General features: G+C 45.7%; 5 protein-coding genes, 2 long non-coding RNA genes and 5 pseudogenes across 12 annotated transcripts; 3 read left to right on the top strand and 9 right to left on the bottom strand.

Moving 5' to 3' along the window:
- Positions 1-24,702: 24,702 nt before the first annotated feature.
- Positions 24,703-29,126, bottom strand: LOC136487517 (pentatricopeptide repeat-containing protein At4g14820-like). Of its 2 annotated transcripts, none has more exons than XM_066484636.1 (4): positions 28,693-29,126; positions 26,758-28,166; positions 25,120-25,567; positions 24,703-25,023 (listed from the first exon to the last, which is right to left on the bottom strand). In XM_066484636.1, exons 1-2 carry the CDS (start codon positions 29,124-29,126, stop codon positions 26,957-26,959), a joined length of 1,644 nt encoding a protein of 547 aa, XP_066340733.1. In that variant the 3' UTR covers positions 24,703-25,023; positions 25,120-25,567; positions 26,758-26,956. The 2 variants fall into 2 exon arrangements, with proteins under 2 accessions (XP_066340733.1, XP_066340734.1); XM_066484637.1 differs by having other exon boundaries at positions 25,120-25,532.
- An 8,156-nt stretch (positions 29,127-37,282) lies between these two features.
- LOC136487884 (S-locus-specific glycoprotein S13-like) lies at positions 37,283-43,697 on the bottom strand. Its single transcript, XM_066484985.1, has 2 exons — positions 43,340-43,697; positions 37,283-37,320 (listed from the first exon to the last, which is right to left on the bottom strand). Exons 1-2 carry the CDS (start codon positions 43,695-43,697, stop codon positions 37,283-37,285), a joined length of 396 nt encoding a protein of 131 aa, XP_066341082.1.
- A 218-nt stretch (positions 43,698-43,915) lies between these two features.
- LOC136487883 (leucoanthocyanidin dioxygenase-like) lies at positions 43,916-44,752 on the bottom strand (annotated as a pseudogene).
- Positions 44,753-52,412: 7,660 nt separating this feature from the next.
- On the bottom strand, positions 52,413-56,861 carry LOC136487516 (pentatricopeptide repeat-containing protein At4g14820-like; annotated as a pseudogene).
- An 866-nt stretch (positions 56,862-57,727) lies between these two features.
- LOC136487882 (leucoanthocyanidin dioxygenase-like) lies at positions 57,728-58,541 on the bottom strand (annotated as a pseudogene).
- A 6,232-nt stretch (positions 58,542-64,773) lies between these two features.
- Positions 64,774-68,891, top strand: LOC136487881 (uncharacterized; annotated as a pseudogene).
- A 5,489-nt stretch (positions 68,892-74,380) lies between these two features.
- Positions 74,381-75,123, bottom strand: LOC136489946 (mini zinc finger protein 1-like). Its single transcript, XM_066486457.1, has one exon. It carries the CDS (start codon positions 74,957-74,959, stop codon positions 74,657-74,659), a length of 303 nt encoding a protein of 100 aa, XP_066342554.1. The 5' UTR covers positions 74,960-75,123; the 3' UTR covers positions 74,381-74,656.
- A 7,970-nt stretch (positions 75,124-83,093) lies between these two features.
- On the bottom strand, positions 83,094-93,266 carry LOC136487880 (disease resistance protein PIK6-NP-like; annotated as a pseudogene).
- LOC136487515 (uncharacterized) lies at positions 83,658-86,565 on the top strand. Of its 4 annotated transcripts, none has more exons than XR_010767289.1 (5): positions 83,658-84,051; positions 84,136-84,271; positions 84,419-85,609; positions 85,908-85,961; positions 86,344-86,565. It is a non-coding gene; the product is annotated as an uncharacterized lncRNA (long non-coding RNA). The 4 variants fall into 4 exon arrangements; XR_010767290.1 differs by having other exon boundaries at positions 83,661-84,051; positions 84,136-84,531; positions 85,532-85,609; XR_010767288.1 differs by having other exon boundaries at positions 83,666-84,051; positions 85,532-85,609.
- Positions 93,267-104,667: 11,401 nt separating the features above from the next.
- Positions 104,668-123,816, bottom strand: LOC136486101 (protein Ycf2-like). 2 transcript variants are annotated; one of them, XM_066482886.1, is made up of 11 exons: positions 123,635-123,816; positions 122,548-122,670; positions 122,255-122,392; positions 121,167-121,289; positions 120,874-121,011; positions 119,787-119,909; positions 119,494-119,631; positions 111,421-111,558; positions 105,787-105,921; positions 105,511-105,556; positions 104,668-105,247 (listed from the first exon to the last, which is right to left on the bottom strand). In XM_066482886.1, the coding sequence occupies exons 1-11, from the start codon at positions 123,800-123,802 to the stop codon at positions 105,126-105,128; spliced, it is 1,392 nt and encodes a 463-aa protein (XP_066338983.1). In that variant the 5' UTR covers positions 123,803-123,816; the 3' UTR covers positions 104,668-105,125. The 2 variants fall into 2 exon arrangements, with proteins under 2 accessions (XP_066338983.1, XP_066338984.1); XM_066482887.1 differs by lacking the exon at positions 105,787-105,921.
- LOC136486102 (uncharacterized) lies at positions 106,704-109,112 on the top strand. The gene is made up of 3 exons (XR_010766665.1): positions 106,704-106,923; positions 107,009-107,133; positions 107,921-109,112. It is a non-coding gene; the product is annotated as an uncharacterized lncRNA (long non-coding RNA).
- Positions 123,812-125,454, bottom strand: LOC136487879 (disease resistance protein PIK5-NP-like). The gene is made up of 3 exons (XM_066484983.1): positions 124,252-125,454; positions 123,925-124,053; positions 123,812-123,847 (listed from the first exon to the last, which is right to left on the bottom strand). Exons 1-3 carry the CDS (start codon positions 125,452-125,454, stop codon positions 123,812-123,814), a joined length of 1,368 nt encoding a protein of 455 aa, XP_066341080.1.
- Positions 125,455-143,442: the final 17,988 nt, after the last annotated feature.

Raw genomic sequence — 143,442 nt, 5'->3', positions numbered from 1 at the left:
ATTGGCTGCTAAGGTTAACAGTGATCGAAGTCCGTCGGCGTTGGCGGAGCCAAAAGTTTTTCAGAGCCCAGACAATTTCATTGCGCAAAGATATTTAACTAGCAAATTATAATATTTTTCTTTGATATATAGGAATTTTTTCATTGAAGTTAGCCGAGGAGCCCGGCCGGCCGCCCGGGGTGGCCGGGCGGTGGCTCCGCCACTGTCTGTCGGTTATATAAGGAAATTAATTAAGAGAATAATAACCTAACCAGAGATATTTATAGATATCCATGTAAGGAAAGAGAGAGATTAAACAACTGACGTGTAAGGAAAGTTCAATCGGCTATGTGAGGAAACTAATCAGTTATAAAAGTCATAGTTAGAAATCATGCGTTAGGAACATGAAACAGCGCATGTGTGCTAAATAAAGATTCCGAGATCGAGAGGGCCTTTTGGTTGTTGCTATCCTAGCAGGCAAGTTAAGTGTGTGCCAAACAACAAATTTAGACCATCAAACGCATGAAATCGAGGGTGCAGTGTAGATTGGTCTTTTTCTAGACAAACGCCCTGTTCATTTGGGTTTGTTTGGCTGATAAGCCATGGCTGAAAGTGTTGTTGGCTGATTTGGTGTGAGAGAAAAATATTGTTCGTTGGCTAAAAAAGTACAGCTTATAAGCCAAACAAGCCCAAACGAATAGGACGAAAGTTATGGGTAACGAACCGGCGCTAGCTACCACTTGAGCACGTGGTTGGGGGTCGTCGGTGTGGACATGCGTTTCTTCGCTAGAACCCAATAACTACGTCCGGACAGACGCCGCGTTCGAACGTCCACGCTGCACTCTGCCGTGTGCGTGCTTGCACTTTACGACCACGCTCGTGCTAGCACGCACCCGCCCATGCCTGTATTTCGTGCGCCCACGCGGGGCCCATGCCACCAGACCATGTGTGGGGACCGCTCGCGCCCCCTCCCCCGCTTTTCACGTGCATTGCAACATATGCAACACCCAATCTACTTTTACAACATACAAATAAAATATTTTCAACATACGTCTGAAAAAACAGCTGAAACACTTTCACCATACGTCTGAAACACTTATAAAACACAAAAAAAACACACATGAAAACACGTGTGTAGCCATTGCAAACATATGCAAATATCAAGATGAAACATTTGCAACATACGTATAAAAACACCTGAAACACTTGCATATATATGCAGCATCCCGATCTAGTTTTGCAACATCCAAATAAAACACTTGCAACATATATCTAAAACAACAAACAACATTTGGAACATTCACTTGAAACAAACGTGTATAGCAATTGCAACATGTGCAACATCCAAATCTACTTTTGTAACATCGATATAAAACACTTGTAACATACCTCTGAAACATCTGAAATACTTGAAACATATGCTTGCAACATGCGCTTTCAGTGCAATGTCACCTTGCTGCTTGGATGAATGGAGGCTCGTCGTTGTGTAGCTCAACACCAACGTGGAGGTCGGTTGCAGCGCATGGAGCTCGCCGGTGCGATAGTGGCGCGGGCAGCTCGCCGGTGCGATAGTGGCGCTGGCTCGGTGGAGCGTCCGCAGGGGGCGGATGGCATGGTGCAAGGAGGAGAAGGAAGCGGGACGAGTAGGAGGAGGTGGGCGGACGCGGGCACACGAGAGGCTTCTAAGTGCAGGTCCCGACGCGGGAGACTGGGAGCCTGTGACTGTAAGGCTATAAGGGAGGAGCGGTGCGCGGTGGAGACACGACCACGTGTGACATTTGCCATAGGCAGGTTGTGTGGGCCGGTCCTCAGGCCTAGTAAGCAAGCGTCTGGGCGAACGAACGCCCTAACCCAGCTTTGTGAAGGAAATGACATCCAAGGTAACACAAATAATTCTTCAATAGCAGCAATTAAGGAAAAGCGAACAATTTGGATAGCACTAACAGAATCCATATAATTTGCAATGGCATGCATCAAACGGATTTGCTTTAGTTCAGGACATAAATGGATTTTTCCCCTTTTTCACTGGCCGAAAATAAATTTCTGTTTCTATAATAATAATAATGGCATTAAAGGAATAATTTGCATAGCACATCCCGATTGCCCGTTCGACGCATGCATAGGACGCCCGATAATGTCGCTCCCACCTCGATCAAAATTCAAAACCAGGCTCCGGCCGCATTATATGCTCATCAGGTCACCCTCCCCTCTCCGTCCTTCCATTCCTGCATGCAGACGGGTCGCAAACCCTAGATCAGATCGGGGTCGTCTTTGTCTCTGCTGTCAACGGACATGCATAGGCTAGGCTAGAATAGCTGGTGTATATATGTGGCCAGCCCCGCTCCCACTCTCGCTGGTAAATAGGATGATCGGTAGTTAGGGGATGAGTGGCGCTGGCCAGAGCCTTGCTCTTGTATATGTAACACCTCACTGTTGAATGGAACTTGCGCTGTTTTTCTCCAGTTCTACATTCTCTTACAGTCTCTTTGCTTGCGGCCGGGCGCCGCCACCGCAAATTTGGACCCGGCCAGCAACAAGCGCAATCATGGAGCACCACGGCTCGTATCCAGCGGGGCGTCCCGGCGACCTCGCGAAGAAGAAGCCGGCCGAGGCAAAGCGCAGCAAAGAAGAGTCACGACGAAGAAAGTGTTCTACGGTGGAGGAGGAGGACGGCATAATTACAGAGGACCTCGCGACGTGGCACGTCGAAGAGTTAGTTTGAAAGAGATGATCTCATCGAAGAGACGGAGGAAGAGAGGAGCGCGGTGTAATCGATCACAAAGGAGTTGCCGAGGTGTGAGACCCCACTAAATGGGTCAAGTTGTACCAGTCTGCTGGGCCCAATGGACGAGTACTTAGCTCCGGTTGTGGACCACTGTAGTTACGGAACTTTAGTCCATGGAAAACAGAGGAGGTGCTGAACCAGCTTAAAAGTCTGAGCCTGGGAGGGAATTAACTCCGGTTTGAATTTTTTGCGTGAAGCGAGAACGAAAACGTAAGAAAGTTAATTAGCAGGTGTAGACCATTCAATGTGTAGAATAGATCTTAGCCGTCTTCCTGGGCTGGAGCGTTACAGATAGTATTCAGAGCCACGGGCTGGGGCGTTACAAATAGTATTCACCACAGACTGGGGCGTTACAAATAGCATTCAGAGCCACGGGCTGGGGCGTTACAAATAGTATTCACCACGGCTGGGGCGTCATCTCGCAGTTTCACGGACATATGGCTCGAGAGCTCGGACAGGTTGCACATGGCTCTGCAAGAGCATGGCACTTGAACCGGGTTGCTGGGAATATGGACGTGGGCTAAGAGAGTCGATTTCGATCGTTGTTTCTTAAATTCTGGTTGGAGTTCTTAAGTTTCGATTGGAATTGAACTTTTGTGTTAATTGAGGAATATGTCTATTTTTTCTGTGTCTAGGACCAGTAATTATTGAAATTGCCTGGGTTTGAAATTGCTTCTCATTCTCATAGTTACGAAATGGTAAGAAAGATAAAATACGAGCTTGTTTTATAGCGACATTTGTCCCGTTTGGGTAGGTTGGTTCGGCTCTCGGGTGTATGTGAGCCCCCGCTAAATGGGCCAAGTTGGACCGGTCTGATGGGTCGGGTCGAATGGCGAGCACTGTAGCTCCAATTGCCGGTACTGTAGCAGTGGAATACTGTATCTACGGGACTTTAGTCCCAAATCGGAACCAGAGGAGGTGCCGAACCAGCTTAAAAGCCTGAGCCTCGGAGGGAATTAACTCTGGTTCAAACCATTTGTGCAAGAGAGTTAATTAGCAGGTGTGACATGTAGAGTGGATATCACGAGGCCAACCATTGCCAAGTACCATGGTAATCTATCCATAGCTAGGCCTTGTTTAGATGCAAAAAATTTTGCAAAATGGCTACCGTAGCGTTTTCGTTGTTATTTGGCAAATAGTGTCCAATCATAGTCTAATTAGGCTTAAAAGATTCGTCTCGTGGATTTCGTCTAAACTGTGTAATTAGTTTTATTTTTTATTTATATTTAATGCTTCATGCATGCGTCCAAAGATTCGATGTGATGGGGAATGTGAAAAATTTTGCAAAATTTTTGGGAACTAAACTGGGCCCTAGCTTGTTATGTCATTCCTTTGTTCATTCGTTATTACTGAAGGGGAATCTTAATTGTTACTTGCGTTTTGCGTGCTGGTGTGTGCTAGATTATTTCTGCTTGATGATTTCTTGTCGCCTCTTTTTTTGTGTGTAATTTTAATTTTATTTACTTGTTTCCAAATTAAGATTTCGTGGAGAAAATATGTGAATGGGACAAACTTCAACCGAAGGGGACTTGTCGTGGTCGCGCATAGCCCGTGCATGCGTGGGTTAACATGAGTCTGGATCACTTTTGGGGACTAGTTTAAATGGATTGGGTTGGGTGGGTCTCGGTTCCATCCGTCCATGGGTATACAAATGCAAGCAGCATGTAGATACCTCATGTTATCAGTGTGTTGTTCGTCTCTAGATCTGTTGTTGCTGCCGGGCAAATTGGCTGAGTGCAGTTGGATGTTGACTACGCTGGGCACCCACGTGTCAGGAGGATCTAGAGTCCTGCGGCCGCCCACCTCGGGCGGGACGTAGTCAATATAGAGGATACGCGAGGACCGGGAACTCGGTTTAGAGCGCGTCGGGTGCCGGACGTGGCGTTTGGCGTCGCACCTGGCGGCGCGTGCGCATGGCGTGCATAGGGAGGCCTGGTGGACGGCGCAGTGCACTATAGCCACCTTGCACGCTGCTCCACTACGCCTAGCACGGCACGCGCCTGTGCCTGCCCTGCGACATACCCGTGCACACCTACCACCGCGCGTGTCAACGAAATACGGTCGACAGTCTACTTAGGGGTATGCCCAAGGTAGTAGATTGTCGGTAGACAGATGCGCAAGTCACAAACAAGACGGTGACGCAAGACAGACACGAGGTTTTATCCAGGTTCGGCCGCCAAGAAGGCGTAATACCTACGTCATGCGTCTGATTGGTATTGCTGTATGTCAATGAGAGATGTTTTTTAGAGGGATCCCCTGCCCGCCTTATATAGTCCGGGGGGCAGGGTTACATATCTGGAAACTAATCCTAGTCAGTTACAATTGCTATATGTGGCCGGACAAGAATTCCTATTCTAACCGACCAGGATCCTGCTTGATCGTCAAATCCGCCTTGACTCCCTGCGCGGGACTCCAACCAGGTTGGCTGGGCCGCCCGCCGTCTTTCGGATGGACCGGACCCATCGATCCGGGCCGGTCCAAGCTTAGCCGTAAGGGTATAGGGGTTAATACCCCCACAGCTAGTCCCCGAGCACCATGTATTATGCTGCGACACGCCATTTCGACCTTCTCCGACAAGTTATGCCCGAGTCCTTGACATCTTTCGACCACCGTTGTCGCCAGAGAAATAGGTTGTCCGAAGAATGTATGGTGCTCTTAAGAAAAAAGAAAAAGATTTCCGTCCCGAAAAGTGTGCCCACTTGTATTTCTGAAAAGAAATGTAAGTGCGTCTTGGAGCGTAGCATCTTTGATCATCAGAGGCGTAGTGGTCGAAAAACAAACACATTCACCGCAAGGTGAAGTGTGCCCACTTAGTCCCCGAGCCTGGTAGTAGGTGAAGTAGGCACGTGGTGCCAGGGTCTAAAAAGAATTCCCAGTTAAGTTAAGAACCCAATTGTCGAACAAGCAATACGAGATGCACCGGCAGGTGCATCGTACCGATGTAGTCCCCGAGCTTGCTGGAAGGCGAAGTATGAGCCTTGTAGCAAGGTCTAAATAAATATCTCTCCACTGTATGTGAGTACAAATCACATGTAGCCGAGAAGAACGATTCTCCGATCAGTGGTCGGGATAGCCCCCGAGCACATCAGTTGTCGGAACAGTCCCCGAGCATGATAGTGGTCGGAGTAGTCCCCGAGCACGTTAGTGGTCTGGACAGTCCCCGAGCACTTCAGTGGTCTGGGCGGTCCACGAGCAGGGCAGTGGTCTGGGCAGTCCCCGAGCACTTCAGTGTTCTAGGCGGTCCACGAGCATGGCAGTGGTCTGGGCAGTCCCCGAGCACAGCAGTGGTCTGGGCAGTCCCCGAGCACTTCAGTGGTCTGAGCGGTCCCAGAGCATTGTAAGAGTCTGATCCATCCTTGAGCGCGAAACAGGCATCAAAAACTCAAACGCCATAAATGTATTTATTCGTTGTATTTATTTATCTCTATTCTCTGCCAAGTCCAGTCTGACACGCCTGGTCAAAAAAGCAAATGGGTATAGTACGTCATTCTGTCTTCTTACTCTTTTCTGGCAAACACTCGCTTGGCACTTGTATGGAGGTGCGTCAGTGTGGGCCCTCTTACACTATCCACGAAGAGGCGCATACACTGGTAACGAAGGAGCGCATTTATTGGCGTAGATTTCGAGGTTGTGTGAACAACCGTCTGCGGCGCGTGCGCACGACTCCCAATAATCTCGGGCGAACGAAACGACAGAGCTCTTTGTTTTATATAATGTAGATCTGGTAAGTTACTCACACCATTCCCCATTGTCATCCGCCGCCGCAACCTTCTTCTTCCTCCTGCCGAACCCTATTCCTCCGAAAATCATCGCCAATCCCCTCGCCACCGCATCCACCCCCTTAGTAAGGACAAACTAATGGCAAAGAGAGACGCCCAGAAGAAAGGCGGGGTCATGGAGAAGAAATGGTGGAAGTCGCGGAGCAATGAGCAAACCATCGAGGACCTCGTCGCCATGGGAGTGCTCCACAACAAGGCACTCGCGGGATGGCGTGCGCCGGAAGGAGAAAGCTTCCCCGATCCACAACCAGGTGAGATTGTGGTTTTTGAAGACTTCTTCAAACGGGGTTTCGGGATTCCAGTGCACCCTTTCCTTCAGGGTCTCTGCTTGTACTACGAGATTGGGATTTGCAATCTGCATCCCAACTCGATTCTCCTTATCTCCACCTTCATCCATCTCTGCGAGTCTTATGGTGGCTTTCAGCCCCATTTCGACCTCTTTCGCCACCTGTTCTGTCTTCGGAAGAAAGGGAGCGGTGGCTCAAAGATAGCCGGAGGCGTCTACCTAAATCTTCGCGACGGCATGAAAGCACAATACTTGCACTGCCCCTGGAACACCTCGCTGGATGAGTGGTACAAGAAGTGGTTCTACATCCGTGAAGAACCGAACACCATCACCTTGTGCGACGTGGGGCTGATTCCAGAGAAGAAGAATAGCTGGACAGAGAAGCCCGAGAGCCTAGAGCAGGTCACCGAACTGCTCGGGATGATCCCATGGGGAAAGCTAGATGGACCAAGTGTGGTCGGGAACTTCATCAGCCGAAGGATCCAGCCCTGCCAGAAGAGGGTTCATCCAGGCTTCGAGTACCAGGGGAGTGCCGATCCAACAAGGACCAGGAAGGAGCCGCTCGACAAGGTGGAAATCAAGGCCAGGATTGGGGAGCTCTTCAACCTGGCCGATCCCAATTACGTCAGGCTGAACGACATCGAGCACGCCTTCAAGCTGGCTCGACCTCCCCCAAAGGTAAATGATGCCTCCTTTTAATTGTAGAGTCATATTGTAACCATAAATTGACTATTGTCCCCGCTTTGTGCCTCAGTGTAATGGTCGTGACCGGGCAGCAGTGTTCGTGTCGCCTCCCCCCAGTGTAGATTGGCCTCAAGCTGTCGGCCCAGCCGCCCAGACCAGCACCAGGACCGACGACGTCCACTGGGCGGCACTCGAGACTATGGAGGATGCATCGACCAGAGCCACTAGCAAGTGTCCAGCGGCCAGCAAACGATGCCAAGCCATCTTCCCCCTGTCAGACGACGAAGCAGAGGATGCGGACATCTTCCGGCTCGTCCCTCGAAAGAGGAGAAGACAGATGGGATCGTCGGAGCAAGGTGGCTCCTCTGTGCCAGCAGTGGTCGCATCACCGACCACTGCAACACAGAGGACAAACGAGGGAAACGTCGAGCATCAAACCCCGACGCCTGTACCGGAGGTGGAAAGAGACCCGGTGAAACCTATCGAGCACGCGGAGCAGGGGCGGTCGAGGAGACGCTCCTTCGCAACATCATTCCACAAATCGAAGCTGTAAGTATCTATATCTTTGATGTAAGCTTGTAGTTTGCATTGGATACTATTATCCTCTGAACTTGTCTCTGATATATTAGGTCGGCGTCCACCGAGAACCCCGACCAGCTAGCCGGGTGCGGCACAACTTCACCAGCAACGGCGGGACAAACTGCCCAACAGCCAGCCTTGGAGGAGCCTGTAGTAGGAACTCCGCCTGGACCTCAGCAGGCGGACGACCAGACGCCAGTCCCCGAGCGGCTGGTCGAGAAGACAGCCGAGCAGAGTACAAGTGCTCCGAGCACGAACCCTGCTGAGGTGGATACCATGGCACCAAGGGAGCCGGATCTAGCCGAGGAGCGGCAGCCAGAAGTGGCCCAGAGCCTTCTTGCCGACGCGACAGCTCGTGGAAAAGCCCTGGTGGTTGTGGAGTCTGCAGTTTCCAGACCAGCGCTGCCTCCCAAACAGGAGGCTAAAGAGGAAGAAGTAGAAGAGGTCCTGGGCCGTCCCCAAGATAGGCGACAACATGTATATGTGTCGCGCTATCGGAACGACGAAAGGGTTATGCACGAAGAAATCCCAGAGGTCGAAGAGACCCTAAGAGTCGAACGGGCGGCCAAGCGTCTGGTGACAGAAGTCCAGGTACGTTTGGCTTGAATCCTTGACCCTGTTATGTAGTCTAACTGTCTAACTTAGCTTGTCTGTATGCAGGACCTGATGAAAACCGCAAAATACCGAAAGAGGTGCTTCGACCAGATTGAAGGAATCACGGCGACCAATAAAGAACTGGCGGCCGAAGTGGAACGCTTGCGGCGCCAACTTGAAGCCGCCGACCAGGAGAGGATAGATCGAGAAACACAGAACCAAAACCTGGTCGGCTAGCTCAATAACAAAGAGCTGGAGAAAACAAGTAAAGTTTCATCTTATCATAGCAAGTGCAGGACTTGTGTTGTTGTATTCTTGGTAGTAACAGCTGTAATGTAGGTTTAGAAGCTGAAGTGGCCCGCCTTCAAGGGGAAAACAGCCGTGTGACCGCAGAGTGTGGTCGCCTGAAGGAGGACAACGTGAAGCTAGCATGCAGCCAGTCTCAACTCCAAGACCACACCAACAAAATGAAGGAGAAACTAAAAAGTAAGTATTCCAGATCACCTTTCTCATTCTGTTGTCCACCTTGCCTTGTCGTATTTTCAAATTTGATGTCTTGTACTGTGTTCAGTTTTGAAAGTCAATGCCAAGAAACACCTAGAGGCCGTGATCAGAAAGCGTGATGACTGGAAAGCACGATGCCTCAAGGCTACCGAGGAGCGGGACACGTGGAAGAACCAGTGCCAAGAAGTGGCAACTAGCATTGTGCCCGTCCTCGACCTTATCGACCCGGCGCTCACAGAGGAAGAGCCGAAGACGCCCCAGCTTGGGCTGGTCGAGAGATGCAGACAAGCGTGGGGATGGTTCCAGGAGTTTGTGAAGGAGACTGGTGAGTACACGGGTGCCCATGTACTAAGCATGGTGCGTGCCCACTACCCCCTGATCGATCTCAAGCGCCTGGAGGCTGGGTACCCGAAGGAGGTAGACCCAGACAAGGCAGAGGAGCTTCGGATGGCCCAGCTAGACTTGTCGTCAAAGATAATTGGCGATATTAACCTATGTGGAGGTGGGACAGCACCTGTACAGGGTACGCCATCGACGAGTCAGCTGGAAATACCATCAGCTGCAAGCCAACCAACGAAGCCTACGGTCTCGACCAGCCAGGCACCGGCGGGGCCATCCCCTTCAGCTCAACTAGCACAAGAGTCCCCGAGACTCGAGTAAGGTATCGGAAGCGGCGAGCAGTAAGTGCCATGCGCCCCGACCAGCCAATGTAATAGGCTTAGAGCTGTAGAAAGAGGACATAGTTGTGTTATTGTGAACTTGAGCCTCTTCAGGCAAGCTTGTAATAACGTAACTATATATTATTATAAGCTTGTTTGCTTTGTATAAAGCGTATTTAAGCTTGATACTTTATGTTGGTGTAACTAAGTAAGAACGTATTAACATTCTGTTTAGTTGTACCATCGTGCTCGACACATCATCCCGAAAAGTTTGTGTGGCCCTAGTTTTCCATGTGGTCGGAGTGTGTGGTCCGGTGACCTGTTCACACGTAGACGCAGACAAGTTAAACCAAGGGGGACCTGCCGATCACCCATAACATAGAGAGCAGATCCCATGCACGTATTGGGAGGAACCGGAGACAGGGCCTGCTCTGAAAACCGTAGAAGGAGTGGTGGTCGGTTTTTACTGGCTAAGTTAGAATAACCATAAAATTCGAAATGACACATTAGAGTGGTCAGAGAAATCATAATTGCTTTATTGAAGTAAATCGAAAGTACAAAAGGAGTACATATCTCAGTAGTTAAGCATAGAAACGTCTAAGCTTGTCGATGTGCCACGAGTTTGGTACATCTGTACCGTCCAGGCGAGCCAACCTGTAAGACGTTGGTCGTGTGACTTCCTTGATCATGAATGGTCCCTCCCATGGGGTTGCAAGTTTGTGGACACCAGCCTGGTTTGTCTTCCACTTCAGGACCAAATCCCCGACCACGAAGAACCGCTCTTTAACATTTTTGTTGTAGTACCTGCGCAAAACAGCAAGGTATTTGGCCGTACGTACACAAGAATCGAGCCTTTTCTCTTCTGCGCTGTTTACTTCTAGCTCCCGTACTTCATTGACCTTGCCCTCGTCGAAGTTCTCTACCCTTGCTGGTCTGAAAGCTATATCTGGTGGGAGGACTGCCTCAGCACCGTAAACCATGAAGTATGGTGAAACACCGGTGTTACGACTGGGCTGAGTTCGGAGGCCCCAGACCACGGCTGGTAACTCCTTGAGCCATCTTCCGAGAGCTTTGTCGTTTTCTCTGTACATCCTCTTCTTCAATGCGTCCAAGATCATGCCATTTGCCCGCTCGACTTGTCCATTAGCTCTAGGGTGCGCCACCGAGACGTATTTTACTACTATGCTCCTTTCATCGCAGAAGTCCCAAAAAACATTCCCGGTGAACTGAGTACCTAGATCGGTGATGATGCTGTTGGATATGCCGAAACGGTGGATGACCTGGTCGAGGAACATGACAGCCTTTTCCGAAGATGCCTGTACCAAAGACATGTATTCTATCCACTTAGAAAATTTGTCAATCAGCACAAAAACACATGTAAATTTCTCAGGAGCCGGTTTGAAGGGCCCGATCATATCCAGTCCCCAGCACGCAAAGGGCCAAGAGGCTAGTATCGTCTGGATCTCGTGTGCTGGTACGTGGATTCTTTTAGCGAAGAACTGACAACCCTCACAGTGGCGGACTAGCTTCTCTGCGTCGGCTACTGCTGACGGCCAATAAAACCCTGCTCGGAAAGCCTTACCGACCAGTGTTCTTGAGGCCGCGTGGTTGCCGCAGGAGCCAGAGTGGATTTGGTCCAGGAGATGTTCGCCTTCTTCCTGGGTTATACACTTCATCAGGATTTCTTCCTTTGCGTTTTTTCGCCATAACTTGCCATCGACGAGCAGATACTGCTTACTGCGACGCATCAGGCGCTCGTTTTCTGTCCGATCAGTATAACCGCTGCCATCTATTAAGTACTTGATGAAAGGTACTCTCCAGTCTGGCTCATGAGTGGTCGGAGGCGGCTCGGTTGTGCTTGGCGCCGGAACCGTAGCCACCAATTGCTGGTCTGGAGCTTTGTCGACCGTGGAATCTTCCTCTTCGATGGAAGGCGTGAGCAGGTCTTGGACGAATACCCCATGTGGGATTTTGGCTCGGGATGGTCCTAACTTTGACAGCGCGTCCACTGCTCGGTTCTTGTCCCGGACCACGTGTATGTACTCGATGCCATAGAACCTGCCTTCCAGCTTTCTTATCGATTTGCAGTATGCGTCCATCTTTTCGTTGGTCGTGTCCCAGTCCTTGTTGAGTTGGTTGATGACCAGAGCCGAGTCTCCGTAGACATAGAGACGTTTAACACCAAGCTCAACCGCAATGCGTAAACCATGCAAGCATGCTTCATACTCGGCGGCGTTATTAGATGCTGGGAAATAAATCCTGAGCACGTACCGGAGCTGCTCCTTGGATGGTGACACGAAAAGAACCCCTGCTCCCGCACCGTCAATGTTGAGAGAGCCGTCGAAGTACATCGTCCAATATTCGTCGGATCCCGGAGAGGCAGGGGTGCTTAAGTCTGTCCACTCGATGATGAAATCGACGAGTGCCTGAGACTTGATTGTAGTACGGCTTGCAAATTCCAAGGAGAAGGGGCATAGCTCCATTGCCCATTTGACGATGCGCCCGTTCGCATCCTTATTGCGAATGATGTCCCCCAAAGGGTACTCGGTCATGACCACCACACGATATCCGTCGAAGTAATGTCTCAACTTTCGGGATGTTATCAGTATGGCGTAGAGCAGTTTCTGAATCTGTGGGTACCTTGGTCTTAGATTCGTTGAGTACCTCGCTGACGAAATAAATTGGCCGCTGTACCTTATAGGCGTGGCCCGGCTCGTCGCGCTCGACCACCATGGTAGTGGAGACCACCCGATTGGTTGCTGCAATGTAAAGTAGGAGGGTTTCGTCTTCTCTAGGAGCAGTGAGGACTGGAGGTGATGTAAGGTAATGTTTTAGCTGCGTAAAGGCAGCGTCTGCTTCTTCGACCACTCAAACTTCTCGGATGCTTTGAGCAGTTTGAAAAACGGTAGCCCTTTTTCTCCTAATCTTGATATGAAACGGCTTAGGGCGGCCATGCATCCGGTAAGCTTCTGGACATCCTTCACCTTCTTGGGGGGCTTCATGTCTAAGACAGCTTTGACTTTCTCCGGATTAGGGCGTATGCCATCGTAACTGACGATGTTGCCTAGCAATATGCCAGAAGGAACACCAAAGATGCACTTCTTTGGGTTTAACTTCCATTGGAATGTATTGAGGGCCGCAAAGGTACGTTTTAGGTTGTCAACAAGGGTATATGCTTCCTTGGTTTTGACAACTACATCATCCACATAGGCCTCTACTAGGTCATCTTTTATCTCGTCTGCGAGGCAGGCCTGAATGGCGCGTTGGTATGTAGCCCCGGCGTTCTTGAGCCCGAACGACATAGTCGTGTAGCAGTAGGCGCCGAAAGGCGTGATGAAAGACATCTTGATCTGATCATCCTTTTTGAGAGCGATCTGGTGATAACCAGAGTAGCAATCGAGAAAGGAAAGCAGCTCGCAACCGGCGGTTGAATCTACGACCTCGTCTATGCGAGGTAAGCCAAAGGGGTCCTTAGGGCAGTGTTTGTTGAGATCAGTATAATCAACGCACATTCTCCATTCATTATTCTTTTTGCGTACAAGAACCGGGTTGGCTAACCACTCTGGATGATAAACTTCTTTAATAAATCCGGCTGCCAAAAGCCGTGTGACTTCTACCCTAATCGCCTCCTTTTTATCGCGAGCGAACCGTCGTAGCTTTTGCTTGATTGGTTTGGCCTTGCTGTTGACATTTAAGGAGTGCTCGATCAAGTTCCGAGGTACACCGGGCATGTCGGCAGGTTTCCATGCGAACACATCCATGTTGCTCCTCAAGAACCCGACGAGCGCGTCTTCCTATTTGGGATCTAGGTTGGCCCCGATAAGGGCCGTTTTGCTGGAGTCGCCATCAACCAGCTGGATCACCTTGTGCTCCTTTGACTTGATGTTCTTGCGTGGAGTCTCGAGGTCTGGGATCTTCAGGTGGTCGGCTGAGGTCTCCTTAGCGTCGAGCACGGTCTCGGCCATGCGAATAGAGAGGTCGTGGGCCTCTACTATTTTGAAGCTGTCATCCTCGCAGGTATAAGCTGCGTATACGTTGCCCCTGAGGGTTAGAACTCCCTTCTCAGTAGGCATCTTGAGCACCAAATACCTGTAATGAGGTATGGCCATGAACTTGGTGAGCGACGGTTGACCAAGAATAGCATGGTAGGTGCCGTCGAAGTCAGCGACCACGAAGTTGACGTAGTCGGTGCGGAAGTGGTCCGGAGTCCCAAATTGCACAGGTAGCGTGATCTGCCCGAGAGGTGTAGAGCTCTGTCCGGGGAGAACGCCCCAGAACTGTGCTTCGTACGGCTTCAAGTCCGCCTGGGCTATTTTCAAGGCGGGCAGACTGTTCTTGAATAGTATATCAATGGAGCTGCCGCCGTCGATTAGTACCCTGTCGAACTGAACCTTGTTGATACAAGGGTCGAGGACCAGGGGAAAACGCCCTGGCTCAGGTATGGCGGCCCATTGGTCCTTCCTGCTGAAGTAGATTTCACGGTGAGACCACGGTGGGAGCCGCGGATCGGTGAGAAGGTTGTCGGTGTTTGCCACGTTCAAGCAAGCGTGGGCGAGCAGCTTGTGTTCTCGTTTGGTCTCAATGGACACCTTGCCGCCGATGATGGTGTGCACGCGATCGGTTGGCTTGACGTATTTGTGATGAGGGTCTGCATCGTCGTCGTCATTATCCTCGTTGCGCTATTCCCCTGCGTCGTTAGGCTTGTCGGACGTATCCGGAGCCTGTTGACGCGTGTAGATAGTCTTGAGGACGCGGCAATTCTCCATGGTATGGTTCGACTTAGGATGGAGCTGGCAGGGCCCCTTCAATGCTTTGGCGTAGTCGTCTTCGTAGTTACGACGTCCGCCCCCCTTTTTAACGGTATTGACCTCACCGTCGTCTTCCCGAGCACGCTTGCTCCTGTAATCGTCACGGCGGTTGCGCCGCTGATTACGTTGGTCGCGGTGGTCGCGGGAGTCATTGCGCCGGTTGCGGCGGTCAAAATTGTCGTTCCGACCACGACTACCGCGGTAATCGTCGTGGCGTGGAGGGTGGTCGGAGCGTGGAACCCTTGCTGCTTCTTCAACAATTATCTTTTTAGCATCGTCGGTGTCCGCATATTTCTTAGCGGTGGCCAAGAGCGATGTGACTGATTCGGGTCTCTTCCGGAGGAGCTTGTCTCTTAGGGCGTCGTGGAAGCGGAGACCAATGACGAAAGCCTCGATTGCCTCGTTGTCAGAGATTGATGGGACCTTGATGCACATCTCCGAGAAACGCCGAACATACTCGCGCAGTGGTTCATCTTTCCGATCTCGGATCCGTTGCAGATCGTACTTGTTGCCGGGTTGTTCACAAGTAGCGATGAAATTGTCGATGAAGGCCTACTTGAGCTCCTGCCAAGAGTCAAAACAGTTCGCCGGCAAGCTAACCAGCCATTGGTGACCTGCATGACCAACAGCGACTGGGAAGTAGTTAGACATGACATGCTCGTCAGCCATGGCTGATCGGCACGCAGTTTCGTAGAGCATGACCCATAATTCGGGGTTTTCCTTGCCGTCGTATTTCTGAAGTTTCTTGAGCTTGAAATTCTTGGGCCATATGATCTGGCGAAGGTGCGGAGTAAACTGCTTCAGACCCGGCGGACCGTGGGTAGTGTCATACTCCATACGGCGGTGGCTTTCATAGGATGCTCGATCGTCGGCTCTCTGGTTGATGCGAGCGCGCAGATCCCGTCCACCGAGGTAATGGCGGAGATCGTTATTGCCATCGCGGCGATCCCGATTGCCATCTGGATTAGCTCTGCGATCGTGGTTATCGCGGCGATTGTCGCGGTTGTCCCGGTGGTCGTTGTCCCAACGACGGTTGTCATTCTGGCCACCATCATGGCCATCGTTGTTGCGCGAGCCACATTGGTTGAGTGGCTGTGAACGACTTGGGTGCTGGCGGCTGTGGCTTGACTCGACTGACACGGATGGAGCTCGAGCTTGGTTTGCAATCTCCGCGGTCTGGGCCATAGCAGCCGTCAGATAGGCTTGTATTTCGTCGTGAACTGCTTGGGTTTCCGGGGTGTTCGGTAGCCGTTGCATTGTCGCCATGGCGACGGCTATGTTAGCACTTGGAGTCCTGAAGACTTGTTTGTCTCCCACCCTGTCGAAAGCGTCGTTGAGGTCACATGGCTGGACCCTTATGCGCCGTGCCTCCTGGTCTGCTTCGGCTTCAATTTGCCGGCGATTAAACCAGTCAATATTGCGTGCTTCGCGTGCAGTCCTTTCTTGTTCTGTTTCGCCAACTGCCGGTGGTTCGTCATTGCTGACTACGTTGATCAAACCCCCTCGCCTTGGCGGGAAAGGCGGGAATTGCGGGAATCCCAGGGCATGATCTGGGATATTCAGATCGTACTCGACGCCTTCATCCTCGTGATGCTGGAGCTTGGTGTGGACGGAGGCATCAGATGCGGTGCCAGACGAGAAGCTGGAGTCACCCTCTTGGATCGTGTGGACGGATCCTTCACGATGATCTTCAATCCGGACCATGTTGACGAAGTTGCGTGGCTTCTGACGAGGTCGGCGCATAGAACACAGATGCGGGCGGCGTTGTATGTTGTATGCGTAGCTGGAAGCAGCGTTTTGCAGGACGTAGGGTTGGACCTAGTGGTTCTCCGTCGAGGCTTCGTACTCGGAGAGTCGGAGACCTGTTGTGAAGGTCGGCTGGCGACGAGCGGAGCGCCCCTCAGGAGTAGATATGACCACGAGATCTGTTCCAAGTCGCGTAGGACGACTGGTTCGAGCTGGTCGGATAGATCTATTGTGGGGAGCGGTTACCTGCTCATTAGGTTGACTTTGAATCGTACTTACCAGAGCTAGGGTTTCAGCGAGTTTGGTGCCGACCCGATCGATGGAGTCGAGCAGGTCGGTGTTGTCGATCTGCTTCCCTTTGTAGCGGGGAAGCGGATGACGGGTCGTCGGCGTGGCTGAAGGTGACGTAGGCGTGGTCGGAGCCAGATGTACCGTGGTCGGAGTCAGATCCATCATGGTCGGAGCCGTAGCCATAGTGGTCGGAGCCGTATCCGTAGTGGTCGAAGCCGTAGCCGACGCAAGTGAAGTAGTGGTCGGCGCAGAATGAATCCACGCCTCCCCCGTGGTCATGGCGATGGCGTCGTTGGAGCCGGTGGTCCAAGTGATCTGGCCGACGGTGAACGTGAGGCCGTTGGGAGTAGCCATGGAGCCGGAGGTAATGACCGTCTTGTTTGCTTGGAGAGCAATACGCACACCCCCTACCTGGCGCGCCACTGTCGACAAAATACGGTCGGCAGTCTACCTAGGGGTATGCCCAAGGTAGTAGATTGTCGGCAGACAGATGCGCAAGTCACAAACAAGACGGTGACGCAAGACAGACACGAGGTTTTATCCAGGTTCGGCCGCCAAGAAGGCGTAATACCTACGTCCTGCGTCTGATTGGTATTGTTGTATGTCAATGAGAGATGTTTTTTAGAGGGATCCCCTGCCCGCCTTATATAGTCCGGGGGGCAGGGTTACAGATCGGAAACTAATCCTAGTCAGTTACAATTGCCATATATGGCCGGACAAGGATTCCTATTCTAACCGACCAGGATCCTGCTTGATCGCCAAATCCGCCTTGACTCCCTACGCGGGACTCCAACCAGGTTGGCTGGGCCGCCCGCCGTCTTTCGGATGGACCGGACCCATCGATCCGGGCCGGTCCAAGCTTAGCCGTAAGGGTATAGGGGTTAATACCCCCACAGCGCGTGCCCGCGAGCGTGCCCCGCTCTGCGAGGGCTGCTGCGCACTGGGGATGCACGGGGATGTCGTAGGGCAGGCACAGGCACGTTCCGTGCTGGGCGTAGTGGAGCAGCGTGCGCGGACCTTCCTATGTGTGCCGTGCACACGCACCATAGGGTGCGATGCCAAATGCCACGCCCGGCGCCCTGCGCGCTCTACACCGAATTCCTGGTCTCCGCGGACCTCGCACGTATCCTCTATATTGACTACGTCCCGCTCGAGGTGCCACTGCCTCCACCGATGCCACCATCAGTGGCAGGGCTCTAGGATCCTCTTGACATGTGGGCGCCCGACGTAGTCAACGTCGAATTGCAGTCAGCCGATTTGCCCGGCAGCAACAACAGATCTTGAGACGAATAACACACTATGATGAATATGCTGCTTCCATTTGTATACCATGGAACCGACTAACCCACCCAACCCAACCCAACGTAACCCATTTAAAGTAGTCCATAAATGGGTGGATCCAAAATTGATCCAAATCCATGTTAACACGGAAAGGAATTCTATGCGACACATGGAGGACATCGGCTTGGTTCCCGCACGAGAAAAACAAAATGGCAGGCCACAGAGGACACGCGTCAACTTGGTTTTATTTTAGTAAAACATTGCTAAAGCATTTTGTAACACGTCACTTGGGGGCAGGGGGTGGCGTCTATGGAGCAGGGGAGGCTGCGGCTATGGTGGAGGGCGGCTAGGGTTTAGGGTGCAAGGAGAGGGGGCAGCGCAGGGACAGGGAAGGGAAGGGGCGGTGGCAACAGAGAGGAGGAGGGAGGGATAGAGGAAGGAGCAATAGCTCTTTTCTTGCTTGATTAGATTGATTACATCCTTTCTATATTTAGTCTCTATAGGACTTGTGTTCCGAGCAAATTATGAGAGATGTCCTTATAGATTGGATTCTCCTTTCTTAACAAACCAAACTCTTAACATAATAATCTTCCTAATCTAATTCCCTTCGGGAGACAGAGGTAGCGGGGGCGTCGGCGCCCTTCCCTCGGACACGCGCGACCCTCTAGGGGCGCGCCGGAACCGGTTGAGGCCAGCCAACACCCTCCTTTAGACCTCGCTAGGCCCATTAGCTCTGGGTTGGGGGCTCTCATCAGACGTGTTACACATTTGTTTAGTGTGTGTACCCCTGTGGGAGTACAGAGTAGATGCAAGGGTAGCTTGAACTGGTGTGTGCTAGATTATGTCCTGGCTCTTCAATTTTTATCGTTTATTTGCCATCCATATGGGTAGCTTGAACTGGCAGTCTAGCACTATCCAACTTGGTGTATACACTGTAGGTAAAATAGCTGAAATATTTAGGTACATTATAGTTATATATAGAAATGTAGGCCAACCTGGAAGAAATTGGTGGCTTCCTTGTTTGTAAAGGATACATTAGCATCCAAATTCGCCTTGACGAGTTGGATGGTTTATGGATTATTTTGCTCGAATTTTTATGGTCATTATACTAATGCAAAACCATGGTTTCAAGTGTATTGCTAAGGAGGCTGAACTGACACGTGAGTTGCTGAGGCGTGATGCTCATCCCATTGATGATGAGTTAATCAGCCAGGGAACAACGATACGCATGTGTGCCTTGAGCCTTACGAACTGCACTAGGGACAATTCTGTTTCTGCATCCGCTGTTATGTTGGTACGTGCCTGCCTTCAAAAACCCACCTAATTAATATTATCATCCATCCATCTGTCGAACTGATGATCATCACCTATGAGCCTTATGGGCCATCTGTCAAACTTTATAATATCATGCATCCATCCATTATTGAGCCTTATGAACTGCACTTTGCACAATTTTTTTTACTACTAGCTTATCGGCACTAATCGTATACTGACGGGTGGCTTCAATTTAAGGGTATGGCGAAGGAGGCTGAAATGATGTGTTCGTGGATGCATATAAATAACAAGCAGGTTGATTTCTATGTTTATCCCTCGCCTAATATCTGGGACAGCCGCAATGTCCGGTGCGATACCCTGAATTTTATGGTCAACATACTAGAAAAGACTTCTGCTGCCGAGCACAAGACTGTTAAGGAAGAACCCGCTAGTAGAAGGGGTCCTGGTGGTGATGGGGATGATATTGCTGCTGATGGAGCAGCAAACACCACAGGGTATGGATGGTCGACTTGTTTTTAATTCCTTCTTGATGCAGCTCTACGTGGTCTAAGAGAATTAGTTTGTTACTTCTTGGTGATAAGCATTGTGATACTATGCCATTTCACTTCATTATTACCAGGGGCAACATTTCAGATGTATTGAATTCTCAATATAAGAAAGGTGGTGAGAAGAGTAATAAGAGGAAGAGGACAGAAGGTAAGAAATAAGCTAATCACAAAACTTATGATTCCTATGAGCTTTCTTAATTCCCTTGCATTACACTTCATATGTAATGTTGTTTTCAGAAGATCTTTTGGGTAAAATATGGTGTTGGGAAAGGCTAGTGATGTTACCAGACAGTTCTGTTAAATGGTCTGATTATAGCAGCTATCTTGAGGAGTATTATGAACGCAATGCTTCTGGGTTCGTTGCTGCTGCTGCAAAAAAAATCCGCAAAATGCCACTATTACTGACATGGGTGCTGCTGTTGCCAAATTTGTTAGTAACCCTCTTGCATCTTTACTAAACCACCAATGATCTTACTGAAGCTGTTTGTGTAACATATTTCAAACTCGCAATTTTTTCAATTAGTGTCTCAAGATGGAGGAGGAACTCGTGTCCGCGTGGAATACTCGAGTGTTCCGTAGGTTCGATGACCACCTTGCAGTCAACACTATCATTGAGAGTTGCCTGATCAAGGAGCATGCACTTTCGATTTGTGGCACAGGGGTTGAATTGTATCTTCCTTCTGCCATTGCTTTTGTGGTATGTGCGCCTACCTTGCCTGAACAGACCAAATAAAACATGTTTTTTTTTAAAAAAAATTTACCATTGTAATGCTATTCTCTTTTGAATTCTAGTGACTGAATTTGTGCTGCTGTTAAGAAAAAAATAGCTAAAATGAGTAGGTGAGGGCTGGAAATCATGCTTGAAGAGCAGGAAACGAAAAACCTTTGTCTCGCTGAAGCTACTCATTGTCACAAATTAAGTGCAATCATCTTGTGTCTTTCATGTAATCTTGAAATAATACTACCTGGAGTCCTGAACGGTGTTTGGATTTGGCAGCTGCACAAACTGGTGCAAATTTTTATAATCAGGGTATGGTATTGTTTTTGACTAATGCCTAGCATTGGTTTCAAGTGTATTACCAGGGAGGCTGAACTGATGTGTGAGATGCTGAAACATGGTGCTAAGCCTTCTTATGAATACATCCAGCTGAGCAGCGTGATCCACATGTGCGCCTTGGGCCTTGTGAACCTCAAAGGGAACCAATCTATTGCTTCTGCCGCTGCAATGATGGTTAGTGCCTACTGCCTACCTGCCTCCTGTCAAAATGTGCTAAATTTTAACAAGTATCGATCCATTTCTGTTCTGTAAATCACCTACTCATGTTGGCACTGCTGGTTGCAAAATGATGGATGTCAAGGGTATGGCAAATGAGGCAGAAATGATATGTGATTGGATGAAGAGAGAGAACAAGCTTGTTACCTTCAGCTTGTCAGAGCCTCAGGGGCTCGAGGAGTGCTGCCTGATCCGGTACAAAGCCCTGAATGCAATGACCAGCATATTGCATGAGTCTTCCGTTCCTTCTTCCAAGGTTAGTGGAAAATATATATAGCTGTATGTCTTTTCTGGTCCATCGAAATACTGATACCATAGCCGTGACTAGTACATGATTTTTCTTTTTGGCCTCGTTCGCTCGGAGGAATTCTGGATGAATCTGGAGGAATTTGTAAGAGGAAAACATTGTTTCAGATGAAAAAAGAAGCGGATCAAGCCGGGTTTGAGAGCACGCGAACGGGGCTCATGCCCTCAAACCCGGCTTGATCCGCTTCTTTTTTCATCCGAAACAGTGTTTTCCTCTCACAGCGTCTCTATCTCTGGACATTCGTTATTGTATTTGTACAGTAGGTTCACATACTGGTCATGTTTTACCTCGGCACATACTAGTCATGTTTGTTGTCTGGTATGTAAGAACGAAGAAACATTTACTGAGTTTCTTATTGTTTCTTTGTTGATCAGTAAAAGTACAGTTACATTTTGATGGCATTTCCCTACTGTTCCTCGCAATTGCAATGCTATCGTGATTGCAGATGCGGGACGATGCAATGCCATAACCAAGCAAGGACTATAGCAAGGATGGCACCCATGGATAACATCATTGTTTTACATAGAACACTATACACCTGTTCGCTTGATCGTTTCTGTGGTTTATAAGTCGGCTGATACTGTTTTGTTGTGAGAGAAAACCACTGTATCATGACTGATAAGCATGGCCGATCAAGCGAACATGGTGTATATATGGTCGTAGTTTGAGTTGTAATGTATGTACCTTTTTTTTTTGTGCTTGGGAGATCTGCCTTCGGTGAATGAAATAGTACAACCAGTATGTGGTACTGTCTGATCTTATATATCAACATCGTTATGGTGCTATATTACGCTCAGTAAATCCTCGAAAACTCTGGTGACACTGACACCGGTCTAGTTGTCTGATTCCTCCTACGAAATTCCCTTTCGTCTCCACCGGGATACCGGATACAATCGGAGGGTCTTTTGAATCTGGGCCTGTAGGTTGTAGCCTTTTACGATTTTGGGCGAAGCAGAGTGAAAAGTCCACCGACTAGTTTGGCCCATCCGACCACAAAGTTTCTCACTTGCTCCCTAGGCCCTAGCTTTAACAAGCTAATTGCCAGTTGCCACCCGATCCTTAGCTAATTGCCACCCGTAATAGCTTTCTGAAAAGCAGAGATGTTTTTCCGTTCAAAAAAAAACCCCCTTAGCTCACCATAATAATGCACGCCGCCGCCGTCGGAATGCATCTCTCTTTCCCACCGCAGCTTGCAGCTCCTACATCCCTTGCAGATTCACCCCTCGCCATCCAACTTTATCGCCTAAAAACCAGTACAGGTTCAAACAGAACAGAACAGATGGGCTTGGAAAGTTTATGTCACTGCCAGCAATTGCATAAAACTGTGGTAAAATGTGGATAAGGTAATGCTACGCGTCATACGTTCTACACGAGCAAATCGTCAGCCGCTTCCGTAGGCCCACCGTCTCGTTGCTTGCGCTTTTACCATGTCTCTCGCTCTGTCTGTGAGTTTATTTCCGCTTCCTCCTCTGTCGCAACACCTCGCGGCTGCCCCATCCTGGACGTGGACGCGCACTCCCCTCGCTGCTGCCGCGCGCCCCATCCGCCGTCGCTCGCTCGCGCCCCGTCACGTGTGCCACCCGCTCCCTCCCGTCGCACGCGCTGGTGCTGGTGGTGCTCGCTCCGCCCCGTCGCGTGCCGCCCACCCGGCCAACCCAAGCCCGATGCTGGTGGCGGTGCTGCTCGCGCGCCGCCACTCGGCACCGACTCCCACTCCAACGGCCGGAATTGACCGACACAGGCGCTCTCTCTCCCCTATGTTGCAAATATATGTTTCAAGTGTTTCAGACGTTTCAGAGATATGTTGCAGTTGTTTTATATGGATGTTGCAAAAGTAGATCGGGGATATAGCATATGTTGCAAATGTTTCAGAGACATGTTGTAAGAGTTTGTTCAAAATGTTTCATCTGTTCTAGACATATGTTGCAAGCGTTTTGATCTAGATGTTGTATATGTTTCACACATATGTTGCAACAGTATTTTCTAAATGTTTCATCTGTTCCAGTCTTCCGTTGCAGCAAGTGTTTTCATGTTGCAAGTTGCAAATGTTCTATCTAGATGTTGCATATGTTTTCACACATATATTTGCGAGTGTATGTTCAAGATGTTTCATCTATTTTTCAGACGTATGTTGCATTCAAGTGTTTTATATTGCATGTATTTCATGTTGTTCGGAGAGTCAGGGGGCGTGGGGAGAGTGATGGTGCAGGTGCCGGGGAATGTGGCATGACGAGCTGGTGGCTGGTGAACGTGGCGTGCGGCGCGCTGGCGCCGGCGGTCAGGGGCATGACAGGGTAGGATGCGCCTGCAGGGTGGGGCGAACGGATGGGGCGGGTCAAATCGAGACAGATGGGGCAGATTGCGAGCGAGTCATACGGACACGACGACGGCGCGATGCGCATGCGAGCAGGGCGAATTAGCGTTCAGGAGGCAGGTTATGCAAGCGTGCGCGGAAAACGGCCGTCCGACGTAATCTTATCCCGTCGGACGTCTGGCACCGACACGTCCACTTCTACAGTACTCATTTTGGTTTCTAGTATAAAATTTCACATGGATACGGTACAGACTATCGGCCTTGTTCGTTTCGCTGATAAGCCAGGCTGAATAGTATTGTTCGCTGATTTATTGTGAGAGAAAAACTTTGTACCATGACTGATAAGCCAGGCTGATAAGTTTAAGCTAGCAACCGAACGTCATCAGGCACCAAAACATTGTGAAACGCCCATTCTCCCAGCTGAAGCAAATATTGCACATGAAGATTGCAACGCCTTCATCATGCTCTTAACAACTCCGTTCATGAGTGCACATAATTTTACATAAGCGTTCTTGCCCAAAGATTCAGTAGGGGGGGACACTCGGTCACTATGCCTCCAGAATGAACACAAGATATAAACCTCCGTAACCTGACTACGCATCCACCCTATCCTTGTTCATTTCCTGTTGTCCATGTCCATAGCTACAAAATGTTGGGTAAGTGGCAGCTGTACTTCAACTTGGGATGTGGGCAGAGCACTTGCTGCAGAGCCATATCCAGTCACACCCTCACGGAACAATTCGTCGTACATCAGGCACATGAACTAATATATGCCACGGGCAGAATACCATTTTGGTTTCCCCCGTGGGACTTGGCTAAGCAGGGGCAAAATAGTCTTTTTAATATGGAATATATATTTAGATTTACCAAAGCTAGGTGATAAAAGTTAGCTAGGATACATCCAAACAGATCTATCTAATAAGTTAGCTAATCTCAACACAGCTACCGATTGTAAAAATACACTTTTGCCCTCCCACCTATCTCTATCCATATGCCTCTCTGATAGTAGATAAGAAAGAAAAGACATTTTAGATAAAACTACCCATGCATCCACCTTTTATCTAATGGATCCAAATAACATTTGGCTAATAGTTAATCAGCTAATAGTTAACTAGTTAATATTAGTGTATATTGTTTGTCACAAAAAAAAAACTAGCTAATATTAGCTGTGACCTATTCCATGGACAGCTAAACCAAGGAGGGCGACGGGGCGTGTTGACACCACCTGCACATTGGTGGTAGTGGAGTGGCTCACCGCACGGCTGCCCACGCAGGCATGCGCTCAGTGCTCTGTTTCCAACTTGGCTGTGTGCGCAAGAGATTTCAACAATCTGTACAAGACATCGACACCCAAATTAAAGTTAGTACAGCATGAATTGCATGCATAAATATGCACAATGAAATTACAGAATATATGGAATCCGTACCTGTCTTGTATTGTCATACCACTTTCCCCTCTACCATTAATTTGTGTCTACATCCAACTAACTAGTTGACATTCTCTTACATTGTGCCCCAATGATGCATCAGAGAATTTTGGTTGCAGGTTGAGGAGAAATCCTCATTGGAATGGAAGTAATCATAAATTCGTTCCCAATAGTTGCTCCTAGTTTGGTTGGTTCTTGACAAGATCCATGCTGACATTGATTGAGTCATGCTGACACCAATAGTGCATCTTCCTGCCTGCTGAAATTCTTTGATCTTGTCTGATTTGGTCTCTCAGTGGGTGCTGCTCCCAGATTGTGACAGTTGCTCTTAAGGTTGGTATTCAGTTCAAGGTCAAGCAGTGGGTTGAATGACTTGCTCATCAGATTGAAAAATAACCATTGCCTTCCATAGTCTCTGATCATGCAAGAGATATTGTCAATCTATGTACTGCACAAGAGATGTTTTGCAAATAAGATGACAGACACCAAGATGTTCATTTTCTAATCTGTTCATGATCATGGAGAATAAGATGACAGGCAGTTCATTATGACCTTGCAGTACAAGTGCAATATTCTGTGCTTTCAACATGTGTCTCGACATGAGCATTTGTGTACAGGAAAGTGCAATTTTTTTTGTACAAGCAGCCTAGGTCAGAAACAGAGCACAACTGGAACCAATAGAAAAATTCAACTATGGACAAAAAGGATAAATGACAATACAGTTCAGGCTTAGCTTGAATAATCAGATCTACTGGTTCTCTATCTAGTGTCAAGATAAAGAGAATGATCGCTCTAAGGAAAACTTAACATTCTAAAAAAAAATCATAAAGCATTGCTCTCAAGGTAAACTTAGTATGGCAGGTACAGAACACATATAAACATAACATGTGCAGTATAATTGTCAATTGCAGACATACAGGAATGGTTGAGTTATTTGGCTATTTGAGCAAAGCTGTACACCATACTGATTTTGTTGATTGAAATTTTCATCTCACATGAAAATCACCATTAACTTGGGCGTGTTTGGTTGAGCGCCTCACAAGCAGCGACTGAGCCCCAGGCGCTCGAAATTGAACGGCTGGGGACGCTGCCTGCACCAGGCAGCTCCGTGCAGGAGCAAACCAAACACACCATTGGTCCCTTTATTGTCACAAGGCACCAAAAGCCATTGGTTTCTATTTTCTCAAAGTTCATCACGGTAAGCAATCTAATAATCTTCTTGTTTCTATTTCTATAGAAAACTAAATGACAATTCTGAGGTCAAGTCTCCAAATTGTTTTGCCACTGAATTATGTCACTGAGATGTGGCTCAAAGAGTTATATGGCAGGGCAAAAGAACTTTGCTACAAGCCAACAAGTTTATCAGATGAGCAATCATGTGTTTGTCAAAACAATTGCCAAACAATTTCTAAACTGATAAATGAGGGTCATCCTATTGCAGTAAACAAGTTATAAAATATATACTAATAACAGGATGCTCTGTTAAGTGGAGAGCAAAGAAAAATTGTTGGATATCACAATACTGCATAATGAATAAAAACTGATAAGAAAGACCTGCATTCACACTATGCAATCTAGAAATGAGTGGCGATTCTCAAAAAAGTTGGCTAATCTTTGGCAAGATGTGGTATCCCCTACCTTAAATTACTAGGCAGAAGAAATAACAAGTTTCCCACTATGCAGCAGAACAGATTCTCTCATATCCTCGTTTCACATGTCTACTTAAACAATCTCAACATTCAGGGCAGCCGTGCATCTTTAGTTCACAACTTTTGAAAGATCTTGTCACTTTCTGGATATTTTTCACCTCCAGCTGCAAACTCATGAAAAGGCTCATTCAGCTCATCCAACTCAAGCCTGTTTCTTTTGAGACTCCGTGGAGTTTCATTACTTCCCTCACCTCCTGAGCATCATTCAAGTTATCAGATTTCATGTATATCTTTGATAAAAGCACAGATGCTCCGTCATGATTAGGATCCAACTGCAAAATTTTCTTGGCAGCAAATGCGCCAAGCTTGAGATCACCATGCATCCAGCATGCTGCTAAAAGAGATCCCCAGATAGGCACATTAGGCCCTAAGTGCATTGACTCTATGAGATTAACTGCTTCTTGCATAAGTTTAGCCCTTCCTAGAAGATCCACCATACAACCATAGTGCTCATGCTTGGGTTCAATCCCGTATTGTTGAACCATAGAGCTAAACAATGAACGGCCTTCATGAACTAGACCAGCATGACAGCAAGCATAAAGTAAATTAAGAAATGTCACTTCATTGGGTTCAACGCCTTCATTTTTCATCTGCTCAAACAGACATAAGGCAGATTTTCCATCGCCATGCATAGCAAAAGCAGTAATCATACTTGTCCAGGCGATGACATTCTTCTGAGGCATTTCATTGAAGATATTAAATGCAAGGTTAATACCCCCACATTTGGCGAACATACCAATAAGAGTATTGTAAATGTTCAATATCTTATTCAACCCATTATTCTTAATGAAGGCATGGATCCATTTGGCTTTATCGAGGGAACCTAAACTAGCACATGCAGATATGACACTTAACATGGTAACTTCATCAGGCCTGATACCACACTCCTGCATATCATTGAACAGACTCAATGCTTCATTAGGTTGGTTACTATCAGCATATCCTGATACCATAGCACTCCAAGATACCACATCCTTCTCTGGCATTCCATCAAATATAGAGCGAGCAATCTCAACTTTTCTGTTCCTGGAGTACCCAAAAACCATGGCAGTTGATGATACCAAGTCCTTCCTTGGCATCCCATTATATAGCTTTTCTGCCATCTCCATGTTCGCACAAGTAGCATACAAATTTATGAGAGCACTACTGAGGTGAGCACTGATAAGAATGTCTGACACCAACATGTATGAGTGGATGGCTCTCCCAGTTCTCAAATGCCTTATATGCCCACAAGCTGATAGAACAGTAGCAAGGATCAATTGGTCTGGAAGAACTCCAGAATTCTTCATCTTAGCAAATAGAAGCAAAGCTTCTTTGTAGTTCCGAGTCTGACAATAACTGCCAATTGATATCAAAGAGGTCTATAACAGTTTGTATGAAAAATGCAACTGCCAAGTAGCATGTAGAATGGAGAATACATACTAGCAGCAAACAAATTATTTGTAAAGATGGCTGCATTAGACGGAATTTTGCTATTCATAGACTTTCAGCATGGTAAACAGAGATCTTTGAAAAAACAAAATACTGGGAATCAATATGCCATTTGTCAAGTATATGAATCATGGATAATGCACAGAGTATATTCTACTTTCTTTAAGGTTCCTTGATTGCACCACCTTGCAAATTACCAAGTTATGTTAAAAATGGAGAAATCTGACAAGAAACACAGTTTTTCTAAAGGTTTGAGATAATACTTAATGCCTTCCAAATTTGAAGACAGAATTACTATACTTCACAAACTGGGCAGAGCTGATCTGAATCCTCTGATTGAATGTGAACCTAATTAACTTGGCACACAACATCTACTTGTTCCAATTTTGACAAACAATTGCAGAAACAAACAACTTCGCTCAAGCGAGTATACCTATCAAGCATGACGCCCCAGGAGACGACGTCCCGCACGGCCATTCCATCAAACACTTTCCGCGCGTCCCCCACACATCCGCACACCGCATACGCCCCGACCAGCGCGGTTCCGACGAACCCATCCTCCAGTGACCCAACCCTGACTGCCAGCGCGTGCGCGCCTCCGACGTACGCGCCAGCACCCTCGCAGCGAGCAGCGGAGCGGAGTAGGGCAGGAAGCGCCCGGGGCCCCGGTGGGGGCAGGCCGGCGCGGTGGAGGCAGGCGCAGGCAGCGAGCACGAGGCGTGGGATGGAGGCGGCTGCACGGATGGTGGCGAGGTAGGCCCGGTCGGGGTCCAGGTGGGTCGCCGGCGGCGTGGGGATGGGGTGGCCGCGGCGGAGGAGGACGGCTTGGAGCTGACGCAGGTGGTGGTGGTGCACATGCGGGTCCATTTTGGAGTGCCAGTGTCTCGTTGAGCCGTCCGATGGTGCCTTTGGATGGCCGAGATTGATTAAGCCGTTGGTAATTGATTGCTGACTGCATAATAATAAGTGACAATTATAGTATCTAGAAGGTCTCATAATGCCTTAAACTCTACAAATAAGTTCGAAATGTGCGTAAATGACAATATAAATTGTTCAAACATAAGATACAATCTTACATAAATAGAAGATTTCAATGCTAGTCTAAGGCTTTTTCTTTACGTGCATCTTTTTAGCCAATGAGATATGATGTGTTTGCAATGTATTCTTAAAAAATCTTACCATTTCTTGTCACTCTCGAGACCCAAACCATAAGGGCTGCTTTGGCAGCCACAGGGTGATTAACCCAGGGAAGTGATCGGGTGGGAGAGAATTTTCTGGACAAGACAATCCCCATCCACCTGCTTGAGGGATATCCCCGCATGGGGTAACTTCCCTGTTGCTATTTGGAAGTTTTCCCAGGGAGATAATCACGTGTTTTATAACTGCTGGCTGACAAATCAGCAGTATGTATGTATGAAGGATTATCCGATGATACATATGTTACATAAAATGCAAGTGAATTAAGAAAGGTGAGTAACATAAGAAAACATGCTGAACAAGGGCAGAAATCCCAGGATATAACAAATGAAATATCTCAAAAAATCAATTTTTTTTGTCACATTCAAAACTACTCATGCCGTCCAAACGAAAAGTTTACTCTTACACAAACAAAAAACTGAAACATGCAAAACTCAAATTTAACAAAAAAAAAGCATTTGACAACATTTCTCTAGACTTTATGAAAATTCTACTAGACAAAATATGTCACAGGTCTCTCGATACAAATACATAGATAATTAAAATATGATATAATCTAAGACTATCTGCCATAATCAATTAAAAATTTGACACTTTTGTAGCTTCCTCAATCCTGCAGACAATTTCTTTGGATCAACATCTTGATGTAAACCTTGTTTCTGCTAAACTCCTGCAGATACATTGAGTAAAAATTAGAGTTGAGACTACAGAATAGTAAGGTTGCGAGTTCAAAAAAAAAAGAATAGTAAGGTTGCAAAATCATATCATGATAACCATATGTTGGAATGGAAAGCCTCAACGAAGAAAAAAGTGTAAGAATGTTCGGAACTAACATCCTAATCACATAGGCATATAGAACTAGAATTAGCTTGCAACATCCTTTGTAATTGTGTAATTGACTTTTACTTTCAGAATTCAAAGGAAAACCAAGTGCACACCACACAACAGTCAATGTGCTTAAAAAACCATGATGATTTAAGCTATCGCACATTGCAATTCAAAAGCTCCAGGTTACTAACCTTAGATTGTTTTCAGAAAAGCTCAATGGAAAAGAATTGCTGAATTATTTGCACAACAAGAATGTAGCAAGAATGCCGTACTGAATGTTTATCAATGGATTGATTATAAGGGCTGAGTTGCTATCTGGATGCTAATCTAAACAGGGTTATCATTATGAAATCATGGAATTGTTAACAGAAATTAGATGAAAAGGAGAAACACCTGCTTATCAAACCACCTCTGCTCGAAAGCTGTTCTCTTGGGCGTCTTTGGCTGCTCCAACTCCTGGACACTTGTTGTCTGCTATCTAGGAGGCACACCTTCTTGAATCCGCACTTGATGATGGCCGTCCGGTGCAGCTTCACACAGGGATCGGGGCACATGTGGCAGATTAGATTGCAGCAGGTAGATGGCATTGGCGGCTCCTGGGTTCCAAATTACAGAATAGTCAGCAATTCTTTTTACTTTGTAATCAAGATGTTTTGACTATATTTGGAGGACAACCAAATAAGTTTTTCTTAAATACTTAGCAAATTGCCGAAACAAAAGTTGTTGACTATAAGATGTGTTCCAACTTAAAATAAAGCTCAGATAAACGTTTGGTGAAAATCCTATTTCTATGTGATATTTAAATTTGAATGTTTGAGAAGATGTAAGAGTTAGTTCCAATTTGACAAGCTTGAAAACAGTTAAAATGTTCAAGGTTTGGTGTTCATTGTAAAGAAATTTTATTTATGAACTTACATGTCAATAGTTCACCCTAAATTGGAACTGTGTATGGCGCTATCAAATAATGTATTCCTTGCTGATCAAAGATCTAATATTAGTAATAATTTGAACCAAACAAAAATGATAGAGAAAGTTGTTTGATATATCTCTGAAACTTAGCTCTGAACTATGAAGTTTATATCTGAAAACAATTTTTCGCAAGTAACCTTTGACCTCCTTGATCTACCAATTCAAAGACTAATTCATATATGTGCTTTAACAAGTAAGGTAGAGATACAGATCAGGAATAGAGCAGTTTTGCTTAAAGTTGTATGGACCACGTGCATATAGGATTGGAAGAAATTTTGTGTGTTCATATATCTGGATTAAATCACAAGTGTATGCATTCGTTTTGTTAGAACAGGACTGACAAGAAAAACTACAGCCAAATTGTCTAAAGTAAAGCCAAAGGAATATGACCAACTATGCTTAACAAGGCCAGATGACCCAACTCAACTGCACATGCATGCTGTCAATCTTCATTCAGACAGCGCAGTACTGCACACACAAATTTGGACATAGTTTTGTATATATATATATGCCTGCCACACAAATCAATATGATTCTAGAGTTCTGGTCATCCTAGCAGTAGCAAGCAGCTAGCTAGAACCAGGGCATACACTGAACTCAAACAACAACCCCTTTTCATAATTGTCCCTACATAAGATGTAAAGAAATTATTGCTTCCTCTTAAAAAAGAAAATTATTGTTGGACAGCCCATCAACATTATTTGGGAGAATGAGGACCGATCATTCAAAGTTCAGCCTTCTTAAAGGTTTATTAAAGGCGAGCTGTGCATTAATTTGTCCAGTAAAGCTCATACTTTTCATAGCTATAATTAAACGCTCCAAGTTGTGTTAAAATTATTATGTAATAATCAAGTGGCGGTGAATTATGCATGTGATGGATCTCTGTCCCATCTTGTAAAAGGATTGATGCTCGACTCCCAAATAAACAAAAACATATCCAAATGACTACTTAACGTTGCTTTTACATGCATCAATTTCGACCATCTACAAACAAATTGAGCATCTCCTACACTGCACATGAAGCTACAACACAGAAAACTATAGCAGCATATCAGACCGCCATGAATCCATGTCCGACCATTGAAACAGAATGCAACGAATTGATAGCATGCGGAGAAGTAACCTGTAGCTCCGCGGCGTCGTGTTGCTCCTAGATGGGACAATGGGAGCAGAAGCGGTGTCTTGGCTCATAGACCGGTACCTCCAAGATCTACAAGAACAACAGAAATCTGGGTGAAACCCCTAGCATATCAGGAACTAAAGTCATAGTCAGATGGTGCTAAAGCAATGCACAAATCAGGAACTAAAGTCACAGTCAGACCTCAGCTTCTCAGCAACCTCCACGAAGTGTGTAAAATCAGTGTCGCTGAGTTGTGTGAAGATACCAACATATAAAATTACAATTATTATGTACAGTCAATTGTCAGCTCAAGAGCATCACTTGGCCTCTACATTATAATTCCGAAGCTAGTAGCAACAAGTGCATTCATGAACCAGTAAACTGGATCTACCAGAACCAGTTAGTGCTAGAAACAAGAAATCCAAGAAATAAGACAATTGAGAACACTACCAGAACCAGTAAACCAGAGAATCAATAATCTACCGAAACCCTAGATCAACTATATTTGGGCACCTGTGAATCAACAATTTAGTGAACCCTAGATCAACCGGATCGGGGCAAGCAAAGTGGATCAACCATGAAACAAGCACGTCATAGATGATGACAACAATCTAGGCAGATGCTCACTTGAATTCGACACTATACAACAGAACCATTGAGAAGGGGGACGAATCGAGCGGGTGCATTCCAGATCGAGATCGCCTTCCTTCGTTCGGAGGGAAGACAAATCCGAGAAGAACTGGAGTGGATCTTGGAGCCGGGACCTTTCAGCAGCTGCGGCGGTCACGTTTCTCCAGCGAGGGGACGAAGCCGATGTGGAGGCGGGGACGACGACGGTTCGGAAGGGGATGGTGGGTGGGACGGTGACGGGGATGGCAAGAGGAGAGTCCAGGCGAGGGCGGAGGGGCGGCGACGGATGAGAGTCGGGGCGAGGGCGGAGGGGCGGCGACGGAGGAGAAGTGAGTCGAGGCGAGTCGCGACTCGTGAGACGTCGAGAGGAGAGGCGAATCGCGGCGGGGAATGCCGCCCGGTGTGACGAGGCCGGACAGGTTTCCCCGTAGAAACCCGGGTCTTGCGGGGCGGAGACCCCAACATCGCGTGCTTCCAAACAGGTCGGAGTGGCGGCGCGTGGAAATTATCCGCGGGGGCTTCCTCCACGGGGAAACGACCGGGAACCCTCCGGGATCCCCTGCTGCCAAAGTAGCCCTAAAGGGTCACTGGTCATAGTAATCACTGTCACCATACAATTCAATAAATGCCATGAAACTGGGCGGCATCCTATGTCTCTACTAAAATCACAATTCACAGAATACTTTGCAAAAGACAGGTACAAGAAACGTCATTTTCTGTCCCGGAGCACACTATTCCTAACAGCATATCAGAAACTCTTCTACGTGGGTGGTATTCATATGCTGAAAAACAAATTCACATTTCACCATCACCAATTACTCATCAGAGATGCAGAGCAGAAGTCAGCACTCTGCGGAGGCAAAGCGCTTTAGATTTTTTTTTTCATCTTTCACCGATGCAAACAAATTCCACTCAGTATAGCATATCATGCTATTATTCCATCTTAGTTTCCTATGCCCTAATAAGAAATCAAATATTGCAAATTGCAATGCAATTATTAGAAACTAGACAATGGCATTCATATGAATGAAAGTCAGAAATTGATACCCGGTTACTCACAATGATCTTGGGTCTGGCCTCTGTTGATCTTGGGTATTTCCTCTCTTGCCTGTGGCTCTGGCCACTGTCTGTGCCTCTGAACTCTCTGCGACTATGCAGCAAGACAGCAACCGCCAGCCAGCACACCAATACTGCAGCCTGCACCCTGCACCCTGCAGGAGCAGCCGAGTAGGCAAAATACAGCAGGAGCAGGCGAGCCGCGAGCCGCGAGCAGACGAGCAGGGCGGCGGGTGCTGGCCCGTTGGGGGCGACCTGGCCACGTGGGCCCGGGCAGCGCCCAGCGCCAGCAGACAGCAAGCAGCACGGCAGCAGGGCGCAGGAGGCCGGGGCACGAGTGTTGGGCCCTTATCTCTGCTCCCTGATCGGGGGAGCCCAACTCTAATCCGATTGGTGGGCCCCTATCACACAGCACGTATAAAAGGAAGGTGGAGATGAGGGCTCGGATGATGAGGTTGACAAGAGCCGCCACACCCACCTAAAGAAAACCCTAATCCGATCTAAAGGCCGTGCTGCCAGCAACGGGATGTGCCCCACCACCGCCGCTGCCTCTGCAGGGACACCGCCGGCGCCACTGGACTGGGTCGCCACTGCAGCAACACTAGAGGTCATCACCGCCACCACTGTACCTCGCCACCGAGCCGGAGCTGCCTCGGCACCGGTGTCTGCGAGGTCACGACGCCACTATCCCAGGGTGACTAGAAGAACCCAAAAGGAAGAGGTCGTCCCTGGATCTACGGTTACACACAGAGGTAATCATCGATCCTAACAATGGTACCAGAGCAGGTTGTCTCTGTGTGACTCTAACCCTAATCGGGTAAAAGAAACGGAAAAGGGACCGGGGGTGGCGGAGGTCACTGGAACCCCGGTCACCACCGCCACCACGCGGGAAAAGATGGCCACACCGCTGTTCTACACCGGCGCACGGCAAGAACAGAAAAGATCCGTGTTCGGATCAGAGAAAAGAAAGGGGAAAAGAAATCTCAAGAACTCTAACCCTAACCCTAAAAGGGGAAGGGGATAATCTCGCAAATCTTGAATCGGGTTCAACCGAACCCTAACCCTAGATCCCCTTTTCGGTTAAACAAGGGAAAAGAAAAGAAAGGAAATTCAAAAGAAGAGAAAAGAACAGGGGTCGGCACACGAACCCTAACCCTAGATCCCGATTCGGATGAACTCCAAAGGGAAAAACCGAATCGGTCGAATCAAAAGAAAGAAAAGGAATCAAAGAAACCCTAACCCTAACTATCCCCAATCGGTCGAATCCGAGAACAAAAAAAAAGAGAAGCAAAACCGCAGGGGAAAGAAGGGGAAGGTGATGGCTTACCTCGCCGCCGTGCAGCGTTGCTGTCACGCCGGCGCGCGGGGAAAAGAAAGGGCTGGCCGGGGGCACTGCTCGCCGGGATTCGGCCAAGGGGGCGCCGCGGCCAGGCCGCTCGACGGCGGCGTGCTCACCCGTCGAGGAGCACGCACGTCAGCGAGGGGGCCGGCGACGGCGCCGTGTCTACCCGCTCCACTGCCTTCGCTGGCTCTCGGTGTCTCGCTGTGGCGGCGCTGTTGTGCTAAGGAGAAAGAAAGAAGAGCAGCGAAGAGAGAGAGGCAGAAGACAGAATGGGCTAGGGTATCGGCCGACGCGGCCGGTCGGGTTGCTTTTGATCGAGCGAGACGGCCGGGCGACCATCGGATGTGATCCGACGGCGGAGCGCGATTGGGCCAAACTCTGCCCAGGCGGGCGAGCGCACCGCGCGGCACTTTGCCGGCCCAGGCCCAGGTTAAGGCCTGGGTGCGGCCGGGCGTCGCGCACAGAGCTGGGCCAGGCTATTTAGCAGGCGGGGGCTGTGTACTGTAGCTAATAGGCTGTGCACTGTTCCTACAGGCCAGGCCAAAAATGAATAGAAGAGTATAGAAAGGTTTTATTTAATTTCAGAAGCTGACTTGAAGGAATTCCAATGGTTTAAAATTTCTGGTAAAATTACACCAACGTATTATTTTTCCAGAAAATAGATATGAACCAGAAAAGCTTCTGAAAAATAGATAATGAATTTTTTTCATGCTTTTCCTTTTTCCAGTAAATGTTTATTTTCTAGAAAATTGAAAATGCAAATTGGCTCTAAAGAAAATAGAAAAAGCAATTTTCCCCTGTGGGTAAAATTCAAGAAAAAATAAAGTTTTCCACAGCCAAAGAAATTGTTTATTCTCCAGTTAATTTGTACCAACATGGTATTTAATTGGAGAAAAAAAAAGTTATTCCGCTGCTAAAGAAATTGTTGATTCTCCAGTTATTTTGAACCAAAGTGGTATTTAATTGGAGAAAAAGAGTTTTGACACGATTATGATGTTGTTATTTTCTGACCAACGTTGTTAATAACAATATCATAATTTTAATGATTTATGCATTGATTCTACTTCTGCCCAACGGTGATGTAGAATTAGTGTATAAGAAAAGTTGATAATTTTAATGATTTATGCATTAATTCTACTTCTGCCCAACGGTGATGTAGAATTAGTGTGTAAGAACAGTTGTGAAAGTTAATGATTTATGCATTAATTCTATTTCTGCCCAACGGTGATGTAGAATTAGTGTATAAGAATAATTGTATGTTTTGATTTTGACCAACGTTGGAATCAAGACATGCAAATGGTGTTATTTTTATATTAAGAAAAGTTTTGACCTGGTTTTCATCTTGTCTAAGGTGGACTGTGTAGTCACCTCACCGTGTTCCACTGAGTTTGTGGCACTGGTGAGGGAGACAAAAGAGAATAATGCCACTTGGGCAACTAAAGAAAGGGATTCTGAAACCCAAAAGATGTCCTATGACTTTTAAGGCATAGGAAGTGTGTCACTGCCAACAAGAAATGTTTTGGCTGTGATAAAGAATATGATTGAACATGCAATTGTGGGCTCAATCCCAGAATGTGACACGGTCACCGAGTACCTCGATAGGATAAAGAGTCAGTTTACTGGCTCTTCAAAGACATATACTACCCAGCTGATAAAGCAGCTAGTGACAGAGTGTTACTCTGGAAATGGTGGCATAAGAGAGCTCACGATGCGTTGTCGAAATTATGACACTATCGTTCAGGCCATATTTTGAGGGGGAGAATAGAAAGACAAGTTAAGAATGATATTCTTCCTCCATTAGAGCTCTCAGATTAAGAACAATGCAGAGAATGCATAAAAGGAAAGTGTGTAAAGAAAGATGATAAACGAAGCACAGGAATTTTACAGAATATTCACACTGACATCTGTGGTCAGCTTTCCTGTAAAGAGTGTGGATGGTTATGATTCATTCATAACATTCACAGATGATTACTCCCATTATGGCTATATTTATCCAATCAAAGAAAGAAAAGATGTATTGGATAAATTTAAGATATTAAAGATTGAGATAGTCAGGTCTGACCATGGAGGAGTACTACGGTCAGCATACCCTAAAAGAATGGCATAGTAGCCCAGTATTCTACACCGGACGAACCTCAGCAGAATAGAGTAGCTAAAAGAATCAATCGTACCCTGATGGATATGGTGGGCAATATGATAAATTACTCCACCTTACAGTTGAACCTGTGAATGAAGGCGTTAAAACCGCCATTCATATTCTCAATAGAGTATCAAGAAAGTCGGTGCCCAAAACACCGTATGAGTTGTGGATAGAAAGATTACCCACACTTAACCACTTGAGTGTGTGTGTGGGAGCCCTGCTGAGGCTAAAGTGTTTAACCCAAACATTGGGAAGTTATATCCCAAAAATAGTAAGTTGCCATTTGTTTGGCTACCCAGAAAAGTCAAAAGGTTTTTGTTTTCTACTGTCCAGAGAGACATACAAAGTTTGTGGAAACGAGACACACTGTCTTCCTAGAGGACGAATTGATGAGGGGTAGCATGGTAGCTCGAGAAATTGACCTTGAAGTGAAGCGGGTGTAAGCGCCCACTCTAATGATTCATGAGCCAATTTTCTCACTACCTGCTGTAGCTGCACCGACAGTGCTAGATACTGTGGTGCCAGCACCTGTTGTTATCCCACCTGTGGCAACAATGAATGACGATGAGGAACCTGTTCTTCAGGATCCTATAGAACCTATTGCCACACATGAGGGGGAGCAACAATAGCCTCAAACAGAAGGTGTGCCAAATGTAGAGGCCCCTATAAGGTCTCAAAGAGTTAGTAAATCAGATATTCATGTTGATTATGAAGTGTACACCGCTGATGAATTTCAAATGGAGGATGATCCCACCTCATTTGAAGAAGCCATGAGAAGTGATCATTCATCAAAGTGGCTTGAGGTCATGGAAGATGAAATGAAATCAATGAATGCCAATAAAGTTTGGGACTTAGAAATAATTCCTAAAGGAGCCAAAACAGTAGGCTGTAAATGGGTCTACAGAACAAAACTTGACTCTCAAGGGAATATAGAAAGATATAAAGCGCGACTCATGGCAAAAGGCTTTATACAAAGAGAAGGAATTGATTACAATGAGACATTTTCTCTAGTCTCATGTAAAGTTTTCCTTCAGAATCATAATGGCATTAGTGGCACATTACGATTTAGAATTACATCAGATGGATGTAAAGACGGCATTTCTCAACGGAGACTTGGAGGAAAATGTTTACATGGCACAACCGAAAGGTTTTGTCATGGAAGAAAAAGAACGAATGGGATGCCACCTAAAGAAATCCATTTATGGATTAAAGCAAGCTTCAAGACAGTGGTACTTGAAGTTTGATCAGTCAATAAAGAATTTTGGGTTTTAAAGAGAATGTAGAGGACAATTGTGTCTATACAAAGTTTAAGAATGGGAAGTTTATCTTCCTTGTCCTGTATGTGGATGATATCTTACTTGCTGGTAATGATGTCAGTCTACAACTAGAGACAAATAAGTTTTGTCCTCAAAACTTAATATGAAAGATCTTGGCGAAACCTCATTCGTTCTAGGGATCGAGATTCACCGAGATAGAAGAAAAAAGGGTATAAGGACTGTCACAAAAGGCATACATGGAAAAGATCTTAAAGAAATTCAGTATGCACAAATGTAGTCCCTCACATGCTTCTATAGTCAAGGGCGATAGATATGGAGATTTTCAATGCCCCAGGAACCAATATGAGCTCAATTGATAAAGTGAAAGTGGTTCCATATGCTTCAGCTGTCGGAAGCTTGCAACATGCTCAAGCATGTACGCGCCCTGACTTGGTATTTGTTACTGAGTTTTACTTGGCAGATTCCAGAGCAATTCTGGAATAGAACACTGAAATTAGTAAAGAAAGTCTTGCATTATTTGCAAGGAACGAAAGGCCTCATGATGACATATAGAAGATCTGATTCACTCCACATGGTGGGATGTTTAGATTCTGATTAAGCGAGAGTGAATGCATATCCAGACGTGGATTTTCTATCATCTCGCAAAGAGGAGCTATTTCATGGAAAAGCTCAATGCAAACCGTCACTACATCATCCACAATGTATGACAGTTTTGTAGCGTGTTATGAGGCAACGGGCAGGTGAACTAACTAACGAAGTTCATACCCGGTTTGAAAGTGGTTGACGACATCTATAGACCACTAAAGTAATACCGCGATTATAATCTGACAGTACAGGATGCTCACAACATAAGTCAAGTGGTGCTGCCAAACACATTGACATAGAGTATTATGTTGTGAAAGATAAAGTCCGAGATCAAGTCATAAGTCTTGAGCATATAAGTACAGAAATGATGCTCGCGGATCCGCTTACAAAAGGCTTACCACCCAACATGTTCAGAGGACATGTGAAATCTCTAGTTTGGTTTTGGTTAATTGATGAAATCCTAAGTGCTAACCTAGTTTATCAAGATGATTATGAGATAGGTAGCACTACTCAAGTGATGAAGCAATGACGAAGATCATGACAATGGTGATAGCATGGTGATGATCAAATGCTTGAACTTGGAAAAGAAGAAAGAGAAAAACAAAAGGCTCAAGGCAAAGGTATAAAATGTAGGAGCCATTTTGTTTTAGTGATCAAGACACTTAGTGAGTGTGATCACATTTAGGATAGATAGCCGTACTATTAAGAGGAGTGAAACTCGTATCGGAATGCAGTTATCAAAGTGCCACTAGATGCTCTAACTCATTGCATATGCATTTAGGATCTAGTGGAGTGCTAACACCCTTGAAAATATTTGTGAAAATATGCTAACACATGTGCACAAGGTGAATTCGGCGCTTTTGGAAAAATGAAATGTCTATTTTCTATTGCGCCGGATGCAAAATTCTTGGTGGTTGGCACATTTGAGCAAGGGTGAAAAAGTTAGAGTTGAAATGGACTTGGTCGAAATGATGCTGGCGTCGGTCTACTGACCGGACGCTGGGTCACTCAGCGATCGGACGCTGAAAGGCTGCGTCCGGTCGAGCTGTCAGACGGCACAGTGGGTAGGGTTGAGCACCGGACGCTGGTCTACGTCCGGTCAAGGTGGACCGGACGCGTCCGGTCGAAAAAACATGCCTCGGGGAGCTTACTGGAAACGACCGGACGCTGGGGCTTCAGCGTCCGGTCAGTTTTGACTGGAGCGTCCGGTCAGCTTCGTAGCCGTTGAAATCTGACGAACAACGTTTGAAGCTGGTGACGCGTGGCGTTCATCGGGCGACCGGACGCTGAGGGCCAGCGTCCGGTCGGTATGACCGGAGCGTCCGGTCAGAGCGTGTTTTGCCCAGTGAAGGGGTACAATGGCTCTATTTGATGGGGGCTCTATTTATAGCCCCATGGCCGGCTCAAGGGATACTTCTTGCACATTTTCATTGACATAGCAACCTTGTGAGCTTAGCCAAAGTCCTTCCACTCATCTCCATCATTGATCCATCATCATTGTGAGATTGGGAGAGAATCCAAGTACATTGCTTGAGTGATTGCATCTAGTGGCACTTGGTATTCGTGTTGCGCTGCGGATTTCGCTTGTTTCTCTTGGTGGTTGCCACCACCTAGACGGTTGGAGCAGCGGTGAAGGATCGGCATGAGTTGGTGATTGTTCGTGGCCGCCTTCGGTGATTGTGAGGGGAGTTGTACCTTCCCCGGCGGAGCGCCGAAAGGTAACTCTAGTAAATTGCTCGTATCATTGAGTTACCTCACTTGTGGGTCGGTTCTTGCGGTGTCCAATCGTGTGGACGAGGTTTGTGAAACACCTCTTAGCCGCCGAACCACCAAGTGTTGGTCGACACAACGGGGACGTAGCGTGTTGGCAAGCACGTGAACCTCGGGAGAAAATCGATTGTCTCTCTTCTTTGTCATTCTCCCGGTGATTGGCTATATATTCATCTTGTGATTGGTTCATCCCCTACACGTCGGTATAATCACTCTACTCACTCATTTACATTCTTGCAAACTAGTTGATACAAGCTCTTTAGTGTAATTAGAATTGAGAGCTTGCTTTATTATTTACATTCATCTAGTTGAGCTCTTTAGAGTAGCAAGGTTGAGAGCTCTTAGTGAGTAATTACATAGCTAGTTTGTGTGCCTAAGTATTCATTGCAACTAGAATTGTTGGATAGGTGGCTTGCAACCTTTGTAGAGCTAGAGCAAGTTTGCATTACGCTATTTGTCATACTAATCAAATTGCTCTAGTTGATTTGTAGATTTTTAAATAGGCTATTCACCCCCCCTCTAGCCATATTAGGACCTTTCAACATGGTGTTCAGAGAACATGTAGCTAGCATGGGTTTAAGGGAAAGCCTATAAAATTCCTGGACAAAAGAAGGCCCAAAGATAAGTATCTATTTCAGAACAGAGTAGTGTGTTGTAGCTGTTAAGTCTATCGGTAATGGACCGTGACGATGAGACATGCTCTATGCGCTAATCTATAATGGAATGAACAAAAGTAAATGATATGAAAGTGAAAGATGGAATGAGATCAAGGGGGAGAATGTTAGTTGATCTCCACCAATAGGCCCAACGGTGATGTAGAATTAGTATATAAGAATAATTGTATGTTTTGATTTTGACCAACGTTGGAATCAAGGCATGCAAATGGTGTTATTTTTATATTAAGAAAAGTTTTGACCTGGTTTTCATCTTGTCTAAGGTGGACTGTGTAGTCACCTCACCGTGTTCCACTGAGTTTGTGGCATCGGTGAGGGAGACAAAAGAGAATAATGCCACTTGGGCAACTAAAGAAAGGGATTCTGAATCCCAAAAGATGTCCTAATCCAGTTGGTGGACCCCTATCACACAGCACACATAAAAGGAAGGTGGGGATGAGGGCTCGGATGATGAGGTTGACAAGAGCCGCCACACCCACCCAAAGAAAACCCTAATCCGATCTAAAGGCCATGCTGCCAGCGACGGGATGTGCCCCACCACCGCCGCTGCCTCTGCAGGGACACCGCCGGTGCCACTGGACTGGGTCGCCACTGCAGCAACACTAGAGGTCATCACCGCCACCACTATACCTCACCACCGAGCCAGAGCTACCTCGGCACCGGTGTCCACGAGGTCACGACGCCACTGTCCTAGGGCGACTAGAAGAACCCAAAAGGAAGAGGTCGTCCCTGGATCTACGGTTACACACAGAGGTAATCATCGATCCTAACAACAAGATCTATCGGCGCGCCGCTAGCCCAGGCCGGCAGGTCGCCGCACGCGGCACGCCGCTGATGCCTCGATGGGAGGCCGAAGGCGGGAGCACCGAGGGGGCGAAGGAGAACAGAGGAGTGGCCGCCACCGCTCGAGAATTTCGAGTCTTGACTGCCTTTCCTATGGGCTCTTCGTGGGCTCAATCGAAGACCCCGTTCCCGAGGGCCCATATCCGCCCCTGGATAGCGGCGGCGGCTGCCCAGCGGGCAATGGCAGCTCGACCGCGCTGAAAGATGGGACAAATGGTGGTAAACTCAATGTTGTTTCTTATAAGAGTAAATTGCACAGCCAGTCCTTAAAGTATTTGGTGATTCTCATTTGGGTCCCCAAACTATGAAATCACACGTTTGGCTACCTAATGTATTTAAGTGATCTCATCCAGGTCTAAAATAGACACGAGGAGGGTTAGAAGCTGACGTGGACATGATTTGAACAGAAAATGGCATTGACTGATGGGTTCTCGCTGACAAGACCTGCATCCACACGTCCCTCTTGGCCTCATGGACACGCGCAAGGGACGAGACGGCTCTGAGGTGCTCATCGAGACTTGATCGACCAACCGATTAAAGCAGAGGCGGAGCAGAAGGCGCTGCCGGCGTCGAGGACGTAGACGGCGGCGTGAACCGGTGGTCGAATCGGTGTTCTCCTCGTGTCCTGTGTGTCCTCGTCGCAACCAACGAGCCGAGCACTCCGCCGCGCACTCGTCGCCGGAGCTCATGTTCCCTAGGAGCACAAACTTGTCCGGCACCTTCATGTTGGGCATCGCCAAGAACGCATCCCCCTCATCACCGCACGGTGCCAGCGCCGGACTCCGGCGACAGCCCACCGAGAAGATGCTGTCGCTCCACTCCGCTTGGCTCGCCGGCTCAAAGCCGTCGAGGCATTTGCACATCGCCACGGGCAGCGTGTTGTCGCAGTAGCCGTAGGCGCCGCAGCTGCCGTAGGGGCTGCAAGAGCGCGACGGCCAGGACTCGAGCGTGGTCCACATAGACGCATTGCGGTTCCAGCTCAGGAAGCACGACACAGTGTACCGCATACCGCGTGGGTGACCTACCGGCGCCGGTGACCACGTACCGCGTGGGCGGCGCGCCGTCGTTGCGGAAGACCGACACAGCTAAAACAAAAGACGAGAGGAGGAGAGCCTCATCGTAGCGGGCTGGCCACGACGAAGATGCTTGTGGTGGCGATGACGGACAACAGCGGTGAAACTCCAGCGTACGGTCGATTTTGGCGACTAGAGACGACGCGACCAGGTCAGGGAGAAGCGCAAGGATGTGGATGAGCTACGAGCGCAAGCTATTTGACGTCCGTGTGGGCCTCGACGCCGATGGCTAGCTCCGGCTGTGGGCACCTCGGGTAGTAGTTGATCTTGAATTACAGGAGGAGGTCGAGGTCCTGCTGCTTCTATTCATGTTCGTCTCCTACCTTTGCATAGGAGTGGGTGATGAGCGCCTTTTCTAGCGCGTCGCCGCGGTCTGGGCCGAGGAGCCCCAAGGAGAGGATGTCGAGCAGCGTGGAGGTCAGCTCCCGTGTTCGGCGACCGAAGTCGCGGGTGGCGGGGACGTAGTCGGGCGGGTGCGCGGGCCAGAGCGAGTGGTCGGCGAGCCCGTCGGGTTGCACCAGGTGGAAGAGGTAGTCCTCCCGCTTGCACTGCCCAGAGGTGTTGGAGGCGAGGCGGCTACCGTAGCCCGGCAGGCGGCCGGCGGCGGGGTCGTTGGCGTAGGCCTCCTTGTCCTGGATGGGGAGGGCGAAGAAGACGGCTCCAGCGGCGCGGAGGCGATCCATGAGCTCGGCGGGGATGCCATGGCCGGCGATGTGCATGACGCCCTAGTCGGCGGCGGCGATGCGCATGGCCTCCACGCACGCGTCCCGCTGCTGGTGGCTGCTGGTGGCATCTAGGTAGGGGGAGATGTCGACGACGGGGATCCGCGGCGCGGTGTGGTCGTTGGCATGGGTGCACGCCAGGTCGAAGGCATCCCCGAGGCCAGCTCGCTTGTCGGCGGGGCGGACGTACTCGAGCGGGATGGCGGAGAGGCCGCTCAGAGCCTCCAGGCGTGTCGGCAGCTGCAGCAGCGGCGACGGCGACACCATCTAGCTAGTAATTCACTATTGCAGCAGCGGCGACCGAGGAACGCATGGTGTGGCAGTACATGGTGATGGCGGTGTCCCCGTCGGCGACGGAGGAGGAAGTGGACACTGGGTACCGTGGACCCTCGGCTCGGGTTTTTATGTTCAAATCATGTCCACGTGTACGATTACGTCAGCTTTTAACTCTCCTCGTGTCTATTTTGGATCTGGATGAGATCACTTAAATACATTAGGCAGCCAAACGTACGATTTCATAGTTTGATGACCCAGATGAAAACCACTCAATACTTTAAGGACCGGACGTGCAATTTACTCTTCTTATAAAAATCGGTAATGCTCGATAGCGGATGTCCGTCCATTCGGACGCCGCATTCTAGGCCTGCGTGTACTGGCCTCTGTGTCTCTCATCTCTTCTCTCAAAAATATCTTCTCATCACTCTCGCCCATAGCGTGCTGCTTTGTGTCATGCACTCGCTGTTGTCGTCTTCCCCATTGCGCACCTCATCTCGCGTCGCGTGGCTCCCCCGTCTAGCGCTGCGCTCCATCCCGCGCCATGCCCCTCCATCACCGTGTCGTCCTGCATCCCCCGCCGTGCTCGCTCTAGCTCACTGCGCGTCGCACCCCCGCTGAGGCGCACCGTGCCCCGTCCCGCGCCGTCGCCGTTCCCCACCAGAAGGTCATGGCCGCTGTCGACGCCATGGCCGCCGTCGACGCCATGGCCGCCGTGATGCGCGACCTCAACAAGGAGATGTTGTGATAAAAGCACATGTTGCAAGCGTATGTTTCAATTGTTACATTTCAGAGGTATGTTGCAATTGTTTCATATGGATGTTGCCAAAGTAGATCCGGAGATGTTGCACATGTTGCATATATTGCAAGTGTTTCAGAGGCATGTTGCAAGTGTTTTAGAGGGTTGTTCAAAATGTTTCATCTGTTCCAGACGTATATTGCAATCGTTTTGATCTGGATGTTGCACATGTTTCACACATATGTTGCAACAATATGTTCCAAATGTTTCAGCTATTTCGGTCGTATGTTTGCAGTAAGTGTTTTTATGTTGCAAACTGCAAATGTTTTATCTGGATATTGCATATATTACACATATGTTGCAAGTGTATGTTCCATATGTTTTATCTATTGCATACGTATGTTCCATTCAAGTGTTTCGGAGAGTCAGGGGGCGCGTGGAGTGATGGTGGCACGGCGTGGACAGGATGTGCGTGCAGGGCGGGAAAAATCAGCGAACAGGGACAGGCTACGCGGGCGTCGGGCGCATGCATCCGTCCGGACGCTGGCACCTCTGTACAAAAATAGTACTTATTTGCAATGTTTCTCTGACTGAGCGTTATTTCATAGATGATTTTGTGTGAACTCAGAGTTGTCTTCATGTGGCTTCAGATTTAAAACTGTGTTCTCTATTTTGTTACGATTGTGTCAGTTAATGACGAAAGATCTTTCCAAGGCCTAACTCTGGGAGTAACCAAATTCTGTTCCGATAAATAAATGACCCTATTTATATGCATTGTGCTACAAATTTTGACTTAGCTAGCTAAGAGCAACTCCAGCAGGAGCACCCAAATCAGAGCCCCCATATCTGATTTGGGTGCTCTTCCTACTTTTGTTGGCCCTCTATTTTGCAATTTCCTCCGGCAGAAGCCCCAAAACTAAAGCCCCCAAATCCTTTTTAATAGACAATGACAATTGGAGTCCACTTGTCATCCTCTGCTCTGACCACTAAGCTATCCTAACGCAACCACCCTGGGGAAGCGTCCGACAGCGTCGGCAAGGGGAAGGAGCCAGCTCTGCACCGGGGAGCGCATACGGGCGGAGGTGTCGCGGGAGGGAGATCTGGGCGGGGAGAAGATATAGCCGACGAGCGGGGAGGAGCTCCGGGCCGGGGCCAGAGCCGCCGGAGAGGAGGGCGATATAGCCGGGGAGCAGGGAGGAGCTCCGGGCCAGGGCCAGAGCTACCGGAGAGGAGGGCGTGCCGGCGCGACAGAGGGAGGCGCGGCCATGGCCGTGAGGGAATTGCGCCGGGTGGAGTGCGCCATGGCCGCCTCCGTCTCCACCTTCGCGAGCAGTGCGCCATGGCCGCCTCCATCTCCACCTCCGCGAGCAGTCCACCGGAGGGAGCTAGATCTCGACGACCGGAGGGGAGGCGAGGACAGGGGTCGCCAGAAGTAGGAGAGGTAACGCCGGAGGCAGGGGAGGAAACGCCGAGCTGGAGCAGCGCACGCACGCGGAGGGAGGGAAGGAGCAGCGCCGTCACGGATGGGGGCCGGAGTGTTGGGCCAACAGGAATTGGGTCTAGGGGAGAGATTTGGGTGCCCACCCCAAACTGGGGGCTCTACGAGGGCCCTGCTGGAGCTGTTTTTTGCCTGAGCCCCCATATTTAACTATGGGGGCTCAAGTAGGGGCCACCATATTTAACGCATTGGTCAGAGAATGTTCTCCGTGGATCATCCTCTCAAACTCGTCGCCTCCACCATTGAATTCCGTCAAAGTTGGATGCACAACCCTTGCTCCTGCAGCCTCACAGTACAGGCTTCGGACATGCTCTGCTGTCATACAAAGATGATTACAAATGTGAAATGATAAGAATAATATGGTAAATATTACAGCCATTCAGTTAAAATTTGTTGTCACAGTATCATAAAATGAGCGATACTACAAGCAACTCAAAAGGGTTAGGTGCTACTTGGAAGAAAAAAAAAACTGCCCAACTGTTGCCTTAAACCTTAGCTGTCTCTTCTCATCCCCAGACACAGGGCCACCTTCACAGGACAAACAACCCCCTGTGGTGGTATGAATGAAATTGGTTCCCCCTTGTATTTACGCTGAAAGATTTTATAGTAGAAGTTCAACAATAAGACCTTGCACATAATCACATCCTTATATGCCCAGCAAGAAAGGAGAGAAGAGATCACTAGTTGTCAGCATAGGATTTTATCGAGTTCTTCTTTAGCCCCTGCTAGATTTTTTGTAGAAAGTATAGTCGAGACAATTTTTTGTCATTACATGAGCCAGCAAATTTTCGGTAGTATATATACAAGGAATTACCCTCCTACCTGTGTCGCCACAAGGTTGTTGTAAATATTGTAAATAATACCGATTTTTTTAAATAATATTTTTTTATGATTAAATACAAAATTGGAAGCTGTTATAGAAAAAATTGACATACACAAACCTATCTGCAGCTCACCAGCTGATAGGCATGCGTGGCGGGTGGAAAAACCATCCTGTCGGCAACTTGAGGGCTGACAGGCCTAGTCGGCCCGTGGGCTGCCGACAGGTTAGCTCAGCAAAAAAGTGACCGCAGGCCTTAGCCGCCGCTGCCCGTTGGCACCTATCGGCAACCAAGTTGCCGACTGGATCTGGTTTTGGCGAGCGTCATCTGCTTACGTAGACCTATCGGCTTATGGGCTGCCGACAGGTTAGCTCAGCAAAAAAGTGGCCGCAAATTTTGAGTAGTATATACACAAGGAATTACCTCCTACCTGTGTCGCCACAAGGTTGTTGTAAATATTGTAAATAATGCTGATTCTCCAATGTGCATTGTTTGTAAGGACAGTTTGGGCCAAAGCTGTAGGGTGACTTTGTTTATTTTTTGTTGGCTTTTAGTTCTTAGTATGTCTATGATGAATTCCTATGTTTGAAATTATTCTTTGCACTGTTATATTGTTACCTTTCGCTATGCATAGACCTCAACAATCTAAGAATTAATTCTACTATGATCCTCCACTCTACTTATTTTAGTTTACTTGTATGATATTGCCAAGGCTGTAACACCAAACATGTTTGTTCAAAGAAAGCTAGATGTTAGTAGCTGCCAAAGTGAAAACTGACAAGTCATGTGGAAACAAGAATGCATGTACTTACCGGCATGCACAGGGCAGCACAAAAGGGGTGCCCCATCCTTCTTTTCCTTATCAAATTCAGCAAAGAAGAGTGTCGGATAGGAGGCACCGGCAGAGAATCCTTCCGAGTGGCCAAGAAGTTGACATGAGTGTAAAGGTAGCGACAGTGGGCAAAAGACAGGCCGTCCTTAGCAATATCATCTCAATACTCCGGGCCACCTACATTCTCGGTCACACAGGAGATGATTTGAAGAACATATGCAAGTTTCTACAAAACAAAACAGGATAAATAATTAGCAAAACTTCTCATTGTACGCAGCAGCAAATAACACAAACAAAATCATCAGTTCAATGAACATCAGATGTACCACCGAGAGAAAACCGGACACAAACCTGTCCGCAGCTCAACAGCCGATAGGCATGCGTGGCAGGTGGAAAAAACCAGCCTGTCGGCGCGTGGAGGGCCGACAGGCCTAGTCGGCCCATGGGCTGCCGACAGGTTAGCTCAACAAAAAAAGTGGCCGCAAGCCTTAGGCGCTGCTGCCGTTGGCACCTATCGGCAACCAAGCTGCCGACTGCATCTGGTTTTTGCGAGCGTGAGCTGCTTACGTAGACCTATCGGCTTATGGGCTGCTGACAGGCCGCTACATGTCAAGTTTTTTTATAACAGCTTCTAAAGTTGCAATTAATCATTAAAAAAATATGATTTAAAGAAAAATACGTCGTCCGTTCCGTGTTGTGGTGGCGTGGTGGGCAGGGCAGGTCGTGGCGTCTGGCGATGTACCTCTAAAGTCTGAACTGTCCGTGGCCTGCTGGGCTGTCCATGCCACGCACAGACCCACCGTTCGGCACGGGGATGGGGAGCAGCCACCAAATCTACACAACACGCTGAACTGCCAGACTGACATTGCAGAAGACACGCAGCACATTAAAACAAGATTTTGAATAATGAGAAAAAATTGTAGATGTTAAGGACCCTTTTGAATTGGAGAAAGCAGAGAGTGAAAATTATAAAGGTCCGAATACGCCTATGTACTTTTGCTAACCTGTGTCCGCAAGACAGACGAAATGATAGAAGAATGCATCGTCCTACTGCTTTTGAACGATATATCTATCAAGTATGCATAACGAACTTTGTTTTTAAACCATAAATCTAGGCAAATATGCATAACAAAATTCTTTGATTTTCCGTGTAGGCATTAAAGCTTACTTAATTATCTGGTCTGCCAGTGATGTTGACTATAAGATGACCTTTAATTAGGTCCCAGTCCCACATGAGCACTGTGTACACTGCCACGGTAGGCCCACCACGTCCACGGCCTTGCGTAAGCCAGCACGAGCAAAAGGCCACACCAGCGACTAGACAAATTAAGCGAGAAATACAATATAGAAATATATTCCAAGGAAAAATATAACGAAGCTAATTTTGGATAGATGTGTTATGGCGCTGGTCCACTTTTTTTTTCTATTAATAAGCTATTTTATTAAATTACATTGTAAAACTGATGTATATGTAAGGCAAAGCTAGAACTATGCATGTAATAATCGTAAAACGGGTGTAGATATTTTCCTATTAGCAAAAAGAGAGAAAAAGATCCTAGAGATTAATTGTTTCTCTCACTAGCAGTAGGCAGGCAGTAGCAGATGATGGTGCACTCACACGTGGTCGTGGTTGGGGTTGGGAACTGGGATGGGAGCTGACCAATTGTGTGAACCAGCGTGTCTCGGTCCCGGTCCCGGGGGGCCTTCTTTGGGTCTGTTGTCAACTGGGAAGCAGTACGTACTCCGTACTTATTGCGGTCGGTGGGTGATCCATGCTATGCTACGTGTACGTACTCCTACATGGAAAGAAATGCGTTCCCTCGGACTGCACCCGGTGACTCGCTCGTAGCTAACCTGCATTCTGTGCATGCCCCGGCCCGTGCGCTGCTGCCGTGGCGTGTGTGCATGTTCGGCGGCGTGACACGTAACACGGATATGGATGCCACGTACCGGCGCACCACACATTTCTCGAACACCTGTCGTACGTGTAGAATGTGTACTAGATAGTGCATGTCGCGGCTAGGGGTCCAGCCCGGTTTAGCTGTTTCATCAAATTCAAAGGCTGCATGCAGCTGCACGCACCAGCACCAGCACACAGATGCATGCACATGCGACGCAGGCGCAGCGCACAAGCACGGACGGCCGAACGAGAGGGGGCCGCGCTGCGCTGCATTCTAATAACGTGCGTGCTCGCCCGAGAGGAAAAAGCTAGACAAAAAAAGTGGCCGCAGGCCGCAGCGCAGACGTGCATGGGACCGACGGGACCCAATGCAAGCTCGTGGTCTGCGCCGATTTTTTAAATAATATTTTTTATGATTAAATACAAAATTAGAAGCTGTTATAGAAAAAATTGATGTACACAAACCTATCTGCAGCTCACCAGCCGAAAGGCGTGCGTGTCAGGTGGGAAAACCATCCCGTCGGCAACTTGATGGCCGATAGACCTAGTCGGCCCGTGGGCTGCCGACAGGTTAGCTCAGCAAAAAAGTGGCCGCAGGCCTTAGCCGCCGCTGCCGTTGGCACCTATCGGCAACCAAGTTGCCGACTGGATCTGGTTTTGGCGAGCGTCGGCTGCTTATGTAGGCCTATCGGCTTATGGGCTGCCTACAGGCCTAGTCGGGCCGTGGGCTGCCGACAGGTTAGCTCAGCAAAAAAGTGGCCGCAAATTTTTCAGTAGTATATACACAAGGAATTACCTCCTACTTGTGTCGCCACAAGGTTGTTGTAAATATTGTAAATAATACTGATTCTCCAATGTGCATTGTTTGTAAGGACAGTTTGGGCCAAAGCTGTAGGGTGACTTTGTTGGGCTAGCTGGCGCGACGGAGGGAGGCGCGGCCATGGCCATGAGGGAATCGCGCCGGGTGGACTGCGCCATGGCCGCCTCCGTCTCCACCTTCGCGAGCAGTGCGCCATGGCCACCTCCATCTCTACCTCCGCGAGCAGTCCACCGGAGGGAGCTAGATCTCGACGACCGGAGGGGAGGCGAGGGCAGGGGTCGCCGGAAGTAGGAGAGGGAACGCCACAGGCAGGGGAGGAAACGCCGAGCTGGAGCAGCGCGCGCACGCGGAGGGAGGGAAGGAGCAGCGCCGGCACGGATGGGGGCCGAGATGTTGGGCCAACAGGAATTGGGTCTAGGGGAGAGATTTGGGTGTCCACCCCAAACGGCTCTACTAGGGGCCTTGCTGAAATGTTTTTTTGCTTGAGCCCCCATATTTAACTATGAGGGCTCAAGTAGGGACCCTACTGGAGTTGCTCTAACAATTAGGCATTGATATCTAAGTTGACCCTTAAGTAGTGTTAACAGCTTTACATGACGATTCAATCGCCTAATTGACATTGACATTCATAAAATCCTCCTCTACTACACACATGCGTGTTTGGTTGAGCGCCTCACAGGCAGTGACTGAGCCCCAGGCGCTCGAAATTGAACGGCTGGGGACGCTGCCTGCACCAGGCAGCTCCGTGCAGGAGCAAACCAAACACACCATTGGTCCCTTTATTGTCACAAGGCACCAAAAGCCATTGGTTTCTATTTTCTCAAAGTTCATCACGGTAAGCAATCTAATAATCTTCTTGTTTCTATTTCTATAGAAAACTAAATGACAATTCTGAGGTCAAGTCTCCAAATTGTTTTGCCACTGAATTATGTCACTGAGATGTGGCTCAAAGAGTTATATGGCAGGGCAAAAGAACTTTGCTACAAGCCAACAAGTTTATCAGATGAGCAATCATGTGTTTGTCAAAACAATTGCCAAACAATTTCTAAACTGATAAATGAGGGTCATCCTATTGCAGTAAACAAGTTATAAAATATATACTAATAACAGGATGCTCTGTTAAGTGGAGAGCAAAGAAAAATTGTTGGATATCACAATACTGCATAATGAATAAAAACTGATAAGAAAGACCTGCATTCACACTATGCAATCTAGAAATGAGTGGCGATTCTCAAAAAAGTTGGCTAATCTTTGGCAAGATGTGGTATCCCCTACCTTAAATTACTAGGCAGAAGAAATAACAAGTTTCCCACTATGCAGCAGAACAGATTCTCTCATATCCTCGTTTCACATGTCTACTTAAACAATCTCAACATTCAGGGCAGCCGTGCATCTTTAGTTCACAACTTTTGAAAGATCTTGTCACTTTCTGGATATTTTTCACCTCCAGCTGCAAACTCATGAAAAGGCTCATTCAGCTCATCCAACTCAAGCCTGTTTCTTTTGAGACTCCGTGGAGTTTCATTACTTCCCTCACCTCCTGAGCATCATTCAAGTTATCAGATTTCATGTATATCTTTGATAAAAGCACAGATGCTCCGTCATGATTAGGATCCAACTGCAAAATTTTCTTGGCAGCAAATGCGCCGAGCTTGAGATCACCATGCATCCAGCATGCTGCTAAAAGAGATCCCCAGATAGGCACATTAGGCCCTAAGTGCATTGACTCTATGAGATATTGAGATTAACTGCTTCTTGCATAAGTTTAGCCCTTCCTAGAAGATCCACCATACAACCATAGTGCTCATGCTTGGGTTCAATCCCGTATTGTTGAACCATAGAGCTAAACAATGAACGGCCTTCATGAACTAGACCAGCATGACAGCAAGCATAAAGTAAATTAAGAAATGTCACTTCATTGGGTTCAACGCCTTCATTTTTCATCTGCTCAAACAGACATAAGGCAGATTTTCCATCGCCATGCATAGCAAAAGCAGTAATCATACTTGTCCAGGTGATGACATTCTTCTGAGGCATTTCATTGAAGATATTAAATGCAAGGTTAATACCCCCACATTTGGCGAACATATCAATAAGAGTATTGTAAATGTTCAATATCTTATTCAACCCATTATTCTTAATGAAGGCATGGATCCATTTGGCTTTATCGAGGGAACCTAAACTAGCACATGCAGATATGACACTTAACATGGTAACTTCATCAGGCCTGATACCACACTCCTGCATATCATTGAACAGACTCAATGCTTCATTAGGTTGGTTACTATCAGCATATCCAGATACCATAGCACTCCAAGATACCACATCCTTCTCTGGCATTCCATCAAATATAGAGCGAGCAATCTCAACTTTTCTGTTCCTGGCGTACCCAAAAACCATGGCAGTTGATGATACCAAGCAGGGTTCAAAATTTCGGCGAAATTTCGGCCGAATTTCACGAAATTCGGTAATTTCGGTGGTGGCCGAAAGAAAACTCCGAAATTTTTTAATACACTAATACATGTGCTATATAACTCTAATCTTATATTTTTCTATTGTTTATATTGCATATTCTTCTATTTAATAGATATGTAGTCATAAATCATACTAATATTTGTTTAGATCCAAATTTTTTAGAAAAAAACATACTTTATGTGCTAATCTCTAAAAAAATTTCGGCGAAATTTCGGCCGAATTTCGCGAAATTCGGTAATTTCGGTGGTGGCCGAAATTTTGGCGATACCGAAATTAAAAACCTTGATACCAAGTCCTTCCTTGGCATCCCATTATATAGCTTTTCTGCCATCTCCATGTTCGCACAAGTAGCATACAAATTTATGAGAGCACTACTGAGGTGAGCACTGATAAGAATGTCTGACACCAACATGTATGAGTGGATGGCTCTCCCAGTTCTCAAATGCCTTATATGCCCACAAGCTGATAGAACAGTAGCAAGGATCAACTGGTCTGGAAGAACTCCAGAATTCTTCATCTTAGCAAATAGAAGCAAAGCTTCTTTGTAGTTCCGAGTCTGACAATAACTGCCAATTGATATCAAAGAGGTCTATAACAGTTTGTATGAAAAATGGAACTGCCAAGTAGCATGTAGAATGGAGAATACAGACTAGCAGCAAACAAATTATTTGTAAAGATGGCTGCATTAGATGGAATTTTGCTATTCATAGACTTTCAGCATGGTAAACAGAGGGCGTACCCAGTGTAGAGAGCTCCCGCTCTGTGCGGAGTCTGGGGAAGGGTGTCAGTGGCAAGCCTTACCCTCGCCTGTGCAATGCGAGGAGACCGCGACTCGAACCCGGGACCTTCTGGTCACAGGCGGTAAGACTCTACCGCTTGCACCAGGCTCGCCCTTCTCAGCATGGTAAACAAAGATCTTTGAAAAAACAAAATACTGGGAATCAATATGCCATTTGTCAAGTATATGAATCATGGATAATGCAGAGTATATTCTACTTTCTTTAAGGTTCCTTGATTGCACCACCTTGCAAATTGCCAAGTTATGTTAAAAATGGAGAAATCTGACAAGAAACACAGTTTTTCTAAAGGTTTGAGATAATACTTAATGCCTTCCAAATTTGAAGACAGAATTACTATACTTCACAAACTGGGCAGAGCTGATCTGAATCATCTGATTGAATGTGAACCTAATTAACTTGGCACGCAACATCTACTTGTTCCAATTTTGACAAACAATGGAAGAAACGAACAAGTTCGCTCAAGCGAGTATACCTATCAAGCATGACGCCCCAGGAGACGACGTCCCGCACGGCCATTCCATCAAACACTTTCCGCGCGTCCCCCACACATCCGCACACCGCATACGCCCCGACCAGCGCGGTTCCGATGAACCCATCCTCCAGTGACCCAACCCTGACTGCCAGCGCGTGCGCGCCCTCCGACGTACGCGCCAGCACCCTCGCAGCGAGCAGCGGAGCGGAGTAGGGCAGGAAGCGCCCGGGGCCCCGGTGGGGGCAGGCCGGCGCGGCGGAGGCAGGCGCAGGCAGCGAGCACGAGGCGTGGGATGGAGGCGGCTGCACGGATGGTGGCGAGGTAGGCCCGGTCAGGGTCCGGGTGGGTCGACGGCGGCGTAGGGATGGGGTGGCTGCGGCGGAGGAGGACGGCTTGGAGCTGACGCAGGTGGTGGTGGTGCACATGTGGGTCCATTTTGGAGTGCCAGTGTCTCGTTGAGCCGTCCGATGGTGCCTTTGGATGGCCGAGATTGATTAAGCCGTTGGTAGTTGATTGCTGACTGCATAATAATAAGTGACAATTATAGTATCTAGAAGGTCTCATAATGCCTTAAACTCTACAAATAAGTTCGAAACGTGCGTAAATGACAATATAAATTGTTCAAACATAAGATACAATCTTACATAAATAGAAGATTTCAATGCTAGTCTAAGGCTTTTTCTTTACGTGCATCTTTTTAGCCAATGAGATATGATGTGTTTGCAATGTATTCTTCAAAAATCTTACCATTTCTTGTCACTCTCGAGACCGAAACCATAAAGGGTCACTGGTCATAGTAATCACTGTCACCATACAATTCAATAAATGCCATGAAACTGGCCGGCATCCTATGTCTCTACTAAAATCACAATTCACAGAGTACTTTGCAAAAGACAGGTACAAGAAACGTTGTTTTCTGTCCCGGAGCACACTATTCCTAACAGCATATTAGAAACTCTTCTACGTGGGTGGTATTCATATGCTGAAAAACAAATTCACATTTCACCATCACCAATTACTCATCAGAGATGCAGAGCAGCAGTCAGCACTCTGTGGAGGCAAAGCGCTTTAGAATTTTTTTTTCATCTTTCACCGATGCAAACAAATTCCACTCAGTATAGCATATCATGCTATTATTCCATCTTAGTTTCCTATGCCCTAATAAGAAATCAAATATTGCAAATTGCAATGCAATTATTAGAAACTAGACAATGGCATTCATATGAATGAAAGTCAGAAATTGATACCCGGTTACTCACAATGATCTTGGGTCTGGCCTCTGTTGATCTTGGGTATTTCCTCTCTTGCCTGTGGCTCTGGCCACTGTCTGTGCCTCTGAACTCTCTGCGACTATGCAGCAAGACAGCAACCGCCAGCCAGCACACCAATACTGCAGCCTGCACCCTGCACCCTGCAGGAGCAGCCGAGTAGGCAAAATACAGCAGGAGCAGGCGAGCCGCGAGCCGCGAGCAGACGAGCAGGGCGGCGGGTGCTGGCCCGTTGGGGGCGACCTGGCCACGTGGGCCCGGGCAGCGCCCAGCGCCAGCAGACAGCAAGCAGCACGGCAGCAGGGCGCGGGAGGCCGGGGCACGAGATCTATTGGCGCGCCGCTAGCCCAGGCCGGCAGGTCGCCGCAGGCGGCACGCCGCTGATGCCTCGATGGGAGGCCGGAGGCGGGAGCGCCGAGGCGGCGAAGGAGAACAGAGGAGTGGCCGCCGCCGCTCGAGAATTTCGAGTCTCGACTGCCTTTCCTATGGGCTCTTCGTGGGCTCAATCGAAGACCCCGTTCCCGAGGGCCCATATCCGCCCCTGGGTAGCGGCGGCGGCTGCCGAGCGGGCAGTGGCAGCCCGACCGCGCTGAAAGATGGTAAACTCAATGTTGTTTCGAGTAAATTGCACAGCCGGTCCTTAAAGTATTTGGCGATTCTCATTTGAATCCCTAAACTATAAAATCGCACGTTTGGCCACCTAATGTACTTAAGTGATCTCATCCAAGTTTAAAATAGACACGAGGAGGGTTAGAAGCTGACGTGAACATGATTTGAACATAAAACGGCGTTGACCGACGGGTTCTCGCCGGCGACAAGATCTGCATCCACACGTCCCTCTTGGCCTCACGGACACACGCAAGGGACGGGACGTCTCCAAGGTGCTGATCGAGACTTGGTCGGCCAACTGATTGAAGCAAAGGCGGAGCAGAAGGCGCTGCCGGCGTCGAGGACGTAGACGGCGGCGTGAACCGGCGGTTGAATCGGCGTTCTGGCACGTCCTGTGTGTCCTCGTCGCAACCAACGAGCCGAGCACTCCGCCGCGCACTCGTTGCCGGAGCTCATGTTCCCCAGGAGCGCGAACTTGTCCGGCACCTTCATGTTGGGCATCGCCAAGAACGCATCCCCCTCATCGCCGCACGGTGCCGGCGCCTGACTCTGGCGGCAGCCCGCCGAGAAGACGCCGCCGCTCCACTTCGCTTGGCTCGCCGGCTCGAAGCTGTCGAGGCATTTGCACATCGCCACGGGCAGCGAAACTCCGGCGTACGGTCGATTTCGGCGGCTAGAGACGACACGACCGAGTCAGGGAGAAGCGCAAGGATGTGGATGAGCTACGAGCGCAAGCTATTTGACGTCCGTGTGGGCCTCGACGCCGATGGCCACCTCCGGCTGTGGGCACCTCGAGTAGTAGATGATCTTGAACTGCAGGAGGAGGTCGAGGTCCTGCTGCTTCTGTTCATGTTCGTCTCCTGCCTCTGCCTTGGAGTGGGTGATGAGCGCCTTTTCTAGCGCGTCGCCGCGGTCTGGGCTGAGGAGCCCCATGGAGAGGATAGCGAGCAACGTGGAGGTCAGCTCCCGTGTTCGGCGACCGAAGTCGCGGGTGGCGGGGACGTAGTCGGGCGGGTGCGTGGGCCAGAGCGAGTGGTCGGCGAGCCCGTCGGGTTGCACCAGGTGGAAGAGGTAGTCCTCCCACTCGCACTGCCCGGAGGTGTTGGCGGCGAGGCGGCTACCGTAGCCCTACAGGCGGCCATCCGCGGGGTCGTTGGCGTAGGCCTCCTTGTCCTGGATGGGGAGGGCGAAGAAGACAGCTCTGGCGGTGCGGAGGCGGTCCATGAGCTCGGCGGGGATGCCATGGCCGGCGATGTGCATGACGCCACAGTCGGCGGCGGCGGCGCGCACGGCCTCCACGCACGCGCATGGCCTCCACGCACGCGTCCCGTTGCTGCTGGCTGCTGGTGGCATCTAGGAAGGGGGAGATGTTGACGACGGGGATCCGCGGCGCGGTGTGGTCATTGGCATGGGTGCGCGCTAGGTCGAAGGCGTCCCCGAGGCCGGTTCGCTTGTCGGCGGGGCGGACGTACTCGAGCGGGATGGCGGAGAGGCCGCTCAGAGCCTCCACGAGCGTCGGCAGCTGCAGCAGCGGCGATGACGACGCCATCTAGCTAGTAATTCACTATTGCAGCAGCGGCGACCGAGGAACGCATGGTGTGGCGGTACGTGGTGATGGCGGCGTCCCCGTCGGCGGCGGAGGAGGAAGTGGACACTGGGTACCGTGGACCCTCGGCTCGGGTTTTTATGTTCAAATCATGTCCACGTGTACGATTACGTCAGCTTTTAACTCTTCTCATGTCTATTTTGGACATGGATGAGATCACTTAAATACATTAGGCAGCCAAACGTACGATTTCATAGTTTGGTGACCTAAATGAAAACCACTCAATACTTTAAGGACCAGCCGTGCAATTTACTTTTCTTATAAAAATCGGTAATGCTCGGTAGCGGATGTCCGTCCATCCGGACGCTGCATTCTGGGCCTGCGTGTACTGGCCTTTGTGTCTCTCATCTCTTCTCTCAAAAATATCTTCTCATCGCTCTCGCCATAGCGTGCTGCTTTGTGTCATGCACTCGCTGTTGTTGTCTTCCCCGTTGCGCACCTCATCTCGCGTCGCGTGGCTCCCCCATCCAGTGCTGCGCTCCATCCCGCGCCATGCCCCTCCATCGCCGTGTTGTCCTGCATCCCCCGCCGTGCCCGCTCTAGCTCACTGCACGTTGCACCCCCGCTGAGGCGCACCGTGCCCCGTCCCGCGCCGTCGCCGTTCCCCACCAGAAGGTCATGTCCGCTGTCGACGCCATGGCCGCCGTGATGCGCAACCTCAACAAGGAGATGTTGCGATAAAAGCACATGTTGCAACCGTTTGTTTCAATTGTTACATTTCAGAGGTATGTTGCAATTGTTTCATATGGATGTTGCCAAAGTAGATCCGGGGATGTTTCACATGTTGCAAGTGTTTCAGAGGCATGTTGCAAGTGTTTTAGAGGGTTGTTCAAAATGTTTCATCTGTTCCAGACGTATATTGCAATCGTTTTGATCTGGATGTTGCACATGTTTCACACATATGTTGCAACAATATGTTCCAAGTATTTTAGCTATTTCGGTCGTATGTTTGCAGTAAGTGTTTTTATGTTGCAAACTGCAAATGTTTTATCTGGATGTTGCATATGTTACACATATGTTGCAAGTGTATGTTCCATATGTTTTATCTGTTGCATACGTATGTTCCATTCAAGTGTTTCGGAGAGTCAGGGGGCGCGTGGAGTGATGGTGGCATGGCGTGGACAGGATGCGCGTGCAGGGCGGGAAAAATCAGCGAACAGGGACAGGCTACGCGGGCGTCGGGCGCATGCATCCGTCCGGACGCTAGCACCTCTGTACAAAAATAGTACTTATTTGCAATGTTTCTCTGACTGAGCGTTATTTCATAGATGATTTTGTGTGAACTCAGAGTTGTCTTCATGTGGCTTCAGATTTAAAACTGTGTTCTCTATTTTGTTACGATTGTGTCAGTTAATGACGAAAGATCTCTCCATGGCCTAACTCTGGGAGTAACCAAATTCTGTTCCGATAAATAAATGACCCTATTTATATGCATTGTGCTACAAATTTTGGCTTAGCTAGCTAAGAGCAACTCTAGCAGGAGCACCCAAATCAGGGCCCCCATATCTGATTTGGGTGCTCTCCCTACTTTTATTGGCCCTCTATTTTGCAATTTCCTCCGGCAGAAGCCCCAAAACTAAAGCCCCAAATCCTTTTTAATAGACAATGACAATTGGAGTCCACTTGTCATCCTCTGCTCTGACCACTAAGCTATCCTAACGCAACCACCCTGGGGAAGCGGCCAGCAGCGTCGGCAAGGGGAAGGAGCCGACTCTGCACCGGGGAGTGCGTACGGGCGGAGGCGTCACGGGAGGGAGATCTGGGCGGGGAGAAGATATAGCCGACGAGCGGGGAGGAGCTCCGGGCCGGGGCAAGAGCTGCCGGAGAGGAGGGCGATATAGCCAGGGAGCAGGGAGGAGCTCCGGGCCGGGGCCAGAGCTGCCGGAGAGGAGGGTGCGCCGGCGCGACGGAGGGAGGCGCGGCCATGGCCGTGAGGGAATTGCGCCGGGTGGAGTGCGCCATGGCCGCCTCCGTCTCCACCTTCGCGAGCGGTGCGCCATGGCCACCTCCATCTCCACCTCCACGAGCAGTCCACCGGAGGGAGCTAGATCTCGACGACCGAGGGGAGGCGAGGGCAGGGGTCGCCGGAAGTAGGAGAGGTAACGCCGGAGGCAGGGGAGGAAACGCCGAGCTGGAGCAGCGCACGCACGCGGAGGGAGGGAAGGAGCAGCGCCGTCACGGATGGGGGCCGGAGTGTTGGGCCAACAGGAATTGGGTCTAGGGTAGAGATTTGGGTGCCCACCCCAAACCGGGGGCTCTACTAGGGCCCTGCTGGAGCGGTTTTTTGCCTGAGCCCCCATATTTAACTATGGGGGCTCAAGTAGGGGCCCCCATATTTAACGCATTGGTCAGAGAATGTTCTCCGCGGATCATCCTCTCAAACTCGTCGCCTCCACCATTGAATTCCGTCAAAGTTGGATGCACAACCCTTGCTCCTGCAGCCTCACAGTACAGGCTTCGGACATGCTCTGCTGTCATACAAAGATGATTACAAATGTGAAATGATAAGAATAATATGGTAAATATTACAGCCATTCAGTTAAAATTTGTTGTCACAGTATCATAAAATGAGCGATACTACAAGCAACTCAAAAGGGTTAGGTGCTACTTGGAAGAAAAGAAAAACTGCCCAACTGTTGCCTTAAGCCTTAGCTGTCTCTTCTCATCCCCAGACACAGGGCCACCTTCACAGGACAAACAACCCCCTGTGGTGGTGTGAATGAAATTGGTTCCCCCTTGTATTTACGCTGAAAGATTTTATAGTAGAAGTTCAACAATAAAACCTTGTACATAATCACATCCTTATATGCCCAGCAAGAAAGGAGAGAAGAGATCACTAGTTGTCAGCATAGGATTTTATCGAGTTCTTCTTTAGCCCCTGCTAGATTTTTTGTACAAAGTATAGTCGAGACAATTTTTTGTCATTACATGAGCCAGCAAATTTTCAGTAGTATATATACAAGGAATTACCCTCCTACCTGTGTCACCACAAGGTTGTTGTAAATAATACTGATTCTCCAATGTGCATTGTTTGTAAGGACAGTTTGGGCCAAAGATGTAGGGTGACTTTGTTTATTTTTTGTTGGCTTTTAGTTCTTAGTATGTCTATGATGAATTCCTATGTTTGAAATTATTCTTTGCACTGTTATATTGTTACCTTTCGCTATGCATAGACCTCAGCAATCTAAAAATTAATTCTACTATGATCCTCCACTCTACCTATTTTAGTTTATTTGTATGATATTGCCAAGGCTGTAACACCAAACATGTTTGTTCAAAGAAAGCTTGATGTTAGTAGCTGCCAAAGTGAAAACTGACAAGTCATGTGGAAACAAGAATGCATGTACTTACCGGCATGCACAGGGCAGCACAAAAGGGGTGCCCCATCCTTCTTTTCATCAGCAAAGAAGAGTGTCGGATAGGAGGCACTGGCAGAGAATCCTTCCGAGTGGCCAAGAGGTTGACATGAGTGTAAAGGTAGCGACAGTGGGCAAAAGACAGGCCGTCCTTAGCAATATCATCACAATACTCCGGGCCACCTACATTCTCATTCACACAGGAGATGATATGAAGAACATATGCAAGTTTCTACAAAACAAAACAGGATAAATAATTAGCAAAACTTTTCATTGTACGCAGCAACAAATAACACAAACAAAATCATCAGTTCAATGAAGATCAGATGTACCACCGAGAGAAAACCGGACACAAACCTGTTCGCGGCTCACCAGCCGATAGGCATGCGTGGCAGGTGGAAAAAACCATCCCATCGGCGTCTGGAGGGCCGACAGGCCTAGTCGGCCGTGGGCTGCCGACAGGTTAGCTCAGCTAAAACGGCCTAGTCGGCCCGTGGGCTGCCGACAGGTTAGCTCAGCAAAAAAAGTGGCCGCAGGCCTTAGCCGCTGCTGCCGTTGGCACCTATCGGCAACCGAGTTGCCGACTGGATCTGGTTTTTGCGAGCCTGGGCTGCTTACGTAGACCTATCGGCTTATGGGCTATCGACAGGACGCTACGTATCAAGTTTTTTTTATAACAGCTTCTAAAGTTGCAATTAATCATTAAAAAATATTATTTAAAGAAAAATACGTCGTACGTCCCGTGTTATGGTGGGCAGGGCAGGTCGTGGCGTCTGGCGAGGTACCTCTAAAGTCTGAACTGGCCGCGGCCTGCTGGGCTGTCCATGCCACGCACAGACCCACCGTACGGCACGGGGATGGGGAGCAGCCGCCAAATCTACACAACACGTACGCTGAATTGCCAGACTGACATTGCAGAAGACACACAACACATTAAAACAAGAGTTTGAATAATGAGAAAAAAATTGTAGAGGTTAAGGACCCTTTTGAATTGGAGAAAGCAGTGAGTGAAAATTATAAAGGTCAGAATACGCCGAGTCGAACCCTCAATCACAAGCCTATTGTAATAGATGTCAGAGGGTCGGCTTCTTGTGTAGGAGCAGTGGGAATTTCCCCCCTCTTCTTAGGCACATAGACTTGCTTGACTGGTGCCTTCCCTTCTCTTGGGCTGCCAAAGTCCTCGATGTGGCTAGTTGCTTTTGACCCATATTATCAGAGATCGATTAACCAAGTTCAATAGGCAAAACACCAAAGGACGCAAATCAATGCCAACCAGACCTTTGATGAGGTACAGGTGCCGAAAGAGGATATGGTAACCACACACAATAGGACCCCCACATAAGATGGGTTGGAGGTTGCACTGGAGGACCCCCAACAAGACACATGTACCCTCTGGTACTGCCAAGCACGAACTGAAGCTTGCACAATTTGCTTTGATGATTCATCTTGCTTTGGAGGTGAACACTCTCTCTTTTTTAATGCACAATTCATAGAATCGACCTTTTTTCTTTCTTGTACTAGGGCATAATCTTATCAAAGGTGCATTGATATCTCACCACCTTCTCTGTGTTCTTCACCTCATTAGACTTTTAGGTACCAATCTCCGGACGATGTGGTCTAAAAGTGTGCACAACATGCCCCCCAGAGCTACTAGCACTGCAAGAACCAGCCTGGCCGGTTCAAGAAACCGGCCCAGCCAATTTGCCTGCTGCCAGTGGGTTAGAACCGGCTTGGCTAGTTTCTAGAACTGGCATAGCCGGTTTCGGCAGAGCCCCCGATGCTTTGTCACTTGCTCGTTGCTGAGTTGATGCCCATGCTGGTCCCTTTCGTGTGAAGGATCAAACAGTGATCTTGAGCTTGTTCTTGCCAGCTTCATCTTTTTCAAGTGCGACTTTGCAGCCCACAATCTTTTGCTCATCATTTCTTGGTTCACTGATAACAACATTCTTCCCTATGGTAAACTTATAGCTTATTCTGGCTGGAAAACCAAGACGGCCGGGTTATTGCACTCAAGCACATTCACTAGGAAAGGAGTCTTATCAATTTGCATTTCACTCCTCGGGTGACGGTAAAGGATGAGTCAATTTAATATACCCGTGTCTAAGAAATTCATCAAAAATACGATCACACCTAGCCGGGTCAAAAGTAAACTTCATATCATCTTTCTAATCCTTTTGAATCGGCTTAAGAGATGGACATGTAACATTTTAAGAAAGTAGGTGGCCATGCAAACTTAGCAAGATAACATTCATTAGAATCATCGTGGGAACTGTCTAAATAGTACTCAATGGCATGCATATTAGGATGATATGTGTTATGATGTTCCATAGATTCTTTACTTTGGCAAGATAGGTACTTGTTGTATTAATTAATGACAATATATACAGCACACTAGCAACACGTACCGGCACGCAGACTTTTATTAATTTGCTCTATTGGTTCATGCATGCTCGATGTGCGTGCATGATTTAAATTCCAACGGATTCATACATGCTTGCCAATACTCTCCATCAACCGGTGCTCAGATAGAAATCACTCGTGTCGGTGGCCGTGGAGCGTGGTATGACACACCTGCATTGCACGGCCGAAACGGGCCAAACGCCATCCCAAAACAGAGGCGGATTCTCACGGTCCTGATTTTATGGGGGTTTTTTCTTTGTTGGGCTGACCGACATGCTCGCTCCAAGCGTCGACGTCATCGTGTCTCCCTTCTCTCGCCGTGCTGCACGCCTGCACCCGTTTCTCGCTCGCTCTTCTCGATCGTTCCGCTCCCAAACCCTAACCCCATCGGCCATCGCCGTCGCAGGAAGGAGGCGGCCATGGCCGATGATGGCGCGGGGTGCTGCCCCCGGCGCGTGGCTCGGCCTCCACGGCATCGGTACACGCCTTCCTCAAAGGAGCACTGCGAAGCACGGTCTGACCTCCTCTCCAAGATCGAGTCTTCCTACACGGAGGCGCAGCACCGTCTCGCGGTGCGGGGGAGGCCCGTCACGCTCTCGCGCTTCCTCAACGCCGGCGTCTGCATCGGCCTCCTCGACCCCGTCTCCAACATCATGGTTAACACCATCTGCACCTCCGACAGGTTGCCGGACCTCCAAGAAAAGGTCTTGGCCGGCGGCTCCGTCGTCGATGACGATGAGAAGCTCGCCGAGATGGGCTGCCGCTCGCTGCAGGGCCTCATCGCCTTCCTAGTCTCTACTTCTTCCCCTACCTCGCCGAGTGGGAGGCCGTGCACTACCTGCTGCTCGCCGACGCCGACCTGCTCTGCGCCGCCCGCATCATCGTCGCCGACCGCGGCATGTTGCTGCGCTTCTCCCTCAAGTTCAACTCCCCCGCGTCCGCCCCAGCAGAGATCGAGGCGGCGCTTGCGCTGGCTGCGCAGGTCGCCAAGCACCCGGAACCCAACCACCACGTCCGTGTCTGTATGCTTCTGTCGTCCCGTCTGCACCAAGCGATCTCCCTCCTCTTGGAGTTGGACTCCCACTCTCCGCTCCGGGAACTCGAGCACCTGAAAACGATGCTCGATGACCCCGCGGCTCCCAACCTGGCCATACCATGGGATTTTGCTGCTTCGCGGCCTCCGTACAGCAACGCCATTGCCAAGATGCCATATCAGCACACCCGATCTCTGCGAATGGTGCTCCTCGACACGATCCACGGATTCTACCTGCAGGCGCTGGCCAGGCTACCGCGCGGCGAGCTACGCTGTCACCTCCACCGCAGCCTGCTCAGGGCTGGTCACTGCTACGGACCCATGGACCCTGTCTCAAACATCATCTACAACACCATCTGCTACCATGCCAACTTCCCGGCAGGAGGGACCCCGGTGCTTGATGTTATCGGCCCAGACAGCCTCGCCCGCCTAGAAAGTCGCTCCTTCTATGGGCTTGTCTCCTTCATCCAGACTCGCTACCATATCTGTCTGAGCACCAAGCCGTGCAGTGTCTGATTGCTGCCTGCGGTCAGCTGTCCCTCGCCGATCCTAAACTCATGTCTTCTGCAGAGCAGGGTAAGGGGGAACAACGTCATCACTGCTTGTGGATCAACTATGATGAAGCCATGAGAAACGTGGAGCAGCAAAGCCCATGTGCTGGCGTCCAAGAGGCTTACATGGCTGCACGCATGGCATCCCAACCCTGACAAGCAAACTACATTCCTTGCTTCTTGGAAGGGAAATCCGGTGGCTATGAACCAGCTCACATCTGAAGATGTGCACCGTTGGTCTAAGTTAATGTCTCCACAACAGCCACCAACTCCTGAACGAGTATGCAAGTCCGGCTATCCTGTCGTAGCTGGAAAGATGCGCTCTGAGGCTCAGCAGAGAAGGGTATCCAGAAAGGTCAAAGCTGCATTGCGCAAGCACCTACTGCAGGATGGGGTTTGTTGAGTACATCTGATCTTCATTGAATTGATGATTTTGTTTGTGTTATTGTTGTTGCGTGCAATAAAAAGTTTTGCTAACTGATCCCGTTTTGTTTTGTAGAAACCTGCATATGATCTTCATATCATCTCCTGTGTCCTGTGTGAATGAGAATGTAGGTGGCCCGGAGTATTGCGAGGAGATTGCTGAGGATTGCCTGTCTTTTGCTCCCTGTCGCTACCTTTACACACTCATGTCAACTTCTTGGCCACTCGGAAGGATTCTCTGTCCAATACCTCCTATCCGACACTCTTCTTTGATGAATTTGAAAATAAAAAGAAGGATGGGGCACCCCTTGTGTGCTGCCCTGTGCATGAGCCAATAGCCTTTGCAGGTACGTACATGCGTTCTTTCCACATGACTTCTCCAATCAAGCTTTCTTTGAACAAACATGTTTAGTGTTACAGCCTTGGCAATAGCATACAAAGAAACTAAAATAAATAGAGTGGGGGATCATATAGTAGAATTATTTTTTAGATTGCTGAGGTCTAAACGTAGCGAAAGATAACATTATAACAGTGCAAGAAATAATTTGAAACATAGGAATTCATCATAGCCATACTAAGAACTGGAAGCCAAGAATAAATAAACAAGGTCACCCTACAGCTTTGGCCCAAACTGCCCTTACAAACAATGCACATTGGCGAATCAGTAGTATTTACAACTACCTTGTGGCGACACAAGTAGGTGGTAATTCATTGTATACTACTGAAAATCTGCATCTTTTAATTTCTTATAGTAACAAAAATTGTCTCGACTATAGGTTTTATAAAATCTAGCTGGGGCTAAAGAACTCAATGAAATCCGTTGCTGAGAACTAGCTAGTGATCTCTTCTGTTCTTTCTTGCTGGTCATATAAGGATGTGGTTATGTGCAAGGTCTTATTGTTGAACTACTACTATAAAATCTGTCAGCATATACACAACAAGGGGGAACCAATTTCATTCATACCACAGGGGAGCATTTTAGGTTGTTTGTCCTGTGAAGGTGGCCCTGTGTTTGTGGATGAGAAGAGATAGCTAAGGCTTAAGAAGAAAACAGTTGTGGCCGTGTGTTTGGGGGTGAGAAGAGATAGCTAAGGCTTAAGAAAACAGTTGGGCTTTTTTTCCCCTTCCAAGTAGCACCTAGCCTTTGAGTTGCTTGTAATTAATATCGCTCATTAGATGTTACTGTGACAACAAATTGTAACCTAATGTAATACTTACCATATTATTCTTATCATTTCATATTTCTAATCATCTTTGTATGACAGCAGAGCATGTCCGGTGCCTGTTCTGTGAAGCTGCAGGAGCAAGGGTTGTGCATCCAACTTCGATGGAATTCCATGGTGGAGGCGAAGAGTTTGAGAAGGTGATCCGTGGAGAACAATCTCCGAGCAATTCGTGGCCAGCGGCGGATCCACAGGGGGGGCTGGGGGGGGCTCCAGCCCCCCCTAATTTCTTGATTTCAAGCCTAATCACTGTAGCAAAAGCTTGATTTCACCATTAAATCTTCATACAAATCAACATCTCCATTGTTTTAGCCCCCCCTTATCCCGCATCGTGCATCCGCCACTGTTCGTGGCTTATCTGCAAGAACAACTTCGCTGTCGAGCGCATGTGTGCAGTAGAAGAGGATTTCATGTACGTCGATGTCAATGAGACCGATTGAATCATTATGTAAGGTGTTAACACGCTACAGTACTAGTGCTTGAACTGGTAGTGATGACTAAACCTATATGTGCAATTTTGGACCAAGGAGGGAGTATAGTTGTACGTTGTACTCCATGAAGGACAGAAGGCTAGTCCCTGCCCGGTCTGCATATGGAACTACGTTCTTGCATTGGCATTATGTCAGCGTGGCATCTGATCGATCGTTCCTGATTTCGTTCGTTCATCATGTAGTCCTGATCGGTGGTAGCGCTCGATCGATCGATCACTGATTATGATGGTGTGCACGGCTTTGAGATGAGTCCTACCGAACGGGTGTTTATTTTTTTATTAAATGACTACGACAAAGCGACTCGTGTCTAGGAAAGCAAATGACTACGAGAAAGCAACTCGTCTGGGAAAGTAGGAATAAAGATTAGGCGAACAGTAGTGCTCTCTCTCTCTCTCTCTCTCTCTCTCTCTCCACCACATAAAGTAAAAAATCGAACATTTTTAACTTGAACTAAAAAATATATATATATAATATTAGTATTAATTAATATTATTAGATGAATGGATGATTTATAATAAACTTACTTAGAGATGTAGATGTTGCAAAAAAAATTTAAAACCTAATCAAACTTAAAATAAAGTTTCACTCATACCAACTCATAGTGACACTCGTTTTGGGGCGGGATTAGGGCGTTCGGACGGTTCACTTTCCGTCGGACACCGCATCCACTCTTAACGCTACGGACCGAATAGACTCCCTGTGTTGCTGCAGCATCTCTGCGTCGCCAGGCGCACCCACCTTCCTGCTTCCCCTGCTCGCTCCCTGCACCGCTGCATCCACCCACATGTCTTCCTCGCCGCCGTGCTTTGCTCCTAGGTGATCCCCACCAACCTCCATTTCCTCCCATGGAAGGCGTCCATACGTATGGACGAGTCTACACCCCGCGACTCCCAACATCGCCTCGTCCATCGCGGCTTCAATGCGTCGTCCCCACCCCGCCCGGCCTCTGCACCACCGAGCTCCGCGCCGTTGGCAAGATCACCAGTGACCTCCACGTGCCACCCACCCACCCTCTGCGCGCATTGCCGCCCGTGCTGCCCCCACACCCGCCCTTTTTGTACCACCACCCAGCTTCGTGTTGCCGGCGAGCTCCACGCCACCGGCGAGCACGCATGTAACCTCTACGCGTTGATTAGCCTCCATTTGTGAACAGCAAGGAGATGTGCTGAAAGAGCATGTTGCAACCATATGTTTCAAGTGTTTTAGGTGTTTTAGATGTATGTTGCAAGTATTTTGTATCGATATTGTAAAAGTAGATCGGGATGTTGCACATGTTGTAATGACAAAATACGCATGTTGCAAGCCTATATTTCAAGTGTTTCAGGCGTACGTTGCAAATGTTTCATCTGGATGCTTCAAAAGTAGATCTGGTGTTGCACATGTTGCTGTGGTTATACACACATGTTTTAAGCGCATGCTTTAAGTGTTTTATCTGTTTTAGACATATGTTGCAAATGTTTCATTTGGATATTTCAAAAGTAGATCTGGTGTTACATATGTTGTTATGGCTATACACACATGTTTCAAGCGCATGTTTCAAGTGTTTTGTAGGACCAGATTTGTGCATGTAATTGATAGATTTATTAACCGCATGATTTGTGCATGTAATTTTAAGTAGATGCGTAGCAAGCAAGTAATTTATTATTTTGTCATGGAAGAGAATAATAACAAAATTAATAAGAATATTTATTGTACATGCCCGGAGTTAAACCCATACCTTTATCTGCATAGATTTACGCTCTATCAATTGAGCTAAATCTCCAATTTTTGCTTATTTTACACTATAAAGTAATTTATTCTTTTGTCATTGAAGTAAGGTGAAATTAAAAAGACTATTTATTCGAGCATAGATTAATGCTCTATCAATTGAGTTAAATCTCCAATTTTTGCTTATTTTACACTATAAAGTAATTTATTCTTTTGTCATTGAAGTAAAGCAAAATTAAAAAGAATACTTATTCGAGACGTGAGGAATTGATGTACCTTTATCATGCTTAGATTAACGCTGCACCAACTAAGCTACATCCACTTGCTTTATTCTATTTTTGTACTAATAAACAGAAACAAAATAAAAAAAGGATGTTTATTATTTGGAGATTCAAGGATTGACCCCGTACCTTTAATATGCTAAGGATAACACTCTACCGATTGAGCTGCATTCCCCACTTTAGTTTATTTGTGTACAACATATTAATTTGTTACTTTTGTCATTGAAGGAAAACAAAATAAAAAACTTTTAGGAGATGCGAGGAATCAAACCCATGCCTTTATCATGCTTAGGACATCTACAAAAGCTCCTTAATCATGCTAAGTGAATAAATTGAATATTGAGCTCTATTTTTGCCTTTCTCTAATAGTAATCTTTTCTAAAACTCAAAAACTAGGTGGGAGAGAGGGAAAATAGTGCAAAAATTGTTGGGGAGGGCACCTGAACGTATAGCAAGAACATAATGCACACACATGCCTCCCCTCTTTTCTCTTGGCTCTGGGCTCCAGACAGCCTTGGTAAACATAAATTCTTCTTTTGGTTGGTCATTAGGGACAGACTGAATACCAGAAACATGCTAAGAGGAAAAACAAGCACCTTGATGACTACAGTTGTGTTTTTCTGCAATGGTTCGACTGAGGAAACATGTTTCCACCTTTTCTTTGAGTGCCCCTTCAGTGCTTCATGTTGGCAGACATTCTCCATCAACTAGAATCTGAACCTAGAGCCGTTGGATATGGTAATTGATGCTAGAATGTCTTTTGGAATCCCCATTTTTAGAGAAGTGATCATTACATCATATTGGATCCTCGATCCGGACTACAAGAAATAGAGTTATTCTCGATAATGCTTCTTTTAGCTTAGGTTATTGGCTAGAAGATTTTAAGAGAGAGCTTGGCTTGGCTTGTACCAAGGTTAAGCATTCTATTAGTGTTCCCCTTATTTTGTGGAGAGAGAGTCTTTTATAATGCTTCCTTTTCTCTTTTGGGCTTTGCAAGCCCTTGTACAGTTTCATATATAATAAAAAAATTAAGTAGGGGGCTCTCCTGTTGACACCTCAAAAAGAAAAATAATGCACACACATATTTGTGAGTTGAGAGGAAGATTTATCAAATGCTTATTTATAGGGACTTTAGATATAAATTATCAGAAGAATTTTTTTCTTCTTTAAACAAAACAATTAAGGAGTTGTTTTAAGGAGCTCATTTTTTTTGCACTAAAAAGTATAACTTTTGTCACTGAAAATACCAGAGAAAATATTTATTAGAGATCTGAGGAATTGAACACCCACGCCTTATCATGCACAGATTAACCAGCTACTAATTGAGCTACATCCCCACCTGTGGAATATTTTTGCACTACAAATTGTTGTTTTCTTTTGTCATTGAAGTATAACAAAAAAAAGAATTCTTTTGGAGATGCAAGGAATCAAACACGGACCTTTATCATGCATCATGCATAGATTAACACTCTACTAATTGAGCTATAAAATAATTTATTATTTTTTCATCAAAGAAAAACAAAATAAAAAATATTGGAGACATGAGGAATTGAACAAATGTATTTCTTAGATTAAAACCCTACCAACTTAGTTGCGCCCCCAACTTTTTGCTGTAATACAAATTAGTTTATGTATGAAAAGAAACAAAATAAAAAATATTGTTGGAGATGCGATGAAGTGAACAGTGTACCTTTAGCATGCTTAGATTAAGGATCTACTAATTGAGCTACATCCCCCCAAACAAAAAATGTAAGGAAAAAATACTTCCATGAATCGAGGTTAATTAATGTCTCTGCGACTTTTTTTTTGAGCAACACGTCCCTGCGACTTCTAAAATGCGAGAACGTATTGATTGGCCCAAACCTATCCAGCCACCAAGAGACGGCCCAATTCAAGCACTAACCAACCAAATTATTCCTACAGGCCCAATTGGAAAATAAGTGGGCCCAATACACGATAACCTACACCTAAACTACTAGTAATATACTATCGGTCTCTAATTCGATAATAATACGGAAAGTCTAACGCCCGGTCGTTCGGACGCCCGCGCCTACTTCACGTAGGAGCTCGCACCGCATCGTGTCCCGCATCCGCATCGTGGCCCGCATCGCTCTGTGGCCCGCACCGGCACCATGGCGCCCCTCCACACCGACGCGTATGCAGGCGGGCCGAGCAGCTGCAGCAGGTGGCTGATGCAGATGGTTCCCACTACAACATGTGCAACACCATATCTACTTTTGCATCATCTGGATGAAACATTTGCAACATACGTCCGAAACAATTGAACTTGCAACATATATGTATGAAACACCAAGAAAAAGACGTGTGTAGCCATTGCAAAATATACACAATATCCAAATGAAATACTTGCAACATATGTGTGAAACATATGCAATATTCGGATGAAACACACTTGCAACATATGTCTGAAAAAACAGATGAAACATTAGGGACAGACGTTTGAAACATAAGTGTATAACCATTGCAACATATGCAACATCCTGATCTACTTTTGCAACATCTATATAAAACCTTGCAACATGCGCTTGCATCATGTGCTTTCAGCGCAATGTCACCTTGCTTGAACGAATGGATCGGAGCTCGTCCTTGTGGAGATTGACTCTGGCACGGAGCTTGATGCCACGGAGTGCGCGGAGATCGTCGGTGCAGAGCTCGTTGGCGGCACGAACCTCGGCAGTGGCTGCAACAGGTGGATGGAGCGCGGCCGCGACGGGAGGCGCGAGTCCGGACGGCTGGTGGGTGCTCCGGGTAGGGGCGGCGCCGGCGGAGTTCGTCTCGCGGGCGGAGACGGCGTAGGCGAGTGGAGTCTGTCCTGCGAGCGGGGGCGCGCAGCGTAGAGCGGGCGTGCAACGCGGGCGAGGTTTGTGTATGAGTAGATGAGGATGTGTCTGTGGATGAGGATGACGTCCGGACAGGAGTCATAGGACGGACGCTCCTGAGATATCATTATAGATAATAATATAATATAATGATCTGCTACGTCGGCGAGCTGCGCTCACCGCACTCTGCAATTGTTTCAGTTCAGCATTTGCCAAAAATTACTGAACTGTTTGTAGTATTATCTCTGACGGTACAACAATAACAGGAAGAATAGAAGCATGGTTTACGTGAGGGCTTGCGAGGTTTCCCTTGCCACCATTGTTACCCTGCTTGTACAGAGACCAAACCGAACACACAAGAAGTCAAAATAGGTTCAGTATACATTCGCAATTACATTGCCCGCAGAAGATCTACCTTCTTTTGTTCTCTGCTGCGATGATGATAGTAAAGTTTGTGCACGAACAATGCTGCTGGTTGGTAAATTCAGCTACATCCGCAACTGTGGTATATTTTTGCACTACGAAAATTAATTTGTTTTTTTCATCAAAGGAAAACAAAATAAAAAAAGAATATTTTGGAGATCCAAGGAATCAAACCCTCTAACTTTATCATGCTTAGACTAACAATCAACCAATTGAGCTACATCCCTAAATTTAATTTTTTTTGCACTAAAAATAATTTATAACTTTTGCTATTAATGAGAAATAAAACAAAAAAATATTTATTATTGGAGATGCGAGGAATCGAATCACATGCCTTTATTATGCATATAGATTAATTAATTGTCTACTAGTTGAGCTACATATCCCCAACTTTAGTTTACTTTGGACTACAAACTAATTTATAGATTTTAACAATGAAGAGAAAAAAATAAGGGAGAATAATGTTTCTATCAAATGAGCTACATCCCAAATTGTAGTATTTTTTCATTGAAGGGAACAAAATAAAAAAAATATTTTTGTGTTGATGCAAGGAACTGAACCCTTTCCTACCAAGTTTACATTAATGCTCTACCAATTGAGCTACGTTTCTAACTTTAACTTTTCCACTAAAAAATAGTTTAAATTTTGCCACGTCATGTAGGATTGCATTTCTTGAATCTGGATATCTGAATTAATGCACGGTAAATTTCTGACTTAAGGTTACTCATCATATATAGCAGCAATGCGTTGACAGATGACTAAACCATGGGCTAGAGAGTCTTGAATAAAACATTTTTATAACAAATACGTTTTTTTTTATCATTGAAGACGATGAACATGATGAACCATGCATCATCCTGAGTGGGAGGACAACATATACTTACTGTGTAATGGAGAATCGATCCTATTTTCACTTGAACAAAACAAAACGAGTTTAACTGATGGATCGTTCTCCATTAAGATCAGAGATACCAGAGTTGAGGAGAAAAAAAGCATCAAGAACAAACACACAAATTCGAAACAAAGAAGCACATGTATACATATCTACCAAATATGTAAGATGTCTGTTTCATAAGTAAATAACAGGGAAAACATGTACACATCAGTTACAAGCACCATATACCAACGATCAAAACATATGTTACATCACACATAAATTTCACTGAATATCATCCAGGAACAAGAGAGGGACCCGAAAAGGAAAAAGGGAAGAAATTAAAAGAAATATTTGTCCATATATATACGGCTGAATATAATGCAGCTACCAAACCATTTCAATGCCCCCACGAGCCATGACGACACCCATCTGCTAGCTGCTGCTGACGGCTCATCAACCGGAGGTGGTGGAGGTGGAGGTGGAGGTGGAGGAGCAGGAGCAGTCGCGGTCGTGGCCGGCCTCCACCTCGCGCCTGTGGAAGCTGCGGTGGCACCCGCAGGCCGCGCACGCCAGCGCCGCCGACGTGCCCACCGCGCCCGACGCCATGAACTCCCGGCACCCGTCCACGGCGTGCCCGCCGATGGACGCCGCGTAGTTGCGCTTGCACTCCCGGTAGTGCACCACCTTCGCCTCCTTGCTCCTCGCCGCCGCCGTGCCGTTCGCCATGGACGAATACCGGTCTTGCTGAGGCCCCATAGGGAACTGATGAACGCTGGCGATGCGTACGTACCTCCGGTCCCCTCCTTCTTGTTCTTGATGCTAGCTAGCTATGCGATGGGGAAGATGGCCTGGTGTGGAGACTTGAACGCTGGAGATGGAAGGAGTAGTGGGAACGAAAGGCTCTATTGCTATCTATCACGGCTTTGGAGGAGGGTGGACGACTTTTTTTATATGGGGATCACGGGTTGAGAACCAACCTTAGCTAGTTCGCTTAGAGCAACCAGCTGCCCTTGCTGCGGCTTTCTGTTTGGCAAAATACCCAAATGCCAATGTGTATGTGTATCCACTCCTGTCTTGTTCATTTTGTCGTTTCAGGTATCTCGTTAATTTACACGTAATTTCTTTCTCTTTATAAAAGAAAGATATGTATAGTGAGTCATATAGCAATCCAATATGACTCCTAAGACTCGCGTGTTGGACGGTGGTTTGTTTCTTCACGAACATTCCTGACATATAGTTTGCTATCGTAGTGGTGGTTCATGTTTCGTGTTATGGTGATGTATTTTTTTAGTCATCTTTCATTTACGAGAATTTTACTTTCCAAGTGGACCATGAGTCATGAAGCGTGATCGGATACGACTTTTATGAATCACCGCACTACGACAATTCTTTGATTACCTCGTCTTGGCATGGTCATTTCCAAAATTGTTAGCAATGCATGAGCTTATTTTACTATACCTTTTTTAGGTGGATCATGATCAGTCAAGTAGTAATCCAATACTACTTCATGAATCACATTTTTATAGTATAGTGAGACCATTTCCACAATGCATACTCATCTTAGTCTTGGGTTTTATTCTTAGAAACAATCTGAAACTTGCATTGATGTATTATATTGTTTCTTTACATGCTTATTTTGATATAGCAATTTGTGTGATTTAGCCATATTTAATTTACAAGAATTTTAGTTTTCAAGTGGACCATGCGTCCATGCGTCATGAAGCATGATTGGATACTACTCTTGGAATCACCACACTACGTCAATTCTTTACCATGTCTTGGCACGGATATTTGTTTACAAAATAATAATACATGAACTCTTTATTTATTTCATTTTTTTCAGATGGATTCTGATCAGAGGTTGTAATCCAATATACTAATTTATGAGTCACATGTTAGTGCAGTAGTTTATATTAGTGAGACTATTTGTTTTTTCACAGCATTAGTGCATACTTGTCTTACACTTCATTCTTACAATATTCATTATTATGCCTGTCTATTTATTTTGAATTAATGTTTCTGATGAGTGAGGGGAGTACATTGGCACATTATTATCATGAACTAGTCTGGTCGTTGTTTCTGTTGGCAGTGCTAATTCATTTCAACTAACAAAAGGCCACATCCTATCTTGTAGTGTTGCTACTAGAGAGCCACTAAAGGTGACTAGTATTACCAACTAACCCAACATTTTTAGTAGTAGTAGGTCCATTTGTGGACAAGATTAGATCTGAATTGACTTGACAAAACGTCTAATGGGTCTCAGTTTGGATTGGGACTTATACGCCGAGAAGGTTTTCGTTTATTTTCTGACACTGACATCTTGACAGAGAACCCTGAACAGAAGAGGGAAAATGCACGCCCAATTGGCTCAGATTTTTGGGAGTTGCAGCGACTTGTGTACCAACTAGGAACACGGGCGTAGAAGAAGGAAATTAGGCATGAAAAGAAGCTTATTCTTTGGATGCATATAGGATATGAGGTTGGACAGAGAAGCACTCCTCTCCAATTGACTCTTCGTCCTGATGTGTGCAACTTGCTTCTGCCACCTTCCCTCTGTTTTTTTTCTTTCCTTCTGATAGACATCTAGCTGTCTGAACAATATGAATCATGTGCTCTTATTCATCAGGTCACCATTATTGGTGAATGATGTTTGTATAGGTCTAGCTGTGTGATATGAACAGCTTACTTAAATGCAATAAACCAGAGCATTTCCTGGAGGTGTAGTAGCTATACTGCATCAGTGCATTGTGGGTAATAAGACACCATTAATATAATTAGTTCAAAGTTCAGATCTTGTACCTATTTGGCCACATTTGAACCTATGATATGAGTGTCAGGTTTTGTCAAAACATAAGCTAATGTAGCTAGGAAGAATCTTCCATATATACTGGGCAAATGAAAGATGTACCAAACGCAATGTAGGGTGGTGGTCATATCTCAGAGGTTGATAGATGCTGGCTGCATACATGCATGGAACTATGGAAGATACCATCCATATCTGCCTGTCAAGGTCGAGTGATCTCTTCGGGAAACAGGAGAAAGGATTCATAGTACTGTGGTAGAATCGACTAGGGCAGTAGAGTAGACTCCAACAGTAGCGACAACGATACAGAATGGTCGTTTTCAGTAGCCAAATTTGTCTTCTGCGTGGTGGATCCAAACAGTGTTCATGTTTTTTTTATCAAAAAGAAAAAGGAAAGGAAAGAAAGACTGTATTCGGCATGATCACGCACATCACTGCTGCTGTACTGGAGAAAAAAAAGGGTATGTACGTATTCGGTATTCCTACTCAGCTTGACAACTTCCCAATAAGTGGAAGAAAGGGAACATATTTTAGGTAGGAAGATGCCATTGCTTGCCATCTCATTATCACAGCGTTGTAACTGTAAACTAAAATTGTTTGCTATATGTCATAATCACTGTTCCATATATAATCTTTCTTATTGGCTTTATGTTTTTTTTCCTTCCTTGACTTGAATATGCAGGTCAACTTTATGTTTTAAAATAAGCATTGGCGGTTGTGAACTAATCTTTTAGGACGGACATACAGTGAGGTACTTAGGATCAGAGTTAAGACCCCATATCCACTTGGCAAGTTGATGGACGTTGGTTGGCCAACTTATGTCAAAATGGAGTTCGGTCCAAACAGTAGCCTTAAATAATATCCATGCAAGTAAGTACTAACAAACAATGCTAGCTGCTAGCTTTTCATCATCACAAGCATCAACATGAACAATGGTATATTATATTACCACTAGTACCTTATTGATTGGTACTCCTACTGTCCTACTCCACACGAGCTGCAGAGAACCAAATCGTGGAAAAAGTTCTGCAAGTACAATTGGCCATGCACATATATATAATATAATTTCTTTTCGTGTACTAGCTCGTCTCTATAATTGTAGGGGCTAAATTTGTTTGACCCTGAGCAGGTAGGAAATAAAAGGGGCCCTAGTAGTGCAGAATGTCAGTCTGCAGGCACACCTATCATTCCAATCATATCAAATCATCATGCATGCTGCAAACAAGACGCCAACATGGGATGGGACACACTGTCTGTCACTGAACCCTGATCAGCTAGCTAACGCTGCCATCTCCCTCCGCCCTCTCCAAATCTGGGCGTCAGAATGTCTGTTACTACTTCACTTCCCCGGCCAATGCCACTGGCATGGAAGACCACCACACGCACAGTGTTTCAGTTGCTTGAAGCAAACAATGAAACAAATGGAGCACTGTTTCTGCTTGGCACTTTGGCAGGCAGGGATCGAGGCTAGCTGCAATGCAAAGGTGAGGTCATGTGGGCGTGGGGGATCGGAATCGGAACAGTGGTTGGCGCATCCATCGGCTGAATTGGCTTTGGCTGGGTGGCTGAGGCCTACACCCTTTTGCACGTGAAGGAGTTATGCCATTGAAGCCCCGGCCCTCGTCTTCCTGTCGGCCAGCTCGCATGGCTGCAAGCGCCGCAGACTTGGTTGGACAGGACACTGACATGGAAATGAAATGGCCCTCTTCCTCTGACTTGTATGTAGTACGGATGAATATAATGCTCGACAGATGAGATCCAGCATCCGGCACACGAGTGCAGCAGGCAGCAGCGATCTGGAACGAAGAAGAGCAGCACAGCAGTATGGATTTTCTGAACTCTGTCTGAAGAGACGGTCGAAATTAAAAACCGTCAGAGACCGACCTCGCAACAGCCTGTTGTAACGTGCATAGAGAGCGTGGTGCGTGTACTCCGTACGTAGTTTTGCAATCTCTGAAGAAGATGGATCGAGTTGCAGGCGTCAAATCGGTGGGTCCACACGGGCGGGCAGGCAGAGGCAGCGGCAGGTGGTGGCGGCAGCGGCGACGGGGGTGTCTGCCATTCGTGAGGAGAGGAGGATATATCCGCGGCGTCGTGCTTTCTGGTTCGCGTCCAGTCGGCACCGGCACCAATGCAATTTGCAAGAAACAACAGATGAGTGAGCTGACTGAAAGAGATACTGATGACTAGAGATAAGAGGTGGGTTGATTATTGGCTACTAACTGTACGTATGCAGGCCACTGCAGGTACACCGAATCCATCCGAAAAAGGAAAAAAACACACACACATGGGTGGAGTCAAAATCAATGCGGCAGGGAGGGAGACTGCAATTGCACTCGTGCATGCATGGATACTCCCTCGGTTAACAGAGTTAAACTCTGACTATGTTTATAAAAAAAATGTTATCAATATTTATGCCTCTGAATAGGTTTATTATTTATATTAGTAAAATATATCTATGATTCATCTTATTATACTTATTACGTATTATGAAAATTAACATTTTTTGTGATATTTGTTCAAGCTTAAGATTTACTACTACTAACTTAAAAGAATTCATGCACTAACCAACCAAATTATTCCTATAGGCCCATACGGAAAATATAGGCTGGGCCCAATACGCGATAACCTACGCATGTAGTCCAAAACTGCCGATCTCTGGCACGCTAATACAATGCATATATCTCGTATAATAATAGCATCAAGAACATAATTACAGAAAGCATATAAAAAAAAAGAACAGGACTACAGAAGCATATGACTTCAGATAAGTCCTGGACAAAATTTTTGAACCACAGAAAATATCTCTAACTTTTTAAGAATTCTGAAAAATCATAGAGATAGACTGGGATATGAAGAATGCAAGTAAAATATTTAGAGCTTGCTAAAATATATTTAGACGCTTGAAAACTTAGATTTAGCTCTAGAAAAATGAGAAAAATATCCAAAAAATCTAGAAAATTTTCAAAACATTCTAATCAATTTCTAAACATGTTTTAAAAACTTTGCACTACAAAAATATAAGATGCACCCAGCAAGAATGCAACATACATTAATATTGAACGCAATCATGTTAGTTGTGTCTTATGTTCTTGTTGTTGAAAGTTTTCAAAACACGTTTAGACATCTATTAGAACGTTTTGGGAAATTCTTTTTTGTTTTGTTTTTTTTTTCATTTTCGTAGAGCTAAATCTATTTTTTGGAAACTTCTAAAGATATTTGCACGAGCTCCAAATATTTTATTTAGATTCTTAGTATCCTAATCAATCTCTAGAATATTTTTCAAATTTTTTCCAAGTGTTCAACTCAAAGAATATATCAACCCACTAAGAAACTCTCAACATACTTCAACACTACTAACACCCCAAAGACTACAACCTCTACACGACCTAAACTCAGATCACATAGCCCCATTAGCCAACTTGCCAAACATCTCATCTGCAGACTCCGCCAGCTTGGTCTTGGGAAGAGGGTGCCAAGTCTTCACCAGCATCAACATCTTGCGAACAATTGTCTTGGGCAATGACAACCATTTGTTGTTAAAATCAGCGTTGGTCCTAGTCTTCCAAATAGTCCATAATGCTCCTGTACAAAAGAAGAGAGTTAAGTGTCTTTTTTCTTGACTTCCTTTCAATAATTCAACAAACAAGTCATCGCAAGAAGTTGGGGATTTAGCCCACTCTAGAGATTCTCTCATAAACGACCACAAATATACTGTAATAGGGCAGTGAAAAAGAATATGGTCACTTGTCTCTAGGTTGTCACACACTTCACACTTCGATCCTCTGGAACCGACCATTAGCATTTCTTTAACTGGACTCCAAATTAGATGCTATCATGGAAGGCCATCCAGAAAAACATTTTGACTTTGAGGGGAATGCAACATTTCCAAACTTCCAACAAGTATGTTGTAGGTTTTCCAGCTGTACTCCTTGTTTCCTTTCTTAAAGCTTAGGCAGGTCAATGGAAGGTTTGACCTCTTCTCCCCCTCTTTCCTCAGTTCCAGTAACATCAACACCAACATCTAAAGGCTGTGGTTGCTCCTCCTGCTGCTCTACCAACCCTGGTTGCTCAACTTGTTGTTGTACAGGCTGCACATCAATAGTCTTCTTTCTTTTAGTATAAACTTGAAGAGTACCTTGTTCTTGTCTTGCATGTATATTTACATTGTCTCGATTTTCCTGCCTCTCATTCACTTGGGCATTATCCACATTGTATGGAATCAATCCTGTGATAGATCCGGTTGCCCTTGATTGATTTTCTTCCTTCTCTTATGCCACATCTATGCTATTCTCCTCCTCTTGACATCCTCACTTGTACTTTGATCATCAAGCTCAAACAAGAAACTCAAATCAGTCTTCTTTCCATAATAGGGTTCTGAATCTCGAAATATCATGTCCATACTTACAAAGAGTCATCGTTCAATGGGACACCAACAAGTATAGCCCTTTTTACTTGATGAGTACCCCACAAATATACACTTAACTGCTCGAGGATCTAACTTTTCCTATGAAGGCCTATGATCCCTGACAAAGCAAGTGCATCCAAGTACCTTTGGTGGAACAATAAACTCAATCTTTCCTTGCAACATCTCAAAAAGGAGTTTTTTCAACCAAGCAATCTTGAAGGCGTACTATTAATCAAATATACTGTCGTCATCACGGCTTCACTCCATTGAAACTTTGGCACATTCATGGTAAACATAAGTGAATGTGCAACATCCAAGTTATGACGTTTTTTTCTTTCAGCATATGGTGCAATATTCCCTTGGCTGATAGAAAATTGCCAAACTCAGTGTTCACATATTTTATTCCATTGTCTGTCCTCAATACTTTAACCTGAGCATCATATTGATTCCTAATAAATGAACAGAAATCCTGAAATCATTTAAGTACTTCACTTTTGTGCTTCATGAGATATATCCAAGTCACACGCGAACAACAGTTAATAAAAGTAACAAAATACTTTATTCCACTAATTGAGGTGATCGAGCATGTCCACACATCAGAGTGAACAAGCATAAATGGAGATAAGCTCCTTAGTCCTTTGCTTACATATGTTGATCTTGTTTGCTTTCCATATTCACATGCATCGCATACAAGTTTTCTCCTGTCCACCTTGAAGAGGAAGAGCACCATTATGGAAGTCCTTAAACATGGCCATGAGGTAATCTTTAAGTAGACTCCAAAAACACTGTTAATGCACCAGGCCAGGGGCTTTACTGTATTTCATCTGCAAATGGAATTTCTCACTTCCTTATCAGTGAATTATTCAATTAGGATCTTATTTTCTGCTTCTATTACCTAAGTAATATCATCTACCTGACATCTAGAGAAAACAAATACTTTGTGATGAGCCAAATAGCCCATAATTTGTGATGTATTTTTTTCATATTTCCTCTCCCTCGATTATCCCCTCTTATTGCTCTAATCGAAATATTTTAGTCTTTCTTCTTTCACCATTTGTCACTTATTTATTTTCTTCTCTTTAAGTACAAAATGCTTCTTGATAGCACCTATAAAGAGATGCGCGTGTGAGAAAAACTTTGTACAAAATCTCGTCAGACAAAAACAAGTTCGGCTAAACTACGTAATATGGCCCCTTCATATTGACACGGAAATGCATGAAAATCATAAATCAAAGGTGATTACACACAACAATTACAATGAGATGTGAAGTGTCGCACTTATTACATGGAACCATACATACTCCTTCCTTATATGGCAGATATTGAGCGTGGGCACAACCATATATGCCCATATGTTCAAAGCACACACACATTCAGACACACGACAATAATAAGAATCCAGTCATTTTGCAAGCACACCACGCTCCAGGTGGAACAAATAAAGTAAACACACAGATGCATAGAACACAAAGGTCACACATTCACAATGAATTATGGACGAATAACACATGCAAAAAACCGAGCTTGCACACAATCCAAAAAAAAAAAAAACAACCGAGCTTGCACCTTGCACACACAAGAGATAGCAGTTCTGGGTCCTGGCAAATAAGCGATGAATGGGTCCAAGGATGGAGAATAAATGCAGACTTTTTCTTAGACAGTGCCGATCCCTTTGTTTCTTATCTTGCTTTGTTCTCCTGATGCTGCTGCTTGTTGTGTTTAAGAAGGGGTTTCTTAATATGTGTATGGATGTCTTTTCTCACGTGAACAGGGACAGAGTCACCGTTGAACTCAAACTCCTTCAGTTCGGGAAGGTGGCCAATGCCAGAGAGAGATGTTATCTCAGTGAAGGACCAGATAATTTTCTCAAGCTTGGGAGCAGAATCCTTGTCAAAGCTGATGTTGGAGATCTTGGAGCACTTGACAGTAAGATGTTTGAACTCTGGGAACTGAGCTTTTTTGAATTGAAGATTACTGTCGTCATAAGAATTTTCCAAGAGCAGTAGCCAGCACTACAGTTTTGGTTTTGTTTCGAGGATTTCTATATCATTTTGCTCGAGGAAGGTTTCAGAAAGAGTTACCTTGGCAATATATTGGGCATCAACAAATGACGAAAGGGTCCTATCAGCCTCCAACCACTACAAGAAATCCTTTCCGTGACGGATTCACTGTGACGGATTCTGGAAACGTCACTAACAGGATTTGCAACCTAGGATATCCAGTCCATATCCAAAACCCGCTTGCATATACAGAGGCCCACCTAACAACAGCTGCCCCTCCTCTCCGCCAGCCGCCGCTCCCAACCCTCTCCCATCTAGGCTGCCTCCCTTCTCTTCCCCGGGCACAGCCATCCCCTGGCACAACGACCATCCCAGCATGGAGGAGGCCGAGGGCGGCGGCGCCCCACCCCGGCCCTCGGAGCGGCGGAGGCCTGCCGTTGTGCGCCTGCGCGCCCGCACACCCATGCCCGAGGTCGCTACACCGAAACCCTAGGCGAGAGCGTATGGAAGTGCAGCAGCAACACGCGCAGGTGGATCTGAGTGGAACGACCATGGGGATTCTGGTGACAGTGGTGGCTCTGATCTACTTTGGCCTTGGCTGGCCCCTGCGTCTCTCCTCTTGGCCATCAGCTCCCAGGTGAGCAGCACTTCGTTCTCTTGCAATCGATTTTTGGGTCAGATTTGAGCGGTGGTGCTTGGGGCCGGGTTGGATTTGTTGCAGGTGCACCTTAGGAGGGGGAATCGAAAAGGCATGTTGGTGCTGGCTGTTACGTGCGCTCATGGCAATGGCGTGGATATATTGCTGTTGTGCACAGGCACTTTCCTCCATCTAATCTGTCTGGCACCTAAAAGATTGGGTAACAATTGTGTAGGGCTACTTAGGAGTTCCAAGTAGTAATTTGTTGATTTCTTTATGATTTGAAGAATAATGTCATCTATAGTCTATATGACCTTAAGTAGGGTCTGTTATTTAGTATTTATCCAACTTGCTCTTTTGTTTCCAGGAAGAGTTGAGGTTACATGAGACAGATTTCAGCATAGAAGTTTTATTTTATATGAAAATGGTACTAGGTTTGAAGTAATCTGGTTAGAGCCCGTGTGTTTTACATTAGAAAAGGTAGTTAGCATTTTTTCATGGCTCTTAACTGTAGGGACTTAGTGTATTGGAGTGATGAACTTAGGCTACTATTGTTTGAGTTAAGGCAGCAAGTAATTTATCTATGAAAAGCAATTGTTTGCTTCATGTCTGCAGCTTGTGTTTTCCTTTGCACTTTTATTTTTAACACATATGCTAAGGGAATATTTGATAAACAATCCTGCCAGATAAATATAAATGACTAACATAATATTATCAGTCTATGATTGGCATGTATATAAAAAGCATTGCTTGAGGATGCTTTCTTCTTTGTTACATAATTTATTGTGCCAATTTAGCTTAAGTAGAAGAGAAATTGGAATTGATTTGGTCAGTTTGTCAATTTTCTCTAGCACTCAAGCTGCTGTCTTTGCTCTGTGCTTCTGACCGGTGTATGTTCTGGTGTTGGGCGTCTGGGCGTGCTCTCTCAAAGCTGCTGTTCGGTGCAAACCAGCACCTGCAGCTTTAGCTGCTCTTGATTTCTTGGTTGTGCTGGGTCTCTGTCGACAGCTCTGTAGTTTCTTCTCTAGTGCGTGCCTGGCTTTTGCTCTGAATTTGTTCTAGTGCAGCAAGTCAGCCTATCGTTAGCGAGCAACAATTTGTTCTGGCAGCTGGCAGCCTTGATTTTCATATCAACAACATAAGCTATTCTTTAACAACAATAGCTGTAGCTATCTACTTTCTCGACCTTGATCAGCTCTACAACTACAGAGTTTGGATCTGTTTATGTTACTTTCAGCAACTCGATTATCTTATTTGGAATGCAATAGTGAAGGTAATTGTCACTTGCAGGCACACTCGGTTGCATGCTGGTACCTTAGTAATAGTTTTACCATGTTCTTTTAGCTATAAGTTTAGTTAGTTTAAAACCTTTAACTTCAGCTTAGTTGTTTCTTGCCTTGGTTCAGTACAGTAGCAGTAGTGCAGTTCGGCTGTAGGTAAATTTCAGATTTATTGGCTAATTTGGATAAATTCTGTACAGGTACTTTCTCTCAGAGATGATTTATGTTAAGTTAAACTTGGTGGCAGCAGCAATAGAGTCTTGAAGATTTCTGTACAGGTATCTGCGATGGAATAGAATGCCAAATGAGTATTACATGTCCTCTGATTATTAGAATTTTCATATTTATAACACCTGAAGTATAATTATTTCTTATTTATTCCAAATGTTTAATCTGGAAAATGGTTATACATTAGACAACCAAATTTTCTACATATGTGTAGTTGGCTTATTGAAAAATAGCTTCTGATATGCAACAATTATTACTCTCTTCGCAGTAGAATTATTTTTGTGTACTGTTTGTATATTACATGCATATTAATATGCAATTATTTTATTTATAATTTTTCCTCTCTAGAAAGGAAGAGACATTGCACATAAAGGTCCAAGATGCAGCCTACATAATCGAAAGGTATGTACTGCCTCCAGGAACTACAGGTTATTTTGTGTTGTCCAGGAACTGCAGTTTTGTGTGGTCAGTAAATCTTCATCAGTGATAGCTGCTATTGCTGCTATCTGCTCTCTCCCTCAGCTGTCAGGTTACTCAGTTTCAAAAACTTGTCAAATATGCAGTTTAGTAAATATGCAGTTTAGTGTGTTGTTCATGAGAGCAGACATTTAGAGTTTCAGTTTAGTAAATAATCTGAATTTCAGTTCAGATCACAAAGAAGCTTCCCTGTGTAGGGTGTTCTTCCTCATGCAGCATCTTTTGCAAGCTATCTGAATTCTGCTCAAGTCTATTAAGCGCCATAAACATGCTTCTAAATTCTGTGTTTGGTCTTTTGATTTTTCAGGCTACCAAACTTAGAGCACGTGAAACTGCAAGCAGAACTAGAAGCAGGGAAGAGGGCAAATGCATTTATCATTTGTTGGAACCTATATTTTGTTGTTGATGCTAGACGAAAACTTGTATGTAACTTGATACTTAGTATCTGATTTGATGCTAGACAAAAACATGAGATATTGTATGTATCGACATGCTTGATTAAATAAGTTTTGTCTCATTTGTCTTTACACAATTACATCTGATTTTGGCCCACTGATTTAAGCATTCATGATGGTGTGGCAATTAATCCATGACAGTTATTTTTTGTCATAGAAAATGGGCTTGGGTTGGGCTAAATAAGTCTTGGGCTCTACTGTGACGGTCTAAGATCGTCACGAATTCTGTCAATCTGTGATGGTTTTTGAAAAATCGTCACGGAGGTCAATTGATGACGCTCAATCCATGACGATATCTGAAGCCATCACAGATACTGTATTGTGACGGTTTTTTGGTGATCCATGATGGATTAACAGGATTCTTGTAGTGAACTCAATTTCCCTGAGCTTTGCAAGGCCGCCGACCCCATGAAGATACTTTATATTTGTACATGACAAGACAATCTTCTCAAGCTCAGGAGTTGCTCCACCTTCAAATGTGATGTCAGTCTGCATGTTTGAGCCCTCAAAAAGAAAGTATTTGAGATGCTTAAATTCTCCTTTCCTGAAGGTGAGCGTGCTGTCCCCGTCCCTAATTGACTGAGCAGAAGCTGTTGTCCCGTCTTCAGGTACAATTGCTGGCTCTGGGTCAACACAAGCTGTCGCTCCATCTTCATGTATGTCTGGCTTCCTAGCTGTTCCATCTTCATGTATAACGGGCTCACCAGAAGCAATGCCATCTTTAGGTAAAAACACAAGGCGCTCGTGCTTCAACTCGAGCTCCTTCAGGTTTGGAAGGGCACCGACCCCACAAAGATGCTTAATGTTGGTGCGGACCACTACAATCTTCTCGAGCTCAAGAGCTGCATGTTCCTTGAAGTAAATGGTGTCAGTCCCGTTGAGCCACTCAGCAAGAAAATACTTGAGATGCGGGAAATATTGCTTCTCAAAGGTGAGGGTGCTGTCTCCGTACGCATCGTAACGGAGCCTGATGCAGCGTACTTTGGGAAGCTCTCCGACGTGCATCAATGTTTTCTTTGCCAACAAGGTGCGACTCAGAGTTACCTTGGCAAGTTCTTCGCTACCTTTAGCGAACAATGAGAGGAGCTGCACAACATTTTTGAATCCATCGATGCTCAGGCTCTCAAGAACCTTGGGTGGTTCTATCAAGCGAAGGTACAATTCTCTTGGTAGTAGTTGATCCTCAATAGAATCAGTAGGGCCCTTCTCACTTCTGGTTTTAGATGTAGTGCCCACACTCCCTCTTTTGGTTTCAGATATAGTGATAGATAGAGACCGGAGGCACTCTTTCATGTCACTGATTGCCCAAAGTAGATTCCCAAGGTGTGCTTTGTTGTCATCGATAACCACACCAAGCTTGCTGAGCTGCCATAGGTTTCTATCTCTTTCTAATTTCTTTTAACTCAGCTCCATCCCTTGAAGAAGCCTTGACATTGGACAGTACCTCCATATTTTCCATTTTGTGGATCTTGCGAGGGATGTCGACACTGAGGCACATTGACTTGTGATCCCTGTCGAGTGCACCCATTTCATGATCTGCTGTACTTGGATCAATCCGACCAGCTAGCAACCTCCTCAGCTTTAGGAGTAGGATACCTCTTGTTGCACTCTGACGCAATGTCCAATACCTCCAGCTCATGAAGGTTGTTGATTTCACTTGGAAGATCATCAACATTTGTTTTCCTTAGGCTCAGATACTTAAGACGTAACATCATGCTGCAGATGTCCTTGAGGTAGTTCTTGTTCAAGCATTGACAGCCTTACAGATCTAGCAACTTGAGCAGCCGTAATTGATGTGAATAATCTGGGAGGCTCTGCACAAACTTGTCGATGGTATCAGAGGCACGAAGTTGAAGACCACTCAAGGTGGAGAAGTGGCGAGCTCGGAGATGTGATAGGCGTGCATCCAAAATGTGCTCTTTAGTGGCAATTCTGGTGATGAACTCATGGACAGCCTACCATGCAGCTCTTGACCTTTCCTGATGCACTCAGATCACAAGGCACAACAAGGCACCGGTCGATCAAAGCATTGAAACATCGCTTTGCGTGATGCACTACCATGTGCCAGTATTCCTTTGTTATTAGCTCTTCTATAGCCCATCGCTCAATTGCTTTTGATCGTTTGATGTTGTAACCTTGAGGGAAGATAGTTAGGTACAACAGTCATGCCTTGTGTTCTCTTGGCAGGTCTCTGTAGGAGAACTTGAATATCATCTCAGCATTAGTAAGGTTGGTGGCCATTGAGTTCTCTGCAGCCTGTAGGGTCAGGCTGTCATTCAGCCTACTCAGCTCTTCACCAGTCCTGTTAGAATTTGCGTACAAAGCATGAGCGAACATCCTCATGCAGGATTCATTGGGATCACACTTGACCAAGATGTCATGGAAGATCTGGGAGTTGTTGTTGCCACCTTCAGTCCCCATTTGGCTTGTAACCTTGAGCAAAATATCATGGTACAGACCAACAAGGGAACAGGTTATAGGCTCCCCCGGTGGACAGCAAAATTCCTTGGCCCTCTGGCTGTTTTTTGTGATCACTGTCACTGCACTGCCATCTCCACAGCCCAACAGGCAAAGCATTTCTTATGCTATCCCACTGGGATATGTAGCCTCCATCATCGATGTTGCTAATCAGGGTCTTACGATCCTTCAGCACCGTAATCTTGTCCGCTATCCCTTTTATCAACAGCTGTCGCTTAATCTCCCACATCATCTCCTGGACCTTGTTCTCGGTTTCATGGACAGTCGGTGAGCTCTCATTCATCTTCTTCTCCTTGGTTTCCTTGATAACAGCAGGGTCAGTAACAATGCTGCTTTGATCATGACCAACCTGCTGCAGGATGGATCAACCAGTGGCTTGTTCCTCGACGACAGAGTTGACTTGCGGAAGCTGGATCCTGGAAAGCAACTCCCATATCATGTCTAGTGCAATCTTGTGGTTGTCTAGTGCAATCTTGTGATTGTGGAGGATTTCTTTAATGCGGTCCTCCTTATTGCTAGATGCTGGTTGTTGAAGCATTACTGTCCTGAATTTTTAGGCAAAGTTGTATCAAGCTTAGCCACCTGAGCAGCTTCTCGGCACAGTAGTCCTCCAGAGTGCGAGGCTGTAGTGCCCTTCGACGAGGATCAGGACCGCCGCCCGCCGCCTCCTCTTGGCTTCTGATGTCGTCGTCCTCCTACTCCTCATCTTCTGCTGCAGCTGCGACCATAGGCGCCGTCGGCGCTGCCGCTGCAGCACCTTTAAGGGATGACGACGAGGCCGGCGGCAGCAGTGGTTGCGCTGCTGCAGCAGAGGTGGAGGCAGATGTGGATCCCCATGAATAAGACCTGTCCTTCTCTGGGACCTCCACGCCGTACCTCAACCGCCGCTTGCCGACGTCGCTCACGCGGTCCCTGAGCTCACGCGGACCTGCCTTGTGTTGATCTGTTCTGTTATTAGTTATGCACACGATAGTTTGGTGACCACACTCAAAAGTACGCATCTGAACCGCTGCAGTGTTATTTGTATATCATCTTGGTGTTGGTAACAACAAGTAATAACAAAACTTTTCTCACGCTATCTCCCTTTTTTCTCTCCTTCCCGTGAAGGAAAAAGGCACCACTGTTCAATTTTTTAAATTTATTTTTAGGCTAAGTTTCATCCTAGGATTACCAAAGCGACTATTTCAGTTCTTAAGCTTTGCTCTTTTTTTTTTTTGCTCATTTCGTCCATGAATGAACAACCAAATTGCATTTTTTTACGAAACCATGCTTTTATTGTGAAATGTATTTTTAGTCCCTTTATTGCTATTTGGGACCCAACTGTGCCTCTAAGCTTTTAAAATTGCTATTTCAATCCTTAAAATTTACTTTTGGGCTAAGTATAATTTTATAACTATCAAAGTGACAATTCTAGTCCTTAAACTTTACATTTAGACTCAGTTTCATATATGAGCTATCAAAGTGCATTTTAGTCCTCAAAACTTTTTTCTTCAGTTTAGCTTAATTTGTCCATCATTCTACACGCACTGCATCATTGTACCAGATCAAACTCCAACACCGCCCCTGAATGAAGATAGCAATATTAATATTCGGATAAAGACATTATTAGTGGACAATCAAATATTCTTTAATGACCATCAATAATTTTAATATGTCATTTTAAATGTTACCTTGTTCGGGCCTGCTCTTGTTCGGCGAGGTCCTGTGGAGAAACAGTCCCGTGGGCTGCCGGGACGACGGAATCCCTTTTGGCCCACAGTGCAAGCCCCCACCTGCACAGTGAGCGGCAGAGCCGTAGCCTTAGTGTAGGTGCGCAGTGGCGTAGCAGGTGCGCAGTGGTCGCTGTGAGGGCTAAACATCCGATCTTTAGGATTACTGAAACTAATGAGTATTAGGGTGTGTTTAGTTCACGAAATAAATTTTTTTGGATGTCATATCGGATGTTTTGGGATGTCAGAAGGGTTTTTGATACTAATAAAAAAACTAATCACATAGCTCGCCTAGAAACTGCGAGACAAATTTATTAAGTCTAATTAATTCATCATTAGCGCATGGTAGTACTGTAGCAGTTATGGCTAATCATGGACTAATTAGTCTTAAAACATTCGTCTCGCGATTTCCAACCAAACTGTGCAATAATTTTTATTTTCGTCTATATTTAATACTCCATGCATGTGTCGTAAGTTTCGATGTGATAGTTTGGGGTGAAAATTTTTGAAAACTAAACCAGGCTTTAGTAGAGCTATGCAACATTTTTTAGATTTTGTTAGCAAATTTCAAGTCAATGCTTCTCTAGCTAGAGAGACGTTGCTTGCTGCTAGTACCGGTTTGTAGTCAATCGTCGTAAAGACGGTGGACAGGCTTCACGAATCAACAGGGTCGTCGTCACTGTGCCTGCTACTGCTCAGGGGCGTGGGCGAGCAAGATCTCTCGTTCCCGTCCAGCCTGAGGCCGGGCAGTGCATGCAGCGCTTAACGAATAGAGAAACCGGGTACCGAAACCGGAAAAAGCAGCTAAACACTGTAGCGAATACTGTGCAGGAAAAAGCAACGAACACTGTCGCGAACGCTGCGCAGGAAAAGCAGCCAACCACTGTACAGAAAAAGTAGCGAACACTGTAGAACTGACCGCGGCGTGGCCATCAGTGTGCCCGAGGTCGGCGCCAGCATACATGTATTATGGCGCGGAGGTATCGACCACGTAGGATTTTATTCTGTGCACGGCTAGGTATCTCGGCGTCAAGATCTGTGGCGCTAAGACGTGTTAGCTCGGTACTAGGACTCATGGCGCCGACTCCCAGGATCAAAGATGAATTTAAGTCTCTCAAGGGATCAAATGTAAATTTTATTCGAAAAAAAAAGAGTTAAATAGTAAAAAATCAGGACGTACCGTCGGAAGCCGCCTCTTGCGAGGTGGACCGCCCGGTCACCGCTGCGCAGGTAGTTGTCGACGCAGTTGCTGCAGTCGGGGGCGAGGTCCCGCACCTGCTTCATCCACGTGCGGACACTAATATTCTTTAATCACCAGGGACGGCCAGACGGGATGTGTGTATGTGTTTTTTTGGTTGTTTATTTAATAGCCGCGTCGCGTGGGTCCTTATTCTTTAATCAATATATAAGACACTAATATTGCTTTAGCTCCATTTTACCGCTTTTGTCTTTGCGCTTTGAGTGTGTCAATTGTGTTAGTATCATGTTCCTTGCTTCCTTACTTTAGCTCTTTGTTTATTCTTTTCTCGCCTTTGGCTGTGTGTTCAGATCCCATACCTTTTTTTTACAACAGTACGCCAGCACACACTTATAATCACAAACCTACGGGAAATTTAGCGTGTGTTTGGTACAGCTCTGCTTAATTGGTGAAGCAGTTTTTCTTATATTTTTTTTAGCTTCGGGTAGAACTAAAGCTGTTTTAGTAGAATGTTTGATAAAACAGTTTAACAATCTAGATAAAAAAGAATAAAAATGACCATAATACTCTTTTTTTCTTTTTTTCTCTCCCCCTCTATATAGACTTCTCCTATATTTCAGGTGCCTGAATTTTTAAATGATTTCAGGCAACAGTATTAACAAGCAACTAGTGTAAGTAAATTTTTACTTTTATGATTTGTGACTTGTCTTTGTATCCTAACAAATCAAATTTTTGTCCTTATCTAACTATATATAGAAATAATTGTTAATTGTCTTTGTGCCAATATGGATCAGATTTTGTCGGGTTTATGATTCTACTGGGTTTTTTTATTCTCGAAACCGAAAATTGCAGATTATATATGCTTACACAAATTGCAATGAACCAAATCTACAATTTTAGTATAAAATATATGTAATAATGGTCGCTTAAAAAAACTAAAATTCAGACACCTAAATTTTAGCAAATCCCCTATTTCTCTTTTCGTTCTTCCTTATCCGCTCGCTCTGAAGAGGTGCCACGAGCCCGTGTCCGTGTAGGAAACAACGATCCTCGATAAGAGAATACTATTATTATTACTAATAGTATCATTATATTTGAGCCTATAAATACAGTAATTCCATCGAGACTTGTGCGCAATGAAATGGGCTCTGATAGTTACCGAGGCATCCGGTCTCTGGCCAAAGTATTTTTTATTACTAAAAGTATCATTTGATTCAACAAATAATTTCGCCCGGAGCCATGTGTAGTAAAGTTGGTTGCGATAGTTATTACCGAGGCGTTCAGTCTCCAAATGGCATTTTTTTTTATTACTAATTGTTGGGGATGCTGTCGTTACTTCCTCCCCACCCTCGCCCCGGCTCAAAGCGTAGCCAGAGCTGGCTTCTCCCATTGCGCTACCCGCGCGGGGACCCTCGCTCAGAAACCTCAGGTTAACCCTCGCCCACCGTGATCACCCTAGGCACCGCGGGCTGCGGGATCTTTGCGTCACCCTAGTGCACCATCTTGCTGATGCCATGAAGAAACTGCCAGCAGACCTCAAGGCCCGCAAGAAGGAGTGCTGCAAGGACACTGTGGAGTATATCATCGCCTACTACCGGAGTCAGATTGATGGCTTCGACCCCAACGCCGCGAAGAAGGGAATCAGCACCGCCGGTGATAGGGATGAGGATCACTGGCGCAAGATGGTTCTCGCCGATGCTCAGCGGTGGTGGCCAACCTCCTCATTGCTGACGAGGATAGTGATACCGACGATGAGCCTGAGTAGAGGACATGTAATTTTCTTATGTTTGCCTAATTATTATGAGACTGAGGCTATGGTTAATTATCATGCATGTCGTTTGCTTAAATATTGTTTCAATTATCTTATGTGTGCGCCAGGAGATGAACCAAGTAGTAGTTAGTTGTAGTGTTAGTAGTAGTAGTTAGTAGTGTTAGTTGTAGGGTTAGTAGTAGTAGTAGTTAGTAAATAGTAGTAGTTAGTAAGTAGTAGTGGTTAGTAGTATTAGTTAGTAGTGTTAGTTGTAGGGTTAGTAGTAGTAGTAGTTAGTAAGTAGTAGTGGTTAGTAGTAGTAGTTGTTAATAGTTAAGTAGTTCTTAGTATTAGTACTGTTAGTAGTTAAGTAGTTGTTAGTAGTAGTTTTAGTAGTAGTTGTAGGGCTAGTAGTAATTGTAGTTGTACTACTTCAATACTTTCATCTGAATGGAAATAGAACTAAAATACATGGCTCCTCTTGATATATTGGTGGTTGTTGGCCTTCGTGTCCATGTTTGGTATATATATGTGGTTGTTGGCCTTTGTGCCATGTTTTTTGCAGGTTTTGGGAACCTCCCCGTGCAGGGGAGGTGCTGCCGAAATTTTGAGTCGACACTAACCATTTTTGCCATTTTTTGCAGGAGGACCTGTGGGAGGGACTCGGCGACCCCGATCGTCTTCGTCGGTGCTGCGGGTCTTCCTGCACCGCGTCGACTCGCCACTGCACCGACTCTCCACCGCCCCGCTACCCTGACCTCACCGGCACCCTAGGTATAACCCCTCTATCCGTATGTGGTCTTTGGTCGCGTAACCTAGTTAGGTGTCTCCCGTCCGAAAGAGATACAGTTGGAGGTATACAGATCTTTGTATATCTGCGACCGTATCTGTTTCGGATTGTCCACGTTTTTTGGACAGCCCGCGGATGCGTAGATGGGTTAGTTTCCATGGTCCGCTCCGGTCCGAGATGGTGTTTCGGCATCACCCCCTGTTGTTCTCTGGATACACACTCTCCCTTGCAGGACGTGCATTGGGAGAACAGCGGGGAGGTGCTGCCGAAATTCTATCTCGGATAGGGAGCGGAGCATGGAAACTAACCTCATCTACGCATCCACGGGTGGGATTAGGACCTATCCTCACCTATTAGAGAGTAGGAACACCGCGTAGATGCAATTGATGGTTACATTACTATGTGCTGTATATGTGGAAGGATGGAAGACCGTCAGTGGATGTACACGGGCCGGAGAAGTAGGAGTGACTTTGACATTGAGTGGGTGAATGGGACAGATGCTTTCTTGAAACATGCATGGAGCTCGGGTGTAGCTAAAGGACATTCTAAACTTTGGTGTCCCTGTAGCAAATGTGACAACAACAGAAGGGTAGACAAGGTGACCATGGGTAAACATCTTGTGTACAATGGTTATACGGCTGGCTACCACCGGTGGATCCACCATGGTGAAGCAGATCGTATAAGAGCGGAGGTGGTGAGACCACACCTCGAGGCTTTTGATGATGATGCTGGAGTAGCAGACATGCTAGATGACACTCACCAAGCTCACTTCGCAGAAGGACGTGAGAAGGAGGAGATGGAGGAAGCCGCTAAGGCCTTGTACGAAATGTTGGACTCGGCACAGAAACCCCTTCATGAGAGTACAACGGTTTCTCAGCTGGATGACATTGGACGTGTTATGGGGTTGAAGGCCGAGTTAAATCTGAGTCGCGAAGGCTTTGATAAGATGTTGGCCGTGTTTGGCAGCATGCTACCGGAGAAGCACATTCTGCCGAAGAACTTGCATGAGTCACAGAAACTACTTCGTATGCTTAAGATGCCATATGACAAGATACATGTTTGTCCGAAGGGGTGCGTCTTATTTAGGAAAGATCACAAGGATGCAAAGTACTGTCCGAAGTGTAAATCTTCAAGGTACCTAGAGGTAGACTCTGGAGATGGCCAGAAGAGGCTGCTTACGATCCCCGCGAAAGTCCTACGTCACCTTCCGTTTGTGCCGAGGATCCAACGGCTTTTCATGACCGAGGAATCCACGAAATAGATGACATGGCATAAAGAAGGTGTACGGTACAAGCCATGGACGATGGTGCATCCGTCCGATGCCGAAGCATGGACGTACTTTAATGACAAACATCCTGACAAAGCAGCTGAGGCTCGTAATGTACGTGTCGCGCTGGCAACAGATGTGTTCAATCCTTATGGACAGTTGTCTGCCCCATACACATGTTGGCCCGTGTTTGTTATCCCCCTAAATCTCCCCCCCGGCATCTCCTTTCAACGGCATAACGTCTTCTTGTCGTTGATAATTCCTGGACACCCGGGGAGTAATATGGGTGTGTACATGGAGCCTGTGATTGATGAATTGATCGATGCTTGGGAAAAGGGGGTATGGACATACGACCAAGCTACAAAATCATCCTTCAAGATGCATGTTTGGTACCACTACTCCCTGCATGACTTCCTCGCGTATGGGATATTCGCCGCCTGGTGTGTCCACGGGAAATTCCCGTGCCCAATATGCAAGGAAGCTGTGAGGTTCATTTGGTTGAAGAAGGGTGGCAAGTATTCGTCGTTCGACAGGCATCGTCAATTCCTCCCTTCTAACCATCCATTCAGACAAGACATCAAGAACTTTACGAAACGTGTTGCAGTGATAGACCCTAAACCGCGCATGAAGAGTGGTGCTGAGGTGTGTGCTCAGATAGATGCTCTCGTGCCCAATGAAGGAGGTGGTTTTGTGGGATATGGTGAGGAACATATGTGGACTCATAAGTCCGGCTTGACGAGGCTCCCCTATTTCGATGACCTTCTTCTGCCACATAACATTGATGTAATGCACACCGAAAAGAATATCGCCGAGGCACTTTGGGGAACTCTCATGAACACTGACAAGTCTAAGGACAACGTTAAGGCTAGAGTGGACCTAGCGACATTATGTGATAGACCGAAGCAAGAGATGTGGCCTCCTAGTGGCCGAAACAAACAATGGAAAAGACCTAAGGTCGATTTCGTCTTGGAACCCGATCAAAGGAGGGAAGTACTAAAATGGATCAAGACGTTAATGTTCCCAGATGGATATGCAGCGAATCTGAGCAGGGGAGTGAACTTAGGCACTTTACGAGTCAACGGGATGAAGAGTCATGACTACCACATATGGATTGAGCGGCTTCTTCCGGCGATGGTCCGAGGCTATGTCCCTGACCATGTCTGGCAAGTGCTGGCAGAGTTGAGCTTTTTCTTCCGTCAGCTTTGTGCCAAGGAGATATCTCGGACCGTTGCTCAGGACTTGGAAAAAGAGGCACCTGTGTTGCTCTATAAACTGGAGAAGATCTTTCCACCGGCTTCTTCTTGCCCATGCAGCATCTGATTGTGCACCTCCCGTCCGAGGCACGTTTGGGGGGGCCCGTGCAAGCCCGGTGGTGCTATCCAATCGAGAGATGTCTAAAGACTCTTCGCAAGAAATGTACAAATAAAGCCAGAATTGAGGCTTCCATTGCAGAGGCAAGTCTAAGGGAGGAGGTGGCAAACTTCACAACACTATACTACAAGCCGAAACTTCCTAGCAATCATAATCCACTCCCTCGTTACAATGTTGGCGAAAATGAATGGACCCACAGCCTGTTCCAAGGCCAACTCGGCAGCGCAAGTGGATCGACCAATAAGATATTGGGAAATGAAGAGTGGCGAAGTGTCATGCTATATGTGTTGACCAACCTTCCCGAGGTGCAGCCGTTCGTCGAGTAAGTTCTCAACGAATTTGTTTCAATACGCCCTGAATATTCTTCATGCAACCCCACTGATTCTCGTTCGGACAGGGAATTTGTTCGTGAGTCCTGGCATCAATCAAGGGATCCTACCTCGTAGGAACATGACACCCTTCTTTCTCGAGGTGCGGGTGCGGGGAGGCCTGATTTCATTTCTTGGTTCAAACAAAAGGTAATGTCCAATTTAGCTCCCACGTTCCATATTCCAAGTTTCTCGTTCGTTCGATTAATATAACGACCTATCATGCTTGAGCTTGCAGGCCCAGACTGACTCGTCCATGAGTGAGGAGTTGAGACAGGTTGCAGGCGGCTATGACGTTAGGGTGCAGTCATTTACCGGTTATGACGTGAACGGATATCGCTTCCACACAACAAGATATGAGTAGACTCGGCCCAAACAGAAAACCACAAATAGCGGAGTTTGCATGCCCGGCACTGATGGCCTCGACTATCATGGTAGAGTTGAGGAAATATATGAACTCTCATTTCATGGTCACAAACATAAACCTGTCGTGTTCAAATGCCACTGGTTTAATCCTCGAGAAATGAGACGGGCCCCTCATCTTGGGCTAGTCGAGATTCGAGAAGATTCCGTCTATCCAGGAAAAGATGTCTACATTATGGCTCAACAGGCCGTGCAGGTGTACTATACGCGATATGCCAACCAAGACAAAGCGGATCTTAAGGGTTGGGCTATTGTGCACCAGGTGTCTCCACACGGTAAACTACCTGCCCCAAACGATGACGATTACAACTTCAACGCAAACACATATGATGGACAGTTCTATCAAGAAGATGGGCTACCAAGCACGTTTGAGATAGTCTTACCTGAAGCGATCGAAATGGAAGTAGACAACGAAACGGAGGATGACGAGGTTGATGGAGATGTGGTGCAAAACGCCAAGGACATAGAAATGCTTGACCGATTAAGGCTAGGCAATGACAACGAAGACAACATAGAACCTTCAGATAGTGTTGCCCATTTGGACAATTTTGACAGTGATGACGACACCTATGATCCTAATCATGAAGATTATTCCTAATACATGTAATACTACGTTTGTTTTAGTTTGTGTTTTCTTTATTTATTTTGAATCTATTTCTAATATATATACTAATAAGTCTTGTTCATTCTTTGTGATTGAAGGTGATGGCGAGCAGCCGTCCACGACGTGAGACGGCCTCCCTTTATGGGAGACCACGCCCTCCCGTTTTAGACGAGGGGTCGGGGTTAGGGGTAGCGTCCACAGGAGGTCAGAGGAGGAGGACCAGGGTCAGCAGGAGGCAGCGGACTCCTTCCCCGCCACCTTCAGACGAGGTGATGGAGGAGGAGCACGTGACGGCCACGCCCGAGGACAAGGTCGAGGACGAGGACGTCCGACAGACCTAGGACGAGGCGGCCGAGGACGAGGCCGCCGAGGGTGAGGCCGCCGAGGGCGACAGTTCCGCTACCCCGACTGTCTACCAGCGAGGTCCCGCGAGCCTCCCTCAGCCTCCGCTTCCTCACAACCGGGCACTGATTCGCCCTATGGCAAAGAGGTAAGTAACTATAGATGTTATCACAACTACTTCATATGATAATGTTGGAAATCAAAAGAGGAACTGATAAATTTTCTTAATCACTTGTGCAGGGCCTAGTTGGTTTTGTCGGGTACTTCTGCACGCTCCCCCGCGAGCATCCTTGGTGTTTTGTGCAGGAAATGGTACCCCGGCCTTGTGAACGTGTCCGAGGACATGCGGGAGCCGGCCTACACGTGGGACAGGTACCAGTTGGCCCCTGACGGCATGTACCGCAACAAGCAGGAGCGGGTACTGGCAGAGTTTTGGGTAAGTCTCTCTCGCACAACATTTTCATTGGGCAAGTCTTTTATTGAAATAATGAATGGATACATCGGTTTTGTATGCAGATGTATTTCAAGCCGGAAGAAGGACTTGAGGCCCGGGCGGATCAGGCGGCTGCCGTCGCCTGTAGGAAGTACGTCACCGACATGCATCACGAGGCGCGCGTGCAGGCCCATAGAGACTACTACGCCGTGGTGTTGAAGTAGTCCATCAGCAAGCCTGATGCAAGACAGGTGGAGCTGTCCCGGGCCCAGTACCTTGAGGTAGACGAAAAACATTAATAATGATTCGTTTTGAGATTAAGTCGGTTTAATTTTATCTTTTTCTATGTCAAATAATCGATGACTTGTAGGTGATTCCCTGGTGGTGCCGATCCCACTCCGTGTGCTGGGAGATGATCGTGGACAGGTGGTTGTCCAACGACTTTGCTGAGAACCACGCGAGGCAGCGGGACCAGCGTCTGCTAAGGCGAGGTGCTACTCACCATTAAGGCAGCCACAGCCTCCCGGCCTACAAACAAGCATATGTAAGTGATTTCTTTTATCTTATTTGACGCTGAGTTCTGCCTTATTTCTCACCATCTTGCCGTCTTACTCGCAGGAGGCTGCACACCCGGGCGTGGAGGTCTCGGAGTTCTCTGCGTGGGCTATGTCCCACATGGGCAGGGCGTCTTCCTCTGTCTCCTTCGACCCATCTACCCCGCGCGAGGTGTACTCTGACCCGACCATGCACACTAAGGTCCAAGAGTACACCTCAAAGGTGAGGGAGGTCCATGGGGAAGATTACGATGTGCGCACTGAGCCCATTGATGCAGAAACCATCATGAGGCTAGGAGGAGGCAAGAAGCATGGGCGGCTGTGGATTGCAGACGGCGCCATCGACTCCACCACTGTTCCCTCTCTCGACGTGCTCCGAGCACGGAGCACGAGCTCCAGCCAGCCCATACGCCCACGGCCTAGTCCGTCACTGCAGCGGGTCGACGCTCTCAAGGTACGTCCTGTTTTACTCGTCGTACGTTCATCTTTGCACACCTAAGTTACATTTGCATTACTGAAACATTGAAGTTTGTATTGCAGGCCGAGCTGCAGGCCCAGAAGCTCGTGGTCGAGGCTCAGAGCGCGTAGCTGCAGGCCCAGAGGGAAGCGTTCGCGGCCCAGGAGAGGAGGATGCAAGAAATGGAGGCCTTCATGCGGAGTGTCCAGCAAGGGGGTGTACCTTTGCCGTTGGCAGCACCTCCACCGCCTACTCCTACATCCACTCCTGTAAGTATGAAAATTCACTCTTACTAGATGCTTCCTTGACATACAACCATGGTTGACATACAAACTTACTAGATGCTTGACATAGAAACTTACTAGATGCTTGACATAGAAACTTACTACATGCTTGAACTAGCTATGACATACACTAATGCTTCACATAGAAACTTACTAGATGAATCTCACACATGCAACCTCTTATCCTTTTTGCAGCTTCTGTCGGCGGGTTCGAATAACCCCGCTCATGCGTCACCGAATGAACCATCGTGTCATAGGCCGCTTTTTTGAGGAGTTGTGCTTCGTCATGTGCTTGGACTTGAGCTTCACTTGTGGTTGTGACTTGTGCTTTGACTTGATGGACTGTGTTTGTGAATTTGTGACTTGTGGTTGTGATATTTGACTTGTGGTTGCGATATGTTGTTATTTGAGTTATGGTTGTGATATAATGTGTGAAAATGGTTTCGTTGTGATATATATGTGATTATTGTGATGTTTGTGATATATATGTGACATGTGATATATATTTGAACTGTTTGTGTCAGTGAAATGCAAAAAACAAAAACAAAAATTGCAGTTTCGGTTGATTTGCCGAGTGCAATGGTCATGACACTCGGCAAAGCTGGGAAACTTTGCCGAGTGCCAGCACATTGCACTCGGCAAAGATTTTTTTTTAAAAAAAAACAAAAAATCTTTGCCGAGTGCTAAGCTGGGGAGGCACTCGGCAAAGAGTTTTTAAAAAAAAATAAAAAATGTCTTTGCCGAGCGCCTTGCCGCCGTGGCACTCGGCAAAGAGTTTTTGAAAAAAAAATGTCTTTGCCGAGTGTCCTAACTGTCGGCACTCGGCAAAGACGCCGTCAACAGAGCAGCGCCGTTGACGGCTGCTTTTCTTTGCCGAGCGCCGCCGTTGGCCATCGGCAAATGCTTTGCCGAGTGCTCGACAAATGGCCCTCGGCAAAGAGCCTCTTTGCCGTTAAATTTTTTTCCGAGGGCTCTTTGCCGAGGGCGGCGCTCGACAAAGCCTTTGCCGAGTGCCCTGGGCCCTCGGCAAAGATGCTCTGTCCGGTAGTGATAGGCGGCTCATCGTATAATACGGTGGTGAAAAGAAACCCCAGCCTCACCGCCGGATCCAAAAGTCAACCATCGGCGATAGATATATTCTACACCGGTTTATTTGCACTCTAGACCTCGCCGTCAATGTAACCGTCGGTGTAGTAACCAGTTGTGAAAATGGGGGCGGTGATAGCTCAGTCCGTAGTAGTGATGGCCTTGTGTTACTACCATCCTCAACTGGATTTTTAATTGTTTGTCACTCTTTACATTGGTACTGTAAATTTGCATTTTTAGAAGGGTTCAATAGATGGGATTAGAAGCCTGTTTTCTAGTGGACTGTCTTGTTGTGTGGCAAGTAGGGTTACTAGCATTGATAATTGCAATTATGAAGCATAAACCTGCACACTCTTATATGGAGACATAGCTTGATGGCACCTGACTTTACAAACCAAAAAACAGAGGGGGCAGGGAGCTATTAGTAATTGCCTTATTCGGTATTTCATTGTCATGGCTACAGAGAAACCCCAGAGGCAGTGTAGTATAAGATTGTGTCTTGGCCTCTCGGATGACAATTTTACGTTTATCTCAGTTTTGATGAAAAGACGACAATCTTGTTAGACATACTTGGTCTTTGCAGAGTACCAATATTCTTTCCAAAATTTTGTTGCTGCTATTTTGAAAATTAAAATACTTGATTCCAAAGTGGTGTGCCATTCCAAATGTTAGTACTTGTTAAATAGGATAAAATTAGTGCTAGTTTTGTGTGTACGCATGCTGGCTACCTGAATCTTGTGGTAGGTTTGTTGTTAATTTGGGAAATCTTCTAACCATGCATGGTATTACTTTCTGGGCATAAGCAAATAATAAAAGTCAGTTTTGGCTGGCATTCCAAAGTTAAAAATGCCAGCAACTTCATATTTAGGCTTTGGAGTCAGAGGTGGTAACTATTGGTTCACCTTATGGCTGTTAAGTGTTCTGGTGATACTTATGTTACATCCTATACCAGTTATCAAATACGATGTGCCACACAAGTTATTTAATTGTTCTTCTCATCTTGTTTATGTTGATTGTTGATTTCTTTACAGGTTTAGTTTGGTCACCTTGAGCTGGGCTACAGTTCTATAAAGGGTTAAGTCCAATTTACACCCTCTAACTTGCACCAAAGTTCGGATTTCAACCTCGAACTTTAAAACCGGACAACTTTGGTCCTCCAACTCTCGAAAAAGTTCAACTTTAACCTTCTGAGCAGTTTTGCGAGTGAACAGTAACTTTTGATATTTTTGGGAGCGCCGAAATTTTATATTATTTTTTCGAGCATCTTAATTTCCTCAAATGAAAAAACTCAAAACTACAAAGTTGTAGATCTCATCGAGGTCTACAATTTACATATAAAAATTATCTTCATCCGATATAGTATTGAAGGGTTTTTTATTTTTTGAAATTTGAGTCTCATCACGCGATAAAATATGGTGCTGAAATTTTATATTATTTTTTCGAGCATCTTACTATCCTCAAATGAAAAAACTCAAAACTATAAAGTTGTAGATATCATCGAGGTCTACAATTTACATATAAAAATTATCTTCATCCGACATCGTATTAAAGGGTTTTCTATTTTTTGAAATTTGAGTCTTATCACGCGTGAAACAATTTTGTCGCGTGATGAGACTCAAATTTCAAAAAAAAAGAAACCCTTCAATATGATGTCGGATGAAGATAATTTTTATATGTAAATTGTAGACCTCGATGAGATCTACAACTTTGTAGTTTTGAGTTTTTTCATTTGAGGACAGTAAGATGCTCGAAAAAATAATATAAAATTTCAGCACCATATTTTATCGTATGATGAGACTCAAATTTCAAAAAATAGAAAACCTTTCAATACGATGTCGGATGAAGATAATTTTTATATGTAAATTATAGACCTCGATGAGATCTACAACTTTGTAGTTTTGAGTTTTTTCATTTGAGGACGTTAAGATGCTCGAAAAAATAATATAAAATTTCGGCGCTCCCCAAAATATCAAAAGTTACTGTTCACCCGCGAAACCGCTCAGAAGGTTGGTAGTTGAACTTTTTCGAGAGTTGGAGGGCCAAAGTTGTCCGGTTTTGAAGTTCGAGGTTGAAATCCGAACTTTGGTGCAAGTTGGAGGTTGTAAATTGGACTTAACCCTTCTATAAAAAACCTAGGGAGGCTTTGAATGTCAAAGAAATTATAATAGTTTAGATTCTTTGGCTTTGATTGTTTCCCATTATGTCAGTTTCACAATTCAATATCTCAGCAGTCAGCTTACAGTTTCGGCTCTGGGCTATAATTAGCTGATACTCTAATTCAATTGTTTCTTGTACTTTGGAGTATTTAGTTAGATGTATGAATAAGTCAACTACAATCAATTTGAATTATGCCCTCCAATGTAGCATCAGTAGAGTGCTTGAGCTTTGAATTAGTAGATGACTTGATGCATGTTTGAGTCTACGAGCAAAACACTAGCCATGGTACTTATTTTCTAGATGGCAACAAGATTTTTGGTTTCTTTGTTTTTTTCCTAATTTTTCTAAATTTTTTAGTTGTCCAGAATTGGAGTATCAGCTACATTTTACAAGCTGGTGTTTGCCATCTCTGGTGGATTTGAATGATCGTGTACTCCGGTGTCCACAGAGAGGGCGCTTCATTTTACTAGCTTTAGGATCCATGTGGCCAGTTTTGGCATGTGCAAATGATTCTGGTTTTTTTAGCCTTCTTACTACCCAAATGTAATGCACAATGTCTTCCCCGTATGGTCAATTATGGAAATTAAGAGCATAAAAAAGTAATTTAAATAAGTAGGCATGGCCTAGCTACTTTTCTACCTTTGGATTGATTATTTTGTGTTCTCGCATTAATTTTAAGCGACGTAAGCCCCACCATCCTGTTCCAACTGAATCATAATTTTATTAAAATATATTGAGTTCTACTGTGTTTTGATGACTTTCTTGCAGTAATTTTGTGCTGATTACAAATTCCATCGATTTAATAGAATCATGTGCCGACAAATGGAAAGTCGTTTTTCAATATCAAATTTTGGATGCACAATTTGCTGCAACTATAAAAGGTTTACTCATTTCCTAATCCTTGGTGAATGAAGAATAAAAAAAACTTAACTAACACATGGCAAGCAATCTGTTCCACACAGGATTATTTGCTCAAATCACGGATGTAAAAAAAAACTGCACGAAAAAAAGTGGTCTCAAATCACTGACATAAAAAACTGGCCTGCGATGGCCACTTCTGCACGGAAATATTGGTCGGGACCGTCTCAACTGCGTGCAGGAAAAAAATCGGCCGGGGACGCAACCTCAATATCGCCGGTTTGGCTGGTCGTAAAGCCGCTTGTGCTGATTTGTATGGTTGAATTTTTGGGAAAGAAAAATACTGTACCATGGCTTATAAGCTAGCTTTTAAGTGCAGCGGAACACTCCCCTGGGACGGTGAGAATTGTCATGCATGCGATTGAGAAGAGTTTGAATACACATCGCCAGTAGTATAGCAGTGTAGCAGTATAGCCGAACACTCCCCTGGTCTTGTTCGCTTGTCTTATAATCTGTACTTTTCAAACCGCTGGATCAATGTTTCGACTTGTTTTTTCCACGAACGGGGCAAATTGGGCAGCATTATTGGTTGGACTGCTGGGAATCGGTACTGTTGCTGACGGACCACTGCGAAAGACAATGACAACGTAAGCGGGATGGTTACGATTAGGGGACTTTGAAAATAATACTGGCCTGCATCTGATCGGGAAGGACACATAGTAGTAGCACCTTTAATTTGTTACTGTGCACCAATCGTTGGACTAGATGATGGAAAAAGAAAAAGAAAAAAGAAGAAAAGAACAACGGGATCGATCGGGGGATTTACTGAGAATTGTCATCCGTGTGAATGAGAAGGGAAGTATTGCTTTGCAGTAATAAATAATACGTACCTGTTGGTGTGTCTGCTTGGAATTGGAGCTGCTGCTGCTGTAGAAGCTGCGACAGACAATAACAAGCGAAGGGTTGGTTAGGATTGGGGGACTTGAAAGAAAACACTAGCTGCATCAGCACCTGAGTAGCTTAGCTCATTCACTGGATTTGAAGGGCGGGAGGAACTGGCCGGGTCAATGGGGGGGGGGGGGGGGGGGGGGGGGGACAGATGGACATGTATAGAAATAAACGGAGCTGGTTGTGCCTATGACGAGCAGAAAGAGTAGTTAATATACCTCTTTATCCGTAGAGTCTATCTGCTTAGAATTGGATGCCTCTGCCTCGTCTTGCCTGCCTTCGTTTAGCGCTAATAATTGAATTTTTTTTCCCCATATTGCTATTTGTTCAAAAATGGGTCTGCTTCTGTTGATCTGCGAGAAGGGACAACGGCAAGGAAAACGTGTTGCTCAGGATTTGGGGGACAGTGAATAAGAAAACTAGCTGGCAACTAAAGGAGTGGCCGCTTAGATTTGTATGCACTGGGCTATCAACCTGTGCTCTCGCACGGGCTAGTTCTTATGAGACATACGCATTACTTTTTTACTATCTTTTACTAAAAAAATTTATATTAAATTGTATGTTTTTCTGCTTCATTCATTTTTTATATATAATAGGCAGAATAGATACCTAGTAGTCTCCATCTAGCTGTGATAAACTAATAAATTACTGATCTATACGTTTTCATCTATACTCATAGTCTTTTATTTGCATTGCACCTATATATGTATCTTTAATATGTATTTACTTGAACCCTTAGCTTAGACTATGGTGACTCTTATTGTAACCCATACATTATGACGTTATGAATCTAAATTTTGATTTCCAAATATTTGTAACATCCGAGAATCCATGACAGATTTTTAATATGGATTAAGTAATTTAATTATATAAGGTTGTACCGACGTAGTAAAGAGAGGCATTTTGATGATGCTCACATGAATGAATAGAGACCACCGATGCGTAGAGCTCGTCAAATGCTTTCCATTTGACTACTCATATGCACTAATCGGATTTTGGATTTACATTTGTCGATAGTTTTAACACAAAACAAATATGCAGCGCTACAGTAACACGAATCTACAGTGCCGTGGAGCTGCAGTAACATGGATAATGCTCCTAGCGCTCGTGACTTTTTTTATGGCGTGTGGGTTCTTTTCCTTCCTTTTTCCCACCGTGGTCTCTATCCAAGATTAGCCATGTCAATTGTACCCTTTCCAAATCCTGGCCGTCATCCCCCCCTTTGTCCCCATCTCTGTTCCACGCAAGAGGAAAAAAGACAACACAGGGGAGAAGAAGAAAGAGGAGAGGGGAGAGGAACTAGGGTTCCGCTGCCGCTATCGTCACCGTGTCTGCTCTTCCTCTTTCAAAAATCGGTTAGGCACCATCTCATGTCTCTGTTTCCCTATCAATCTCTCGTTCCCCTCGCTGTCCATGATGGATTTGACATGTTTCGAGTAGATTGTGACGGCGAGAGGGTTGAAACGGCAAGAATCGTCGTGCGGTGGAGGAGGGAAGAAGAAGAGAAGAGAAGGAAGGAGTAGACGTCGGGAGTTTCATCGATGTGCTTGCTATGGTTGCCCTAGGTGAGACGCCAAATCATGATCCAATTCTTTTGATCAAGTTTCATGGATTAAATTGCTTGTTTAGAGGAGGTTTAGTTGGAGTAATTCTCAAAATTCTCGAAATTAATTTTCGTCGATGTTCTGAAATTCCATTAGACTGAGCAGTTTCTGTTCATCGCCATTTTATGGCATCATAATGGCCTTAATAAATTTTGTCACTATGGACAAAGTTGTATAAGACTTCAACATCCTTCTTTCTACACCAATGTCACCCTCATAGTCTCTGTATTTAGGAAGATATGATCGTTTAAAATAGATTATTTTTCAGTCACGAGTTTTTGGACAGTTTCATATCTATTCAGTTTTTGGCTATCTCAATGGAATAATTTGAACTTTTCATCTAAACAAACATTGTAGGGATTTTCTCAAGATTTCCAGATTGTTATATAACATGTTTTTTGGATTAATATATCTCGAGTTATGAATTTTATAAGACTGCTGTCCTGTTTTGACCATCAGAAAAGTTCAGTTAAGTTAAGAGGATGTTTATGTTACCATGGAAATCTCTTATGCTGAAGCTTATTATACCAAAGTTATAGATAATGGAGTTTTCTATAACCTGTAAAATTTTGCGAATTTTTAAATGTATGGTTGAATGTCTATGAAAATAAGAACAAACAGTGCTGCTGTCACGAACTATAGCGAAACGGTAGACGCTTGAACGGCGGGTTTGGGACTCTCTAGTGTGTAATATGTTATTTGTTTTGTTTGAATGACAGTGTTGGTAATGAGAATTTACTGTGATCAGGTGGTACACTTTCGAAACATGCTTGGCTCTTACTCTTGAGCTTTGGTGAAGGCAAGTAAACATGGCGCTGTGGTCCACATGCTTTGGCTTTGTTGTTTGAATTGCATCCACTAAATTTTTAGTATCTTACACTAGCCATATAATCCAAAATTTGATGTTATTTGCTTTACTTTGAAGTATATGATTGTATATCTTGTCGTACTACTATTGAATTATGAAGTATGCGAAGTGCATACATTGCAACCTTCACATTTTTGCACTCTTCCTGTTGATAAGCATTTGAAGAAACCGTAATTGAATTGGTGCGTTTAAGTACCGATACAACAATGCACATTGATAAGCAATGTGGTTGCAGCCCTCACTCCCTCTCCTTGAGATGTGTGGGTAGAAGACAAGTCATGCATTGCATTGCATCATTCGCATCTGCACTTTGTAGTATATTTACATTTCTATGAAGCAATTTATTATGCTACTTAAATTTGATGCCTAATCAAAGTGTGATTTAAATAACCCAGTTAAGGCAGTTTGCTTGCTAGGGTTTCCATAAACTACACATGTTATTTTCCCCCTCAAGTGTTCGAACATGGAAGATGTATGCTTGGGACAGGTGTATCGGCACATCTGCACATCACTTATGGGATCATACATATCTATGGAACACATGTGCTGTAATATAATAATTTTGATCATGGTTTAGTTGGATCGTTTGTTATGCTTTTATGTTGAAGCTTGGTTATGGTTTGTTTGTGTTATGTTAGTTTTGTGAACAGTAAGTCTTCCTTTATTGTTAATCTATATGATCTTAGTTGCTTTCATGTACTCTGTTGCTATGTTCTTTTTTTTGTGTTGAAGTGTGCTAATTCTCTAGAAGATTCTGTTTTTCTTCTGGGTGTTACAGTTGGTAATCAGAGCCTTGGTTATAGGTTCTAGGCTTAAGTTGTTGTGCTAAAATTTGACTCACTAAAACTTGACACACTTGCACTTGTAGGATGGGGGTTGGGTTTTTTCACATGCCCTGTTTACTTCCTTGTTTTGCTTGTACATATATGTGTTTATGTTTATCTGTGGTATAACTTTTTTGTCATTGTGCTCCTAGCTATTTTAGCTATTTTGTCACAAATCTAGAAGAGAGATCATTATTCTCAAACTAGATTTTGAAAAAGCCTTTGATGAAGTTGAACATGAGTTGATGACTTAGATTATGGAGACTAAGGGCTTCCCTGAGAAATGGATTACTTGGATGACAATAATTTCAGCTGCTTTGCTTAATGGAGTACTAGGGAATTGAAAGTGTATCGCTGCAAACATCGGGTCAGACAAGGTGACCCACTGTCCCCTCTCCTCTTTGTTCTGGTAGCTGACTTCTTGCAAACTATTCTTAATGCAGCAAAGCAGCAAGGCCTTCTTACCCTACTTGTGGACCTAGATCATGATCATGATTTCCCTATTCTCCAATATGCAGATGATACCTTAATTTTTATGCAAGGTGATGCAAGGCAGCTTTTTTCTGAAAGCTATCCTTAACTCTTTTGCTGAGTCCACGTGTCTCAAGGTGAACTATGCAAAGTCTATGATGGTGCCAATTAATAACAATGAGGAACACTTCAACATTTTGGCAAATACTTCTAGTTGTTCCAAAGGGTCCTTGCCTTTTACCTACCTTGGCCTCCCCTTGAGTCTAACAAAACCAACAGTGGCAGATTTTTGGCCCCTTGTCACTAAGCGTGAAAGAAGGTTGGTTAGTGTTTCCTCTTTTTTTAGTCAAGCAGGCAGGTTACAGTTGACAAATGCTGAGTGCCTTGCCTACCTTCACAATGTGCACCTACCTCATACAGAAAATGGTTATTAAACAGGTTGACAAATTTAGGAAACATTGTTTATGGAGGGGATTAGATACTAATTGTAAAAAGCCTCCAAAGGCTGGCTGGAAACTTGTATGTGTTCACCGACCTTTTTCAATAGAAGCTTTTGATCAATTTCAACAGCTGGCATCTCTTCCAGAAGACACTCTCTTTTGCAGGTTGGCAAGGATATTTGGTCACACATCTAGGGTTCCACTTTGTTTGCCCCAAACAGAGCTTGCATCTAATAGGCACCGGAGAAGTAAATTTGACATACACTTGGCTCTGGAAATCCTATTGTCAGCCTAAAAGAAAAGTTTTCTTTTGGTTATTGCTCAAAGATAGGCTTAGTACCCGTAAGCTTCTGAGGAAGAAAAATAAGGTTTTGGAAAATTACAATTTTGTGCACTGTCATTTGGACACTGAAGAACCTCTGCGTCATCTTTTTGTGCATTGGCCCTACGCCATGTCTTGTTGGAATATCTTGGGCCTCGCACAATTCATTCAGGGTGATCTTATGGAAACACTTCCTTTGGTCAAGACTCAAATTTAACGACCTTTTTTATGGAGATTATTGCGACTATGTGCTGGGCACTCTAGTCTGCCAGAAATGACTTCATCTTCAGGAATCTTCAACACTCGGTGGGCTCAAGTAAAGCCACCTTTCAAAATGAACTAGCTCTAGTTAAGCTAAGAGCTAAGGATAAGTATTAACCTTTGTTTGATCTATGGCTAGGCACCCTTGTCTAATCTTGTTGATTTTCTTTGTCTCTTTCTTTGCTTCATGAGCTCTTAACTCTGTAAACTCCTTTTTATTTATGTCGTTAATAAATTCCAGTATGGGGCAGCCCTCCTGTTTCGTAAAAAAGTATATAATTTAAAAAATATATAGTGTACTTTCTGGATATTTTAAATTATGTTTTCTAGTATATATTAGTATTTACGTGTAATTTTGTTTGTTTTTTACAATAGCACATATAGGTACAAATATAAAGGTGTTACTTTTTATTATCTTTCGTAATGGCATATATGGGTAGATTGAATGTGAACTTAGGAGTTATTTTGCATTATCCTCCATAATGACAGAGGTGGGGAGTTTATAAAATAATTGCGGGGGGTATTTTAAATTATCTTTCATAATGGTGGATGTGGGTAACTTAGATACAAAGGTAGAGGGTTCTTTTGAAATATCTTCATACCGGCAATGGTGGGTAATTTAGAAGCAATGCTAGGGTTCATTTTGAGTTATCTTTAATAATGGTAAATTTTGATAACTTGGATGCAAATTTAGGGAATTATTTTGAATTGTTTTTCATAATAGGAGAGGTGGGTAATTTATATACAAATTTAGGGTGTTATTTTGAATTATTTTTTATAATAATAGAGATGTGTAATTTAGATGTAAAATTAGTATTTTTCACAATGACAGAGCTGGACATTTTTTTTTCCAAATTATAATAGATCCAATGGATATTATTAGGGATGATGATTAGAGTCTATTAGGTTAAAATCAAGATATTTCTGATTATTGTGAGAATTCCTACCTTTAATTAGTAATAGTAAGGTAGGAAACAATGCGTTCGAGGACAAGTATAGACATAAAGAAACAGAGCTGGTTGTTGTGCTTGTGATGAACGCAAAGAGTAGACTAGTTAATACCTCTTGATCTGTGGAGTCTATCTGCTCAGATTCCGATTCCTCTGCCTCTCTTTGTCTGCCTTCGTTTAGCTTTTCGTCAAAAATGGATTCAATTATAGACGGTAGTGCCTCCTTCCAAATGGAGTTGCGGTTGATGACCTGCGATAAACAATGACCAGGAAACGGATTCAAATGTTTGTGTTATGTTAGTTTTGTGAACAGTAAGTCTTCCTTTATTGTTAATCTATATGATCTTAGTTGCTTTCGTGTACTCTGTTGTTATGTTTTTTTTGTGTTGAAGTGTGGTAATTCTCTAGAAGATTTTGTTTTTCTTCATGGGTGTTATAGTTGGTAATCAGAGCCTTGGTTATAGGTTCTAGGCTTATGTTGTTGTGCTAAAATTTGACTCACTAAAACTTGACACACTTGCACTTGTAGGATGGGGGCTGGGTTTTTTCACATGCCCTGTTTACTTCCTTGTTTTGCTTGTACATATATGTGTTTATGTTTATCTGTGGTATACCTTTTTTGTCATTGTGCCCCTAGCTATTTTAGCTATTTTGTCACAAATCTAGAAGAGAGATCATTATTCTCAAACTAGATTTTGAAAAAGCCTTTGATGAAGTTGAACATGAGTTGATGACTTAGATTATGGAGACTAAGGGCTTCCCTGAGAAATGGATTACTTGGATGACAATAATTTCAGCTGCTTTGCTTAATGGAGTACTAGGGAATTGAAAGTGTATCGCTGCAAACATCGGGTCAGATAAGGTGACCCATTGTCCCCTCTCCTCTTTGTTCTGGTAGCTGACTTCTTGCAAACTATTCTTAATGCAGCAAAGCAGCAAGGCCTTCTTACCCTACTTGTGGACCTAGATCATGATCATGATTTCCCTATTCTCCAATATGCAGATGATACCTTAATTTTTATGCAAGGTGATGCAAGGCAGCTTTTTTCTGAAAGCTATCCTTAACTCTTTTGCTGAGTCCACATGTCTCAAGGTGAACTATGCAAACTCTATGATGGTGCCAATTAATAACAATGAGGAACACTTCAACATTTTGGCAAATACTTCTAGTTGTTCCAAAGGGTCCTTGCCTTTTGCCTACCTTGGCCTCCCCTTGAGTCTAACAAAACCAACAGTGGCAGATTTTTGGCCCCTTGTCACTAAGCGTGAAAGAAGGTTGGTTAGTGTTTCCTCTTTTTTTAGTCAAGCAGGCAGGTTACAGTTGACAAATGCTGAGTGCCTTGCCTACCTTCACAATGTGCACCTACCTCCTACAGAAAATGGTTATTAAACAGATTGACAAATTTAGGAAACATTGTTTATGGAGGGGATTAGATACTAATTGTAAAAAGCCTCCAAAGGCTGGCTGGAAACTTGTATGTGTTCACTGACCTTTTTCAATAGAAGCTTTTGATCAATTTCAACAGCTGGCATCTCTTCTAGAAGACACTCTCTTTTGCAGGTTGGCAAGGATATTTGGTCACACATCTAGGGTTCCACTTTGTTTGCCCCAAACAGAGCTTGCATCTAATATGCACCGGAGAAGTAAATTTGACATACACTTGGCTCTGGAAATCCTATTGTCAGCCTAAAAGAAAAGTTTTCTTTTGGTTATTGCTCAAAGATAGGCATAGTACCCGTAAGCTTCTGAGGAAGAAAAATAAGGTTTTGGAAAATTACAATTTTGTGCGCTGTCATTTGGACACTGAAGAACCTCTACGTCATCTTTTTGTGCATTGGCCCTACGCCATGTCTTGTTGGAATATCTTGGGCCTCGCACAATTCATTCAGGGTGATCTTATGGAAACACTTCCTTTGGTCAAGACTCAAATTTAACGACCTTTTTTATGGAGATTATTGCGACTATGTGCTGGGCACTCTAGTCTGCCAGAAATGACTTCATCTTCAGGAATCTTCAACACTCGGTGGGCTCAAGTAAAGCCACCTTTCAAAATGAACTAGCTCTAGTTAAGCTAAGAGCTAAGGATAAGTATTAACCTTTGTTTGATCTATGGCTAGGCACCCTTGTCTAATCTTGTTGATTTTCTTTGTCTCTTTCTTTGCTTCATGAGCTCTTAACTCTGTAAACTCCTTTTTATTTATGTCGTTAATAAATTCCAGTATGGGGCAGCCCCTCCCGTTTCATAAAAAAATATATAATTTAAAAAATATATAGTGTACTTTATGGATATTTTAAATTATGTTTTCTAGTATATATTAGTATTTACGTGTAATTTTGTTTGTTTTTTACAATAGCGCATATAGGTACAAATATAAAGGTGTTACTTTTTATTATCTTTCGTAATGGCATATATGGCTAGATTGAATGTGAACTTAGGAGTTATTTTGCATTATCCTCCATAATGACAGAGGTGGGGAGTTTATAAAATAATTGCGGGTGGTATTTTAAATTATCTTTCATAATAGTGGATGTGGGTAACTTAGATACAAAGGTAGAGGGTTCTTTTGAAATATCTTCATACCGGCAATGGTGGGTAATTTAGAAGCAATGCTAGGGGTCATTTTGAGTTATCTTTAATAATGGTAAATTTTGATAACTTGGATGCAAATTTAGGGAATTATTTTGAATTGTTTTTCATAATAGGAGAGGTGGGTAATTTATATACAAATTTAGGGTGTTATTTTGAATTATTTTTTATAATAATAGAGATGTGTAATTTAGATGCAAAATTAGTATTTTTCACAATGGCAGAGGTGGATTTTTTTTTCAAATTATAATAGATCCAATGGATATTATTGGGGATGATGATTAGAGTCTATTAGGTTAAAATCAAGATATTTCTGATTATTGTGAGAATTCCTACCTTTAATTAGTAATAGTAAGGTAGGAAACAATGCGTTCGAGGACAAGTATTGTCATGTGGGGACGCACTTACCATCGGTGTAGGCGGGCCCGCGACGTACGCCGTGCAGCGGAACGCGCGGCGAGCGCGTCCTGGGAGGGGCATGGCGAGCCAGATGCGCGTGGCTAGGAGGAAGGATAGGATAGTTTCCCTTTTTCAGTTCCATAATTTTAGGAGCAATTAGCTCTAGTTGGTTTGGGCCATCGGCCATATATTCCTGTAATCCGGCACTCAACAGGGTAAGCAAGAATTATTCCAATCTAATCTCTCTCTCTCTTCTCCAACTAAGCCCAGGCGACTGTGAGGGGTAAAACCTCCGCGACTGGAAGACACGGTTGGAGACTACGAACTCCGTAGTCGAGGGCCGCCTACCCTAGATCACCTCGCCCTTGACAACCTGGTATCACGGTCACGGCGATCCTCATCGTCAGGATCCTCGTCTCCTCCGCGCGCCGCCTCGCCCCCACCACCAGCCGCCGCCGCTGCATCCCCGTCATCTGCATCATCGTCCGCTGCATCCTGTGTCGCTGCCGCCATGGGTGACGACTCCGACCTCAAGACCACCGTAGCGACCCTCGCCAAGAACATGGCAGCGCTGCAAGCCTCGGTCGATGCCAACGCCAAGGCGATCGCCTCCCTCGTCTCCGCCAGCTCATCCTCGTCAGGCCCTAAACCGAGTTCCGGCGAGCACCACCAGGATCGGCCACCGAAGCATTGGCGCCCCGATTTTCCGCGGTATGATGGCAAGACCGACCCGCTCGTTTTCATCAATAGATGCGAGTCGTTCTTCCTTCAGCAGCGGATCATGCCGGAGGAGAAGGTGTGGATGGCGTCATACAATCTCGAGGACGGGGCGCAACTCTGGTACATGCAAGTCCAACAGGACGAGGGCACCCCTTCCTGGCCTCGCTTCAAGGTGCTAATCAATCTGCGCTACGGTCCCCCACTCCGATCCGCGCCACTCTTTGAGCTCGCGTCCTACCGCCGCACGGGAACGGTGGAGGAATACCAGGACCGTTTCCAGGCCCTACTTCCCAGCGTCGGCCACCTCGACGACGCGCAGCGGGTGCAGCTATTGACGGGCGGGCTCCTGCCTCCGCTCAGTATGGCCGTGCAGGTCCAGAATCCGCAATCCCTGGCCGCCGCCATGAGCCTCGCCCGCTAGATGGAGCTCATGGAGCAGTACTCTGTCGCGCAGACGAAGCCTCCGGCTCAGGGTATCCTGCCTGCGCCACACCAGCGCGCTCTTCCGGCGCCCCAGCCGGCCACGAAGCCTGCCGCGCCGACGGTCACTGTGGAAGGCAGGCCGGTCAAGCGCCTGACACAAGCCGAACAGGAGGAACGCCGCCGCCTCGGCCTATGCTACAACTGCGACGAGAAATACGGTCGGGGCCACAACCGCGTCTGCAAGCGCCTCTTCCTCCTGGACAGCGTGGTCGACGACGACGACGGCGCTACCGCTGAGCGTGACGACGCGCCGGAGACGGAGTCCCCGATTTTTTCTCTCCACGCGGTCACCGGCGTGGCCATGGGAAACACTGTGCAGGTCGTGGTCGTCTTGGGCGGGATCACCCTCGTCGCTCTCTTGGATACGGGATCCCACCCACAGCTTCATCGCCGAAGCCGCGACCGGCCGCACTGGGCTCCCCGTCCAGCCGCGCCCGCGGCTCACGGCGACCGTGGCAAACGGCGAGAAGGTTCCCTGCCCCGGCGTGCTCCGCCAAGCGCCACTCACCATCGACGGCGTTGATTTCTGCGTCGACCTGTTTGTCATGCCACTTGCAGGGTATGACGTGGTCCTGGGGACTCGGTGGATGGCCACTCTTGGGCGGCTTGTGTGGGACTTCACCACCGGCACGGTGTCGTTCCAGCACAAGGGCCGCGCAGTCTGTTGGGCGGGCGCTCCTTCGGCCGGCGCACCGGAGGCCTGCGCTACTACTGCCAGCGCGCCGCTCCTCGACGAGTTGCTGGCAGGCTTCGCCGACGTCTTCTCTGAACCGCGGGGCCTTCCACCCGCGTGCGCCCGCGACCACAGTATCGTCCTCAAGCCAGGCGCGCAACCGGTCGCGGTTCGCCCCTACCGGTACCCAGCGGCCCACAAGGATGAATTGGAGCGGCAGTGCGCCGCCATGATCGACCAAGGCATCGTCCGACGCAGCGACTCGGCCTTCTCCTCGCCGGTCCTCCTCGTCAAGAAAGCGGATGGCACATGGCGTTTCTGCGTTGACTACCGGGCTCTGAACGCGCTCACGGTCAAGGACGCGTTCTCGATCCCCGTCGTCGACGAGCTGCTCGACGAGCTCCACGACGCCCGTTTCTTCACCAAGCTCGAACTACGGTCAGGGTACCATCAGGTCCGGATGCGGCCCTCCGACGTCCACAAGACGCCGTTTCGGACTCACGACGGGCTCTACGAGTTCCTGGTGATGCCGTTCGGGCTGTGCAACGCCCCGGCGACGTTCCAGGCGCTCATGAACGATGTCCTCCGGCCGTTCTTACGTCGTTTCGTCCTTGTTTTCTTCGATGACATTCTTATATACAGCCGTACGTGGGCGGATCATCTTCGACACCTCCGCGTCGTGCTCTCTGAGCTCCGGCGACACCAGCTCTTCACCAAGCGCAGCAAGTGTGCTTTCGGAGAGCCCTCTGTCTCCTACCTCGGCCACGTGATCTCCGAGACAGGGGTCGCCATGGACCCGGCAATGGTGCAGGCCATCCGCGACTGGCCTGTCCCTCGCTCCGCACGGGCGGTACGCGGCTTCCTCGGTCTGGCGGGCTACTACCGCAAATTCATCCACAACTATGGCACCGTCGCCGCTCCGCTGACAGCCCTCCTCAAAAAAGAAGGGTTCTCCTGGAACGACGCAGCGGCCGCGACGTTCGACGCCCTCAAGTCGGCGGTCACCTCGGCGCCCATCCTCGCCATGCCAGACTTCGCTAAACCGTTCGCTGTCGAGTGCGACGCTTCCTCCCACGGGTTCGGCGCGGTCCTCATCCAGGAAGGCCACCCGATCGCCTTCTTCAGCAGGCCGGTCGCGCCACGCCATCGCGCCCTCGCCGCCTATGAGCGGGAGCTAATCGGCCTCGTCCACGCCGTGCGCCACTGGAGGCCCTATCTGTGGGGGCGCCGCTTTCTCGTGAAGACGGATCACTATAGTCTCAAATACTTGTTGGATCAGCGGCTTGCGACGATTCCCCAACATCATTGGGTGGGGAAACTGCTCGGTTTTGATTTCTCTGTGGAGTACAAGCCGGGCGTGGCGAACGCGGTGGCCGACGCCCTGTCACGCCGCGACACGGAGGATGGGGCCATTCTGGCACTGCCAGCTCCTCGCTTCGACTTCGTCACGCGCCTTCGCGACGCCCAGGACGCGGACCCGGCCCTCGTCACGCTCCGAGAGGAGATCTCTGGCGGTGTCTGCGGCGCGCCCTGGTCCCTGGGCGACGGCATGGTGCAGTACAACGGACGGCTCTACATTCCTCCAGCCTCGCCGCTTGTTCAGGAGATCATGAAGGCGGTGCACGAGGACGGGCATGAAGGCGTCCAGCGCACTCTCCATCGGCTGCGCCGCGACTTCCACTTCCCTAACATGAAACAGTTGGTGCAGGAGCTCGTTCGTGTGTGCGTCATCTGCCAACGGTACAAGTCCGAGCATTTGCACCCGGCGGGACTGCTTCTTCCTCTTCCCGTGCCACAGGGCGTCTGGACCGACATCGCCCTGGATTTCGTCGAAGCGTTGCCCCGAGTGCACGGCAAGTCCGTCATTCTCATGGTGGTGGACCGGTTCAGCAAGTACTGTCACTTCATTCCCTTGGCGCACCCATACTCCGCCGAGTCTGTCGCCCAGGCGTTCTTCACCGACATTGTACGCCTGCACGGCATGCCTCAGTCGATGGTGTCGGATCGCGACCCTACCTTCACGTCCACGTTCTGGCGCGAGCTTATGCGCTTGATGGGCACGAAGCTGCACATGACCACCGCCTTCCACCCTCAATCGGATGGTCAGTCCGAGTCTGCTAACCGCGTCATCATCATGTATTTGAGGTGCCTCACAGGTGATCGACCTCGACAATGGCTGCGTTGGCTGCCGTGGGCCGAATTCGTCTTCAACACCACTTACCAGACGTCCCTCCGCGACACGCCGTTCCGCGTCGTCTATGGCCGAGACCCGCTGTCCATTCGGTCATATGAGCCCGGCGAGACTAGGGTGGCTGCCGTCGCCCGGACCATGGAGGAACGTGAAGAGTTCCTCGCCGACATCCGCTACCGCCTAGAGCAGGCACAAGCACTCCAGAAGCGCCACTACGACGCGGGCCACCATCATGTGGCTTACCAGGTGGGCGACTGGGCCCTCCTCCGTCTTCGGCAGCGCGCGGCGGCGTCCCTGCCTCAGGCTACAACTGGGAAGCTCAAGCCGCGCTACTTCGGCCCCTACCGCGTCACCAAGCTGATCAACGAGGTCGCCGTTCGCCTTGCCCTGCCGCCCCGAGCTCGCCTTCACGATGTGTTCCATGTGGGCCTCCTCAAGAAGTTCCAGGGCCAGCCGCCGGAGACACCCCCACCACTACCACCCGTGCACCATGGCGCGGTCGCCCCCGAGCCTGAACGCGCGACGCGTTACCGGCTGGCCCGTGGAGTGCCCCAAGTTTTGATTCAGTGGAAGGACGAGTCGCCGGCCTCGTCAACTTGGGAAGACGTTGAGACGTTCCGCGCCAAGTACCCCGCATTCCAGGTCGAGGACGAGCTGAGCCTCGACGGGAGGGGAGATGTCATGTGGGGACGCACTTACCATCGGCGTAGGCGGGCCCGCGACGTACGCCGTGCAGCGGAACGCGCGGCGAGCGCGTCCAGGGAGGAGCATGGCGAGCCAGACGCGCGTGGCTAGGAGGAAGGATATGATAGTTTCCATTTTTCAGTTCCATAATTTTAGGAGCAATTAGCTCTAGTTGGTTTGGGCCATCGGCCATATATTCCTGTAATCCGGCACTCAACAGGGTAAGCAAGAATTATTCCAATCTAATCTCTCTCTCTCTTCTCCAACTAAGCCCAGGCGACTGTGAGGGGTAAAACCTCCGCGACTGGAAGACACGGCTGTAGACTACGAACTCCGTAGTCGAGGGCCGCCTACCCTAGATCACCTCGCCCTTGACAAGTATAGACATAAAGAAACAGAGCTGGTTGTTGTGCTTGTGATGAACGCAAAGAGTAGACTAGTTAATACCTCTTGATCTGTGGAGTCTATCTGCGCAGAATCCGATTCCTCTGCCTCTCTTTGTCTGCGTTGGTTTGGTATTTCGTCAAAAACGGATTCAAATATAGACAGTAGTGGCTCCTTGAAACGGGAGTCGCGGTTGATGACCTGCGATAAACAATGACCAGGAAAGGGCATTGGCTAGGATTAGGGGAGTGCATCTGATGGGCACGACAGTAGTAGCTTATGTAGACATAAAAAGAAGCAGAGCTTGTTGTTGTGCTTGTGAGCCTCTGATAAGCAGAAAGAGTAGTTAATACCACCTCTTCATCTGTGGGGTCTATCTGTTCAGAATCTGATTCCTCTGCCTGTCGTTGTGCTTCGATGACACTAGATCGCATCTTAGACAATATTGCATTCACATAATTGGAGCACCAGCTGTATAACTGCGACAAAACAATGTCAAGGAAAGAGCATTATAGGATTATTATTATTAGTAAGGAACATGAAAATAAAGGAAAACTAGCCAGCCTTGATCTGACTGGCAGGAACCCAGATGTTCGAGGACAAATTCGTCTGTACAGGAAGCCTCCACTTCTTGCCCCTCATGTTTAGTAAAAAAAGTGTATAATTTAAAAAATATATAGTGTACTTTATGGATATTTTAAATTATGTTTTCTAGTATATATTAGTATTTACGTGTAGTTTTGTTTGTTTTTTACAATAGCGCATATAGGTACAAATATAAAGGTGTTACTTTTTATTATCTTTCGTAATGGCATATATGGGTAGATTGAATGTGAACTTAGGAGTTATTTTGCATTATCCTCCATAATGACCGAGGTGGGTAGTTTATAAAATAATTGCGGGGGGTATTTTAAATTATCTTTCATAATGGTGCATGTGGGTAACTTAGATACAAAGGTAGAGGGTTCTTTTGAAATATCTTCATACTGGCAATGGTGGGTAATTTAGAAGCAATGCTAGGGGTCATTTTGAGTTATCTTTAATAATGGTAAATTTTGATAACTTGGATGCAAATTTAGGGAATTATTTTGAATTGTTTTTCATAATAGGAGAGGTGGGTAATTTATATACAAATTTAGGGTGTTATTTTGAATTATTTTTTATAATAATAGAGATGTGTAATTTAGATGCAAAATTAGTATTTTTCACAATGGCAGAGCTGGATATTTTTTTTTTCAAATTATAATAGATCCGATATTATTAGGGATGATGATTAGAGTCTATCAGGTTAAAATCAGGATATTTCTTATTATTGTGAGAATTCCTACCTTTAATTAGTAATAGTAAGGTAGGAAACAATGCGTTCGAGGACAAGTATAGACATAAAGAAACAGAGCTGGTTGTTGTGCTTGTGATGAACGCAAAGAGTAGACTAGTTAATACCTCTTGATCTGTGGAGTCTATCTGCGCAGAATCCGATTCCTCTGCCTCTCTTTGTCTGCGTTGGTTTGGTATTTCGTCAAAAACGGATTCAAATATAGACAGTAGTGGCTCCTCGAAACTGGAGTTGCGGTTGATGACCTGCGATAAACAATGACCAGGAAAGGGCATTGGCTAGGATTAGGGGAGTGCATCTGATGGGCACGACAGTAGTAGCTTATGTAGACATAAAAAGAAGCAGAGCTTGTTGTTGTGCTTGTGAGCCTCTGATAAGCAGAAAGAGTAGTTAATACCACCTCTTCATCTGTGGGGTCTATCTGTTCAGAATCTGATTCCTCTGCCTGTCGTTGTGCTTCGATGACACTAGATCGCATCTTAGACAATATTGCATTCACATAATTGGAGCACCAGCTGTATAACTGCGACAAAACAATGTCAAGGAAAGAGCATTATAGGATTATTATTATTAGTAAGGAACATGAAAATAAAGGAAAACTAGCCAGCCTTGATCTGACTGGCAGGAACCCAGATGTTCGAGGACAAATTCGTCTGTACAGGAAGCCTCCACTTCTTGCCCCTCATGTTTAGTAAAAAAAGTGTATAATTTAAAAAATATATAGTGTACTTTATGGATATTTTAAATTATGTTTTCTAGTATATATTAGTATTTACGTGTAGTTTTGTTTGTTTTTTACAATAGCGCATATAGGTACAAATATAAAGGTGTTACTTTTTATTATCTTTCGTAATGGCATATATGGGTAGATTGAATGTGAACTTAGGAGTTATTTTGCATTATCCTCCATAATGACCGAGGTGGGTAGTTTATAAAATAATTGCGGGGGGTATTTTAAATTATCTTTCATAATGGTGCATGTGGGTAACTTAGATACAAAGGTAGAGGGTTCTTTTGAAATATCTTCATACTGGCAATGGTGGGTAATTTAGAAGCAATGCTAGGGGTCATTTTGAGTTATCTTTAATAATGGTAAATTTTGATAACTTGGATGCAAATTTAGGGAATTATTTTGAATTGTTTTTCATAATAGGAGAGGTGGGTAATTTATATACAAATTTAGGGTGTTATTTTGAATTATTTTTTATAATAATAGAGATGTGTAATTTAGATGCAAAATTAGTATTTTTCACAATGGCAGAGCTGGATTTTTTTTTTTTTCAAATTATAATAGATCCGATATTATTAGGGATGATGATTAGAGTCTATCAGGTTAAAATCAGGATATTTCTTATTATTGTGAGAATTCCTACCTTTAATTAGTAATAGTAAGGTAGGAAACAATGCGTTCGAGGACAAGTATAGACATAAAGAAACAGAGCTGGTTGTTGTGCTTGTGATGAACGCAAAGAGTAGACTAGTTAATACCTCTTGATCTGTGGAGTCTATCTGCGCAGAATCCGATTCCTCTGCCTCTCTTTGTCTGCGTTGGTTTGGTATTTCGTCAAAAACGGATTCAAATATAGACAGTAGTGGCTCCTCGAAACTGGAGTTGCGGTTGATGACCTGCGATAAACAATGACCAGGAAAGGGCATTGGCTAGGATTAGGGGAGTGCATCTGATGGGCACGACAGTAGTAGCTTATGTAGACATAAAAAGAAGCAGAGCTTGTTGTTGTGCTTGTGAGCCTCTGATAAGCAGAAAGAGTAGTTAATACCACCTCTTCATCTGTGGGGTCTATCTGTTCAGAATCTGATTCCTCTGCCTGTCGTTGTGCTTCGATGACACTAGATCGCATCTTAGACAATATTGCATTCACATAATTGGAGCACCAGCTGTATAACTGCGACAAAACAATGTCAAGGAAAGAGCATTATAGGATTATTATTATTAGTAAGGAACATGAAAATAAAGGAAAACTAGCCAGCCTTGATCTGACTGGCAGGAACCCAGATGTTCGAGGACAAATTCGTCTGTACAGGAAGCCTCCACTTCTTGCCCCTCATGTTTAGTAAAAAAAGTGTATAATTTAAAAAATATATAGTGTACTTTATGGATATTTTAAATTATGTTTTCTAGTATATATTAGTATTTACGTGTAGTTTTGTTTGTTTTTTACAATAGCGCATATAGGTACAAATATAAAGGTGTTACTTTTTATTATCTTTCGTAATGGCATATATGGGTAGATTGAATGTGAACTTAGGAGTTATTTTGCATTATCCTCCATAATGACCGAGGTGGGTAGTTTATAAAATAATTGCGGGGGGTATTTTAAATTATCTTTCATAATGGTGCATGTGGGTAACTTAGATACAAAGGTAGAGGGTTCTTTTGAAATATCTTCATACTGGCAATGGTGGGTAATTTAGAAGCAATGCTAGGGGTCATTTTGAGTTATCTTTAATAATGGTAAATTTTGATAACTTGGATGCAAATTTAGGGAATTATTTTGAATTGTTTTTCATAATAGGAGAGGTGGGTAATTTATATACAAATTTAGGGTGTTATTTTGAATTATTTTTTATAATAATAGAGATGTGTAATTTAGATGCAAAATTAGTATTTTTCACAATGGCAGAGCTGGATTTTTTTTTTTTCAAATTATAATAGATCCGATATTATTAGGGATGATGATTAGAGTCTATCAGGTTAAAATCAGGATATTTCTTATTATTGTGAGAATTCCTACCTTTAATTAGTAATAGTAAGGTAGGAAACAATGCGTTCGAGGACAAGTATAGACATAAAGAAACAGAGCTGGTTGTTGTGCTTGTGATGAACGCAAAGAGTAGACTAGTTAATACCTCTTGATCTGTGGAGTCTATCTGCGCAGAATCCGATTCCTCTGCCTCTCTTTGTCTGCGTTGGTTTGGTATTTCGTCAAAAACGGATTCAAATATAGACAGTAGTGGCTCCTCGAAACTGGAGTTGCGGTTGATGACCTGCGATAAACAATGACCAGGAAAGGGCATTGGCTAGGATTAGGGGAGTGCATCTGATGGGCACGACAGTAGTAGCTTATGTAGACATAAAAAGAAGCAGAGCTGGTTGTTGTGCTTGTGAGCCTCTGATGAGCAGAAAGAGTAGTTAATACCACCTCTTCATCTGTGGGGTCTATCTGTTCAGAATCTGATTCCTCTGCCTGTCCTTGTGCTGGGATGATACGGGATCGCAGCTTAGACGTTATTGCATTCACCAAATTGGAGTGCGTGCTGATGTATAACTGCGACAAAACAATGTCAAGGAAAGAGCATTATAGGATTATTATTATTAGTAAGGAACATGAAAATAAAGGAAAACTAGCCAGCCTTGATCTGACTGGCAGGGCAGAGTAGTGGACCTCAAATCCGTCTGTACAGGAACCCATATGTTCGAGGACAAGCATGGGACAGTTGAGATGTTTGTTGACAGCGCGCCTCACCGCTGTCTCTGCCGCCTCCGCTTCTTGCACCGTTACGTCCCAACGGATAATTGTAGCATGGACTCTCACAAGCAAAGGGAGGTACTCCAAGCTATCCAAGTTGATTCCCATTTTAGCATCCCTGAAGGCCTTGACGTCAACGTGAAACGCAACAGATTGAAGGCACGGCATAGCTCCGGGTTGATACTTGAGTGGGGAAAACATGTAGTGGTACTGCAATTTGGGGAATTTACCAGCGGCAATGGCATCAGGGAAGAAGATACTTTGCCCAGCTATGAACAGACAGAGAGATCCGAGCTCTGGGAAGTTCCCAAGAATGTCTAGATCCTTCGCCTCTGCAGACTTGATGGACACGTTTAGATGGGATAGCCTCGGAAGAAAGTCGGGGTGTATCCACGCTGGCAGTCCACGGGAATAACGGATGTTATGTAGGCGAAGATGGCGCAGTTCCCGAGAGGGCGTAAAACCCTCCCAGTTGGGCATTTTGCACCTTCCATCATCACAAAGCTCCAGTTCTTCAATTTTCTCCAATCGGCTTAGAGACTCCACTAAGGCTTTGTTCAAGTTATGACGGAACTTAAACGTGCCAATACGGAGCTTCCTTAGCTCTGTCAGCTTGCCCAACTCTGTAACTGTAACAAAGTAGGGGGAATCGAAAACATTGTCCAACCGCAGCTCTTCCAAGGATGTTAGGTTTCCCATCCCTTCTGGTAATCTCATTTCGCTGCCCTCTGATAGCAAGCACTTGAGTCGTATTAGCAAAGTAACACTCTGTGGCAGTGCCTTCACCGCGGTGCCTCTCAAGTCCAGTGTCAGCAAAAACCTGAGCTTCCCCAGCTCCACCGGCAGCTCACCAATATTTGTTCCAGACAGTCCAAGGTATCTTAAGTGATGTAAACCCGCAAGATTCTCGTGAGGCTTGTCTCCAATTAACAAACAGTAATCTATAGATAGGACACGCAGAGCTTCATAACTTGGGAGTGATGACATCAGATCAGAGAGACGGCACCCAGGGGTAGCATTAAATGACCTCACTTTTTCTCTGCATGTATTGCCCAGGTCACCCTGCTTCACAATTTTTTTTCGGACGGACAGTCTACGAGTATTACTATGATAAGAAGATGAATGCTGCTCATCGCTGTCCAATATAGTGCTAACAAAGTTGTAATCTTTTACCACAGAACAAATCATATCAAGCACCATGTCGTGAATACGACAAACATGTATGGTGTAAGCAGTACCTTCTACTGGCTGGAGCAAGCTTCTATTAACAAGCTCATTGAAGTACGTCTCCCCAACCTCAAATAGTGTTTTTTCCGGAGCATGCACAAAACCTTCGGCTACCCACCGCCATACCAATGTGTTTTTCTCAATCTCACGGTCTTCTGGAAATGTGCTTAAATGCAATAAGCAAGTCTTTAGATGCGAAGGAAGGTCATAGAAGCTGTACAATAATATCTTTCTTGTGTTGTCAATGTCTGTATTACGTTCGTTCCCAAACCCAATGGAGTTATACACCTTAGGCCAATCCTTCGCTTCTTTGGCAGACAATAAACTTGCGATTGTGATTATAGCTAATGGTACACCACCACATTTCTCCAAAATATATTTAGTAGATTCCTCCTCCGGCTGACCAAAATTGCAGGTGCCTTTATGACTCAAAATTTCGGCATTGAATAGTTTCTTGGAGTCATCACTAGAAAGTGGTTCTAGCTCGCAAACTTCGCCACTCCCTCGTGCAACATGAGAATACCGAGACGTCGTGATTATTCTACTTCCACAGCCATCATCTCTCAAAGCACGTTTAATTTTTTTCCATGATGGAATATCCCATAAATCATCAATAACGATTAAATACCTACACATAGGACAAGCAAGACTCATTCATTTTAGATGAAAAACGTAAACATTACTAATCTAGACTGGTCATTTAAAATCCTACTAATAATTGTCCCATGACCAACAACAGGTCCGCTTGACACTTGATGAGATATATTGAGAAAACAAGTCATATACATATTTGTTCCACTTTGTAAGGCATCTCATACATTAACACATATTTCTGAGTCAATTTAACAACAACACTTAAATGTGATAACTTCTCGTATCTCATACCAAGTTGAAATTCCGTAATTTAGGCGTGTGTTTTGTTATGAGTTGCATGGTTTAGAACTCGTACAAGTCTAGCACTAGTCGTGTAGTCATAATATATTGTGGATCATGAGACCATTTTCTATTAAATAGATATATAAGTGGGCTTCTTCGCAAGAAAAAGAAAGATATACACTACCACCAAGATGATTATTAGAGGCGGCTGCTGCTGGACCAACCACCTCTAAGCTTAGGTTGCTAGAAATAAGCGATTTAGAGAAGTGACTGCCTAGCTATCTTTAGGGACCACTATAGATCTAGCAGCCTGTACCAAATCAATTTTGAGAGACGGTTCTAGATCTAGTCGCCTCTAGAAACCCATTTGTAGAGGTGCCTGAGAGCCGCCTCTAGAGATAGGGGCATTTGTAGAGCCGCCTCTATAGAGATAGGGGCACATAGCTTGGTCAAAGAGCATTTCGGTGCATTTATGACAATGCAATTATGGTTATAATGTTATTTGTGAGATGCGGACTGGTTGTAATTGTTAGTGGGTGCATGACAACACACGGAGACCCCATCAAATTCAAGAATGTAGCTCATGGATAAATGAAGGCTTACATTTATTTTTTTATTTTGAATTTAGTATTTGGAAAAATTGTACTTTCAAGGGGATATAAATTTGGTAAGTTTTTTTTTGAAGGCAATATAAATTTGGTAAGTTAAGGAGCTAGAACCAAATGCTCAAACCCAATAAAACAAGCGGCTAAGCCCTAAGCCAAACCAATGATAAATACATTCATTCATATTATGTTCTAGCCTACGCGAAATGTCCATACCTGAGCACGGAAGTTCTGCGTTATATACGGAAGTTTCACGTTCGAGTGTGGAACTTCTACACTAGAACAGTTGACTATTTGAAAAGGGGAGGGGTACAAATACCCTCCCCCCTTCTTCTCTAGGGTAATCTCTGTCATTACTCTTCACTAGCACATGGACAAGTCTCACCATTAAAGGCTCCCCAACCTCTCCACTTGTGTTTTTGATGAAATCCCTTAAGAGATTGGGACTTGAAGTGAGTTAGAGAGCTTGTGAGAAAGAAACCCATCCCTAGAGCACTTGGTTCACCTCCTAGCTGTTGGTTTGTTTTTGTTACTCATGGAGCTTGGGCTCCTAGATGGTTAGAGGTTGCTTGGGAGTTCCCAACAGTTGTGGTTGAGAACCAGAAAGTTTGTATTGCCCTTCCTTCAAACTGGAGCTTTCTGATTTTCTTGAGAAAAGAATTGGCTTGGAAGAGACCCAAACCCTTTGTGTCTTCCTTGACAACATGGACGTATGCAAATCTTGATGGCCTCGCTAAACCTTGGGCCAATTCTTGTATCTTGCCTGTTATGGTTGTTGATTTGGTGATCTCTATCATGTTTGATCTTAATTTATAGGGTTTACACCTGATCTACTTGTATAGTTTCTTTTAGTTGCATGCAGCACTATGGTGCTAAGGAGAGCTCATATTACCGAAATCTTGGTATTTAACTTGATTTAATTTTCAACTATGTTCAACTTAGCAGTTGTAGTTTTTAGCTAGGATGACGCATGGAAATTCTGTGGATTTGTCCGGAACTTCTTGAATGTGGAAATTCTGCAGGAAGCCATGGAAGCTCCGCATACTGCTAATCCATTGCATCGAATTGAATAAGTTTTTATGGGCATGTTTATGCCCCTCTAGGCCTTGCATGATCCTTTCACCTGGCCTCATTCTCTGCCTCATGCACAGGTGTGCCTGCCAAGGACCCCTCCTGGATCCACGCGCCACTCTCTATGCTGGATACTCCCATGGTGTGCCTCTCGAGAATGGCACTGCCTGCAGCTAGTTCTATGAGAGCCAGGGAAAACGAGGCGGGTGGAAGAGATAAGGCTGAGTGAAAGTGAGGTCTATGTAGATAATTAGGTGAGAGAAATATGCGAGTGTTAGAGAGGAAGGTGAGAGATAGGGTGGACCCATGATGCACATCTGCACGGCATACGAAATTGTCACCTGAAATTTTCAAGGCCTTGTGTGCTACTAGATTTTTAATGCAGAATATAACGCTGTAAGGACTTTTGGTGTGTGAACTGCGTGTAAAAATGGGCAGTTATATTGGCGGTTGGTAAGCTGGCACTCTTCTGAAAATTGTTTTTGTTGTAGTGTGATGCACCAACCCAAACCTAACTATCCTTCTCTTGACTATGGTAGAGCACACAAGATTTCCAAAAGGTACAACCCATCGAAGGATAACTTTTACCTATTGGAGAGTAATCTTCAAATTAGATTGTTTCTTTAACTATTTACCTGACCAATGATTTACAGTGTACCCATCTGTTTGAAAATGCCAATATTGAAAACTAAAGACAATTTAGTACTTAAGAAAAATTACCAAGGTACGGTGCTCATAATTTTTTTAGTGGTTTCATTGTGTTTGTTGATCTAGTTAACGTGAAAGTATGCAAGTTTCCCGATCTGAGGATTTCTTACCCACACCATTCATATGAAGCATGCAGCTCGCGTTCTTATCTTTATTTCCATAGTTTTCGGATAGGATGAAGATGCGAACACATGGTTAATATGTGCCCATGTGGTTGGGTTGATGATGTGTGATTGTCAAGGTGTGATCAGCTTTGCTTGAGTTTGGGAACTAACCATTGTGTGAGTGTGTGTGGTGGAACATGTCTCTTGGCTTGTGGTGTGCCAGTGTCACTACAAGAAATATGACCTTCTACGACGATTTCCCCATGACAACAGCTAAATTTGTCGCTAAGTCATTCTGTTTTACGACGTTATGTGGTGGGAGTATGACTTTACGATGAAAATTATGTGTCCGTCACTAAGATCTAGAAGCAGTCGTCGTAAACAAAAGGATTTACATATTACAATGAGCTGCGATTTGTCATGACATGCTAACATACAATCATCACAATTTATGATTTGAATTTTAATATGACAAGCTCAACTCCAAGTATAATATTTTGAATTACAATTTTTTTAATTGTCCAAAGTACCTTGGATGGAGAAACGACCAGGTGTTCTATATCTCGATGAGATCAACAATATCTAGAAAATGCAATACTAAAGGAAAATATCATCTATTTAATCTGAAATGACTTTGGGATGGATTGGTTAGGGGGTGCTACACGCGAGGCCGCAAGTTGGAGTTTCAAATCCCATCAATTCCATCCTCAAATTTTTTCTGTTCCAAAAAAATAGCGCGGCAGTAGGATTTGTGATAGGTGGGAAGGGTGATAATCTCTATGGCAAGGCTGCTGAGTGTAGTGGCCTAAAACCTCATGAGAAACCTACCACTACTCCCAAATTGACCAAAATCACTCCGCCTAAGCCCATGTGCCTACCACCAAGGATGTGGAGTGTTTGAGGATCCTCCAAAAGCTCCACCTCAAAAGCAGTTGTGGATTTCAAAACCTAACCATCTTAGGAATCCACTTGACACACTCCCTGCTATCTCGGAGTATCCCCTTCCTAGAGCCCAAAAGCCACCAATAGTGAACCCTACCCACAAGAGTGAACCAACATCCACCCAAGATAGAGGTGAGGTATCACTGTGAGTATTGCCAAAGAAATGATCAACTTGCTGAGTTTTGCTTTTGGAGGAAGAGAGATGAGCGGCGTGATTATGAGTTGAACAACTGGAACATGTACTGCCCGCCCCATGGCATACATGTACCTCTTGTTCAGAGGCACATTGTGATGAGGACATCACTCCTTCAGATGCACCCGCTGATCCTCCAACCATTATGCAAGGTCCAATGACTAGAGCTCGATTGCAACAATTAAATTTAGAGGTGAGCTCGTTCTTAAGTGATCCATTTCATAGTTTTGAGGATAGATTGCTACCTAGTGATGTTATCATGCTTAGGAACATTGGAGAGGGACATAAAGTACTTTGATAAAGGAGTGAAGGCATAGAGGACCAGCAAGGACGCCCAACACATGCCGGAGGCCCAGTCCAACTCGAGTTCGAGTCTGCCTCGGACTTCAGGACCAGTCTGCACTAAAACGGATGCCTAGGATGCAACCGGACTCTGTTGTCGACAATCACATATGGATGGAAAGATAATTTGATAAGCTAACTAATGGCTTTGGTTGGATGTCCAAATTCTATCGGAGTCAATGGAAATCATCAAAACAAGTCAGCGTCCAGAATCTGTTTAGGTGCTGCAACTAAGTCTTTTAGACCGTTGGGCCTTGTATCATCTTAGAGCCCATTTGGGGGTGCGTCCAGGGGATGTGATGACCCTTGGACTATATATTTGTTGGTCTTCGCCCCAAGTTAGTGTTTGGGTTTTGCTTTAGAACAATCTATTTTCGAACAATCGCCATTTTCGATTGTGGAACCCCACCTTGATGATCTTAATCATACATATACAGTGTCACATTAATTGAGCTGCGTACTTTCCAGTTCTTGCTTGTGTTCTTTGTTTGATAGGCAGGGATTAGCCTTCTTGGCGAGGTCAACTAGATTAGTGACACGGTTGATAACCAGAGAATTCATGGTGCTAAGGTTGTGGGGTTCAGGGCTTTTGACCTGAAGTCAGATTGGTGTGTCGCATTCCACCAAAACGATAGTTATCGTGGACCTGTCAGAAGATTGGGAACCCACGTCCCCATCAAGTGGTTGTTTTCGGTTGTGGAATCCCACCTTCGTGATCTTAATCATACATCTACAGTTGTCACTTTAATTGAGCTATGTACTTTCAAGTTCTTGCTTGTGTTCCTCATTTCGCAGGTAGGGATTAGCCTTCTTAGCGAGGTCAACCGGATTAGTGACATGGTTGATAACCAGAGGATTCGTGGTGCTAAGGTTGCAGGGTTTGGATCTTTTGATCTAAAGCTGGATCGGTGTGTCGCGTTCCACCAAAACGATAGTTATCATGAACCTATCGGAAGATCGAGAACCCTTGTCCCCATCACACTACTAGGATAAGAGGTGCAATGCCTCAAGGTGATAGGCCTCATGTTGTGAGACCACATGGTGGTCATGCCCAGAGGGGTTCCGGTAGTGGTCAACATGACTATGGATCCCATGGCAGTGGCTTTGTGTCCCATGGCTCTAGCAGACCACATTTTCCCTTTTGTGGTGATCGCTACCCTTAAAGGGGACATGTGATGTATGGTGTGTTTCCTAACACTTTTCAAAGGCAAATGACTCAACACTGGTATCCTTCAGAATTTACTAGGAAGTTGCTCGATGGCTAGGACGATGGCTAGGACAATTTACTAGGAGATGGCTAGGATGATGCTCGATGTCCTAGGAATTTTTTGGCCGATGCAATCAACACTGCTTGCCATCTTTTCAACCACATTTTTCTTAGGGCATTTTTGAACAAAACCTCTTATGAGTCACAGTTTGGATGACCACCCAAGGTAAGCCATTTTTGAGTCTTCGGCTGCAAGTGCTTTGTGCTCAAAGAGGGTAAGCTGGACAAGTTTGAGTCACAGTCTTCAGACGGTATTTTCTAGGTTATGCATTACATTCTCGTGCTTATCGTGTACTTAACCTAAAAACTAACCACATTGTGTAGACCTGTGAGGTCACATTTAATGAAACAATGCCTTGTACAACACCTGTCTTTGAGTGTGCTGGTGATAAGGAGATGGGAGAGAGCATTTTCGTGGAGGTGCAAGAAGATGCCGATTGGGTTGATCCCAAGCCCACTCCACTGGCTGCCCCTATTGAGCCTACTTCCACAACTTTGACTAATGGCCCTAACCCCTCTACTTCCACTACTTGGGGACCGGTCGAGCTACTTCTTCAGCCGTTGCTAGCTGAGCCTAGAGGAGATCAACTGCTGTTGAGGGGGAGGTGATTTCAGCTAGAGAGGTGCCACGACACATTCAATACTATCATCCACCTCAATAGATGATTGGTGAGCTTAATGAGCGGACTACACAATCCAGGTCACATCAGATCTCCCACTTTGCTCATTCTGCATTTGTTGCTTCTTTTGAGCCCCGAGATGTTGGAAATGCACTTTTTGATCCAAACTAGGTTAATGCCATGCATGAGGAGCTTGAAAACTTTGAAAGAAACCAGGTTTGGGTTTTGGCACCACCTCCACAAGACTGCCACCCCATAGGAACCAAATGGGTTTTAAAAAAAACAGTGTGAGGATGGATGGTGGTTAGAAACAAGGCTAGGTTTGTAGCCTAGGGGTTTTGCTAGAAAGAGGGGATAAACTATGAGGAGAACTTTGCCCCTCTTTCTTGTTTAGAAGACATTAAAATCCTTCTACCCTTTGCTGCTTCAAAGAGTTTTAAACTTTTTCAAATGGATGTAAAAATGCTATCTTTAACGGGTATATAGAGGAAGAGGTGTATGTTAGGCAACCCCTCAGTTTTGAGAATCTTGTTTCCAAACCATGTCTTTAAACTTCAAAAAGCTTTGTATGATTTGAAACAAGCCCCGCGAGCCTGGTATGAGCATTCGAAGTTTTTTCTGCTTGTAAAGGGTTTTAAAATGGGTTCTGTTGATAAAACTTTGTTTCTCCACAAGCAAGGCAAAGAACCATTTTAGTTCAGAGTTATGTGGATGATATAATTTTTGGTGGCTCGTTTCATGCACTTGTTGCCAAGTTGGTAGAGCTTATGAGCTAGGAGTTCGAGATGAGCATGATGGGCGAGTTGACATTTTTCCTTGGGTTGCAAATCAAGCAAACTTGATATGGGACGTTCGTGCACCAAGGCAAATACACCAAGGACGTGCCGAATAATTTTGATATGGGTCAGGCCAAGCCTCTTTTGACGCTCATGTCAATGACGACAGCCTTGGATGCAGATGTAGAAGGTGAGGCTGTGGATCAGAAGAAGTAACACAGCATGATCGGGTCCCTATTGTACGTGACTGCTACAAGGCCGGACATACACTTTGCAGTGTGTCTCGGCGCCCTCTTCCAAGCTTCACCGCGCACCTGCCATCGCTAAGCGATGAAGAGAATCATGAAGTATCTCTGATTCACCCCCGAGTTTGGTTTGTGGTATTATGCTTCTTTGCTGTCTTTGTGTGGGTATTCTGATGTGGACTTTGCTGGCTGCCATTTGGATTGTAAGTCCATGTCAAAGTACCTATCAGTTCTTGGGATCCTCCTTGGTCTCTTTGTCTTCCCGCCAGCAGTCGAATGTCTCCCAGTCCACAACCGAAGCCAAGTACATTGCCACTGCTAGCTGCTGCTCCCAGCTCCTCTAGATGGTAGCCACTTTGAGAGACTTTGCCTTATAGTTTGCAAGAGTGCCTCTGCTTTGTGATAGTACAAGTGCAATTAGTTTGGCTAAGAATCTTGTGCTCCACTCAAAGACAAAACACATAGATGTCCGCTTTCACTTCCTGAGAGACCATTGTAAGAAAGGGGACATAGACTTGTGCCACATTGACACCCAAAACCAGCTAGCCGATATACTTACCAAACCCCTAGACCAAGCTTTGTTTGCTCACTTGCGGGGGGAGTTGGGTGTCTGCTTCCCTTTTCAGAGGAGGGAAGTTTTGTTTGTTGTACACTAGTTTTGATTTTTGTCTTTGTAGTTTAGCTTTGTTATTTGGTTTTTGTATCATATTTTCATCTCATCTTGTAACATAGGACATTTCTAAGCTTCATGAGTATGTTAGTTAGAATGAAATTATGCACTTTATGGTATATTTTGTGTAGCACATGATAGTGCTGAGGCAAGTTTAGGCTCATTTTGCTCTTTTGACACATGTTTTGATGAGATAAGATTGTTTTATAACTTGTGAACATGATTAATAACTATTGAAAGTTGAAAATCTTGTTCATCACTGAGATTGGCATCTAGCATGTGTAGGATGTGTTGAAATCCTTAGTGCTATCATCTATATGCTAGGTTGTTATGTCTCTTGTTTTGAGTCATTCACTGTTTTGGACAAACTCTAATAATCTTGTGCTAAAATTTGAATCCAAAAGTTAAGTGAAGAGAAGATCGAGATGGGTTTGCACTGTCCCACATCACAATATCAGGACTGCTTCTCATTGCACTTGAGATGAACTTGAGCAGTGAAGTGGATGACCGAAACCATGGCTTTAATCTTCTAATTGCCTTTCTGGCATAGGCTTTGCCCGGTTGAAAAGTTAAGCAAGATAGTGCTAACAACCTCTCGCACACACACATATTTGACTAATTCTTCTGTTAAGATGAAAATTGAGAAAATTTGAAAATTTGATCAAACACAAGTCTTAGGTTCGTCTTTGGCATGTTGTGTGACCGCTTATTGGGGTAGTTCACATTGTATACACTTGTTAGCACTTGGTTGATTTCTTGCTTATACCTGCTATGTGCTATTTCAGTGAACTTCTTAAAATGTTTAAAAACTGCTAAAAATGATTAAAAGTCACAATTTGTATCATATGATCAGCACTTGGATTTGTTGATATACTCACATGACAGCACCGCTTAGAGCATATTTTCGTTCTAATTGATATACCCCTGAAGCTCCTACATTTTCTACATCCCTGTACATTCAAAGCATATTTAGAGGGGGGTTTCAGTTTTTGACATGTGTGCATGTGCCAACATGGGGGAGAATGTTACACACAAAGAATACCCAAGGGGGAGAACTTGTTGAGAGCATGCATTCGTTTGGGAGATTGCATTTGTTTAGGGGGAGTTGCATTTGAGCTTGTTTTGGCTTTTGAGCTACTTTCGCTATCTGTGTTGAGCCTTTGCCTCTTCTGGAGGGACTAGAAGTGTTTTTGGAGTGTTTGAGTTCTCTATTTTTCTTAGTTAGTGGTGTTGAGCCCCTTCTGCCTCTTCATGAGGACTAGCTATGTTTTGCTTGGTTGCGTCGAACCGTTGCCCATGTCTTTAGGGACCAGGTTTTGCTCAGTTCAAATGACCATGTTTTGGCTTTTCTTTGGCTTTTGGTCATTTGGGTGAGTTCTCTGTTTTTCTTTTTTGCTTTTGCTCTACCGTTGTGTGTTGGTGTTGACAATGCACTCATCAAGGGGGAGATTGCGAACACATGGTTGATATGTGTCCATCTGGTTCGGTTGATGATGAGTGATAGTCAAGGTGTGATCGGTTTTGGTTGAGTTTGTAGACTAACCATTGCATGAGTGTGTGGTGCAACATGTCTCTTGGCTTGTGGTGTGTAGGTGTGGAGCTCAGAGACGGTCGATGGCGAAGGTGAAGGTTAAGCGGGTTCATGCCGATGCACTAGGAGTGATGAAGGATGGACACAGAGGCTTGGACTGAGGGACTAGAGAAGCCAGAGCACTGGTCATGGTGGCTGACACTTGGGGACATCAACAAGTGCAAGAGTACATGGAGGACTAGAGAAGCCAGAGCACTGGTCTATATACGCATAATGGTGCGAATGGTTGAGCGATGGGTGGATAGGCATCTTATCATGTTTTTTAGCTAATTTCTTTTGATACCGGAGTGGCGAACCATGGTGCTCCTTTTTCTACAGAGTGGGGTGACCACATTTTTTTTGCTTGGCACACATGATGTAGGGTTCTACACTAGAATAATGGCATCTTTATGCTGACCACAGAGGTGTGAATAGAGTAGGACACAATGGAAGTGTAAGAGAAGTTTCTAGTAGTGTTGTAGGCATGTTGTGGAGTGAGCTATTGTTGTTTGAGACATGGTGTCTAACACTCTGCGTATGATGTGTGTTGGCTGATGTTTAAAGTGTTTTCTTAATCCCTAAGAGGCCAAGTTTTCTTTAATGTTCCTGTTTGTTCTAATGGCCTTAAAGGCTACCTTTTGATTTTGTGCAGTTTTGGAGTTAGCCAAGTGGAGTGGTGAACAGGCTACAGATGTAGTAGTCATGTTGACATTGTTAGTTAAACTGGCACAGTGCCACATTGTTGACCTGTTTTTGTGATGATCAAGGCTTGAACTGCAGTTAGATGGTGCGTATACGACTAAGTCGGGTTGATCCGTGGCGGGGTTTTCCATGGTCAATAGATGAGCCATTTCCTCTTTCATGTTTTTGGTTTACTTGAAAGGAGAAGTTAAGGTTGTATTTGCCCTTTAGGTCATGGTTGTTTGTAGTTTGAATCGATATATGTTGTGTCAATCGAAGTTTTTTTTGGGTTTGGTAATTGATGAAGCATGCCTCACTTGCTAAGTTAATCTCGAATTGGAAGTTCTGGGTGGTTTTGGCTTAGTAGTGGAAGGCGCTATTGTAGGTTTTGCTATGGATTTTCCTTCGGAGGTCCATTTTATTCTCTAATTCAGGGCCCTCTTTATCTTTAGTGTATGCATGAGCATCAAGTATAGCTAAAATAACAAGGGTAGATATCAACTAGATTATTCAAGTTGAGGCGAGTCTGAATAGCTGCTCCAAGTTCATTGTTGAGATGAAGGTTAAACTGAGGTGTTACTTCATCGTTTCATAGACTAGTTTGTTGTTCTTTAAGAATACCATGCTTATGTTTTCTCTGACCTCTTTGCCATGGGGATTTCCATATAGAGACCTCGAATTTGAGTTCAAGCTTCGATTGTCCATGGAAGATCTGGATTTCCGAGTTGGGACTAGATAGACGTTCTTCAGGCTTGTTTTTGTAGTTGAATGCTTTATTGGTCAAATAGTAGTTCCATGGAGAAGTCAGTCCATGATTGAATTGTTTTATTCATATAGTAGTAGTTCCTTGCTAGATACGTCGTGTTGCTAATCAATATGTGTATTGGTTGATATGTGCCTAATTCATTAGTTTTGCTTTGAAGTGGATGAATTCGGGGACAAATTCTTTCTAGGGTGGGTAGAATGTAACACCCTAGAAATTTGTTTATCACATTTGTATTGACTAAAAAAGATATGTTTTTTTGTTAGCCGTTCATGTTTTTTTTATTTGTATAAATTTCGTAGCAAGTACATTTTTGCATTTTAGAAAGCTCAAATTGATTCCGTTTGATTACTAATATGCAATGCTTGGGGTTTGGATTATAGTGTTCTGTTGGTTGCTAAATTTAAGAAAAAGGAGGCCTGCTCCAGTAATCCTACGCTACAGTAACCGCGATGGTACAGTGCTCGCGTCTGACCCTTTGTCTCCTGTCGCCTTTTAATGTGGCTAATGGCCTTTCTACCTCTTCTTTACCAAGGCAACACCAGCAGCCCCTTTAATCTGTTATGTGTAGCAGCCGCCACAACAAAAAAAACCCTAGCAGCCCAATTCCCCCCCTCCTAAACGTGCTGATCCGAAGTTGAAGGGAGCGCCACCTAGCCTTTTCGCCGTCCCCCTAACAAGTGCTGTTGGATGAAGTCCACTCGAAGATCATCATAGTCCCTAGGAGAATGGGTATCGTCCCTAGGAGAATGGGTTCTCTGGGTCTTCCTACCTGCTGCTTTATCGCTGCCAAGGTCAAACTGCTAGACGTGGAGGGGAGGGAGATCAGGTTTCTTGTTGGCTGGGAGATCAGATCAAGGCAGCAGGGAGAAAGTAGAGAGCGGTATGTAGATTTTTTAATATTTTTTTTATTCAGTTTAATAATGGATCAATTTATCCTTTACGCATGATCGAGTCCTTGTTTCTGTTTAGTATAATCGTGTTTAGGGCTTTCTCTTGAATATGTAGAAAATAGGTCGTACTAGTCATCGAGATAGCACTGTTACTTTTCAGTCTGTGCAGTTTTAACACAATCGAAGTTTAAATGTTCCTAGAGACCGAATTAAAAAGATGATGTTCTACAGAGATGTAGATAATTTCAATGTCTTTCCATTGAGTGATGGCACTGAATTTGGATGGATACATCCAGAGCTAAGATTTAGGGGGTGTTTGATCCTGTCACTAAAGTTTAGGAGATGTTAAATAGGGGTGTCGCATGGGGTGTTCGGATACTAATAAAATAAAAAAACAAATTACATAATCCGTCGGTAATCCACGAGACGAATCTATTAAGCCTAATTAATTATCATTAGCACATGTTTACTGTAGCATCACATTGTCAAATCATGAACTAATTAGGCTTAAAAGATTCGTCTTGCAAATTAGTCGTAAACTATGCATTTAGTTTCGTAAATAGTCTATATTTAATACTCTATGCATGTGTCTAAATATTCAATGGGACAGTGACTAAAATTTAGGAGGTGTAACCAAACACCCCCTTATTTTGAGGTCGATGCAGTCTAGCTGATAGCCTGCAGGTTTACTTTGCAGCCCAATTTAAAATAGTAGAAGGCCGAATTAAATTCCATGATGAATATCAAAGTTGTAGAGGACTCCAATACCTTTCTTTTGAATCCAAGATCAGCCTCCTAGTCCCTGTACGTTGAGAGATATGGTTGTTCTAATATGACTGTTTTTCAGTGACGTGAATCTGGACAGTTTTATATCTAATCTGTTTTTGGCTATCTTAGTGATTGATTGTTCGGTCGTTGTTTTTGGGGAAATGATAGGACAGGTCGTAGAAGCGATTTATGTGTCATTTGTGAATGTATGAGTTTATTTTCTGAGGTGATGATGTTTGAACAGGTAGTGCACCTTTGAATCGTTCTTAGCTCACGTTTTTGCATCATCGTCTTGAGGCAAGTAAACCTAGCTGTGGTTGCTACAACTTGACTTGTTTATTTTTACCTACACTTTGTCATAGCATTAATTGAACCAATATGATATACTCCCTCTGTCCCTGAAAGAATCAATTCCTGGAGTTGTCCTAAGGCAAACTTTTTAAACTTTGACCGAATTTATAAGAAAAAACATCAAGATTTATGATATCAAACTAGTATCATTAGATGTATCATAGAATATATTTTCATAATATGCTCATTTCATGTCATAGATGTTGTTATTCTTTTCTATAAAGTTAGTCACCCTACGTGAAAAAAGGTTTCTAGCAACGTCTTGCTTTTTTTAGGGGCGGCTCTATATTGAGCCGCCCCTACAAATGGTTGCCAAATGAGCCGCCCTTACAAATAGATTTGTAGGGGCGGCCGGTGTTATTAGCCGCCCCTACAAATAACCCGATTTGTAGGGGCGGCTCTACATCCAACCGCCTCTATAAATCGGATTTGTAGGGGCGGCTCAATATAGAGCCGCCCCTACAAATAGACGCCGAGTATTAAAAATTAAGCACTAAAATTCAAATTTTGTAAACGACCTCGGATAGAGAAACAATCAAAATGAAAGTTGTAGATCTCAAAAAGTTATGAAACTTTGTAGTTGACAACCTTTTCAGTTGAGATCATTTACTACTTGAAATACTGTTTGAAATTAAAATTTAAAATTATTGAAGAACTCTTATTTCTCTTTTTAATCTCTGGCTAAAACTTGTAACTAGTCGTTCTCCCTCGTACTAACTTCAAATTTGATGATTTTTTTTCTAAAAATTTCTAAAATCATGCCTTATCAATTTATTGTGTTCTTACCACTATTATTTTATCCATCTTTTCATGTGACTGTGTTTTATCTATTTGAATTTTGAATTTAAAAAAATGACAACTTCAAACGTTATTTTGGAACACTAATTGATTTCAGATGAAAAAATCATGAACATAGAAGTTGCAGAACTTATCAAGATCTACAAGTTTTATTTTGGTCATTTCTTCATCCGATAAAGTGGTAATAACATTGTTCACAAAATTTACATATCTCTCTCGTAGTTTCATAAATAATAAGAGGGATATGTAACATTTGTGAACAATGTTACTACCACTATGTTGGATAAATAAATGATCAAAATAGAAGTTGTAGATCTCAGAAAGTTATGAAACTCTGTAGTTGACAACTTTTTAATTTGAAATCATCTTGTCAAAGAAAATTACGTTTGAATTTCTAAAATTTGAAATTCAAATTTTGTAAACGACCTCGGATAGAGAAACAACCAAAATAAAACTTGTAGATCTCGAAAAGTTATGAAACTTTGTAGTTGACAACTTTTTTTATTTGAAATCATCTTGTCAAGGAAAACTACGTTCACAACTGGAATGAGGTTCTTTGCCGAGGGCCGGATACGCTCGGCAAAGAAGCCTTTGCCCTCGGCAAAGGCTTTGCCAAGAGTTGCTCTCGGCAAAGGCCGGTCGGCACAGTACCTCACGGCGAAGGCTACTTTGCCGAGAGCCGCATCTCGGGCTCTCGGCAAAGGATTTGCCGAGGGTTAGCCGGCCGTCGGCAAAAATTTTCGCCTTGACGGCAAGCTCTCGGCAAAGAATTTCTGAATTTTTTTTCCAAAAAACTTTGCCGAGCGTCTGTCAGAAGAGCTCTCGGCAAATAATATTGACAATTTTTTTAGACATTTTTTTGCCGAGAGCTATGGCTCAGCTCTCGGCAAAGGCTTCCTCTTTGCCGAGCGCTATGGTCATGCGCTCGGCAAAGCTGGGATTCTGTGTGTTCCAGAATTCCTAGCTTTGCCGAGGGCATGACCATAGCCCTCGGCAAAGCCACAGCCAGTTTTAATTTTTTTTTTTGTTTTTTGCATTTCCAGTCAACAAGTAAACATATATATGACATCCACATCACAATAAGCACATCCACATATCAATAACCACATCCATATCACATAATTCACATCCACATCACATAGAAGTCTCGAAGTTCGAAGTCACAAACAAATCTCGACACATAGACAACCACAAGTGTAAAGTTCGACAAGCAACATAAACAAGAGGCATAGGAGGCGCCAAACTGGTCACGGCGATGGTCCGGGCTGAGAAGGCGCCGCGTGCGATCCTGGGGAGTTGAGGAGGAGAAGGTTAGGGTCGTTCGATGCCGCCGACTGACGCTACACAAACAAAGAAGATGCAGAACGTGTTAGACAACATAAATAGATAACCAAGCACTACATGTACTTTTTACCACCACGACCACACCACCACCAACCACGCGACACCACCACCACGACCACACCACCACCACCACGCCACCACCACACTACTACTACCACCACCAACAAGCACACCACCACCACCACCACGCCACCACCACCACCACCACACCACCACCATGCCACCACAACCACACCACTACTACCACCAACAACAACCACACCACCACGCCACCACCTCCACCAACCATGCAACCACCACCACGACCACGCCACCACCACCACCAACCACGCCGCCACCACCACCCACCACCATCACCACTAGCACTAGGTTTCACTAGGTTTTACTAGGTTTCACTAGGTTTGACATTTAGAGAAACTAAAACATTTGTCATACTCACCGGAGTAGAATCAAGCTGAGGTGGAGGTGTAGCCTGCAGCTGACCGAGCAGGAACTGTGGGACCGTTCCACCTTGGGTCATTGCAAGACCCCGCACGTAGGAGAGCACCTCTGCCATCTGCCGCTGATCCTGCTCCTGCTTGGCCTCTAAAGCTGCCAGCCTCTGCCGCTCGAGCTCCTACTCGGCCTCCAAAGCTACCAGCCTCTGCCGCTGCTGCTCTCGCTCAGCCTCCATCGCCTGCAGCTGTGCCTGCAACATTTGACGCCAATGTTTCAAGATTGCGGAGCTAAGGTATGTAAAAGTCAAAGAACTAGGAATGGAAGAGAACACTTACCTAGAGTGTTGACACCACGGTCGGGCGCTGGCGTATGGCTGGCATTGAGCTCGTGCTCGCTGCTCGGATCTGGTGCAGTGGAGGAACAGAGGTCGTGTCGAGGACACCGTCGCCAAGCCAGAACCGCCCGTGCTTCTTGCCTTGCCCCACCCTCGTCACGAGCTCTAGATCAAGCCGCTCCTTGGTGGTCGGGTCGTAGTCTGGCCCATGGACTGACCTTGCCATCTCTGTGTATGCAGAGATGCGAGGGGCAATGCTGGCGTTGGTGAACGACTCGGCAGGGACTTCCGGGGTCCAGTCGGTGGCGGCCGTCGCCTTGCCCAAGTGGGACAAGGCATATGCCTTGAGGTGACCACAAGGGCGGCCACCATGTGACGCCGACTGCGAGAAAGACAATAACATTGTTTGAGTTGTTGCAGAATTGAGTGTTAGGTTAGAGAAATGGTTTTGCCTTACCCAAGCTTCTGAGAATTCGGAGAGGTTGCGGCTGCCTTGATGGTGTGGTACTCCTTGCATCAGCAAACGACGCTCGCGTGCTTCATCATGCTCCTTCTAGTCCTGGCTGAGCCACATGTCCACAATCCTCTCCCAGGCATCCGGATGCCGATTGCACCAGTTTGGAATCGCCTACAGGCCATCAAGCAAACGATATATCAGAAGATCAAATTAAGGAAACTTAATCTCAGAAGAAATCAATAGTAATGTTCCGTATTTACTGCAAGGTACTCCTCCTTGGTCAGCACCACCTGTCTTGCCTCGTCCTTTTTGATGCTACGCCCTTTGACCTTCGCGTAGTGCCAAATGTGTGCCTGATGACGCGCGTCGTGAATCATGTCCGTGACGCGCTTCTTACAAGAAGCGACCGCCACCTGGTACGCCCTGTGCTCCTTGCCCTCCTCGATTCTAAAGAAATCCTGCATAAAGGCGCGAGGTATCAATTACTTATTAGAAGAATGCCCAATGAATATGATGTATCTATGGCTAAAAGAATACAATGTGTGCCTAAAAGACTTACCGACAAGTCCCTGACGACCCGCTCCGTCTTGTTCCTATATCTGTGGCCACTACGATCCATGGCATCGGCGGCCAATTCGTAGTGGTCGAACTGAGTGGCCGGCTCAAACATGTCCAGGCTCACCTCCACCAGGCCAGGGTAGTGCTCCCTACACAGACCTCCTAGGATGCCATTCACTTTGCGTGCTTTGGCTCCAGTCTCCACAAGTTTCCAGTTCCTGCACAAGTGATTACAAAAAGTATTAGTTTGTATTTTGATTTTCAACATTTCAAATGAAGAAGTTTCGAGCACATCTTAAGTTACTTACCTATCCCCATAGGGTGTGATCAGCGGGCGGGCCGCTTCAGGTATTGGTCGACGCGGGAGCTTCACGGGACCACACAAGTACACCGTCGACACACCAGAGGAAGTGGATCCCCCTGCAGTCGCCTCGTCCCCTGCAGTCGCCTCATCCCTTGAGGTGGAGGAGGACCCCCTTGCATCCGCATGCTCCATCGCGGCGGAAGGCTCCTCCACAGCCGCAGGCTCCTCCACGGCCGGAGGGGTAGTCGGCTGCGTCCTGCTCGGACGCCTGCGGCTCCTCCAC

Source organism: Miscanthus floridulus, chromosome 10, assembly GCF_019320115.1.
Source record: "Miscanthus floridulus cultivar M001 chromosome 10, ASM1932011v1, whole genome shotgun sequence".
NCBI classification, from domain to species: domain Eukaryota; kingdom Viridiplantae; phylum Streptophyta; class Magnoliopsida; order Poales; family Poaceae; genus Miscanthus; species Miscanthus floridulus.
The sequence above is the reverse complement of the archived record's forward strand: the minus strand, read 5'-3'. Positions and strand labels throughout refer to the sequence as shown.

What these genes read in the sequence shown, in the direction of transcription:
- LOC136487884 (XM_066484985.1), bottom strand. Translation starts at nt 43,697, where the DNA reads ATGCGGTACACTGTGTCGTGCTTCCTGAGCTGGAACCGCAATGCGTCT. An exon ending in CGCGGCGGAGTGCTCGGCTC is followed by an intron (nt 37,321 to 43,339) that starts GTTGGTTGCGAC and finishes CACTCTTTACAG; the next exon opens with GAAAGCTGACCACAGATGTC.
- LOC136486101 (XM_066482886.1), bottom strand. Translation starts at nt 123,802, where the DNA reads ATGCCCTTTCCTGGTCATTGTTTATCGCAGGTCATCAACCGCAACTCC. An exon ending in TAGACTCTACGGATAAAGAG is followed by an intron (nt 105,557 to 105,786) that starts GTATATTAACTA and finishes TGTCTGTCGCAG; the next exon opens with CTTCTACAGCAGCAGCAGCT. An exon ending in CCAAGCAGACACACCAACAG is followed by an intron (nt 105,248 to 105,510) that starts GTACGTATTATT and finishes TGTCTTTCGCAG; the next exon opens with TGGTCCGTCAGCAACAGTAC.
- LOC136487517 (XM_066484636.1), bottom strand. Translation starts at nt 29,126, where the DNA reads ATGGACCCGCATGTGCACCACCACCACCTGCGTCAGCTCCAAGCCGTC. An exon ending in TGGGGCGTCATGCTTGATAG is followed by an intron (nt 28,167 to 28,692) that starts GTATACTCGCTT and finishes ATCAATTGGCAG; the next exon opens with TTATTGTCAGACTCGGAACT.
- LOC136487879 (XM_066484983.1), bottom strand. Translation starts at nt 125,454, where the DNA reads ATGGTGCTTGATATGATTTGTTCTGTGGTAAAAGATTACAACTTTGTT. An exon ending in CGGAGGCGGCAGAGACAGCG is followed by an intron (nt 124,054 to 124,251) that starts GTGAGGCGCGCT and finishes GTTTTGTCGCAG; the next exon opens with TTATACATCAGCACGCACTC. An exon ending in ACCCCACAGATGAAGAGGTG is followed by an intron (nt 123,848 to 123,924) that starts GTATTAACTACT and finishes TGTCTACATAAG; the next exon opens with CTACTACTGTCGTGCCCATC.
- LOC136489946 (XM_066486457.1), bottom strand. Translation starts at nt 74,959, where the DNA reads ATGGGGCCTCAGCAAGACCGGTATTCGTCCATGGCGAACGGCACGGCG.